Genomic DNA, 116,004 nt, shown 5'->3' with positions numbered 1-116,004 from the left:
TTTTATATTTCAAAGGCATCATTTTCAGGCATTTGTTTTATATATTGCATTGTTTATAATATGTTCCATTCAATTTTTCATGATCCAAATCATTCTTTTTCTGTATTTTATGACTTTTTAATAGACTGAGTAGGAAAATGCATACTCTTCATACCAGGTGTTACTAAATTTAAAGTAGGAAAAGAAATTTTGATTGCCTTCATTTTAATGGTGTACTGATTGTATTTGCATGAACAAATGCTTTTGACAATATTCGACTCTATTTGCCGGAACAAACTCTTTTGTCAATATTTAACTGGCATCGGTGAAAGTCCCTTTTTTATTAAAAGGATGGGAAAATAGCATAGAATATCCTTGGTTCATTATCATGATTATATAGCATTGTCATTTTGCTTAGATTTTTTGTAACCCATCAAACTCGGACTTCTTTTAAACTGAGTTTTACAGTGCGTATTGCTATGTGCTATGTTAGCTAGATGTATAGGGGAGCGTTGAGATATCACAAAACGTGTTTTAAATCCGTCGCATTTTTGCGCCTGTCCGAAGTCAGGAGCCTCTGGCCTTAGTTTTTTTGTGTTTTTAAACTTCATTTCATTTATATGTTTAGGAGTTCAGTGTGACGTCCATTGTCACTAAACTAGTACACAATGTTATTCATGGGACAGCTGAGAACCACCTCCGGGTGCGGGATTTTCTCGCTGCGTTTAATGCTGACCTATTGGTGGCCTTCGCTGTTGTATGCTCTTTGGTTGGGTCATTGTCCCGTTGACATATTCCCCATTTCATTTCTCAATTTGAACGAATATCCATGCTGCTTTTCATAGTCTTATCGAAAACTATAATGCATGGATTTAAAACTTTGAAATAAACATATTTGAATTCTTTTAACATGAAAGTCAAAATCAATGAACACAGAACGCAAGCATACATAGAAACTGCATAACATTTAGTAACATACAAACAAGCACTCACAAGTTTTCATTTACAAAACAAATCTAAACTACAAGCGCTTCTCCAGTAAGCCAGGGTTTTGGTCAGATATGATTTTAATGATGCAACATATTGACATTTTATTGTTCTAATTATGAAGCATGTGAAGTAAAGATCCTCTTCATATTTTTTGCAAGTGAAAAAAAACATTTCAGTTACATCACTATTCAGGCACACACACACAAATCGTAATGGAGATTATCAGGAAACATATATGTGATATGAACGGACATCGGTATCATGTATATTATAGTATCATTTTAACAATGCAAGTAAGTACATTAATAGGTTTCATGCATCAACTGAAATTAAATCAAAATACAGCATAACGTAAGAAAAACACAACTAAAATTGTTTAGAGTTTGTTATCTAATGATCCCTCACCGTTTAAATAAAATAAAAAGAAAAGAAATAAAAACATCCAGTTGCCTAAAATATTAATGATTTTTTAAAAAAGTGTCAACACGTGTCAATGGTTAAAAAGTATTACGTCTCATGGTATTGCCCGGCCAATAGATTCTTTTTGTGTGCTGTTAAAAGTTTCATATACACTGAAACATCTCTGGTTGCGTTCCAATCCCCTTAAGACGAAATGACTTGTAAAAGCAGACAATTCCTGGTTATACAAGTTACCCGGAAGTAACTGATTTGATCCTCTGTCCCTCACATATGTCACAAATACATCAGCTGTAAAATAAATATTTGATACGTTTTTTTTAAATTAAAAAACTATTTCTAATTATAATATCGCATGTTGAAAGAAAGTTCACGAATATGACCTACAGAATTAGACTATTTACCGGATTTCTAATTACATATTAAAGCAACACGACGGGTGCCACGTGTGGAGCAGTATCTACCTACCCTTCCGGATCACCTGAGATCATCCCCAGTGTTTTATGGGATTCGTGCTGCTTAGTCTTAAGTTTTCTATGTTGTGTATTCTGTACTATTATTTGTCTGTTTGTCTTTTTATTTTTAGCCATGTCATTGTAAAGTTTATTTTCTATATATGAGTTTGACTGTCCTACTAGTATCGTTCGTCCCTCCTTTACTCGTATAAGCAACAAAAACATAAAAACAGATTTCATATTAATATCATGTTGTAAAGTGGAGGCATAAAACATCAATGCGATGTCTTCGGCTATACTTTTATAATGTTTGACAGCAGGTCAACTACGAACTAAGATTGACCCCTTACCTATTAAAATGACAATAATTTGTCTGAAACGACGGTCCATTTAAAGTGCAACAGAATGATCAAGGTCCTAATGGCTGTCATTATATATTATTTTAATGTCTTCACTTGGAATTACTAAGCTTTCTAACGTTTCATTCTGTTTAACATTAATATGTGTTTTTGGTTTCGTAAGAATGCTGTCTCAGTTTCATTGGACTGCATCAATGTCTCTTGGTGATACAGAAAAAAGTAAAATCACAAAAATATTGAACTCAGAGGAAAATCCAATCGGAAAGTCCATATTCACATGGCAAAATCAAATGACAAAACACATCAAAAACGAATGGACAACAACTGTCATATTCCTGAGTTGGTACAGGCATTTTCAAATGTAGAAAATGGTGGCTTAAACCTGGTTTTATAGGGCTAAACCTCTCCCTTTGATGGCAGTCTCGTCAGATTCCATTGTAAATACAATGATGCGTGAACTAAACAGACATAGTAAATAAAATAGTCAAAATACGGGTACAGCAGTCATCATCGTGTAATAATTTTAAAAGGAACAATTTAACAGAACACAAACACATCTATCTAAAAACACATTCATTGATTGACGTGTCTCACGTCAGAAAATTTTATACGTCACATATATTTGTTGTTCAATGTATATAGATCTATATACAAACAATTTTAAAATTTCACATGGGCAATTTTAGCATACAGAGTTAAAAAATCAAAAGTATGTAAGAATTAATTTCAGAAATAGACCGAGATTTAAAATAGTCCAAAAGTTATATAGAATTTATAAGAATCCACAAATAGTTCATTCCACTACGCGATTGAATAATTTTGACTTTTGTGGTTCAACGTATTTTCTAATTCATAAAGAAATATATCAGAATGACATAGAATAGAACAATATCATACTGACGGGATCAATTAAATAAACTCATCATAGATACCAGGACTAAATTTTGTATATACGCAAGACGCGCGTTTCGTCTACAAAAGATTCATCAGTGACGCTCGAATCCAAAAAGTTAAAAAGGACATGAGTGATTTGGTGCTAGATGTCGTTGGTTTGAATCCCGGCTTGGTCAAACCAAAGTCGTTCCCATTTACGGATTACGAACAAAAACTGGTGGGTACGATGTCAGGATAAAGTGGACGGGTAGAATAATATGTCTTTCAACAGACTGCATATCTAGACTAGTGGGATCAGTGTCGGTATAAAGTGGCCGTGTAGGATAACATTTCTTCCTTCAAACTGCATATCTAGACTGGTGTTCAATTTTTGATGAAATCAAACAAAGTTTAATTTTGGACCAACTTGAAAACTAGGCCAATAATTAAAAATCTAAGTACATTTTTAAATTCAGCATATCAAAGAACCCCAAAGATTTAATTTTTGTTAAAATCAAAGTAAGTTTAATTTTGGACCCTTTGGACCTTAATGTAGACCAATTTGAAAACGGGACCAAAAATTAAGAATCTACATACATAGTTAGATTCGGCATATCAAAGAACCCCAATTATTCAATTTTTGATGAAATCACACAAAGTTCAATTTTGGACCCTTTGGGCCCCTTATTTCTAAACTGTTGGGACCAAAACTCCCAAAATCAAACCCAACCTTCCTTTTATGGTCATAAACCTTGTGTTTAAATTTCATAGATTTCTATTTACTTATACTAAAGTTATGTTGCAAAAACCAAGAATAATGCTTATTTGGGCCCTTTTTTGGCCCTTAGTTCCTAAACTGTTGGAACCAAAACTCCCAAAATCAATCCCAACCGTCCTTTTGTGGTCATAAACCTTGTGTTTAAATTTCATTGATTTCTATTTACTTATACTAAAGTTATTGTGCGAAAACCAAGAATAATGCTTATTTGGGCCCTTTTTTTGGCCCTTAATTCCTAAACTGTTGGAACCGAAACTCCCAAAATCAATCCCAACCGTCCTTTTGTGGTCATAAACCTTGTGTCAAAATTTCATAGATTTCTATTCTCTTAAACTAAAGTTATAGTGCGAAAACCAAGAAAATGCTTATTTGGGCCCTTTTTGGTCCCTAATTCCTAAAATATTGGGACAAAAACTCCCAAAATCAATCCCAACCTTCCTTTTGTGGTCATAAACCTTGTGTTAAAATTTCATTGATTTCTATTCACTTTTACTAAAGTTAGAGTGCGAAAACTAAAAGTATTCGGACGACGACGACGACGACGACGACGACGACGACGACGACGACGACGCCAACGTGATAGCAATATACGACCAAAAAATTAAAATTGTTGCGGTCGTATAAAAAAGCAAAATCATACCAAATACTGAACGCAGAGGAAAATTCAAAACTGAATATCCCTAATCAAATGACAAAATCAAATGCTCAAACACATCAAACGAATGGATAACTTTCATATAACTGACTTGGCATTTTCAGATGTAAAACCTGGTCTTATAGCTAGCTAAACCTCTCCCTTGTATGACAGTCGCATCAAATTCCATTATATTGACATTAGTATGTGAATGTGTGAACAAAACAAACAGACATAATAGGTAAAACTGTCAAAAATATGGGTAAAGTAGCGAACATTGTGTTATGATCTTAAAGTAACTTAATGATACTTTTCATAAAGTACACATTAGGTCGTATGCCTTATACGAAAGATAGAGCATTACAAACAAGTCTCCTGCATTTTCATAAAGAGGCTTATGTACAATCTTAAGGAGGTAGACCTAAGTTAAGGAAAATAACTCTTAAAATCATCAGTACGTTTGAGTCAACCATTTTCATTATATATATATATTCTAAGCTTTTAAGTTACATAGATTATTTTTAATCTGTGTTTCTGGTAAATGCTTGAAATACATTTATGAAACTAAACTTTCCCAAACACATCATTGAAACATTAATAGGCATTTCCTAAAACAAGGTCTACATCCTTAAGTGTTGAAAACTTGGTTTAATAAGTTACATATTTTAATGAGATATCAAATGTGTAAAATCGTTTTGTGTATAAAACCTTACCACCAATTTTCTGAGCAGCCTGTACAGTCACAAGCTTCTTATCGCCTAAGTCTTGCCCAGGGTTCTCTAAGATCACATTGCGTTCATTGAAGTCGACAAATACAAAGATATATCTTGCACTTGGAATAGTTAGGATGTCTTCATGTCTCCTGACCAGATACTGGATTATGTTGTGTTCTCGTCTTCTTGTTGCTAGAGCCAATTCTACCAATTGTTTGTGCAAATTCATAGTTTCAGAGTAAAAACTCAATACACATACTTTATTATCTAAGACCGGAACTCTGTGAATCCTATCCAGTATACTCTGTGGCCTCTACAACATTATTACGAAAATGCAGAAAAAAAACAAAAATTCTTGAAAATCGTTTCATGATAACTGCTCAAAGAATTGTACGAAAACTGGAAAATCCCCCTTTTTTATGAATAAAAAATTCCGAAACATAAAACATAAAAACTTGAATTTATAAAACAATTCACCAAAGATTCATGAAAACTGCTATAACCATTTTTGAGTAATTGTCTTAAAACTGGAAAATCCCCACTTTTTAAATGAATAAAACTCCCTACCTCGGAAACGTAAACTCTAAAATTTATACAAATCGCAAGGGAGATCATGTTAATAAAAATAAACAATTCACTAAAGTTTCCTGCAAATTGGTGAGTGCGTTTATGAATTTTTGTATGACATGTTGACGACGGACGGACGGACAGACGGACAACGATATATTATAATACGTCCCGTAAACGGGCATATGAAATGACAAATTAAATAATAAACTATGTTAAGGTCGTTAAAATGGGCGCATAAAAAAAAGTTTTATTGGATGACGAGCTAAAATCTAAACAAACCTTAAAAAAACTACCAAAATAAATAAATATCATTACTAGTACAATGTATATCAATAATAAGTACAATTTCATAAAGACTAACCGAGTAAAAGAAAACTTATTCACCAAAATCAGAACAAAAAAAAACAAAATGAGATGGTTTTTATAACCCTGTATGTGTTTTTCAAATTTGAGCCATTTCAAATAAGGAAAGGAGTACTGCCAATTTACAATGTATTTGTTAAATTACAGGGTATTTTTTTTTAATTGTCAAATCCGACAATAAAATAAATACTAAGTATTCTTAATTCTGTATCGATATATGTTGCATTGAAGGTATCAAAAGAAAATTAACAAAAATACAAAACTCCAAGGAAAATTCAAAACAGAAAGTCTCCAATCAAATGGCAAAGTCAAAATCAAAAGCTAAAACAAATCAAACGAATTGATCACAACTGTCATATTCCTGACTTGTAACAGGAATTTTCTATGTGGAAAAAAGTATTTTATAGCTATCTATATAAATACTAGTAGCTATATAAACCTCTCTTTGTATGACAATCGCATAAAATTCCATTATCCTCACAACGATGTATGAACAAAATAAACATACATAATAGGCAAAAATGTAAAACAGAAATAGGGGTACAGCAGTCAATATTTTGTTATAATATCAATCAATGGAAAATTGAAAACTTTGGTATTTCCTTCTTCAAATTTTGCATCGAATAATGTTTTTATGTAACAGACTGGTTAATAACCAATCAGTCCGTGACCCTTTCATAATTTTAACATCGTAAAAACAGAAGTTAAGTCAACGACTTGACCAATTCAAGAACGTATATCGCCAGTTATATGTGCTTTCTACACAAACGTTCATTTATTTTGACAATTATTGTAAGTGTCTAACATAATTGTTATATTCACATATTTTAAAATCATGTGTTTGGTTTCAATAAAGAGTATAATTGTAAAACGGATTTTGAACTGTTTTTATTATCAATTTACTTGGATTCATTCTTAGCTTAGTCTTATTAAGAAGATATGTTGTGTTTACTTTATATAATATGGTTTCTTCTACAGAATTCTTAAAACATTTGCAAAGTAAAATTGAATTACCCCAAACAAATAATGTGAAATAATTCGGGACAGTCGTTTTCTACATCTGGCATCTCTTTGAATGTTAAGTATAAGCAAAATGAGATGTGAAATACTTACAACGTTACCCTGTCTTCTGTCATGTCCATTTCCATTAGGATTTTGAGGCATATCGTTCTGGGAGTGTTCAACATACCAATGATGATTATTTAAATTGACAACGATTAATACAAGTATTAACAAAACGTCAACGACAGATACTACACTCATCCAGGGAAAAGCAGCTGCAATTAAAAAGAATTTAAGCTACATATAATCTGAAAGAGGCTAGGCTGAAATCTGCCAAAATGTATTTCCCTTTTCAAGATGTAATTGTTCATGATCCACTCAAAATACTTCATTTTTGTCGTTCTATTTAATTCGAAAAGGATTTCAGCTTTCCAATTGTGAACTTTCCATTTCTGTATAGCAGATATGTAGTGTATATCTCTAATGTTTTCCATAGATAACATTTCCTCTCATGATTTTTTTAAAAGATGGTTGCTGTTTGTTTGAAGATGTTTGATCAAGGATGTTCCTAGTGGTTAAGCTAAAGTCATTCCTTTGAAAATTTAATGGAAGCCACCATCAGTTGGTTTTTAATGTTTTGGAATATGACTAATAATAAGTTATAATAGTTGTAGCCCACCTGTCCCTATCTCCTCACCGAATGAAACTCGTCACTGAAATTACCATGAATAATACGACAAGTGCCACATGTTAAGCATAACCTGGTTTTCCTACCAAAGCAGCCGAGACAATCATCGTTCGTGACTGATGATTATCTTTTTTTCGTGACGCTTTTTTTTGTTCATTGTGTTGATGTTTTTTCTTCGACTTTTGAATTGTTAGTGTTCTTTTTTTAAATTCATAGAATCAGGGTTCCTTTTTCTCTAGACATTAATCTGTCAAATATCAGTAATAATTTGTTTTACTTTTAGAATATTTTTTTGATTCGACGTAAACAAATTCTACCAAAATAAGATTTTCCTAATTACTACTTAAGACACATGTATGAGCATCAGTCTTACATATATGTGTATTTTTACAACAGATATTAATTACTTCACTTTAATTACAACAGCATTAAAGTTTCTATTTAATAAAATGTGTATTTTAGCAAACAAGCTGAATGTAAAGCAGTTCATGCATCACTAATTATAGCCGGATTTGAATGATATTTCAGTGTTAATACAGAACGATTATTACTAGGTACAAAAAGTAAACGTTAAGCATGACTTTTCCCCAAAAAATCGTGTTGATTTTCTACTTAAAAAGCTGGACACTTTACCAAATCAATCCTTATTTCCTAAATTTCCTTTCCCTATTTTTTTTTTAATAAATGCGATATTTTTTTAAATTGTGTTTTAATTTGTTGACATTGGTAGAATAGAAATATGTTGGGAGACATTTTAAAAATATCAAAATAAAAAAAAAGAGATAGTGTTGGGAGACTGTTGTCGTGATTTTAGATGTCAGGTGTCCTGAGTCTAAGCATAGTACGAAGACTTACTTCAGCCGTTGGTAATATTATAATAACAGTATTTGAAAAGAGAGCTGCTTTTATTTTTTATCACATACTAGAGGGACATTTCAACTGGTAGATCAAAAATAAACCGACAACGCCATGGCAAAAAAAAAAAGACAGACAAATAATAGTACACAAGACACAACATAGAAAACTAGAGACTTAGCAACACAAACCCTACACAAAACTGGGGATGATCTCAAGTTCTCCGGATGAGCAAGCAGATCCTGCTCCATATTTGGCACCCGTCGTGTTGCTCATGTTATTACAAACCCGGTAAATAGTCTAATCGGTAGGTTACATTCGTGAAAAGGGAACGGGATTGTAGTAACGAAATTATGAACATATCCGATGGCTTCTGTGAAACGGATATTCCATAACGGTCAACCAACTCGTGATGGCGTCCGTAAAATTTACGGAGGGATGATTTCAACTTCACCATTTGGAACTCTTGGTTTAATAGCTTCCTTGTGAGCAGCAACCCCCTATCCAGGAAATCATTATCGGGAACAAAAGCCCGGGAATCTCGTTTCAATTGGGAGATATATACTCCGTTTGCAGACGCTGTTGGAATGTTGCTACATAAAAAGGAAAAGTTCACATTTTGGAAGCTGAAATCATATCTTTTGTCGTAAAGCTTTGTTTTCAATCGACCCTTATTTTCAATTTCTAGATGTAAGAAAAGATAAAACTTAACTGTACCTGGTGTATCTTTTACCTCTCATTCGATGGATGTGTACAACATAGTCACCAAATTTCGAATTTTTAAGTGAGAGACCATCATATAAATTATCATTCATTTACCGAAAGCTTAAATTAAATATTGAATGGGTTAAGAACTAAACTTTTTAAATGCAAAAAACGGATGACTTCAACTTTAAAAAATAAAACCTATACAAAATTTCTTTTATATTCTGATATATATAGTAACCGACTTTCTTAATGTAAAAACTCATTTACGCATGTTGTTTTTTTTTAAATAGCGCACTGCAATAGTTAAATTTGCCATCCGCCATCGTATAAATAAATCACAGTCATTTAAAAGAGACTTCAAATTTGTTTTTCTTACGCTTATCTCCAAATTTTCTGCTTTGTCAATTACATGATATAACAAATGCCCTCGTATTTACTCAAAGGACCTTACAAGTAAATTACGAGAAGCGAAGTTTAATCATTGCTTCGATCTTTTATATTTCGGTGCGTAAATGTATATATATGTTACAGTGAATTTGTATAATCAGGGATTATGTAGTATCTCTGATTTTTCAGGGGTTATGTAGAATCACTAAAATCATTAGTAATTATATATAGTCCATGAAAATGACCAGTGATTTTACATAATCACTGAACATTTTGATAATTATTCTACAAATTCCCTAATATGATTTCAGGGATTATCAATAATTTAAGGATCATTTGTTTGATAAAAAAATTATAATAGACAAATTATCATTTTTTTCTTTCATATTCCTTGCCACCTGAAATAGTTTTGCTTTTAAATACAGAGGGTGATCTTAAATATATAACCAACATAAAGTTTCGAGATAATGTTGAAGACTTCAAAATTAATAATATCAAAAAGTAAAATCACAAAAATACTGAACTTAGAGGAATCAATTAACAAACCGCATCAAAAACGAATGGACAAGAACTGTCATATTTCCCTTTATAGCGATAACTTTACGTGTATTGTTCATTTATCAAAAGCCAGCGTCAAATGGATATTCATGTTCTATTTGTAAATCCACAGAGCATGTTGTTTGTGGTACATGTAAAACAAATGGTGAAGAAGATAATGGAACAACTGTTTTGTGTTTTTTGTTTGTTTGTTCAAATGAAAAAGAATTCAAACTGAGAGAACTTAAGCATCTAAATGTATAGAAAAACTACGGGGTGATAAATAGAACAAAATTGTAGAGGAACTGGCATTTGGTGTAATATTCTCATAGCAATTCCACGGGATACAAAAAGGAAAGGGAAAACCAAAAATCATAATGGCAATTATTCACAAAAAGTCTGAAAAAGGATATCGCCTGGCCACAAAACATGTTGCTGGAACAAGTTCAGGGTTGCTTATTCCCTTTTTTGGGGGGTACCTTCAACTGTTTTTACTGAACACGTTATTTCTCTAAGGCATGTCGTAAAATCCGATTCGATTTGTAAAAAAAAAATTAAATGTGGATATTGTGGTAAAAACAGATGTGAAGCATATAATATTGTGCGTAACATTTGTAAAAATTAGGCTTATCATTTTGATATATTGTGCTTAACGTTTTACAATTATGTAAATAATGATGTTTGATTATGATTTTATAGAATACATTATTTGACTTTTATTAATTTTCTTTATAAATAAAACTATTTCATCATTTCAGTTATAATTTTTAATCCCTGACATTTTTTCTAGTGATTATACATATACCTGAACATTTTATTGATTGTATATAATCCCTTAACTAGCCAGTGATTTTACATAATCCCTGAAAATTTCAGGAATTCTACATAATCACTGATTATACAAATTCACTGTAACATATATACACAGTACTTTATTTCAAATTTATGTCCGAGTTCCATCAAATTTTCAAACATATTATATGTTTCTTTCTGTAAATGTTATACTAGTACAGCAAACTCGTGCACAAAGCATGATCATCATTTTCACATGGAACAAATATTTTTTTCATTTACGAAATTGCCGCAATAAGATTATAGTAATTACATTCAACTGAATATATTTGAAAAAACTGTTTTAACAACTGTTAATCTTAAAATAGATATTATTACCTAAGGTCTGTAAGGTTTTTACAATAGAAACCAAGGATGGAACTGTGTTTTCTATATACGTTGCGTTTGATGAGACTTCTTTGGACAGATTTGCAATCGTATTATTAAGGGTGTCAATGCTAACATTACAAAACCACATCTCTTTCTGTATTTTCGAAGCAGCTTCGTCTATTTCAGATTTTATAGTTTTTACATTTTTGTCACTTTCAGTCACTTCTATCTTTAATTCACCAACCCGGTCTTTCGCGTCCGATACATCATTCTCTATTTTTTTGGTGTTTTCATTTGACATTTTAATTTTGTCATCAACTTCAGATTGTTCTTCTTGAAGTGTTTTCAATTTTTCCTCATAACCATTAACAACACTGCTATATTCGTCGACCTTTGTTGACATCTTTGATACTTTTAACTCAGCTTCCTTTGTTTTGAAATTCATTGTGGACAAAGAAGACGTAACATTTCTCAAGTCTGTTTCAAGTTGGTTTACATCTTCTTTCATTTCAGTCATTTCAGCAGCAGCTTTACCAACGATCTCTAACTGAGGCTGAAGGTCTGTTATATTCCTAGTCACATCCAATAAACGCAAGGTCATACTATTGACACTGTCATTAATTTCTAACATCCTTACGTTAGAATCCGTTATATTTTTAAAAAGCTCTGTCTGATTTTGAATAATAGGTGCCAGCGTACTGTTTGCAACACTTGCATTTTTCGATAATGAAACAATTTGGCTTTTGGTGGTTTCAATTGAAGTATTAAACTGCTGCCATTGCTCTTTTTGAAAGTCTGATAACTTTGTAAGCTCAACATATTTATCGTCAATCGAGGATACAAAAGACTCTATATCTTTTACCTTATTTTCTGTTGAACTCATATTTTCAAGTTCCTTTTTTAAATATGCAATATCCGTTTCTGCACTCGGCATAAACTGTTTAATTTTACCAATTCTGTTCTCAACATTTGTTAAATTACCTCTCAAAAATGGAACATCTCTACTTATCTTCTTTAACTCTTCAATGTGTTTTGTAACTTTGTGTAATTCTTTAAACTGTTGGTCGTATTCGTTCAGCCTATTCATGTTGTAAAAGGATAATGCTATACATGGTACTATCACTACACTTAATATAATCGCAAGTCTAAAATTAAGTAAAACAATCGACTTTAAAATAAGATTATACGGCAGTAATTGAACACAATGAGAAAAAATTATAAGGTCATTTAACACTGAATATATTATTTGAAAGATAACTAAAACACTCTGTGTTAAAACAATCAAAGATACTAAAGTCTATGCAAGACGCTTCAGTGGCACTCGAATTTAAAATTCAATCAAATACGAGATTGAAGTGCACTGAAAACAGCTTAGCCCGATGTACAATTTGAAAATTTGTGGTTTTAAGGGCACAACCTTTGAACAATATTAACGTTTTATTATCAGTTTAATTATCAGTTTTTCAACAGAAAAGACCATAACTATTAATAACAGAATATCATGTCAGCATAGGCATGATAGGGGATCCTGGTATCTATGATGCGTTTATATACACCACACATAACTGTTTTATCCAGGTTTTTATTATAAAAAAGTGGTAAATTAAGAAAATGTTGGTATTGTCGCCTATTGCGACAATTTCTGTTTTTCCTCAACATATTATTTTTTGTCCAGACGTTCATCTGGTTTTTTCCACATATTGTCCAAAATATCCCACAGACTTACAACCCATAGCAACATCCAACAAACAAACAAAGAAAAAATGTCAAAAAACACAGAACAATCAACTACTTACATGGTACAAAAAGCCATAATACCATAATAAAACAAAATTCAGTCATTGATATTAAGAGAAAAAAATATACTTTAAAATTCCAACACTTAAAAGTTAGCGCAAAACATTACAACTTTCCAAAAATTGACCATGTGATTGTGATAAAATTTTATATATGACACAAAAAGGTGTTATAATTCTACTTACGATGATAATAGTTTTTTCTTTTCTTTTCTACTAACGTCTTCTTTTAATCTCCAAAGATCTTCTAATCTCCGAAATTCTTCTTGGAGTTTTTTTATGTCCTCTGCATGTGCCTGTGCCTGTAGCTGTGCCTGTGAAGTGGGCATTGCAATGATAAAACCTGAAACCAAAATATATAGTCGATATACTCATAATTATTGACGTCATTTATGGCAAGCCGTTTTACTATTTATTCTATCTTGAAGATATCTCATCATGTTCATAAACTTTATAATATATCTTATATAGTGTATAAGATATCTTATAATATAATTTATGAGATATCTTATAAAGAAAATTATTTAAGACATCTTATAAATTATATGAGATATCTGATAAAGTATATAAGATATTTTGTACGAAAAATATTCATAATATATCTCTTATACGTTATACGATATCTTATAAACTTTAGAAGATATCTTATAACGTATATATAAGATGTTTTATAAAATATATGAGATATCTTATCTTATATAATATTTTTCTGAAATCGGGCAAAGTGTTGAAAGAGAAGCTAAGGTACCTATGGTGAAAAGAAAGAAGTGATCGAAATCACCATGATTACTGTTTGAAATATTGAAAGAGATGTGGGCATAATCATATAAAGAAAAAATCGTCCTTTGTGGTATAGTTGTGGAGAAAAAAGTCATATAGTTAGATTGCAATAGCAATGTTGCATTTATGTCATTCATTAGAAATTCCAGTAGATAAAACGATGTCAGTAGGTCACATATTCAAATATAAAAGCAATTCCTTTGAAATTAATAAGACATATTCATTAAATCGTATTCAAAATTTTAAGTTTGCTTTAGAATGAAATTCAAAACAGTGTGGCTGTGGCCATTGATTGACACATTAAATTTATCCATTGACTGGGACAATTTAGTGAACGTTTGTATGTAACAACTACTGCTCACTATGTACTTTTTAAAGACACCTAAACTATGGGGTCACCAAAGGTTCTCAACACCTTAATAAAGTAATTCGAAAAACTAATCAGAAATAACACGATGTTTTGATTTATATCAATTATATCAATTAAAACATAAAGGTTATTCCTGATTATTTTTTTGAATTATTTTATAATAAAAGACGTTAAGAAACATTTGGTGACCCCACAGTTTAAATGTCTATCGTAGGTACGTCGTGAACAGTGGTCGTTACAGACAAACGTTCACGTAAATTGTCCCAGTCAATGGATGAATTTAATGTGTCAATCAATGGCCACAGCCACACTGTTTTGAATTTCATTCTATATTTATATTAAGAAACAGTGCTAATAAAGTTTCATCATCAGTAAGAAATTCATATACCCCAAATAAAACGAGTTTTTCAATATGTGTATAAAATTGTGAACGTGACTGCAGGGGCGGATCCAGCCATTTTAAAGGGGGGAAACTATATGTCCCCATTCAAATGCATTGATTGGCCAAAAAAGGGGGGTTCCAATCCCCGGAACCCCCATCCCCTGGATCCGCCAATGCATGACGATCAACTATTAGTAGTTATCTCTTTCACATTTACGCAAATGTCGCTTCTATCTTATTATATTATTGTCAGATATATTGTAAGTTTTTCATGTATTAATCAGAAATGTGTAATGTGTGTATACATCCCGATATACATATATTGCATTTTATCTATATCGAATTATTTCCATTAACTTACTGTACGTTGAATTTGTTTTGATTTTTACTTTTCTTGGTAACCAGGTTTCATAATATTCATTTATTTATCAAACATCTAACGAAAGTGTCGACTTGCCTGACTGGGTTATAGAAAAATGCTTAACCATGGCCTTTTCTCGTCAGACAGTTAACCCAATGGTCATTCTATAGTGGGTCGTTCGTTTTATACTGAATACGCATCCGGTTGTAATAGGACGTTACCGAATCCTCGTGAAGAGTGAGTACTTACTCTGCTCACGGTAGTTAAGATCCTTGCTACAACATGATATGAGGGGTCCGTATTTTGCCGGTTTCAAGTCAAAATTTCTGTTTTATCTGACATACTCTCTTTTTTCAATGGCAGTCATATTTCTAAGTTCTTCTTTTCAGATGACATGTCTTTCAGAAGCTATCTATTTATTTGTGCTCTTCAATACAAGGTATGAAATATTTGCCCCAGGAAGTTAAGCAAGCGAGCCACAATCAATCAAGCTTACAAATGTGTATTACGTTTTATAATACTTGTTGATTACCAGTGAACAACTAGAAAGATTGAAATGCTGAGCTATTCTAAATTGTCATAGAGAAACAAGCTATGCTTCTATTAATTGATATGCATAAACATGCATGAAATGTTTGCCACTGGATGTTAAGCAACCAATAAACAATCTATTAATTGACACAGACTAATATCATCTCATTATTATTTAAATATATTGGTATATTTTGTGAAGGCTCAAGGGAAAATACATACACATTTGGGTGATGAAAGGTATCATGTACATGCAAAAAGTTATCATGTACATGCAGTTAGAATGGTAGTATCTTGATAATGCATGTCAAATCAAAGCCTTGTTTAAAAAAAATATTGAAAATAAAATAGGTTTCAATTTATCTTTGCAAATTGTTTCCTGATTTTATAACAACTCTGATAATCTAGCCTACTATAGACCAGTCATTGGTAAATTTAAAAGTAAATGAAATAGGACATATACCAATGGGAAGCTGGAGCTGAAGTAAAGACATGGCTTGGATATCTGAATATAAAATAACAGCCACTATATATAATATATCTGCATATATTATTTGATAGGCAAATCATGGTATTTGAGTATCAATACATTACTATAAACTAAATAAGTAATTTGTACATGTTTTCCTTAGAATTTACCATCATAATTAAATAAGTTTGCACAATGTTGCACTTTTGTTATCAATAACATAATAATGATCTTTAAAACCCTGAAGTAGTTGTACTTCTTGCTTGCACTCTATAATTGGACCAAAATGGGTTGTCTTTTTAAGAAATCAATAAGTAGCTATTCTTTAGCTTGATTGAGTAATTAATAGTTAAAATTTTGTGGTGACACCAAAGATTCTAAACTACACATACTGAATTTATTTTGGCTTTTTTATAACACAAACATCAGGTTCTCCTATAATGCTATTTGATTTCTCTCAAAGGCAACTTTCAGCTCCAAATTAACCCCATCATATGTTCATATGTCCATGTGCATGTAAGGAACCTAGTCAACTTTTTCTCTTTGTTTATTTTTACTTTTTTGTCATCTGGATAATTTGATTCTTGATAGAAATCTTTGATGGTTTCTTATAAATTGAAGTTCATATTTTTCTAGTTTAAGCAATTTATCTTTAATCACTTTGTGATGTCTTGGTGTTCTGTGTTCTTATGTTGCTTTTGAATAAACATAAATCCAACATTCATTTGTTTTTATATACCTTGATGTCCTTGAATAATGAGGACAATTTCAATTTAGACTTCTGATCCCTTACAGAACTGAAATGTTTGCAGCAGGTCTGCAGCATACTTGCTGCAGGTCTGCTGCAAACAAAAAGCTTGCAGGAACCCTTTGAATAATGTTTGCAGAAGTTTGCAGCTAGCTGCGAACCTCCTGCAAACATTGCAGCTTTTTGCTGCAAGCTTGCGGCAAGTTTGCAGAAACTTTTATGCTTGCAGTAAGATTGCAGGAAACTCTAAAATTTAAGGGATGTTCGCAGCTAGATTGCAGGAATCTTTGACAATTCTATATGTTTGCAAGAGCATTGCAAGAATTACATAAAACGAATGAGCATGCCCATTGGTAACTTCCTGGAAGATACAGATTTGAAATTTGAAAATGTTGAAGGTGTTTGAGTCATGTTATCATACAATGTATAAGTATTCAGGGAGTATTTTAGGTTGGGAATTAAAAGAAAAGTTTTCATAGACATTTGTTGTAAGTATTGATTCTTCGTAGACGTGTAAATATATGAAATTTGTCCCCTGCAATAAAATACCTGCATGAAGTTTTGAAAAAAAAATTCAAACATGTAACAACTATACAGTACACTCGAGAATGTTTGGAGATTATAACTTATTTTAAAATATTGTGTTGTTATATTATGTGAAAATATTAATTAAAAAGCAGTATATATGCACAAAATAAAAATTAAAAAGCAGTATATACATGATATATGCACAAAATAAATTTCAAATAAACCTTTTTTCGTATTTTAGATATGCATGCAATTCATTTTAGCACGTACTTGAACAACAAGAAATCTTTAAATTATTTTTTAAAGGAATAAACCTTTGCTATGATAATTATGCAAATGATAAATTATTCTAATTATTGTATGTACGTATGTAACCAAACTTTTCATAATTTACTGTGTAATAAAGATAATGTGATGTGTATACACAACATGACTTAATTAATTGGTTAATATTGTAAAATCATTTATGTAGTTCCTGCAAGTTTGCAGCAAACACGCAGGAGAAAAAATAATTTGAATATAAATGTTTGCAGCAGGTCTGCAGCAAACACGCAGCAGGTCTGCTGCAAACACGCAGAAGAAAGATTAATTTGCATAAAAATGTTTGCAGCAGGTCTGCAGCAAACACGCAGCAGGTCTGCTGCAAACACGCAGGAGAAAGATTAATTTGCATAAAAATGTTTGCAGCAGGTCTGCTGCAAACACTCATTTGCATATAAATGTTTGCAGCAGGTCTGCAGCAAACACTCATTTGCATGGTAAATTGTTTGCAGCAGACCTGCAGCGTATTTGCAGAAAACACGCTGCAAACACAGACTCTGTGTTCGCTGCAAGTCTGCAGCAAGTTCGCAGCAGACCTGCAGCAACTATTTGCAGGAGGCTGATTTTTTCGGTAAGGGATACCAATCCGTGATTATACTTCCTAGTGCAAGTAGCAAAAAATTATTTACCTAAAAAAAACAGCCTCTGTTTAAGCGATTAGTGTTTATAATAAGAAATAACAACAATGGATATGCGGATAATTGTCTAAAAAATTTCTATAAGCATATTCATATAATAACCGAGGAACCGAGAGAACTTTTCTTCTTAACAACGAGATTACGTATTGTTGACCTAAGCCCAAAAGTGAGCTCAACTTTTGGAGAGAGTTAAATGGCATTGAAATAAAAAAATAAGCAAAATATAAACAAAATAGCACTTTATGATTTATGGACTCCCAAAAGTGCTACAATATTGCAGATATTCCGCATGATACCGCTTACTTGGTTACATAATCATGTCAGACATTTCAGTGACTAGTCTAGAAATTAGAATGTCTGACATATTTAGCCCAGTAAGCGAATATGTGTGCACTTGTTACTGACAAATGACAAAATCAGAAGAAGAAGAAAATGAGATATCGGCATGGCACATTGTTATAGTTATTTCATACCTGTTGTCGGCTAGACGTGACGTACGTTAACGACGATAGTGAAAGTAGATTATTCGGAAATCCCGAATAATTATAAATAGAAATTGAATATAAATTATGTTCAACAAATCCGAGATCAGACTGCAGTCACCTGAACTCACCTGGATTCATTTTACATCTTAATATTACTGATCATGCTGATGAAGGATATCTGTTATCGGAAATATTTATAAAAGGAATTACATTTAATGTTTCTGTAATATATTTGCTATGTAATAATACAATCCAGTTTCTATAACTAATTTATTATAAGATTGTGATGGGATTTTGTCATGAATATAAAGATATTGTAGACAAAACATTTAATGAAACAAAGAAACAATTAATACGAAATATAACAATTACATCGTTTGATGGTCAGACTACAGAATGACAACTTCAATTGATCTATTTAATTACATGTTTATTAAAGAACTTGCTGTGCAGACATGTGAGAGTTGCTGATCTGTCAATTATCTCCACTCATTGAATCACCAGTGAAGGTAACGCACGGATGAAAACACTGATTTCATTCATCATGTTCATAATTGATAATTACTATAAATATCATCTCAACTATGTAAACTTTCCGCAAAATTTTATTCTTCCCACGCCGGGAGTCGAACTATTGCTATTGGGATATCGAGACAACATCGCCTGCACTGACTAGTACTGTTTCCAGCGCTCTAGACCGTTTAGCCACCAAAATCTCCTTTCGGTACCGTGGCCTAACCACTGTAATCACTGTACCGTCATTAGAATCTAAAGTTGTATTATGATGTATAAGGCATGAAGAGGGAGTTGATTGCACTAGGTTACAGAAAGCTGAATTCTGTCTACATGGTATCTCGAGCATGGTATATAGCTAGGTGACCGAGTGGACTAGAGCGCTGGACACAGTGCAGGCGGCCTGAGGCAGGCGATGTTGTCTCGATATCCCACTAGCATGATTTTGAATCCCGGCGAGGGAAGAATAATAGTTTGCTTCCGCAAAATTGCAGATTTAAATTGTTAAGGGGTCTATTAGTTGTGCTGAAATATATGTACCATTTCTGTAACTTTGTATTTAAAACAACTTTTAAAGGTTCATGTCAAGCGAAAATCTCGGTTTCTAGTTTTAGACTATATCATGTATATGTATTAATAGCACTGATGTACATAATGATTTTCTTGATAAGATTGTGTGGAAGTTTAGTGTAGAGAGTAGCAAAATCATAACTGTCAACCGAATAAAAAGTACCACCAAAAGCACGTATTTTATCTCAAACATGAAAAGATTTTTTAATACTCGAAAAATAACTAATACTATTATTTTGACTGATACGCTTTATTACAAATTATAGTAACAAGGTCTTTGAAAGAAGTACTGTAAGTGAGGGAGGTAGAAGCACTGACAGATTAGAAGAACACTTGTTATACGACATCAAAAAATCTTTTGGAATCGTATAATGGTATGGTGTCGTCGTCGTCTGCCTCGTCTGCGTCGTCCGAAGACACATTGATTTACGGACATTAACTTATTTATTTAAGACGGTTCAATAGGAAGGTTGGGAGTGATTTTGGGGATGATGGTTCCAACCGTTTTGCAATTAGGGGCCTAAAAGGGGCCTAAAACAAGCATTTATCTAGTTTCAGGACAATAAATGGTGTATTAGTATTTCAATTGCTCTGAAATTGTACCACAATGTTTAATACCACAAGTTAAATGTTTGGATTTATTTTAATGGTTATGGGGCAAACAGTTCATGAATTAAGAGCCAAAAGGGGCCAAAAGCAAGCATTTTTCTAGTTTTCGGACAATAATGTGTGTGTAAGTGTGTGGATCTCTCTGACATTTAACCACAAGGTTCCATATAACTAAGGGAAGTCTGGGATTTAGTTTGAGGTTAATTGTCCCAATCATGTTGGAATTAGGGGCCCAAAAAGGGCCAAAAAGAAGCATTTTAAGTGTATGGGTCGCTCTGAAATAATACTACAAGGTTCAATACTACAAAAGAAATGCTGGGATTGAGTTTTGGGGTTATTGCGTTAAGGGGGGGTTTCAATAAGTTGGGGGATGATTTTGTGTGTACAATTTTCTTAAGGGATTCATTTTTTTTTTTCTATTTCAAATTTATCAAATTTTGAATATTTGAAAAGTTTCAAGAGGAAATCTTCAATTGCAATATATTATTATTGCGTAATAGATTTATAAGCTCTTTCACCACATATATTCTGTGTCAGCAACCTATTTTATGTCAAAATTTGATCACAATCAAAATTCAGACAGTATGAAGCTTGAATAGTGTGCCCAAATTTGCCACACTTGAACTGTTCAGGGTTCGACCTCAGTGGTCGTCACGGTGGCTGCGCTCAGCGAAGCATCTTATTAAAGTGATGCAGATGAAACAAAATTTGAAATAGTTGTATGTGTAATTTAGGTAACCAGTACATACTCGGGACTTTCAAATATTTGGAAGAGGATTTGAGCTGGATAGTGGCTGTGATATGTTCACATTGACAATGATTGACAAGTTGACTCTCTGTGGAGCGAACGGACCTGATGTAGAAGATTTGTTAATTTCATTTTGAAATCATCCGTGTATATATAATAGTATATTCGTCACACAACCACTTGTCTACATAATTGCCATGGCTGCTGTGACTGCCGGTACGAAATTTGCACATTGTAACACCAACTTTTACAGTACGCAAAATGAGTCTTTCGTTGACGAAATGCGTCTCAGGCGTATACAAAATGTAGTCCTGATTAAAATTTCCATGTATTATTAAAAAAATGCAAGCAGTAGGAATCAGTTCATATATTTGTTTTAAAAATAAACGTAACATTATAGATATGTTTTATACTATTTGAACAAAAGTACATTTATCTGATGATCTTCTGATTGGTACCTGCTATCGATCCAGACGACTTCTTAAAATCAGCCAGACCAAGACGAACCATCACAGCGAAAAAGTTTGAAAATTACCAGGCAACAAACATAACTTAAAAGCAAGTGAGGAACAATACTTTGTGCTTTGACATTCCCACCAGTAATACTCAACAATACTCAAACTCATTCTTTGTGTCCACAGTTATTAACTGGAACCATCTTGAGGACACTATTGTGCGCGAAACTAGCGTTGAGAGCTTTAAATCTGCTCTCACGAGACGTCAGTAAATCGACGGCGTCTTCACCCCGTTGTATTAAAGACAGAATTGGTAGCTACGACGTATTCATACAGATACAGATAACATCACATAGATATATGTTATATTATAACTCAGTAATATTATATTGAATTTAATCAAAAGTGCATTAATCTGATGATTAAAAAAACAAACACACACACAGTTATAAAATTGATATCAAATACCGGTAATAGTTCGAACATGCAAATAATTAATTCTTGTTTATTTGTCAAAAAAAACAACAACTATATTGTTATTTAAGAACATTTTACATTATAAAATAATGTGGGAAAATCAGAACTCTAAAATATTAAAAATTTAACAGTGCCATTTTATAAACAGATTTATAACACATCCGCTTTATCCCCCCTCTCAAAATGTGTATCTTTGGAGAAAACTCTTTGTCTTCTTTATAGGAGAGGAAATTATCTATCCAATCTAAAATTACACCATACTTTCCTCATGTTAACATGGTTAACAGCATAAAAATGAAAACACAGTCGAAATCCAATAACAAAATTACTAACATGTTCAGTTAACTCCGCCACATTATGTATGTATGTGCCTGTCCCAAGTCAGGAGCCTGTGTTATTGTCGTTTGTATATATATGTGAACAAAAACTACCTTTTTGTTTTTCGTTCTTTTTTTGTACATAAGTAAGACCTTTAGTTTTCTCGTTTGAATTGTTTTACATTGTCATTTCGGTGCCTTTTATAGCTGACTATGCGATATGAGATTTGCTCATTGTTGAAGGCCGTACGGTGACCTATAGTTGCTAATTTGTGTGTCATTTTGGTCTCTTGTGGAGAGTTGTCTCATTTGCAATCATACCCCATCTTCTTTTTTATATACTTTATTTTGATTGAAACACTCAGACACGTGTATACATATGTGTAACAAGAAGCAAAATACATAATCAGATTTAAAGGGTATAATTACAATATTTAAACTAATTTGATGATGAAAATTTCTTCATAACTTTAATATTGCAAACTGAAAGAAGTCTTTTCATTTTTTCAACACATGGATACCTATTGGAATATTCTGAAGTGTGGTTATTTCTTATATTTTACCAGTAACAGACTGTCACTCAAATAGATAGTGAAACTCATTCCCAATAACTCCAGATAAGTAGAGGCTGTAAAGAGCCCGAGTCGCTCATCTTTGCATGCTTACGTACTACATCTTCAACAAATAAAACTCTCAAACATTGTAGACTTGAATTGAATACATGCCGAAAATTGTATTATTGTTGTTAATTTTTCTGTTTACAGTTTCTCTTTATATCTCCACCTTTTGACCTTATCACCCTCACCCACTTTTTTTTCCAAAAAAGGGAGACAAAACACAGGTAACTATTTATAACTGCACATTTCATTGTTCGAAATGTGCCCAATGATATGATATGTAGTATTGTTTAATTGCTGCATCATTACTATTAGTATACTAGTTGTATGGGCCGTTGCCAATTATTGTAATTAGTAGACTTTGTCTTGCTGACCAATTTTGTGAGGGTAAAAATCGTCACGAAAAGGACAAAATGACAATTTCAAAACTATTTACTTAATTGAAGATCTTGTCTTGCTTATCATTTTTGGTCTCTAAGCCGTATCAAAGTTGATAGACAAACACAATAAAAATGGGGGGACGGGAATCGCCAGTGCACTCACACCATTCATAATTGAATGCATCTACCTGTAGGTAATCATCTTTTTCTTTGAAAATATCTATTGCGCTTTCCATGTATATGATTTTTTTAAATTACGCTTTTCGTATACATGTTTAAAAACTATTTAATCTAGCTATTCCTTGAAGCTTTTCGTATACCAAACAATACAATACAATACAATAAACTTATCCAACAAAGTTTATTATTAAGCTTCTAATGTTATTTTCTCAACAAATTATAGACAAAATTAATGTGTTGCATTTTTATTTCAAATACCATAGTTAAACGGATATGTTTTTAATAGATATAAGAAGATGTGGCCAGTATGAGTGTCAATGAGACAACTCTTTATTATGTACAATTGTGTTTTTTCCCTAGATTACCTTAATAATTATAGGATAATTGAACTATTGGCTGTGCTACTGTTATCATAAAAAGGCGGTATATATACCACGATTTCCCGAGAAATACAAGAACCTTTGTAATATCCCAAAAAACAACTTAGGCTGATATATCCCGATAACAAGATTTTTTATGGTGTTAAAAAGAAATAAGAGTGATTTCGTTATTTTATACTATTTTTCACTTTTTAAAAATGATTCTCTATTCTCCAGTTTATTTCTTCTAGTGTTTAATGTCTATCGCTTTGTAATGCCTGTCTGTATCACGGTTTGTTTGTTTTGTTTTGTATTGGTTTGTTTATTTAGTAACAATCCTATTGTTTGCCTGGATTTTAAACTATCAAAATTCTTAATCTTGTTCTTATTCTTATCCTTCTTTTTTTCTATTTTCCCTATTCTTCATTCCTCTTTCATTCTATTATTACAGTTTTTTTTTCCCATTATTGTCTCAGTATTCTGTTAACCCTATCAAGAACCTCCTTCGCTAGTTTATATACATTTTCTGCACAGGCACTTGTCTCAGAATTTTTCCCCCTCATATACCTTAATATAACATTAATTAAGGTATATAAGAAAAAATTCTGAGACAAGTGCCTGTGATTTTCTGCTGCTAATTCTTTACCGCATTTGGTACACGAATGTGACCGAGAATGTTTTAAATTTATTTTTAAAACTGGTTTACGAATTTTTTAATTATATAGCTTCGTGATCATTGAAATTCGTAGGAACAGTCGACCGCGGGTCTCACTAATTAGCGACAACAAGCGTCAACAAGCGACAACAAGCGTCAAAAAGCGACAAGAAGCGACAACAAGAATTATTTTAGCGACAACAAGAGACAAGAAGACTATTTAGCGACAAGAAAACATTTTTTTTATTAGATATAAAGAAATTTGTATTTAATGGTTTTTTTTAAATATACGAGCAGATATGTCTAATTAAAATGTTTTATTATATTGGTAGATGAAGAAATTTAACATTTGTGAAGAAGAAATTTAAGAGATTGAGCTTCTTTTTTTTATTTTTAAATATGAAGAATATGTATAAGATAATGCACGGGGGGGGGGGGGGGTAACTTCCTATTATTGGGTATACGGGGATGTGCCAAAAATATGGGTCATAATTTTGCGAGATTTTATATAAAAATGACCCTCCTTTTTAATGACATCCTATATTAAAATGCATTTACGTTTGATAATTGTATATTGATTTGGGGTATGATCTACATATCATATATAAATATGCTATTGATATGTGCACCAAACGATGTCAATTCATATATAAAAACTTAAGGGTAGCTGGTATATTTATGAATTATGAGTGATGATGAGTTAGTGCTTATATAAGCATGGGTCATATTTTAAATATTGTATTTAAGTATATGTCATTCTTTCTTAAATATTTATATAACTATAGGTACTGAATTTCAGTGAATGTTATATTAAAATGGGTATGTTTTTTGAGACAAAAATGGCACACCCCTACCCCCCCCCCCCCGTGAGATAATGTATGTATCTGTTTTCATCAAAGTCAAAGTATGAATAAACGAATGGCGATATATATGGAGCGGGCATAATGGAATATAATATTTTGATTCTAACAGTATAATTCATTGGTCTAAAAAACAAATTATAAGATAAATAATATGTTCTAAACATAAACAAAGGAAAAGCAAGGATTTGTATAGTACTATACAAATCCTTGGGAAAAGTAATCTCATAATACAATAATTAAACGTAATACTGGCTGTTATTCATAATAGATGATTAAATATTATGTAAATAATGTTTCCTTTTTTTCTATCAATTTTAACTTTCTTGTCGCTAAAATTATTTTCTTTTGCATATTCTTTTAATATTTATTGCAATAATTTATTTTAATTAAAAAAAAAATGTTTTCTTGTCGCTAAATAGTTTCTTGTCGCTTGTTGTCGCTAAAATAATTCTTGTTGTCGCTTCTTGTCGCTTGTTGACGCTTGTTGTCGCTAAAATTGTTGTTGTCGCTAATTAGTGTGACCGTCGACCGCCGATTCTGGAAAAATGCAGACTGCAGGCGACAATATTGAATAGTTTTTTTTCACCTACTTAACAGTATAGAAAACCATTAAATGTAGCGTCAAGTCCTTTGTTTTTCCACGGTTTTCTAGAAAGTGTACGGACTTTTATTTTAGACAAACGTTTTTGTTACTGTTTCACACTTTAAGTGTCAACAAATTTCATAATTTTGTGTTTTTACTATAATTTGTGTACATGGTGTATATCATCGTATATTGACATTGGCAGATGTAATGAATGAATTTAATGATAAGTGTACTGTGTATTTCATTGTTATCTTCTTCATGAGGTTTTTCATGTACCCTAGTCCAAATAATTATGCCGTTTTAGTACGGCTTTTTGATAAAAAATTTTGGACGCCTTCCGTCGTAGCGTAACAGCAAAATCAAAAATAGCCTTTCTAGACGGCATAATTATTTGGACTACATGTACCCTAGAGTCCAAATAATCATGATAATTGATACAGTCAACTCCACATTTCCCATTCCCTAACTAACATATATATATTCTTTGTATTTTACTTGACAGATAAACAGGCGGACCGACAGACGTAAATTGAGACCATACATTGTATGACAATCAGGTCAGGAATAACCACCAATTGGTGGATTTTACCTCATTTGACGTATAATCCACCAATTGACATATAATGGTATTTATATAGACCAATTGGTGTATAATTCTTTGTTTTTCAAAACAAATTATTCCACCCAAATGGAGCATTGTTTTCTTAAAACCATATTATGGTATGAAAACTTGTCAAACATTCCTAGTTTAGTATAGTGACATAACATATTGCATTTAATCGATAAGGCCACACCAATTTAATTCCTTGTTCGACGGACCCGCCCGCACCTATTTTTTTCAAAACAGAATTAATTATTTTTTTATTTTCACGCTTCCCGCATCCGGAAATGTAATCATGTCCATTTCGCGCACCTTTTTTTTGTTGTAATTATAAAAAGATATTAACGTTTGTTTTTAAAATCACAGTCTAACCTGTATATAAGGCCTAAAAAAATAATGTTGTGTTTCTGATCACCCCCTTGAAATTTTGAAGGGACGGTACATTTTAGGTAGGGATTTTTAATAGGCAGTGTCTGCGCGTACCCGCATGCGGGTACGAATAGCAAAATTGCCGTTCGTAGGCCACGCGTACTCACATCCGGTTTTATAATAAATTGCCATCGGATCGGGAATTAAACGTAAAATATATACAGAAATTATCGCAATTAGTGAATAAAATTGATCAACTACTTAGAAGTTTTGTAAACATTTATATATTATCATGATTATATGTAAGTGAACAGTTTTTCTCGGTTAATAAATATACTTGAAATGGGAAAAGAGTGATATACATGTGGGGCAGACATTCTCAAAGTTATCATGAATTGGCTGAACAATTTGTTCAAAAGTATTAGTCGATTAATTTTATACAATTGTATATATAAAAACAAACTCGGAGTCAATTGCAGCTGCAGAGAAAAGAAGAACTGGAAACACAAAAAATAAAGAGGAAATCAAGTTTTACAGAATATTTTTTTGTATTCACGGAGGCAAAAAATTCTAAACAAGTTCGACAGGAAAAATTAAGGCCTAATACATTAATCTGAAAAACAAAGGCCGATGCCAATAATCTTCTATGAAAGCTTCGTTAATAAATAACAAAATGTTTGACGAAAATGTAAACCTTCAGCGCATCAAAAAATAGTTTGCCTCTGAGGCGTGGAAGCAACTTAAAATTCGGATATTATATATTATAGGACTATAGTTTACAGGGACTGTAATCATGGTAATGTATATTTCATTTTCAATCAGTGTGCATTTAATTGCAAGGTTTATTATATATTATTAACTTATAAATACAATTCGAAAATATTATTTGTCATATACCCTTCACTCGTTCTACTCGAAATCCCCATATTATCGATAATTTCTGTATATATTTCACGTTTAATTCCCGATTTGATTGCATTTTATTATAAAAACCGGATGTGGGTACGCATAGCCTACGAATGTCAATTTGACTATTCGTACCCACATGCGGGTACGTGCAGACACTGCCTTTTTAATATATATAAAACTCAATTTCCAGTTACCAGACAAAAGTTTGGGATTTAATAGAAAGAGATTGATTACCCACTTTAAAAATCTCATGAATCTCCCTGAGATAACTTTTAGTTTACCCTTTTAAAATACCCCTTAAAACAAAAATAAGTCCAAACCTAAAAAAAATTTGGGCAGCACTTCCCCTAGGAAATAAGCTTTTTAAACCCAATTCCCCTATTTCAGGACCAAAAGTTTGGGATTGTCAGAGAAAGAAATTGAGAAGATGTGGGGCAGATTCATTTATAGGAACATGAACCAAACATCATCCCAAACCTACAGATAGACAAATATATTATATACACTGTACCTGGCAGAACACTTTCTTTTGGCAAAGCATCTGTGGCTTTTCATCAGAATGTCTAAAGCGTTGATTGGCTGACCAGTTTTAGATGGATTAATATCAGGTTCATTTTGAAGAAGGGTCTGGCATGAAAATTTGATAAATTGAATTCCAAAAAGATTGCATTGTTCCAACAGTTGTGTTATTGTCATCAATCTCAGTCCAGTCATTTTTGCCGGTGGCCGAGCACAAAATTTGTGTTGTGTATTTTTTTTCATCGATGTTAGACATTGGATGAATTTCATTGCTAATGTCAAAAAAGTTTTACTTTCTGTAAAATTTAGAAATATTTTTTTCTCCGCGAAATGGTCACACTTTCCGCGTTGAACATTGAAGAGGACGCGTTGTGTTGCCATGTTCAAACACTGACAAACGAAAATAACTACTGCGCATGCTCCCGCATATATAATTAGCCAAGAAGATTCCACTTTCCAGTACATTCTAAAAATAAGCCTTGAGTTTAAAATTAGCGTTGTTTTCTTTTGGGGCGATAAAAAGATCGAGGGACTTAGAATTTTTTATTTTCTTTCAGAAAAAATGGTCAGTAGGTATACAAATTATTTTTTTTCCCACATCATCTTTAAAAACTTTTGAGTCTGGGGTCTGAAGGACAGTCGGTCGGGTGACCGGAAACACAACATTTTTGTCGAGCCTGCAACTTTTGTTGCAGAAAGCTCGACATAGGGATAGTGATCCTGCGGCCGCTACGGCGGCGGCGTTAGCTAACTTCTTAAAAGCTTCATATTTTAGAAGGTGGAAGACCTGGATGCTTCATACTTTGTATATATATAGATGCCTCATGTTACGAAGTTTCCGTCAGTCACATGTCCAATGTCCTTAACCTCATTTTCATGGTTCAGTGACCACTTGAAAAAAAGGTTCAAATTTTTTGTAATGTTGAATTCTCTCTTATTATAAGTAATAGGATAACTATATTTGATATGTGCGTACCTTGCAAGGTCCTCATGTCTGTCAGACAGTTTTCACTTGACCTCGACCTCATTTCATGGATGAGTGAACAAGGTTAAGTTTTGGTGGTCAAGTCCATATCTCAGATACTATAAGCAATAGGGCTAGTATATTCAGTGTATGGAAGGACTGTAAAGTGTACATGTTCAACTGGCAGGTGTCATCTGACCTTGACCTCATTTTCATGGTTCAGTGGTTATAGTTAAATTTTGCGTTTTGGTCTGTTTTTCTCATACTATATGCAATAGGTCTACTATATTTGTTGTATGGAATGATTGTAAGGTGTACATGTCTAGCGGGCAGATGTCATGTGACCTTGACCTCATTTTCATGGTTCAGTGGTCAAAGTTAAATTTTTGTGTTTTGGTCTGTTTTTCTCATACTATATGCAATAGGTCTACTATATTTGTTGTATGGAACGATTGTAAGGTGTACATGTCTAGCGGGCAGATGTCATGTGACCTTGACCTCATTTTCATGGTTCAGTGGTCAAAGTTAAGTTTTTGAGTTTTGGTCTTTTTATCTAATACTATATGCCATAGGTCAACTATATTTGGTGTCAGGAAATATTTTATGATCTTTATGTCAGTTGCACAGGTTTTATTTGACCGTGACCTCATTTTCACGGTTCATTGCACAGTGTTAAGTTTTGTGTTTTGGTCTATTTTTCTTAAACTATAAGTAATCTGTCAACTATATATGTTGTATAGAAGCATTGTTAGCTGTACATGTCTGCCTGGCATGGTTCATCTGACCTTGACCTCATTTTCAAGGTTCATTGGTCTATGTTTAGTCATCTTGGTCAATGTTAAGTTTATGTGACAGTTGTTATAAAGCTTAGCTTTATCATGTTTATACTTAGGACTATCAACATAATATCAATGATTAGTATAGAAGGTGAGACATTTCAGCGTGTGCACTCTTGTTTTTTTAGGCCTAACTATTTTAAACCTATAAGCACCCCACCACACTGTGTAAATATCTGTGAGAATATTTGTTTCATCATAAAACCAGTGGTCCGATATAAATATATATAACAGCGGAAGTACCTGTACAGAACAAGACATTGGTTTCTTTCCCCCTTACTTATATTCCCTATCAAAAAATGTTCGTTGTAAGAATAAAGTACAAAGAACTTCTGAAGGATTTGTCTTCAACTGCAATTATATATGCTGTCGAAACAAAACTATCCATAGCCGCTGGATGTTTATGCACCTATCCTGATTGATTCAGTGGCCTGTCGTTCAGCATTATCGTTTGTTGATGTGGTTCATTGCTATTTTCCTGTTTGGATATATAAATTAGATCCTTGGTTTTCCTGTTCAAATTGTGTACACTAATAATTTTGAGTCTCTTATAGCTTGCTGTTTGGTTTGGATCAAAGCCTTGTGTAATAGGCCGTACTTTGACCCGTGTTTGTTATTATCAGGTTGGGAACAACCCTCCCTCAGACAATGGTTTTTTTACTGATGTAGAAAAGAAAATAGAAATACTAAGGATTTGTATAGTGCTACTATACAAAATCATTGAAAACTAGAATTTTTTACTCAACAAGAGGAGAAATACATAATATTTTAAACAACTTTTCTAAAAGAGGGGTCCACTTATTTTGAATAATATTAAACTGTTAAAGTAAATGTGATTACATGGTTAAAAGTCCAGGAATATTACAAAATTCTTGGACATGTTTTGACCATTTAATACCAGAAAGATATATAGTTCTTTGGGAAAATTTGAACCCTTTTGTACCAAAAAGTGTGTTTTACAAAAAAATATATTGTAACTTATATTTACCCCTCATAAAAGGAATATTTATAACATTAAGGGGTTGTTCCAAACCTGATTATGACATGGATGGAGAATTGTCTCATTGTCAGTCACACATACAAGACCAGATTTAATTAATCAATTATTTCTTGGTGAACAGGGAAAAAATACTTCATAAATTAAAGAAATGTCAAAGTACAAGGGATAAATCAAGTTTTAATATTGTCAAAACCTACTATTTTATTTTTACAAACAAAAAATTATAATCGCTCGCCTTTACTTTTCAAGCTTAGCTCAAAAATTTGCAAATTAAATATTTTTTTTATTAAAACTTTCAAATCGCTCGCTGGCCCCAGTTTTTGGAGTCCAAAAATCCGTAGAACAAGAAATTAAATTGGTGTGGCCTAATTGTATTTGAAGTTTCTTCTATTGTTATCTTGTCAATTCTTGATTGGCAAATTTACCTGTAATCACCTGTCAATGGACATCATTACTGTCTGCAGTCATGTGATCATGAGTACAACTCCACAGGTGAATGGAGCTCTTTGTTAATACTTGACTTTCATTATCAAAAGTCAATCATGGTCAATAGTACAAATGTTTCAACAAAAAAATTGTTGTACACATGCATTCTCAAGAGATGCAGCAGGCTTTGACAAAACTGAAACTTTCAGAGGACTCAATAAGGGTCATGAAATAGGTTGCAAGTTGCAAAATCATGCTCCTATCTCACACTAGCATTTAATTACAAAAAACTTGCATTATACATCAATTGGTCTATACCAATATACCTCAATTGGTGTATTATACATCAGTTGAGGTATAATCCACCAATTGGTGGTTATTCCTGACCTGACATAGCTCACCTGACCAATATTAGATTTTTCAAACAAACTTGAATTTCTACTATATATATTACCACCTATATTTAATTGTCTTTACATACATGTAATATCTGTTTTGAATTTTTTTATTTTTGGAGGGTGTGGCGGACTTTTAAACCGTTTTCGCCAAAATCTCTAAAATCAGAGTGAGATGATTTTACAAAGTTATGTTTATTTTCTTGGGATCCAGTCCTGTGAAATAAGGTAGTACGTGTTAAGACCGTTGATGCATACTTTGGCAAAATTTTTAGGTTGTAAGTAAGAAATATATACATTTAGACACAGAAATATTAAATAATAATATAAATTAATAAACTAACCGTTTGCTTGAACCAGTATTTCTATCTTTCATTAAGAAAGAATCTAACCTGGACTGTTTTCTTGGCCGTACCATAATGAAATAACCAACCTAACCATGGGTAGGGCACTTTAACGTACCTCAGGATGTTTTGGAACTTCGATTATCAAAGAAGTTGTTTATAAAAACAGCAATGTAACAATTGCTTTTACTTTAAATTAACAGCTAAAAGCCTATTATTTGTCATCAAATACAGGGTGTTTGACACACACCTTCTTTTGAAGAATATTTATAGAACTTAATTAAAAAGTAGGTCAGTTGATTAGTGATCACATTGATTCTGTTAAACTTACTGTTTTATATACTTTAAATGTTAAAATGGATGGAATGCAACTACATTAATTTTCGTGATCTCCACAGATACTTTATTAAGCCACACTCCCGCCTAAATCCGCCCCTGATGACAACCTGTCATAAGAGCACAAAATAGCCAAAGGTGATTTGATGCAAGTTTTCATCAAAATCTGACACTATCATGTTTTGGTCACTGCCTGATCCTGAGGCAGACTGGCACTTAATTCAATAAATGGATGAAACCCAAACTTTTGAAACTAAAGACCATTTTCATCAAGTTCTAGTCATGCTTATGAAATTACAAACTTTTTATTCCAAAAATTGGAATATTTTGAAATACTTTACATCATGAAATAGAAGAAAAAATATATATGATGATGAAAAACCACTGACAGCAACTATTGTGAACACCTTGGTGACCAGATATACTGTGGATTCATATATTTTCTTGGGTACCAATTTTCGTTGATTGAAGAAAATTTTAGTGAGTATTAAATTTCGTGGTTTGGAAAGTCTGCTTATATTCCTTTAGAAATTTTGTATTTCATCGAATATTTAAATTTTGGTTCCCCTAGGCCTGTTTCCACGAAATCCACAAAATGTTAAAACCAATGACAGCGACTATTGTGAGCACCTTGGTGACCAGATATACTGTGGATTCATATATTTTCGTGGGTACTAATTTTCGTGGATTGAAGAAAACTTGCATTTTAGTGAATATCAAATTTCGTAGTTTTGGCAAAGTCTGCTTATATTCCTTCAGAAATTTTGTAATTCATCTAATAATTAAATTTTAGTACCCCTGTTTCCACGAAATCCACAAAGATTGATATCAAAGAATATTAATGAATCCACAGTAGCTATATATTGACAGTCTCCCTTTATGAAAAGTTCTGGATCCCCACTGCAATTCTGCCCCCAGTTCGCAACAGTTGCCCACTACATGTAGCTTGAGTCCTGGTCATTTGAGGCTACTTAACAACAGGAAAGCCAGATATTTGAATAGAGGTTTTCAGTACATGCAGTAAGGCCGAGAAAATTTTAGGGGGTTCAAAATACCATATGACACCGGTAACCTGACCGACCCTGTTTTTTAGCCCGACCCTAATTTTTTTATTGGATCTTAAAAAAAAAAATGGTATCAACCGACCTGTTTTTGACACAGGTTATCTGTTAATCGACATAACAATTTATCTAACTTTTATTAATGTTAAAAGGTTAAACATGTTAAAATCCAAGAAATTTGCACAGCAGGTGCTTTAAAAACATTGCAAATGGCCGACTTCCGGTATTTGAAACTAATTACGGACCCGGACTTGGAATTTTTTTTTTTTTTTTTTAGGCCTAATGAACTGTTGTTTAGTTTCAAATTGTCAATCTTTTATAAATTAATTGCCTTTAAATAATTCCGTGAAATGAATGAAATGTAAAAAAATTAGAAACCTTTTTAAAATTTAAGACAAGAATATGTAACATTAAATTAGTCATTGTCAGATACAAAAGATCTAGGAGAGTGAAATTTGTGAAATACACAATAGTCATATGCAACTGGATACATTATAGCCTGCAAGTGCCTAATAATAAAATTGAAAATGGAAATGGGGAATGTGTCAAAGAGACAACAACCCGCCCAAATAAAAAACAACAGCAGAGGGTCACCAAGTGCCTAATACATGTATGAATTCTTATGCAGTCAAAGTCATTTTTGCCTGTAGAGTAAATATTCTTATACAAGAAACATCCTGTACAATTTAACCTATATATCTTTCAGTTTAGTCAAACCCAATTGTCAATTACCTCTCTTTAGTATTGTAGATTATGAATGTCTTGTTCAACTGTACTTTTACATTACAGAGCAAATAAAAGAAAATGCCACCCAAACCTAATACCAAAGAGACAAAGATTTTAATGTCTGAACTGATGTTACTGTGTGAGTGGGGAGAATGCTCCCATCAGTTTAATAATATGGAGGAATTCTTATCCCACATGAGTCAACATCTTATAGGACATCATTATGAAGTTGGAAGGGATGATCCAAATACAGGTATCTATTGTTTGTAACACTTAAATAAACATAATTTTGTCCAGAAAATTTGCCATATGACAATGTTTGAAAAAAACAAAAAGGCTGTCAAGAACCTCAAGTCAAAGAAAAAGTAACATGAGACAAACTTTAGTTTACAATCATTACCCAGAAAACAACAAAACTTAAAATATGCTGGAGTCAAAGAGTCAAGCCCCAGATTTAGATAACATAAATAAATATACCTGCATAGGGCCCAGCATCAAGGATAAATGCTTAAGAATTTGAAGACTTACCAGTAGAAACAATAAAGATAATAAAAAGTAGAATACTAAAAAATACAACACTGAATACACGGAGTCTAATAAAAAAGCAATATGAACCCTTTTAAAATAATACCAGAGGCTAATTTGTTTAAGTTTCATATTGACCAACATTGTATTATCATTGTTTATGGTGTAAAAAGTTGCATTTCTAAATCAGTGATTTTATACTAAACAACCTACAATTGTGACAACTGGCATTGGTTTTTAGCTCACCTGGCCCGAAGGGCCAAGTGAGCTTTTCTCACCACTTGGCGTCCGTCGTCCGTCGTCGTCGTCCGTCGTCGTCGTCGTTAACAATTTACATTTTGAACTTCTTCTAGAGAACCACTGAATGGAATGGAACCAAACATGGCATGAATGTTCCTTATGAGGTGATGACCAAGTGTTGTTACTTTGTAGCCAATCCATCATCCAAGATGGCCGCCAGCGGGGGACTTAGTTTAACATAGGACGCTATGGGAAATGCGTACAAATGACTTCTTTTAGAGAACCATTGAATGGAATGAAACCAAACATGGCATGAATGTTCCTTATGAGGTGCTGACCAAGTGTTGTTACTTTGTTGCCGATCCATCATCCAAGATGGCCGCCAGCCGGGGACTTAGTTTAACATAGGACCCTATGGGAAATGCATACAAATGACTTCTTTTAGAGAACCACTGAATGGAATAAAACCAAACATAGCATGAATTATCCTTATGGGGTGCTGACCAAGTGTTGTTACTTTGTAGCCGATCCATCATCCAAGATGGCCGCCAGCGGGGGACTTAGTTTAACATAGGACCCTATGGGAAATGCATACAAATGACTTCTTCTAGAGAACCACTAAATGGAATGAAACCAAACATAGCATGAATGTTCCTTATGGAGTGGTGACCAAGTGTTGTTACTTTGTAGCCGATCCATTATCCGAGATGGCCACCAGCGGGGACTTAGTTAAACATAGGACCCTGTTGGAAATGCATACAAATGACTTCTTCTAGTGAACCACTGAATGGAATGAAACCAAACATGGCATGAATGTTCCTTATGTGGTGCTGACCAAGTGTTGTTACTTTGTAGCCAATCCATCATCAAAGATGGCCGCCAGCAGGGGACTTAGTTTAACATAGGACCCTATGGGAAATGCATACAAATGACTTCTTTTAGAGAACCACTGAATGGAATAAAACCAAACATAGCATGAATGTTCCTTATGGAATGCTGACCAAGTGTTGTTACTTTGTAGCCGATCCATCATCCAAGATGGCCGTCAGTGGGGGACTTAGTTTAACATAGGACCCTATGGGAAATGCATACAAATAACTTCTTTTAGAGAACCACTGAATGGAATAAAACCAAACATAGCATGAATGTTCCTTATGGGATGCTGACCAAGTGTTGTTACTTTGTAGCCGATCCATTATCCAAGATGGCCACCAGCGGGGACTTAGTTTAACATAGGACCCTATGGGAAATGCATACAAATGACTTCTTTTAGAGAACCACTGAATGGAATAAAACCAAACATAGCATGAATGTTCCTTATGGGATGCTGACCAAGTGTTGTTACTTTGTAGCCGATCCATCATCCAAGATGGCCGCCAGCGGGGGACTTAGTTTAACATAGGACCCTATGGGAAATGCATACAAATGACTTCTTCTAGAGAACCACTAAATGGAATGAAACCAAACATAGCATGAATGTTCCTTATGGAGTGGTGACCAAGTGTTGTTACTTTGTAGCTGATCCATTATCCAAGAAGGCCGCCAGGGGGGGACTTAGTTTAACATAGGACCCTATTGGAAATGCATACAAATCACTTCTTCTAGTGAACCACTGAATGGAATGAAACCAAACATGGCATGAATGTTCCTTATGTGGTGCTGACCAAGTGTTGTTACTTTGTAGCTGATCCATCATCCAAGATGGCCGCCAGCGTGGGACTTAGTTTAACATAGGACCCTATGGGAAATGCATACAAATGACTTCTTTTAGAGAACCACTGAATGGAATGAAATCAAACATGGCATGAATGTTCCTAATGTAGTGCTGACCAAGTGTTGTTAATTTGTAGCCGATCCATTATCCAAGATTGCTGCCAGCGGGGGACTTAGTTTAACATAGGACCCTATGGGAAATGCATACAAATGACTTCTTTTAGAGAACCACTGAATGGAATAAAACCAAACATTGCATGAATGTTCCTTATGAGGTGCTGACCAAGTGTTGTTACTTTGTAGCCGATCCATCATCCAAGATGGCCGCCAGCGGGGGACTTAGTTTAACATAGGACCCTATGGGAAATGCATACAAATGACTTCTTTTAGAGAACCACTGAATGGAATAAAACCAAACATGGCATGAATGTTCCTTATGAGGTGGTGACCAAGTGTTGTTACTTTGTAGCCGATCCGTCATCCAAGATGGCCGCCAGTGGGGGACTTTTGAATGAAATTAAACATGTTCCTTTCCTTATAAATGAGGTTGTGTTGTCACTTTTAGCCAAATTTTATATTTTTTTATATGATTTCAAAAACCCAAGTAGAATCAGGTGAGCGATACAGGCTCTTGAGAGCCTCTAGTTTCATTTGTATCTAATTTTGTCATGTTTTGGCTTTTATAGTTCACTATATGGTATCAATTTTGCTCTTTGTTGAAGGCTGTATGGTGACCTATTGTTGCTAAAATCCACTTCATTATGACTCATTATCATGATTATACAATTGATATTTAGAAATATCTTTATCTTAAGGGTGTATTATTCTGACATTTCAGTCTCGTTGAAATTGCGTTCAGGGATTATTTCCAAAGCATGTGATAAAAGTGGAAAATAGCAATGAATTTAATTAATATCACAATCAAACTAAACTCCGTGAAAAAATTAGGTATTTACAATCAGTAGTTTTTGAGTAATTAAATTTTCAAATTTTATTACCAATCAAGGCAGTCTATTTAGCCAAAATTTGAGGAAATAGGTGGGGGGTACAAAAAATGATTTTACCAGACACATGTACATCCCATATCACTCTTGTCTTTTCAAATTACTTAGTTATGTATTGTTTCAATCATTTATAACAAAAAACTTGAGATCATATGCATTTTGTTCTGAAAACAGAGGAAAATCACAAATTGACAAAATTAACAGCATGGTTAATTTGCCATGAAAAAGCATCAAAGTATGACAAAACTTTCTTATATTAACACACTACCTATGTTTTTTTTTAAGTTAGATTTATTCAGGTTGGTCCACTCCATCTTTATTGAAAGTATAAAAAAAAGTTTAATTGTGGAACTGTGATTTTTTTCACGATAAAAGCCCCAAAAAGGGCAAAAACTGATAAAATATGGGCAGATCATCAATATTGGGTACTTTCTAAGGGCTGTAGCAAAAAAAAGAAGTGCACCACCTGGCCACCATATGATTTTTCTTCAATTATTTGTTTACAGTCATATAAACCCAATAATCAGGTTAAGAACAAAAGTTTAATTCTAGAAATTTTTGGGTGTACATCCTTAAAGAGTACACGAAGACAAGATGATATTGCTGACATTAGTGATTAAATAGATTATAAAAGTCAATCATTACACCAAAATTATGTTAGAAATTGTCAAAGATACATTTGTACCAGGGATGTTAGTTGTACAACAGAACTACCTTTTGTCAATGTTAGGCACACTTTGATATCCTTTAATTTGTTAGATGTTTATATATTTTTTAAGGACACCTCACCCATAAATGAAACTTAAGCTTTATGTATTGCCACTTTTCTTTTTATGTGAATATGTCTATTAGTCTACTTTGTAATATATATGTGCCCTCTGAATGATCCTTCAGGTAGTTAATATGCATGATATAATTTATATGTAAAATAGGAGACTGTTGTTTACATTTCAGACGGAGAGTTCCCATGTGAGTGGAGAGAATGTAACACAATGGTCCAAGGACGTAGAACAGATTTTCTACGCCATGCCTACTTCCATTGTTTTCATGTGAAAATTAAGAATATAGGAGAGCAGATGATACGTAAGATGGGGTTAAGGGGATGTTTATTAGAGAACCAAAGTCGTAATCTGATCCCAGAGTTACCAGAAAGACTGCAGTGTGGGTGGAATATGTGTGAGGTGAGGTACAAAAGGAAACCTGCATGTTATAGATTTCATGTGTCCTAAATGCTTTTCTATGGTCCGAATGTGAAAATTTACATATATATTGCTGCTGTTATATTTGAAATTGAATTAATTTGAGAATTAAAAAAATTAGATTCAGAGTTCAAGACCTGAAGTCAATCAATTTAAAGTAACATGCCATGATCAATACAAACTCAAATCAAACTGGGAGTGATACTTTGGTACTCTTGATGGTTAAGCTTAATAACATTAATAAAATCAATGGGATTTTAAACATGCATAATTATTCCTAGTCACACTGAAATAGATTTACTTATTCATGTTTAAAGTGGAAATAATGATATCATAACATTAAATTTCATTTTTTGTGTGTAAAAATATGCTTTGGTTTATAAATGTAAAACAATAATTAAAATACCCTCTTCCTGTCGGTTGCATATCTTGTTATCAGCTTGACTTGATATATACATGCCCCTTCGGTCATGGTTAATTGTATTGTTTTGCATAGTTTACAAGTTAAGGTCCTGTCATTTTAATTTTAAACATTTGCATTTTACTCTAAAAATAATGTACATGTCTCTATATCAACAGTTTATTTTGTAACAATGGATACATCTAGATTTGAATTATAGTTTATTTCAAATAGAATAAGATTTTATACATGTTATATACGCCATTTTAAGCTCACCTGGCCCAAAGGGTACCAACAGTGTATTTAAGATATTTGCACCACTTGTCATAGAATTAAAAAAAAAATCTTCTCATGCACTTGTAGGCTATTTGTTTCAAAAGTTAAACTGAATGTTCCCTAGGGAATCAAGGTTAAAAAAATATTTAATGGGATTTGGTCAATCAACCTTGCTACTGTTGATATATTTTCCTTGAGATGGCTAATGCTATAAATAAAAATAAATACAACTTTCATTTTTCCAACATTTAATTTTAGACGATAATTGACAATCCAGAGATATTTTACCGCCACGTAGATAACCATTCAGAGACATTTCCTGAGGGTAACAATTTGGAACACGGAGCTAGGTGTGAATGGGAAGGTAATGTTAACAAGTTACTTATTTTAAAACATTGATGTACATTATATTTATAATGCACTCACTCTTAAAGTATGAGCTTTATTGCTATTACCTACATTATAGCTCACCTGGCCCAATAGGACCAAGATGAGCAACATGGCTTAAAATAGATCATAATGGTAAAATGCAAGTTTTTATGCCCCACCTACAATAGTAGAGGGGCATTATGTTTTCTGGTCTGTGCGTTCGTTCGTTTATCTGTTCGTTCGTCTGTTCGTCGTCCGTTCGTTCCTCCGTCTGTCCTGCTTCAGGTTAAAGTTTTGGTCAAGGTAGTTTTTGGTGAAGTTGAAGTCCAATCATCTTCAAACTTAGTTCACACATTCATTATGATATGATCTTTTTAATTTGAATGTCAAATTAGAGTTTTAACCCAAATTTCACGGTCCACTGAACATAGAAAATGATAGTGCAAGTGGGGCATCCATGTACTTGGGACACATTCTTGTTTCTACAATTTTGAAAAGCATTATACATAGAGAAAATTTGGCATGGCAAAAAAGTTTAGAATGTTAAGCTCTACAATTGTCTATGATGTCAAAAATTTCAGTTGACTTCTTATAGGAGTTTATATGCTTAGTTTTACCATTTTTCTTTATTAAGTTTTTGCTTGTTATTTTAAAGAGAGAAAATTTAAATTGCAAAAACTATTAGCAAGGCAATTTCTTCATGGTCAAAATCGTCAGTTGACTCCAAGTTAGAGTTATTGCCCTTTGGTGACAATTCTTTCCATTAAAAAAAAAATTGGCTACTATCTTCAACTTCAAGATAAATAGAGATCTACAGAAACTTAAAATTAAAAAATGATCAGTTGGCAAGATCTTCAAATCTACAAATCCCATAGTTGAAAATATCAGACAACTCTTCTCTAGAATTATTGTCCTTTAATGATGTGAGGAATTTACCTCTTTTTTTAGCGTTTTGCCTTATATGGTTAAAATTATGATAAATAGATAAAAACTTGATCAACAAGACAAGATCTACTAGCAAGTAAATTTTGCTGGTATAGTTAGCAGATTGTCAATATTTATAGGAGTGACTGCTGTTAATGAGGATTTGTTTAACCTCTTTTGTGTTTTGAGCAAAAACTGAAGAAGGTAGATAGAAACTAGTCAGACTAATTGATCAACATCAACAAAAAAAGAAATTTTTGTCATTAATTCTATTTCTGTTTACAATTTTGAAGAGTGTCCTTTGTTAAATATGCATATAGACCAAGGTGAGCAACACAAGCTCTTCAGAGCCTCTAGTTGTATCTCATGTATCTGTCCAGCTGTTCTTCTGGCTGTTCATCCTTCAAATAATTCGGTCACTTTCAAAAATATTTCCAGAATGCCATTGTCGTTTGATTCCGAAAATGTGTTGTTTGGAGAACTTGTTTTTCTGGTTTTAAAATCATGATTAAGAGTTGCTGTTTAATTAACCTTATAACATAATTAATTTTTATTGGGATACAATTGCTTTTAAGCAATCTGTAGACTTATACCATTGACTCAGGGCCATGATGCCCTCACGTCAACCGTTTTATTCTAAACATCAAGGAACATCTTAGATTCTTGAGATTGTCTTGCTTTAAATGGTATAAAAAACAAAAGGATTGAATTTAAACAACTGTCCTATAATGTTCTTCTCATAATCTTCATGTGTCGATATTTCCCTTGACTTGTATGCATGTTTTTAACAACACGGAAAATCAGAATTAAGCAGTATTTATATTTAGTGTTTTTTTTTTAATTTAGAAACACAGAGGGAATTCCCCAGTTTTGATAACATGCAAGAGTTCTCTGAATTCCGATCGATAAATATATTTCTGTCATATAAGAACTGAAGTTGATTTGTCATATGTGTCACCGTTATGAAACTGATATTTGATATTGTACTTCCATAAAGAAATGAAGGTCGTTTAATTAACATTTAATATACGCCCTTGCTACAAATCACAAATCTAGGGTTTGTTTATATAATTGTGCGCATGCGTATAGTTTTCTTGACTTGAAGGGGTATCAGACTGAATGGTTGCTCTGGATTCCCCCACTCCATTGATTAATTTGAAACTCACGAGATCCTGTCTATGTCTGTCTGCTATTGTTGTTGCATAATTTTAAATCATATGCATCATTTAAATTAAAATAAATGTAGTCCACGACGTAAAGGTGTAACTAAAACACCCCTTCAGCCAAAATGGAGTCTTCCATATTATCGCTTCGAGTTGTCTCCCTCCGTAAGTAACTTTAGTTAAACAACGATACTTTGAGAAAAGTTAACTTGTTCTGTCGATTGACGTTGTATTATATGAAAACCGATCACAATTTAAACAGAGGAATGTGTACAGAAAGGATTCATACCCACTGACCCAAAGGAAATTAAATAGAGTTAGGAATAGGGGTTCCACCTAGAATTCATGTAGGAAAATAGGTGATAAGGTACCATGTGAAATACCTTCTCTCACTCTCAGTGACTGCTGTGGAAAGTCAACTTGGAATTAATATTACAAAAATAAAAGACAATAAGTACATTGTTCATACACTTGTATCGAGGATTGGCTATTTTCAAAGTTGAATAACTATTCAGATTACGTAAATTACATTTTACGAGTATTTTACATGTGCAGTTAAATTATTTTTGAAAATAATAATAATACATGTATCAATGAAAACAATGGCAATCGTATCCCTCAGAGCAATCTGCTCTTTGATTATTATACATGCCCGATAATCTTTTGACGGTCCCGGATGTATTATTGTATATAAATGTCCGGCGTCCGTCTGTGCGTCCGTCTGTCCAACTGTCTGTCCGGTGTAAAACATGTGGCACTGTAACTTGAGAACGACTTATCCAAATTTCATGAAACTCAATATAGTTGTTTCTTATGTTAATCAAATGATCTGTATACTTTTTTGTGAAAACAAGATAAAAACTTTTTGAGTTACATGACTTTGTAACTAAAACAGGGGTGTTTTTTTTTCACATGTCGCACCCTATCTCAAAAATGATGTATGAGTATTTCTTAAAACTTTACAAATTTTTTAGTTATATTAATCTAAAGATCTGTATACTTTTTGGTGACGCTTCAAAATTTTATTTTTTGAGTTATTGAGTATTTTGTAAAACGTATCTCAAAAACAATTAATGATTATTGCTTAAAAAACTTTACACACTTCTTTGTTATATTGATCTAAAGATCTGTATACTTTTTGGTTTTGATACAAATAAAGGGGGGGGTGTAGGCAGAGGTCACATGTCGCGCTGTATCTCAAAAACAATTTATGATTATTGCTTCAAACTTTACACTCTTCTTAGTTATGTTAATTTAAAGATCTGTATACTTTTTGGTGATGATTCAAAATTTCATTTTAGACATGTTAGAGTAATTGAGTTTTTTGTTAAAAAAGGGGAATTTTCACATGTCGCGCTGTATCTCAGAAACTAATTATGATCATTGCATAAAACTTACACACAAGACAACGGGCGTATCATGCGCTCATGGAGCAGCTGTTTATTATTTTCAAAATCTGAAACTTCAAACAGAAACCCTGAAAATTTGAAATCTTATATAAAAGATCTTTCTCAGTCTCAATATTAGAAATATCGGAGGCATTCTAACTGGTTGACTTGTTTTTTATCATTGTAGGGTGTGAGACTGTTGCTAAAAATAAGTATAAATTACGTGAACATCTACGTAGTCATACACAGGAGAAGGTGATAGCGTGTCCAACCTGTGGAGGACTGTTCTCATCAAGGACCAAGTTTGTAGATCATGTTAAAAGACAGGCAGGGGTTGAATGTAAGTATATGTGTATTTAATGTGCAAACATTTACTGAAAGGGAGATAAATATGGTTGTGGTTTTATTTATTTGACTAGTGGCTAGGTTTTTTTAAGCCCCACCTAAGGGCATTATGTTTTTCGGTTTGTGCGTCCTTTGGTTTGTCTGTTCAACAGCTGTCTGTCTCACTTAAGGTCAAAGATTTTGGTCGAGGTAGTTTTTGATGAAGTTGAAGTCCAATCAACTTGAAACATAGTTCACATGTTCCCTATGATATGATCTTTCTGATTTTATTGTGAGTTTTTATCCCAATTTCACAGTCCTCTGAACATAAAAAATGATAGTGTGAGTGGGGGATCTGTGTAAGACACATTCTTGTTATCTGCCCTAGGTGACTTTATTTCATAATTTTTCTCATTGAAGATGTCAGGGTTTCAAACTTTTTGTTGTAGTGAAGTTTTCTGTGTATTCAAGTTCAGACAAAGAGTTTGGAGTTCCATTCTGAAGGTTATTTCTCTATAAATAATCATTTTTTTTTAACATTTTATTTTTAACATTCAACATACTATAACAACAAATAATATAAATTATATATTTAACAAAATAAAAAAAAAACGACTAATAAATAAATTACCGGTATGTCTAATTATGACTAGCACAAACTCAAGACAACTGTTTGCATTTTACATAAATCACCCATTCAACTCAAACCAACTCTTCGTAAAGATTTTGACTATAAAAGCTTAACACTTTTTCAGTGTATTGTATGTGCAAGTCTTACAAAATGTCTCAATATATGTATTGAGGGTAAAGTGGCCATCCAGAAGTGTTGTCCTTTTGTACCCATTCTTACTTATGACCTTTTGAAATGACAGATTCCACCATCATAATATGATAAACATACAATAAAAGAACATTTGCAATGGCATATTTGATTTAGGTTTCTTGAAAAGACAAAAAATAGCATGTGAGGTGTAATTTAAAAATAGAGTGTTTGAAAATAAATAAGCTACATAATGAAACACACAAACAAAAAATAAGATAAACAATATTCATCTCAGAATGAATGTTGTGTAAAGGCACTCATATATGTTATGTTTATAATTCAGTTAATCAGTTTGTAGACAAAAACTCAATGTTTATTTGATTTAGAATCTAGAAACTAGAAATGGAATCCTACAACAAAATGTCTCCAAATTTTCTATTTTTCTTTAATTAAAAATTGGACTTTAAGGAATGATTTATTTTAACAAGTAAGGTTCTTGCTTGTGTTTTTTTTTTTTTTTTTTTTACTCCTTTGAATTTTAATTTGATTACCTCCCTTTGTCACCATCTGTAATTGCTATAGTTAACAGTTAAGTATCTGTTTGATATTATGAGACAATTCTGATTTTTAACAGATATCAAATCAATTATTATTTGAATTTAAATGATTTGAAAATTTTGAATGGTAACAAATTCAGTCTTACAATATATAGACAATTAAAACAAAACTGTTTTAGCTGTTCATCAAATCCATATAAATGTACATTGTATCATGTGTGCGGCTATTGACAATGTCACTATCCAATAGTCACAGCTAGGTCTTTGTATTAAATTATTTATGCACCAATTATTCTTGTCCTGAGGTTACAATATTTTGATTAAACAGCCTTCAATCAATCAATCAATGTTTTGATTTAACAGAACTGTTGATGTTTAATTGTCATTTGTTAAACAACTGTAAATCAGTGACATGATTTAGGCTGTGGCGATAAAGCTTTCGGTACAAAGTCAAACCAGTTAGCCATTATTAACATGACTCTGTCTCCGATACACGATGGTAGATGTAGGTAGAGGAATGGCAATGCCCTTGAAAGTAATCCACTGTAATAATGAGACTTTGGACTGACTGACAACAGTGCTAATTTTATGTTGTCTAAAATTTCAGTGAAGTCTGGGTTCAGATAAGCTTCTGGATCTGAAAAGAGAAAGCAAGAAATATGACTAATGTGTTTTTATTAAAACTTTCCCTTTCTGTATTGTATAAATCTAATTACGGTTTCTAGTTCTGCAACGTTTAATTAATTTCTTTTAGTGATATTGTGACACTGATTAATTGAAGGAATACAAAATTTAAGTTACAATGTGATTGCAAGCTTTTACTTCTTTGACATAAAAATCTTCTTAGTTCTCTGTCAATATCTACAACAATTAATGTACAAAGTCATCATGACCAACAAATATTGTTTATATGTTTACAATAACAAGTTGAGATTTTGAATTGCTTAGAAAAGGTCAGCACAATTGATTGACAGAAACTATATATTTTATTTAAAGAAAAAATATCAGAATTTTTCATCATTCATACACAGATTTAGAATAAGAAATAAAAGTGTATTTAAAAAAAAAATCTGAAGAGATAATGGGAAAAGAATTGGACATACCTTTAAGCTTATGTTTAATGTAAAACAGTCTTTATAATGGGAAAAGAATTGGACATACCTTTAAGCTAATATTTAATGTAAAAACAGTCTTTATAATGGGAAAAGAATTGGACATACCTTTAATCTTATGTTTAATGTAAAAACAGTCTTTGCCGTAATTTTCTTTGACAGATTTACTTGCCCCTTTCCACCACCTTTCTGCCACTGCAGCCTTGTCATAAGCCATAATACCTAAAAATTTCAAAAAAATGTTTATGAAGAAAAAGGGCAGAATTCCACCATCCATTTGCTGGATAAGATTGTGTAGTTCACAAACGTACCTTGTCTGTTTGCAGTTTTAATTTATATTCAGTGAATTTTCTATATAACTGCAATAATATTGATTTAGTTGTTTATTGAAATGTCACTGGAGAATCATAAATGACTGTCCTTTTTCAAATTCCATTCAATCTTCTGTTTCCATAGTTATCTAGTTAAGTATCCCTTATTGGTCTCAACCCAATTATAATAGTTGACAAACAGTCTCGCTGCTATGCAAATTGGCATGTGTTTACTTTGAAGAACTAAACTTGACCAATTGCTCTGTTTATAAATTGCAGAGATCCATACATCTTGTTTTGATTTTATTTAAATTCTGGTGGATAGTTATCTCATTGGCAAGCATACAACATTTCCTTATATTTATTTAAAAATAAAGATTTTAAAAACACCACTTACTTATTAAACATGACATGTTATGGACGACATCAAAAGATGGATGTAGGATAAAAAACTGAAATCTAATAGTTTGGGGGTGGGAGGGGGTCAACATTGCTGCAAGTTTTGTTAATCCAAAATTGATTTTACCTATATCCATATAGGTAAATCAAATTTTACCAAATTAAGTTAAGAGGGGGTGGGGGTCAGTGAAAAAACTATGTGAATTAAGTTTTTTATCCTACATTGAACTTTTGATGTTGTCCCTTAAATGTTTGTATGTTTTTTAAGAACTAAATTTCCAGAAAAAGTCCATATCATGGAAAATTTGCTTCTATTAGACATTATCACAAATCTCTATAAAATTAAAGATAATTTGATATAATAATGGTTAACTTGGGTTGATAATTAACCAATCAGATTGCAAGATTTTATGCCATTATAAATACAATGGTTTACCTGTCTTATATCCACTAGGGATGATTGTACAGACTTTTATCTTCCACATTTTGAATTCATATCTCCATACTTCTGACATTGTAGCTAGTGCTGACTTAGAGGCACAGTAGGGTCCCATCAGTGGTACAGGTGCAAGGCCTAAAAGTAAAACATTGACAGTTTTCTATTTCTTGTTGGCAAAAATATGCAATGAAATATTTTAATAGCAAAGCAAACAACCACCTAAGGAATTTTCTAAACAATTTCTTAAAGTTATAAATGAAGTTAAGTCACTTTCTTGTATCAAAGATTAAATAACTGTGATATTGCATGTATTACTAAGATTAAACTGCAATTGTTGACATCAGATATAGCATTCTCCAAATTGTAGTTTGTATCAACCAGTCAAAAAGCCAATTTTATGGCATAAAAAAAAAATCTTGATTCTGACCAAATTTTAAAAATTTTGACTGACATCTCATTTTATCTTCATTTATTGTCATCATTTGTGAAAACTATTGGTGAAAAAAATTGAAAATTGCCAGGAATTTAAATAATTTTTTTTTTGGGTGTTTCTTCACCAATCAGTGCTTACCACAATTGCTTGCTACATTAACAATTCTGCCTTGACTTTCTCTCAGTAGAGGTAGGAAGTGTTTACACACAGTCACTGGGCCCAGGTAATTCACAGCTAATATTTTATGAATATCTTCTGTTACCATCATCTCAACATTACCAATAAAACAAATTCCAGCATTGTTTATTACACCCCATAATTTCATACCTGTTAAAATAAACAAATACCATCATTGTTAATTACACTCCATAACTTCATACCTGTTAAAATAAACAAATAACAGCATGTAAATAACACGTGAACCCCTTAACTTCATACCTGTCAAAATGAACAAATACCACCCCAGCATTGATAATTATACCACATAATTATATATAACTGTTAGAATAATTAAAAAAAATGTAGGTGAAGAATTCATATTGCACAAATTTGTATCTCATGAAGAATATTTATTGAGACAACTACATCTGATTATATATATGTTGACACTGGTAGCTGTCTTGACTTTGCTGTATATTGCGAATCATTTAGCTCATTAGTAAATACTTCTAATTTCTATCAAATGATAAAATGAAGAACAGCAATAACCTTTTTAGCCATTTTGTTCACCAGTGAATACCTCTAGCAAAGGTTAGCATGAAGAACTCTTAAATAAGTTATTTTATGAGGTTTTTTTTTTTTATATATATTCATCCTCCATGCAGCGCCTTTTATAATATATAAGTTTTTTTGTGAGAACTTCTGGAACCAAAGTATAGACATTTTTAAATTAGAATTGAACATACTTTAAACAGTACAAATAGGTTATGACCTTAAAGTTCATCAAGATAAAGAAGTTTAGAAACCTTTATGCAGTTTACAATTTGATAATAGTATAAATACTTTGACTTTGTAACTTTCAATGTTATTTAAATTTATCACAAGTTCAAGATTAAGTTTGTTTTTAATGTTAAACAGAAGTAAAAGGATATAAATATTTACATTTATTTAGCAGATAAACGAGTAAACTCATGACAACAATTTAACCTAGATTCAGATTATGCAGGAAACCTTATATTGATGTAAATGTATTAAAAAATCAATCACCTGAAAATGATTTTTATGTAAAATTTGATATAATATAAGTGGTATGATAAATATATAACAGGAAATTTCTTTTTTAGGCCTTCTTAAATATGAAATAAGATATTAATCACTTATTTACCACATTTACAAAAAACTTGACTACATGTATGCTTACACATAAAAAAAAGTCAATGTTTCATAAACGCTTCAAATTATTAATTAATTTTGATTCTTGATTTAAAAAGCGTGGAACAATAAAAAGTCTACAGTTGAAAAAGCAAAACTGGTCCGTAAGAACTGCACAAAAAACATAAAGATGGATAAATATTACCCTCACAAACAAACAAAAAGATTCTGATATATTTCTGAATTTCTTTCTTGATATTATCAATTCAGTATCAAGTTATTGCTTTGATATAACATGTTTAAAGAATCAATAGTTTATTTTTGTATTGGAAAAAAACTAGAAATGATGCATGTTTTTACTGACAATTGAAATATACATCAGTTAATTTTCTTTTTAACTGCAAGAGAATATTATTTTAATTAAACAAGAATGGCTTTGATTGTTTAATTTTACAATGAATTTGATTGTATTGACCTTACATTTCAAGGTTGTTCTGTGTAAATCTCAAGGACATGTTTTTACCTGACATTTCAAGGTCATTCTGTACAAATATAAGGACATGTATTTAATTTACACTTCAAGGTCATTATGTACAAACATTAGGACATGTATTTACCTGACATTTCAAGGTCATTCTGTAAAAACCTTAGGACATGTATGTACCTGACATCCAAGGTTTATCTGTACAAACCTAAGGACATGTATTTACCTGACATTTCAAGGTCATTCTGAACATACCAAAGGACATGTATTCAATTGACATTTCATGGTCTTTCTGTACAAACCTAAGGACATGTATTTGCCTGACATTTCAAGGTCACTCTGTACAAACCTAAGGATATGTATTTACCGGACATTTCAGTTTACCGGACATTTCAGTCATTCTGTACAAACCTTAGGACATGTATTTACCAACATTTCAAGGTCATTCTGTACAAACCTAAGGACATGTATTTACCTTACATTTCAAAGTCATTCTATACAAACCTTTCAACCTTTGGACATGTATTAACCTGACATTTCAAAGTCATTCTGTACAAACTTTAGCCTGCTTAGGACATGTATTTACCTAACATTTAAGGTCATTCTGTAAAAACTTTTGCACTTATATTTTTACCTGACATTTCAAGTTCTTTCTGTACTAAAGCTGCAGCTGTTTTTATCTGACTTTCATCGCTTACATCAAGTTGGATTGTTTGAAGTCTTGATGAACAGGAATTTATTAGATCTTGTTTTCCATGCCCTTCATTTTCCAAACAGCCAGCATAAACTTTGAATCCTGCCTTATCTAAATATTTGGCTAAAGCTTTGCCAATACCACGATCACAACCTGCAACAAATGAGTTTAATGTAATAAAAAAATCATTCTTTTAATGTTATTTGTAAAGAATACTTTTGATATATGTTTTCTTGCTACTCTTTTTCCCCAAATATCAGTTACTTTTAAGTCTATCATTGCTTTGTCATACAGATTTACTAATTTCAAACCATTATAGTTAAGAAACAGGTACAGGTCAGCGGTAAGTGTTATACTGATATTTTAGAAAATCTAATTCAAAAGTTGTGATGAAAACATTAACGAATTAATCATTTCATTAGTTAAGTATATCTGGATATCAAATTATTTTTGTTCTCGATTATAGATAATGGTAAAAGTGAGGTTCTTCTCTTGTTACTAACTCGGTGATTGGAAACCCATTGATATTTAGTACAACTAGATAATTAAAATCTGACTGATGTTACATAGGCATCAGCAAGTCTAAAAGGCTATGTGTTGAAGACCTGACTTTGAACTATATTGGTTTACTTTTACAAATTATGACTTAGATGGAGAGTTGTCTCATTGGCAATTATACCACATCTTCTTATGTCTAGTTATCGTCATCAATATATGAATAATATCTGCAAAGACTATAATAAAACAAATTCAATCAATAAAAAAATAAAAAGGGAAGTGAAAAATGAAATTGTTTGAAAAAAATATATGAGTTACTTCTTCTTTGAATATATGGAGATGTTGTTATACATTCTACTTTTTCTGTATGTTATAATAGCCAAAAAAAAAACCAAGTAGACTGTCAGCATATTTTTGGGTCTGAGAGAAATTTGTATGTAAAAGTTCTGGTGTTTACACACACTAGTTATGTCAGTTATCTGAGAGATTATAAATGTCATTCCAGTGCTTAACCTCAGCACAGTCAGATCGAATCATTTCATGCACTTAAATTTTTATACTTGTATTTGGGGAAAAAAGGGGGTGGTGTGAGAATGTCTTTTCTATCCCTAGAGCTTTAGTAAAATGATTTTTTTTTTCAATGATATCCTACTCAGTAAACCTATATCTTTTCCAAAATTGATGACGTTTCTCCATAGATCTAAGTAAGATGATCTGTCTTATATTGTACTAGACAAACTCTTTGACCCAAAAGTCAATTTTGATTAATAGTAAATTAAACAGGAATTGTATAATGGTAAACATGTATTAAGCCATGAAGTTATAAGGGTCAGAAATCATATAAATTGGTCCAACTACAGTTAATGTAAATTTTGTTATAGATTAATTTCTTCGTTTTCTTTTAATTTGGTCAAATAGTATTTGCAGAAATGAATAAAACACCAATTGTTGGAAAAATTGACAATTTTAAAATTGAATTTGCTTGTATGTCCAAGATACATTTATATATAAGTGTAATATCTTAAGAAGTTGTAGTTTTTGATAATCATGATAATAAAACATAATTTTTTTTCTTTCAATACAATTAATTCAGAATTATTGCATGCATTTTTTGTTGCATTTTTGAAGAATAAACAAAGTTGCTAGTTTATTTATTGCAATTTTTAGGAAACACTTCATACAGATATGTATCACATATCAGAATGCAAGTTCTTATTACTGCAATTCTGAGGAAGATGCATAATTTGCATTAATAAAAACCTCTGAAAAATTTCAGAATTTACGGTTTCCAGTTTTGTTGAAAATGGTAAAAAAATTTACATACATTGCTGGATTTGAACTTCATAATCCAAATAAGACTTCTCAATAGAAAACTAGAGCACAAGGAACAGGTTGGGTTGTAGAGAGTTTAATCCTACCATTTCTAATTCATTTTACAGAGGTTATTTAGTCACTTCCCAGTTTGTTTTTTTATATAATTTAAATAAAATGTCTTTGAAAAGTACAAATGTTTTGTCTTGCCTGAAGTATTTCACACATTTGTTGCATGTTATGTACGTGTGATTTCTTGTTATATATATAGCGACCGAGGCGACAACAGATGATATTAATAGTTTTCTTATTGCTACAATTTCTACTCTGATGCTTTGACACATTGAAATAAACTATTATTATTAGTCTCAAAAACTAAATAGGGTTTACATACATATGAACTATTTATGTCTCTACTATGAGTTATGATCTCAAAAAGAGGATGATGAACTCTACTGATGTTTTTTTGGGTTGGGTGTCAATCGTTTGTATGTCTTAAACTTTTCCTAATAATACATAAATAATAATAAACATTTTATTTTAATTTCTTTTTATAGTTTACTTACATCATAACTTACAATGAACTTTCACTTTCACTTTCAGTTGCTATTAATAACGTTACCACTGTAACATTGTGACGTTTAAATTTTAACAACCCGATTTTGTACTTCAGCATGATTTTATGTATTGTTTTTATCCTGATGACGGTGCCCTAGGCACCGAAACATGTCGATCAATAAATTTTCTGCAGCAGTCCCTAAAGTGTTATTGTTATAAGACTCTCTACATAAATAATAATAGTTTCAAACTTTGTAGCATGTGTGTCCTAATTTAAGTTGAAGTAAAAGATTTTAATTCACCACTTGATTGCAGCAATTGAATGAATTAACAAAACTTCAATTATTTGGCTAATTCTAGGAAACTAGTGATTGCGTGACGTGTGTCAACTGTTTATCTACGTCATCTGTATATTGTTTATAAAGGATTAGACTTCATAGTCAAGTATACAGTTAAGATTTTGAATCTTGTTAGAAACTTCCTTATTTACTTGTTAAACAGTCATTTTACAGTGGTACAATTGTGGTAAAGATTTCTTATCGTTTATCCACTTATAGTTCAAAGTAAATCCTTTTAATACTGTGGTTTTAGTTTTTTAATTAATCTTATTTACAAATGTCCTCTAAGGCTATATACCCATGATAAATTTGTTTCTTTAAGATTGTTTATCAATGATGTTGATACATTTATTTTGTCTTTTTGGCATCTTTATAGTTACATATCTTGAATACCTTTTCATGATATTTTGTTAAAAGACTATATAGCTAAGCTTTACATTACAAATTTATAGAATTTTGTGAGAATTTTGTGTGTTTATATTATTCTATATAGCTAGCTTACGAGTTGACTAAATAGTATGGGGAGGGGATTCAAACTTCTGAAAATGTCAAGCAAATATCAACAAAGAAACCACTCACACACTCATGTCCATAGTTTATGGACATAGTTTTAATAGTCTAGAAGTCAGTATCCAAAGACTCATTTTCATTCTGACATTTTATTTTCAATAATACTTATTTTTCCAAAGTGACCTCTTAAAAGTGCTTATTTAGCAAAAAAAAACAAAAAAGCACACTCACAGTCATATCTATAGTCTTAAAATACTCTAGAAGTTAGTCTGTTTCCTTCATTTTCTTTTGTTTTTTTACAAGTAATAATTTTGCTGAATGGGAAAAAAAGAGGGGGGACTAATTTCTTGCCCTGGGCTCCTACACAATTTAGTTAGTATAAAACTTGAAAAATTTATATAGTTCATAGTCCATATCTTTTTTTTAAAATTTTGACACTTACCTGACTTAGCTAATGAAAAATCAACAGAAAAAAAGCCTTTGATAAATTTACTTATTTCAGTTATACCATGTATTATTCATATTGATGGATTTTTTTTAAAGAAACTAAGTCAATGAAGTTTTTGTTAAATAAAATGCTTTTTACTAAAACAAGAGATGTTTAGTCAATGCCATTGAGACAGAATACAAATAAAACAAAGTGGTCAACTAGCAACTTCCAAAAATATAAGATCTTAAATCCCTTAGTTTGAAAAGAAGAAAAAAGTTCCTTACAATAAATAACCTTACCTAAAGAATAAACATGATATCATAGACATAATGATATTCTGTATTAATTGATAATATTAAGATTTGTAAAAAAAATTCAACCAACTTTGTGATTTTATTTTTTTTACAAAAATTTATGGTAAGTTTATCACAAAAATTGCAAAAAATAAAATACAATTTCTGGTAGCCAATAACCTCTAGCAAATTTATACAACTTCTCCATAGTTATTTTTTTTATAGAATTATTAAGGCCTTTTTTTTTTAATTAGTTGGTTTACGGATCCGCCGACCCGATTTTGTTTAAAAGTGAAATAAAATTAAAATTTTGATTTCGTGTTGTTTTTTATTCCGCCGACCCGATTTTTCGAGTGCTGTGAATAAAAAAATCCGAGGCGTTCCAAAACGTTTTGTCTGTGTCAATAAAGCGTTTGTAGTGAACGGCGTATTTTGAAAAGCTTCGAAATGACGCAGACGAATTCAAAAACCCAACGAGGGAGGACAATGGAGTCTGACGGCTTCATCTACTTTCAGTTGAATATTAACTTTGATGGTCAACGTACTGAAAATAAAACATTGATCTCAACTTTTTATTTCTTTGCCACCATTTCCACTTTTCAGCGAACGGGATTCATGCATAATTTAGATGCTAACAAATTTCTTGTCTGTACAAAATATGTGTTTTAGTCAAACTTTGGTACATTGCTATTTCTTCATCAGCATGATAGGATCATGAACACAGTTGATTATCAAACATTTCATAAATCAAAGAAATTTGTTTATGTCAAGTATATTGTCCTCAAAAGATTTTTGGGTCAAACATGCACATATATTCATACGTGAAGACCACGTGCACCTTAAATGTGATGGTATTGTGTTCACCTGGAGAGTGAGAGATCTTGGGTTTGAACCTTGACCCGGTCAAATCAAAGACTTAAAAATTGGTATCTGCTGCTTCTTCGCCAAGCACGCTGCAATTGCAATTATTAAAGGAGTCAGAATAATGTGTTTGGGTAAGGTAACATATCTTTGGGGGAACTGTTACCTTGTGAGCTACCACATTTAAATTCTGGCTCAGTGTGTCAGTTTAGCATTTCATTTCTCATTATCATATTCTCATCCTAATTATGCATCTGATTAGCCACTAGACATTAAACAACAATTGACCATCCATCCATCAAATGCAAAGCATATCAAGATAAGAGCTAAACTATTTCTCCTCCTCAACTCCTGTAATGTCATGAATGAACAGCATTTTTTTTTTTTTTTTCCTCCAACTCAAATTTTTCAGAACAGTTATACGTGAACAAAAAAAAAATCTAAGATTGCTATTTTATTTTTATTTTTTTTACCTCCTCCGACCCTAACCTTTGACACTAGTTGTCCGTAAACCAACTAATTAAAAAAAAAAGGCCTAACATATTACATAAATTGATAATACATATTTATTTTGCTAACTGTAACTCTAAACTTTCAAGGCTTTACTTGTATATATATATATATATATTTCAAAACCAAAATTGTTATAACTGGCCTAGTGTTTTAAATTACCTGTTATGAGTATAGCCTTATTGTTGATTTGGAGGATAACTGGTGCCAGCTGTAGATATGACACCATAATCCCAAGTAAAAGTACCAGGCTTCCTTGAAATGCCAGTCCATATTTCACTAGACAGAAAGCTAGGCCTGCTAACACAAATAGTCCATTAATGTCCCTCATCCTTAGTTGTACTGTGTGAGATCTATACCAGTGTAAAACTATAGTCACATACAGGAGGAAGACAGAGATAGAGGCAGTAGCCCAAGACACATTTATCATCAGGTCCATACTGATTGCTTTCAACTCAACTCTTTGCTGTATTTCTCTCACCATTCCTGTTGAAATATCCCAAGCAATCATTTTAATGAGGAAAACAACAACATTGAATCTTGCCTTATTTGAGCATAATTTTTATTCTTTGTTTTGATATTTGAGTGTTGACATCAAATTTGTGACATCATATTACCAGTTGGTCAGTTATGTAAAAGGTTATTTATTCTTTGTTTTAATATTTGAGTGTTGACATCAAAGTTGTGACATCAATTACCATTTGGTCAGTTATGTTAAAGGTTATTATTCTGGTCAGTGACCTAAATTTAATAGTCTGACCAATGTTGATTATGATTCATCAGATGTTTTTGATTAAAATTTAAATCTTGACGAAAGATGAAATTTTAGTACATAGTGTCAGTTTTTAAAGTTTGGAAATCATGCAGAAATGTTTTTGTTTGAATACGTTATGTTGGCACTTTATAGTAATGTAGAATTTAGATAACAAACCCCATCCCCCTGCTAGTTTCTGAATATTAAAGTCCAAATTACATTTTTGTGCTTGAAAAATTGATAAAATATAAAATGCTGAAAACTAGTATATCTAATGGTATTTTAGTCTATAAGCTATGTATTTTGATTTTTAATGCATCAACACGTCGGTTTACGAAATGTCCGAAATGACAACAAAAAACATATTGAAATCAATTCGGGCGGGTGGCGGTCGCGTGCAATTTTGATAATGTCATAGAGACGCTCAATTCAGTTCAATCCAGTAAAGAAAGTGTTAAGAAATCTCCTATTAGAGACTTATTTACCTTTTATATGCAATCTCGCATTGTCAATATGGTTAACTTGATTAATTTTGAAAAAGAACATATTTGATCCTTTAACCAGATTATCAATAAAAATGTGATTAGTTAACAAATTATTATAAAAACAATACCTGTATTTAGATATTTATTTCATTGTACAGTTAAGATGTCCAGTTCTATTTGCATCTTTCTTTCCAACAGCTTATTTTATTCCTTAATGTTTTTATTTTACCTTAGATTTGTCCACAGTCATCCAAAAGTCTTTCAGTAAAGAGGCTTTTCTTTGCACAACTTTATTTCACTATCTAGAAAAGTTCCAGTCTTCTAAAAGTTTTTCAGGAAAGATTTAACTTCAGCCTTAGAAGTGGGTATTTATACCTTAAGAGAAATATGTGTCCATACGCCAGAGTTTTTTGAGTGCACTGTACTATCTTTGACATTAAGGTGACTGACATTGGTTATCTATCTGTCAACACCTGATATATATAGCTGTATGGATAAGCTGGTCAGTTAATCTCATTAACATCATTTCAATTATAGATCTAATGTATCCTTCAAGGAACTGTATTTATGTCATTCAATTACATTTATAATTTGGAAAAAGTCCATTTTAGGTAAAAACCTACCAAATAAGATCACATGAAAAAAAGTAAATTTAAATTTCTGTTCAGATCTAGGCTAAGCTGAAGAAAAAAAACTAGGAACACACATCCCTCATTGTAAGAGGTATGTGAAACAATTTAAGACATCTATTAACCAAAATTAATTTACAAAATATGACCTTGACCTCTTTTCAAACTTTTGGGAGTTTGAAGTTTTCTGGTTTCCTAGTACTAGCTATCACTACAGTTCAAAGAGTTATCAACTTTCATTAGATTTATAAGAAATTTTACTCGATGGTTGATCCCTGGAAACAACCCTTTTTTTTTGGACAAATAATGCATTTGAAAAGGACATACTGTTGCCACCCCCCCCTTTTTATTCTGGGTGGGGACTGACCTCCCCAATTTTATTCTGGGTTGGGATCCCCTTTTGAAAATGGCTGGATCCACCACTGTTACTGCTATAAACTTCTTGGTTGAATGAATGATTTACCAACTGTTACATGCTATTTAATACATCTAGTTTTATTATTTTATGCATATTGAGGAAGACCAATGCACATTATTTGGCCTGCCTATTTTAATAAAGAAAAGTAACAGGAGATTGGTTTTAACTGTATTAAATAATGCTTATGTTATTAATTATAAATATCACTTGCCTCTGTCAATTAATTCATCCATGATACCAATTCTTGTGAATTTTTCAATGAAACAAAGTTTTTACTGTAGTTCACAAAATGATAGTCCTTTTTCAGGATATTGGCAATCGTTAAATCAAGATTATTACATTTGATAAAATAAAAACAGCTCTGGTATTACTTATTTATTAATTTATTAAATGTATTGATCAAAATATTTACATTTAAATTATAGAAAGGAAACAAAAACGTAAAAACATAGAAAATCAAGCCAAAAAATTAAACCACACCAGTTTTAAGGCAAAAAATATATAAATTTCCATTTTCCACCCACCTATCATATTGTTTTTTTAAAACATAGAAAATATGTTAAATGTATATACAAAACATTTAATTTTCTGATAGCAGCACAAGGTATTTATGGATTGATAACATGTATAACTGAAGATAACTAACTTGTGTATGGTCATATATAGTTCAAAAAGTTTCATTGCAATTATTTAAAAAAAAAAACAATAACATTCACACTATTTGACAATCAGACTTTAAGAAATTAAAGAAAGACTTATAATGAATATGACATGTTTTTAAGATTATGCAATTTTTTATTTTTTATATTTTTTTTTTGGGGGGGGGGTTGCTTTTTTAATTTTATTTGGGAGCAAAGGGAGAGTTATTTGAGAAAATTTTCAAGACAGCAAGCACCAGAAAAATATCTGTGGCACTCACAGTATTGAATAGAAGGGTTGTAGTTAAATTTGATAAAGTGTAGTATATGTATTTTTATATTAAATATCTAAAATAATGTGTGACTTACCATATTTGATAGAATTATCAGAATCAAACAATACTGTCATTTTGACTTGACTTCTGGATACAACTATATACCGTTTACGTCAGTATAGTATTTGACTTGAAGAGGTACCATCTGGATCAACTTCCTGTAAAACGGTGGGAGTACACAGTTTGTTGTTTATTTTCTAATTAAAACTTTTGTGTTGACAGGATGTTAGGGTATTATACTTTTTGTCATCTTACTGTGTATTGATGTGTCCTACATCCAAGGCATCATTGATACTTAGGGTTCGTGTAAATAAAAGATTTTGTTACATTGACGTTGGTTCTAATTGTTCTTGGAGTATTTATCATAATCTCATTGTAAACATTAAGTATTGATGTCTTTAATGTTTTACATCAGTGGACGTCACGTTGTCAACAAATATCTGAAAAAGAGACCAGTCCTGTCGTGTTTGCTGGTCTAGTGACATACATTTTTCTGAAAAGATAATAAACTCATTATCCGCAATAGAGACCAGTCCTATGGTGCTTGTTGGTCTAGTGACATACTTTTTCCTGAAAAAGAGGTTCTAAACTTATTATCCTCATAAGAATTAACAGTTTAATTACCGTTAGCCGAAATTTTGACCTATTTTGTCACTGTTTCAATTTTGGCCTATTTTGTCACTGTTTCTACTGTAGACTTGCATGAGAATTTTTTTAATCAACTGTTTGAAAATAAAGCTTTATAATGTTCTTGAATTTCTATAAATAAAAAAATTAAAAAAATCTTCTTTTTTTTTCACTTGGTAAATTGAGTATCTCAAAGTACCAAAAAGAACTACAGTGGATTCATCATTATTCGTTGGATACCAATTTTCATGGGTTTCATGGGTAGAGGTGAACCACAATTTCAAATGTTCAACAAATAACATAATTTAAATAGGCTCTCTTTGGTCGGGTTGTTTTCTCTTTGACATATTCCTCATTTCCATTCTCAATTTTTAACCGGATTTTTGTGACAAAAATGTCAGTTATTGATTTGGGGATGTTTAATATGTTGTTACTGATGATAAAATGGAGGTCAAATTTGATATGGACAATTTTCACTTTAACCGTTCATCAGTTATGGTTTATGTGATATTGAAAAATGCCAGGACACAAATAAATGTAAAGAAATCCGGTTTGCTGTCGCTCTGACAGCCTCTTGTATTTGTATAAGATTGGAAAAACCACGAAATCGAATATCAACAAAAATGCAAGTTTTCAGAAATTCATGAAAATTGAAAACACCAAAAATAAATTAATCCACAATATTTTAATTTTTTTTGTACCTGTATAATATCATTTAACTAATAAATACCGTACCTGAACGGTATTTATCATTATATACATGTAATGTGAGAATATTTACATTTTATACTAAGTGCAAGTCTCATATTCATTTCTCAATCATTGTATTTAAGTAGGTTAAAAAAGGTTTCATATTCTTCATTCAAATAACTGTTAAAGGGTTAGTCATCAATAAAGATTAAAAAAAATTGCAGAGAGACAAATATTTTTTTAGGATTGCTCTATAATTAGAAATAATTTTTTCTAATTATAAACACAAAAATGCAATCACTCAATTTTCACATCAATGTAAGAATTTTAAAGCATAAAATTAATATACTATAAGGTGAAAATCTTTTGCTGTCCTGAAGTAAAATTTTGCTAGTGCAGGTGTACTACAAAAATTTCTGCAAGGGTTGATCAGTGGTATATGTACCGTAATCTTTGTTTTATTTGACTATCAAATAGTTCTGTATGGTTTTCCAGAAAATAAAATAATCAGTTGATTTTTATACGACCGCAAAATTTGAAAAATTTTTCGTCGTATATTGCTATCACGTTGGCGTCGTCGTCGTCATCGTCGTCGTCGTCGTCAGAATACTTTTAGTTTTCGCACTCTAACTTTAGTAAAAGTGAATGGAAATCTATGAAATTTGAACACAAGGTTTATGACCACAAAAGGAAGGTTGGTATTGATTTTGGGAGTTTTGGTCCTAACATTTTAGGAATTAGGGGCCAAAAAGGGCCCAAATAAGCATTTTCTTGGTTTTCGCACTATAACTTTAGTTTAAGTTAATAGAAATCGCTGAAATTTTGACACAAGGTTTATGACCACAAAAGAACGGTTGGGATTGATTTTGGGAGTTTAGGTCCCAACAGTTTAGGAATTAGGGGCCAAAAAGGGACCCAAATAAGCATTTTTCTTGGTTTTCGCACCATAACGTTAGTATAAGTAAATAGAAATCTATGAAATTCAAACACAAGGTTTATGACCATAAAAGGAAGGTTGGTATTGATTTTGGGAGTTTTGGTCCCAACATAATAAGGGGCCCAAAGGGTCCAAAATTAAACTTTGTTTGATTTCATCAAAATTGAATAATTGGGGTTCTTTGATATGCCGAATCTAACTGTCATGACTGTGTATGTAGATTCTTAACTTTTGGTCCTGTTTTCAAATTGGTCTACATTAAGGTCCAAAGGGTCCAAAATTAAACTTAGTTTGATTTTGACAAAAAATGAATCAGTTAGGTTCTTTGATATGCTGAATCTAAAAATATACTTAGATTCTTGATTATTGGCCCAGTTTTCAAGTTGGTCCAAATCGGGGTCCAAAATTAAACTTTGTTTGATTTCATCAAAAATTGAATAAATGGGGTTCTTTGATATACCAAATCTAACTGTGTATGTAGATTCTTCATTTTTGGTCCTGTTTTCAAATTGGTCCTCACTAAAGTACAAAGGGTCCAAAATTAAACTTAGTCTGATTTTAACAAAAATTGAAATCTTGGGGTTCTTTGATATGCTGAATCCAAAAATGTACTTAGATTTTTTATTATGGGCCCAGTTTTCAAGTTGGTCCAAATCAGGATCTAAAATTATTATATTAAGTATTGTGCAATAGCAAGTCTTTTCAATTGCACAGTATTGCGCAATGGCAAGAAATATCTAATTGCACAATATTGTGAAATGGCAAATTTTTTTTAATTAGAGTTATCTTTCTTTGTCCAGAATAGTAAGCAAGGAATATCTAATTGCAAAATATTGTGCAATAGCAAGATTTTTTTTTAATTGGAGTTATCTTTCTTTGTCCAGAATCAACTTAAATCTTTGTTATATACAATATACAATGTATATTCACTTTTTACTACCAACTGATAAATTAAAATAATCTTTACCATTCAGTGATAACAAGCAGTTTTTTTACATCTTAATATTTTATGATGTATTTAAATGAGTAGTTATTGTTGCAAACTCCATTAGAAATTTTAATTGAGATTAGTTTTGGAATAAGGGAAAGGGGGATGTGATTAAAAAAATTGGGTTCAATTTTTCTCATTTGAAATTTCATAAATAAAAAAGAAAATTTCTTCAAACATTTTTTTGAGAGGATTAATATTCCACAGCATAGTGAATTGCTCTAAGAGAAAACAAAAATTTTAAGTTCATTAGAACACATTCATTCTGTGTCAGAAACCTATGCTGTGTCAACTATTTAATCACAATCCAAATTAAGAGCTGAATCCAGCTTGAATGTTGTGTCCATACTTGCCCCAACTGTTCAGGGTTCAACCTCTGCGGTCGTATAAAGCTGCGCCCTGCGGAGCATCTGGTTTGGATTTGGGAAGCCTGCATGGTCCTCTGACAAGTAATGGGATAAATGGTTTCTCTTTGAAATATTTTGTTTTCAAAATAATTAGATTGTGGTATGATTGCAAATGAGAGAACTGACTCTACCAGAGACCAAATGATGAAGAAATTAGCAACTATAGGTCATGAAAGGGCCTCCAACAATGTGCCTGAAATATCAACAAAACAATAAAGAAAACCAAGTGATGAGTATGACTCATAGTTTAGAGACCTTTTAATGTCAGCTTTATCATGCTTTTTATATAACAGAAATAAAATGATCTAAATAAAAAGAAATGATTTCATAATACTGAGATAAGGTGCTAATTGGGATAGAAAGGATTGTTTGTCTGACATCATTACTGGAACACATCATTGTTATGGTAAATATCTATAAACCTAACTTCAAAGGACTGACATACTGTAGATACATTATTATTCTTTGGATGCTGGGGATTCATTTATTTTCGTGGGTACCAATTTTGTGAATTAAGGAATTTAGCTTACATCATTGGTGGATATTAAATTTCTGGTTTTTGCCAGAGTCTGCATCCAAGACTAAAAAAATTGATATTCATTGAACTTTTATTTTTGAGTTTGGCCTGTTCCCATGAAATCCATGAAAATTGGTATCCAACGAGTAATAATGAATCCACAGTACCATTTCTGTGGGTACAGGTGAACTACATATATTCAAATGTTCTTACTAATTACATATTTTCTATAGGTTGTTTATGCACAGATTGGCTCAACCCAAAAGTCAAATATCCTTGAAAATGTAAATTTTCCTCAGTCTAGGAAAATTGATACCCACCAAAAACAATGAATCCACGGTTTCCCTTAAAAGTAGCTAAATTTTTCTTCCAGTGTTATAAATGTTGCCATTAGAATATGATATTGTACTTCATCATGTGACATTACATGTTTACCTCAGTGTAACTGTCATAATGATGAATACATTATAAAACCATATTGCACTTAATCATGTGACATTATATTTTCAGGGCAGTATTACATGTACCAGTGTTCACAATGTTATATCATTTTATACTTTTAAAATTAGGTAACATCATATTTTTATGCCCCACCTACGATAGTAGAGGGGCATTATGTTTTCTGGTCTGTGCGTTCGTTCGTCTGTCCATCTGTCCGTTTGTTCGTCTGTCCCGCTTCAGGTTAAAGTTTTTGGTCAAGGTAGTTTTTGATGAAGTTGAAGTCCAATCAACTTGAAACTTAGTACACATGTGCCCTATGATATGATCTTTCTAATTTTAATGCCAAATTAGCGTTTTGACCCCAATTTTACGGTTAACTGAACATAGAAAATGATAGTGCAAATTTCAGGTTAAAGTTTTTGGTCAAGGTAGTTTTTGATAAAGTAGAAGTTCAATCAACTTGAAACTTAGTATACATGTTCCCTTTGATAAGATCATTCTAATTTTAAAGCCAAATTAGAGAATTTATTTCAATTTCACAGTCCACTAAACATAGAAAATGATAGTACTGTGGACACATTCTTGTTTAGCCCAGTTTTACCAGTGTTCCCTTTGAAATAATCAGGTGACATTATACTTTCAGCCCAGTTTTACAAGTGTTCCTATTGTAATAATCATGTTAAAATATATTTTCATCTCAGCATTACCAATGTTCCCATTGTTATATGACATTGTAATAATCATGTGACATTATATTTTCAGCCCAGTGTTCCCATTGTTATATGACATTGTAACAATCATGTGACATTATATTTTCAGCCCAGTGTTCCCATTGTTATATGACATTGTAATAATCATGTGACATTATATTTTCAGCCGAGTGTTCCCATTGTAATAATCATGTGACATTATATTTTCAACGCAGTGTTACCATTGTAATAATCATGTGACATTATATTTTCAGCCCAGTGTTCCCATTGTAATAATCATGTGACATTATATTTTCAGCGCAGTGTTACCATTGTAATAATCATGTGACATTATATTTTCAGCTCAGTGTTACCAGTGTTCCCATTGTAATAAAAGATTCTCATCAGAGAGATTACTCAGAGATCATGTCAGACATCACGGTAATCCTACAATTATTACAGATTAAAGATCATAGACAATTTAGAGGGCTAATAGGAGTGATCAAATTGTAGAAATACACAACAGTCCAACATCCATAGATAGATACTGTAAACAGGGAAATTTTCGCGGTAGTTTTAATTTCGCTATTTTCGCGGTAAGAATAGAAACGCGAAAATATCAAGGAAACTCTTTTTATTACATTTACTTTTACAAGTTGAAAATTGGATGGAGAGTTATCTCTTTGACACTCATACCACATCTTCATATATCTACGTATATGAATAGAATATATAGGACTACTGTATAACACTGATTTCATAGACGACACATATATAACTGAAATCATAACTGTATCTCTTAATGAAAAGCAATGTTAGAAGTTATGAATTTAATGCAAACAGACAGCATAAAGACGAAAGCAATCATAACGGATTTTGTTATTTAAACAATACTCATTGCAATTATGTTAATGATACATGTCAATCAGTAATAGAAGTATCACCTCGTTGAATCTACTACACAGATTAATCAGATCAAAAGATCGATTAATTATCATTAATCCTGAGATCATTTTATTTTGATTCAATCTAAATTAGGTCTACTTTTCTGTATGTGTTTTTACAAGCAAACATGACAAACTTGTAATCTACTTTTAACATTTATGAACCGAAAACTAAAGATGTCTGATTGATTTGATCACTTGATTTAAGATATATGTAAAGCTGATCACTTTCCAAATCATTTATGAATATATTGATACGGGCCACTGGGAAATCGCGAATTCAAAACGGCACGAATGTGGATTGTGTTAGTTAATCATGAAATAAAGACGGCGCGAAAATTTCCCGGTTTACAGTAGATAGATACTTTATTCTCTGAAAACTACATATAAATTTACAGGGAAAGATACTTTATAAATTAAAATACAGTACATTAAGATACCATTCATACATGTGTTATCCTAATTATTTATTAAGCATGACATCACAATGTAGTGGTTTGAAATGCGAGAGTAATTCTGTAAGGAAACTATTTCCATTCGTTGAATCCTGAAGCAATAATGTAACTTTTTCCAAATAAAACAATCAGTGTTGATTTTATACTGAAATTCCTAGGAGAAGTCTTCAATCAAAACAAAAACCAAGCAGTTTGTTTTGTAATTATAAGCAGATGATTATTTTTCCATGAACTTATGTCAAAGTATCGTAATTATAAAAAAGAAGATGTGGTAGGATTGCCAATGAGTCAACTCTTCACAAGAGACCAAATGACACAGAAATTAACAACTTTATTTGGCTGTACAGTCTTCAACAACGAGTTAAGCCCGTATGACATAGTCAGCTATAAAAACCCTGAAATGACAAATGTCAATCAATACAAACGAGAAAATTAATGGCATAATTAATGTAAAAAAAATGAACAAAAAACAAAAATGTAACACATCAACAAACCACAACCACTGAATTGATGACTCCTGACTTTGAACAGGCACATACATACAGAAAAGATCCTGTAAAATTAGTTCCTTGAAGTATGTGAAAATTAAAAAGTTCTATACTATAGTGTGTCAGTCGTTAACCCTTTCGCCGATGAGTCCCGGTTTACCGGGATTCACGCTTCAGACAGCTGATGATGAGTCCCGTTTTACCGGGATCGGAATACCTCTTTTATATTTCCCGCTCAAAATAGTGCAAACATGAGTTATCTTTCTTTGATGAATACCCGGATGAAAGTGTAAACATGGCGCTTCCGTTTGTTGAAAACCGTGTCAAAATCAGAGGAAATTTACGGAATTTACGAGAATTTGAAATGAGGGAACATTTTTTTTGAAAGAATATGGAAGAATTGAAGCCAAACTAGTATACTTTTTTGACATAAAATGTCGTTTTATGTACATAACTCTTGGAATGGACATCTTTCAGTGTGAGGAATTTGTACAGCCTCATAAAATTTTTCAAAATTTTGCCGTTTTGGGTTAAAAAATTATGATTTGGGGTCAAAGAGCAGAATTTTGAGAATTTCACCTAGATAATGCCGAAAATTTGAAAATTTGAATATTTTATGAAGAAAAAATTATCAAAACACGAACAAAACTGTGAACATGATGTTAGTGAATGAAATAAATACACAAATAACTACAAACAAGTTTTTATTGACATTTATTATGAAAATCTCCCACTTGAGTAATAGTAGCCAGGGAAGCCATCGTCTCAGAGTAGCTTCTGTCTGGGCAGCAATCGGTGAAAGGGTTAAAACAGTTTTTTCTATTAAAAGGAAGATTGCTGCTCAGTTTCAAAATAAATAACTTTCCATAAAACTAGTATATATTGATAGGGGATTAATTGAGGATTCAAAACGGCAAAAAAAATATAGGGGTCAATGTGCTTGTTTTCGAGATATTAGCCATTGGAATTTTGGAGGGAAAATGTTCTCTCTTGATTTTTCATAGCTTTATCATTGAACAGTTAAAGGTCTCAAAAGCTATCAAAAAATAAATAAGATTTTATAAGACTTTAACAAATGGCTTATAATTATACATGTAATGGATTTATAAAAAGAGAAATGGGGGTTCATGGGCAAAAATTTTTAAGACATTCAAATAGATAAAACTAGAGGATTTCGAAAATCTGACAAAAATTTCAAAACATGACAAGCAAACATCCTTAAGTCTAGAAGTCAGTATAACAAGGCTGAATTTTGCTTTTTAATGAGGGAATTTGTTAACATAACCCTTAAGCATGTTAAGTGAAAGAACTCTTTATCAAATAGGTTTCAAAGAAAAAACTATTTGTACAAGGGAATGAATGTACAGGATTTAATACTATACTATTTTATCATTGTAGTCAATCAATACAAGTGTCCTTGTTGTGAAATGACCTGTCCAACACCATCAAGTTTGAAATCCCACCTTCGATATCGTCACACCAATGAAAAACCATTCAAGTGTGATCATTGTGACTATCGGTAAGATTTTGTTAAAATATGTTTAGATAGTTTTTGTCTGTCTTGCTACTTGTAAAAGTTGTAAAACATAAGACACATTGCAGATGAATTTATATGTTATGTCTTCTTTCACCTAGGTAAATGTAAATGATAATGGCGGTTCATTATATGTAGAACTCTGTCATACAATGTGAGTGAAATCATTAATGCTCTAGTTGTAGTAAAAATTAAATCACAAAATTACTGAACTCAGAGGAAAATTCAAAACAAAAAGTCCCTAATCAAATGGCAAAATCAAAAGCTCAAAACACATCAAACAAATGAATGGATAACAACTGTCATATTCCTGACTTGGTACAGGCATTTTCTTATGTAGAAAATGATGTATTGAACCTGGTTTTATATCTAGCTAAACCTCTTACTTGTATGACAGTCGCATCAAATTCCAAATGTTTTTTGTAAGAAATAAGTTACAAAGTAAATATGCCTGACACCTCAACAATATTATAATACATTAAGATTCCTGTTAAGGAGTGTATGCCTTGTTATTTTATCCTCAGGGCGTTTTTTGATAAGGTATATTTTTTCAGCAATGATTTGTTCTTACCATGTTTTTCATTAAGATTAAATGAGGCAAATTGTCAATTATCAATCAGAGTCCAATGGTTGAGGATATAAAGGTCATGATACAGTCTTCAACAATGATTAAAGCTTACACCTTTTGATAAATTATCAAGTTTGATATGAAGATCGTGCAGAATTTCCACTTTATAGTATGAACCATCCATTTTTTACTGATTTCAAAGTTGCAAATGCAGAACAGGGATTACTGTCTGGCAGTGATGACATATAAACTATTTGTATAAAGCTTTATATTTTAGAAGGTAAAAGACCTTCATACTTTGTATTCAGATGCCTTACATGGTTTGTGTCATACGTCTATTGTCTTCAACTTCATTTTTCAGGTGATCCGTTGGTGGCCTTCAGCACTTCTGCTCTTTTGTCAGGTTGTTGTCTATTTGACACATTCGGATTCCCCATTTTCATTCTCAATTTAATTCACCTGATTTGGTCTCGTTTCATAGATCAGTCAAAGATATGATCAGATACCAGAACTTTGATTAATTAATTTGATCTTATAATCAGAACATCTGATTAAGCTTGACATAGAAACAAGTTGGTCATCAGAATATTAAAGGTGATAATCATAGTATTAAAATCTCTAACACATATTAACAGCTTCATTTTCACATCTAAATTTGACCTATATTATTTAAGAAGTAATTGTTTCATGTCGTGCTCTTATGCTCATATATCAATGTCTCATAGCAAAGGGTAAAATGTTGACAAATAAAATGGCCTTCCCATGTTAAAATGAGTATGGCAGGAAAGATTTAATAGAAAAATTAAGAATATTTGTACTTTGAAGGGGACCTATATATATATCTTATTTAGATGATATGGTATAAGTGCAAAGGAGACAATTCTCTATAGTACACTTTAAAAGACAACATTTTGATGTAATGAAACCAGAATGTTATGGAAAAGCAACTGTTTCACCATAAAAATATATACTTTTAAATTACTTACTTTAAGGAAGATTTTATTTTAATGTCTATTTTGACATAAGTTGTTGTTAAAATACAACTGACATTGCAATTTCAATTGTGTTGTCAATCAAATACAGACCATAGTGGAATAAGAAATTAAAAAAACCCATCATATTATAATAACTATTTATTATTAGCTCACCTGGCCTAAAAGGCCATGTGAGCTTTTCTCATCACTTGGCGTCCGTCGTCGTCGTCGTCGTCGTCGTCGTCGTCTGTCGTCGTTAACAATTTTTCAAACATCTTCTCCTCTGAAACTACTGAATGGATTTGAATGAAACTTAACATGATTGTTCCTTAGTATATCCTGCACAAAATGTGCGCTTCGATTTTTGATCCGTCAAAAAACATGGCCGCCGTTACTTAAAATAGAACATAGGGGTCAAATGCAGTTTTTGGCTTATATCTCAAAAACGAAAGCATTTAGAGCAAATCTGACATGGGGTAAAAATGTTCATTAGGTCAAGATCTATCAGCCCTGAAATTTTCAGATGAATCAAACAAACCATTGTTGGGTTGCTGCCACTTAATTGGTAATTTTAAGGAAATTTTGCAGTTTTTGGTCATTATCTTGAATATTATTATAGATAAAGATAAACTGTAAACAGCAAAAAAGATCAGCAAAGTAAGATCTACAAATAAGTTAATATGACCAAAATTGTCAATTGACCCCTTAAGGGGTTATTGTCCTTTAATGACAATTTTTCACAATTTGTTCATCATATTTGCTAACTTTAAAAAATCTTCTCCTCTGAAACTACTGAATGGATTTGGTTAAAACTTAGCATGATTGTTCCTTAGATTATCCTGCACAAAGTGTGTGCTTTGATTTTTGATCCGTCAAAAACATGGCCGCCGTTACTTAAAATAGAACATAGGGGTCAAATGCAGTTTTTGGCTTATATCTCAAAAACGAAAGCATTTAGAGCAAATCTGACAGGAGTAAAAATGTTCATTAGTTCAAGATCTATCAGCCCTGAAATTTTCAGATGAATCAAACAAACCATTGTTGGGTTGCTGCCACTTAATTGGTAATTTTAAGGAAATTTTGCAGTTTTTGGTCATTATCTTGAATATTATTATAGATAAAGATAAACTGTAAACAGCAAAAAAGATCAGCAAAGTAAGATCTACAAATAAGTTAATATGACCAAAATTGTCAATTGACCCCTTAAGGGGTTATTGTCCTTTAATGACAATTTTTCACAATTTGTTCATCATATTTGCTAACTTTAAAAAATCTTCTCCTCTGAAACTACTGAATGGATTTGGTTAAAACTTAGCATGGTTGTTCCTTAGATTATCCTGCACAAAGTGTGTGCTTTGATTTTTGATCCGTCAAAAAACATGGCCGCCGTTACTTAAAATAGAACATAGGGGTCAAATGCAGTTTTTGGCTTATATCTCAAAAACGAAAGCATTAAGAGCAAATCTGACATGGAGTAAAAATGTTCATTAGGTCAATATCTATCAGCCCTGAAATTTTCAGATGAATCAAACATCCAATTGTTGGGTTGCTGCCACTTAATTGGTAATTTTAAGGAAATTTTGCAGTTTTTGTTCATTATCTTGAATATTATTATAGATAAAGATAAACTGTAAACAGCAAATATGATCAGCAAAGTAAGATCTACAAATAAGTCAATTTGACCAAAATTGTCAATTGACCTCTTTAGGAGTTATTGCCCTTTAAAGACTTTTTTCACAATTTGTTCATCATGTTGACTTACATTGTACTTTAAAAAATCTTCTCTTATGAAACTGCTGTATCAATTTCAGCCAAACTTAGGCTAAATGAGTTTCAGAGTTTCAGAGTATCTAGTATAAATTTTATATTTCATTTCCTTGCATGTCAAGAAACATAGCTCCTATGGCTAAAATAGAACATAGGAGAAAATGATTTTTATGCAGTTAAGCTGCATTATGCGAGCACCCTAGATTTGTGTTCTACCCAATAAATGCTGAAATACTTGCCATTGTTATTATCTAGCTCGCTACTATGTTATATATAACTAATTGAACACTTTTTTAATACTTTTTATTCTGGATTACAAAAAATATGACCAGAAAAACCTTAAATGATCGTCGATTTATCCAAAAGTTTTAAAGTTACACATAGGAAGTAGTGCTTATTAAGAATCCTTGTGTAGTTCATTATGACTTGTGCTTTTAGCTAAGATGTCAAAGAACAATTGTATGAAATATTTAATCGCCGAAAATCTCTTAAGACAAGTAGTTTAGATTTCCCAAATGACAAAAGTCGTAGGAATATTGTTTGTCATCAATACGTAGTACAACTACGTCAGTAGTCTATTATATAATAAGTTCAACTGTTCGTTGGCGGCAATTTCAAATTAGAAAAAGAAATTTTCGTAGCTTTTCATTTTGGAGGCAAGTGTGCAAATTAGCGGTGGTCCGAGGTCCGCGACCTTCAACTTTTGCAAGCGGAATTTCGAATAGGATAGTTGGTTTCTAGCTACGCCCGACGTAGTCACCTTCCACTTGAAAGAAAACAAGAAATTACTTTGCAAACCTTTTCACCATGTTCACCAAAGTCTCCAATTAAACGAGCTAAAAACTTATTTTTATCATTATTAGTCGTGACAGCGATGTTCATTTTGTTCAACTGCTAGCTTTATGCAGAAAATCGCCGACAAATATTGTATAAATTCGAGTAAAATCGTATCTGATTGACACAAACAACATTGTAAACACATAACAATGGCGGCCGTGAAGACCAAATTTTATAATATCGGATCCGATTCCGGAAGCGGATAAGGGTAATTCCGGGTTTGGCGATCATTTACAAAATAAATCCAAGCAGGTGAAACAACACATCTATGCATGGTAAATTAATGAATATAAACACTAGAATTGTAAACCAAAAGATATATATAAAAGAAAAAAAAATCAGAAAAATATTTTATTCAGAAACTCAAAATTACTTTTTGACAAATTTTTAATTTAAAAATCCAATACAAAGTGACAGCTGGGAACAGTATATCTAACAATATACATGTTCATGGTCACAATCTAAATTTTCTTTATAAATGATAAATGATGATAATGCGTGTGAGATGCTTTTAAAGTGTAAACATATTACTGCAATTTTGAAGGGTTATTTGTTTTTCTCAATTTTGAAGGGTCAATTAAAGTAGCTGAAAGTTTCTTTCTTTATTTTCACATATAATGCAACTATATTATATATACCTTAATGTAAGTAAATCATATGATATATAGGTGGTATTCTTTGAGTCACTCTACCCCCTCCTGTTTGATAACTTGGAAACGGTCGAGCTCCCCATCCCTAAACCATATGAGGGGCAGATCCAGGATTTTAGGTTAGGAGGGGTGCAAACTTAAATTTTTGCCGAGCAGAGCGAGGCTAGAAAAATTTGAGGTAAAATTATCGGAATATTCTTTATTAAGCTAAGAACAACCCATGCTTTGCAAATTTAAGGGGTGGGCAAGCCCGCAACCCTCCCCCCGTCTGAATCAACCCCTGCATATATTCAAGTATAGGACAATATAATAAATAAAAAATGAAATATAGGGGGAGTCTCTGGAGTTACCCCACCCCCTCCTGTTTGAGAACTTGGAAACGGTCGAGATCCACACCCCTTAACCATATATATTCATGTTTGTGACAATATGAAAAATCAAATGAAATATAGGAAGATGTCGCTGGGGGTCACCCCATCCCTCCTGTTTTTAGAATTTTAAAAATGGTCGAGATCCCCACTCCTAAACCATATATATTCATGTATGGGACAATATAACAAATCAGATGAAATATAGGGGGAGTTCCTTGGGTCACCCACCCCTCCTGTTTGAGAATTTGAAACCTCGTTGAAATCGCCACCCCTTAACCATATATATTCATGTACGGGACAATATAACAATTCAAATGAAAGATAGGGGGAGTCCCTGAGGTCACTGTTCACCCTCCTGTTTGAGAACTTGCAAATGGTCAAGATCCTTACCCCTAAACCATATATACTCATGTATGGGACAATATAACAAATCAAATGAACTATAGGGGAAGTCCCTGTGGTCAACCCAACCCTCCTGTTTGAGAACTTGGAAACGGTTGAGATCCCCACACCAAAACAATATATATTCATGTATGGGCCAATATAACTAATTAAATGAAATATAGGGGGAGTCCCTGGGGTCACCCTACCCCTCCTGTTTGAGAACTTGGAAACCAATGAGATCCCAACCCCTAAACCATACAGTGTATATATTCATGTATGGGACAATATAACAAATAAAATGAAATGTAGGGGAAGTCTCTAGGGTCACCCTACCCCCAGTGGCGGATCCAGAAATTTTCATAAGTGGGGCCCACTGACCGACCTAAGTGGGGCCCGTTCCAGTGGTTCCCTATATAAGAAACCAATTTTTTCCCAAAAAAGGGGGGTGGGGCGGGCCCCCTGCCCCCCTAAATCCTCTGCCTACTTTGAGAACTTGAAAACCGTTGAGATCCCCACCCCTAAATTATATATATTCATATGTATGGGACAAAATAACAAATCATTTACATTTACTATGGGCAGGTCAGTCAGACCTCACCTTTGATCCCTGTTGTAGTGAACATTTGTCTGATTCGTGTCTCATAACTTTTGTACTATAGAATACAAACTCAGTTTTCTTTCCAGGGAAACCAGTCCATTCATACTATTACATGTTCATACTAAGTCAAATTGAACTTCTAGCAGTCAAATAAAACCAAGGTTAACTACCAAGTAGAACAACTGCAATCATTGGGAACTTGTACCACTGCAGACTCACCATTAAAAAATATACATTGATATATGCATTGCTTTTGAAACCTTGATAACATGTAAATTATTTGCCTTAATAAATAAATCATTAGATAAACATGAATGTACTATATATGAATGTTTAATGTTGAGGCAACATTGCCACAGTTTTCATAATTATGGTTGCCTTGGTTTTTGGTTAACTGCCTTCAGCGCTTACAGCGCTTTGATTTTTTTGCTTTTGAAGAAAATAGGACGATTCAAAGAACATTTAAATAAATTGAAAAGCCAAAATAATCATTGATGAGAGATTAAACCAAAAAAATTCAGGTGAGCGATTCAGGCTCTTGAGAGCCTCTTGTTTGTACTTTATATCAGAATTTTAATCTTTCTTTTAAGTATAAGAAATGTTTACTTTGAAAATAGGTGATTGATTTGGAACTTTATTTTTTGAGGAACTTGTCAAGATACTCTATGCTCCAATTAAGGTATAAGGAGTGGAGAAAAATAAAAGTGTCTGTCTGGAGGAAGTCAGATATCATAATAGATAATATATTCCAAATTGACCGTGTTTGTGTATTACTTTATTTAATTGTCACGACCAAGTGTCTAGTATGCAAGTTATTGGCAAAATCATTGCAGAAAGAAAATACATGTTAGGTTCTTTAATAATATTTAGTATTTGAGTTACTTGTAAAGAGGACATGCTTTTAAAATAGGTCTGACTTTATAACTTGAAAACAATTTCAAATGTATTTATGTAGAAACAATAAACATGCTTGGTTCGAAAACATTATTTGGTATATGAATTAATTATAACTAGGACATGCTTGTAATTAAAAGGGCTCCGACTTTATAACTTAAAGATAATTTCAAATGTATTTATAAATATTTGATTACATGCAGTACATTTGGTGTTGATGTTCTTATTTTGTGAGTAGGCAACACATTTTAGAGTGAGTCAATTGGTGCTTCAAATTTTATTTTAATGATGATTGAATTAAAACAAGTAAAAAAAAAATGCAGTTTTAACCTTAACATGTGACATAACTTTAAAATTTATTTATATTGATCTATATTTGTCAAGTTTTATTATAAATAGTCTTATTTTCAACACCAGATGTAATTTATAAAGTGATTAAATCTTTTTATTTTCAAGTGGTTTTGTTCACCCACTTTCCTACAAACAATTAAAAAGTATATGTCATTGTTGACTCCCAACTTGTGACGAAAAAAAAATCGGTTATGTGTATGACTGATCCATCAATTACTGGTGATTTGTTCACAGGACATTAGTTAGTTGTCAGGCCTTACTTCAAGGGTCACATTACCTTTTCTCACCACTCTTTTTATTTATAGTTGTTTATTGTTAGACATTTTCAATTCCTAGTATGCATTTATTGGACCAATTTGAACTTAATACTTTGACAAATCTAGATCTTTAGACAAAATTTCTACAAAAATTTTCAACGTACATTGTTGCCCTTACACATGAGTAAATTATTATTAGGTACAGTTAGGTTTGAATTACATATTTGAATACTGCAAATTTAAACATTTTGCAATGATTTTATATTGGCAAAAATTGTGACCGAACAGGTTTTGTCAAATAAAAAAACTGTCATTTTACTTGATAGCATTATGTGTGCAGAGCTATTCCTGAAATCATTATACTTAAACTCACAAATTTTGTCCATTGTTTAACTTACCCAATACATTTAATCACTGGTTACAAAAAATACTGAATTGGCTTTACCTATTTATTTTTCTGAATTTATTAGCACTGAAAGAATGGCTAATGCTTTGTAAATTATTTGTATATTTGATGCCCTGACTTTATTTTCCATCTTAATGATGAAGGTTGTTTTTAACGACTGTGACCGCCCATAAGGGGTCTTGCACGGTCATTTTTGTTACAAGATGATGTGTATATAGGCTTTGCCTTTTATTAGCTCACCTGGCCTAAAAGGCCAAGTGAGCTTTTCTCATCACTTGGCGTCCGTCGTCGTCGTCGTCGTTAACAATTTTTCAAACATCTTCTCCTCTGAAACTACTGAATGGATTTGAATGAAACTTAGCATGATTGTTCCTTAGACTATCCTGCACAAAGTGTGTGCTTCGATTTTTGATCCGTCAAAAAACATGGCCGCCGTTACTTAAAATAGAACATAGGGGTCAAATGCAGTTTTTGGCTTATATCTCAAAAACGAAAGCATTTAGAGCAAATCTGACATGGGGTAAAAATGTTCATTAGGTCAAAATCTATCAGCCCTGAAATTTTCAGATGAATCAAACAAACCATTGTTGGGTTGCTGCCACTTAATTGGTAATTTTAAGGAAATTTTGCAGTTTTTGGTCATTATCTTGAATATTATTATAGATAAAGATAAACTGTAAACAGCAAAAATGATCAACAGAGTAAGATCTACAAATAAGTTAATATGACCAAAATTGTCAATTGACCCCTTAAGGGGTTATTGTCCTTTAATGACAATTTTTCACAATTTGTTCATCATATTTGCTAACTTTAAAAAAATCTTCTCCTCTGAAACTGTTGAGTGGATTTGGATGAAACTTAGCATGATTGTTCCTTAGATTATCCTGCACAAAGTGTGTGCTTCGATTTTTGATCCGTCAAAAAACATGGCCGCCGTTACTGAAAATAGAACATAGGGGTCAAATGCAGTTTTTGGCTTATATCTCAAAAACGAAAGCATTTAGAGCAAATCTGACATGGGGTAAAAATGTTCATTAGGTCAAGATCTATCAGCCCTGAAATTTTCAGATAAATCAAACAAACCATTGTTGGGTTGCTGCCACTTAATTGGTAATTTTAAGGAAATTTTGTAGTTTTTGGTCATTATCTTGAATATTATTATAGATACAGATAAACTGTAAACAGCAAAAATGATCAGCAGAGTAAGATCTACAAATAAGTTTTATATGACCAAAATTGTCAATTGACCCCTTAAGGGGTTATTGTCCTTTAATGACAATTTTTCACAATTTGTTCATCATATTTGCTAACTTTAAAAAAAATCTTCTCCTCTGAAACTGTTGAGTGGATTTGAATGAAACTTAGCATGATTGTTCCTTAGATTATCCTGCACAAAGTGTGTGCTTTGATTTTTGATCCGTCAAAAAACATGGCCGCCGTTACTGAAAATAGAACATAGGGGTCAAATGCAGTTTTTGGCTTATATCTCAAAAACGAAAGCATTTAGAGCAAATCTGACATGGGGTAAAAATGTTCATTAGGTCAAGATCTATCAGCCCTGAAATTTTCAGATGAATCAAACAAACCATTGTTGGGTTGCTGCCACTTAATTGGTAATTTTAAGGAAATTTTGCAGTTTTTGGTCATTATCTTGAATCTGATTATAGATACAGATAAACTGTTAATAGCAAAAATGTTAAGCAAAGTAAGATCTACAAATAAGTCAATTTGACCAAAATTGTCAATTGACCTCTTAAGGAGTTATTGCCCTTTAAAGACTTTTTTTCACAATTTGTTCATCATGTTGACTTACTTTAAAAAATCTTCTCCTTTGAAACTGCTGTATCAATTTCAGCCAAACTTAGGCTAAATGAGTTTTAGAGTTTCAGAGTATCTTATATAAATTTTATATTTCATTTCCTTGTATGTCAAGAAACATAGCTCCTATGGCTAAAATAGAACATAGGAGAAAATGATTTTTTTTTTGCTTTTGAAGAAAATAGGACGATTCAAAGAACATTTAAATAAATTGAAAAGCCAAAATAATCATTGATGAGAGATTAAACCAAAAAAATTCAGGTGAACGATTCAGGCTCTTGAGAGCCTCTTGTTCTAATTCAATTCAATGGAGTTCATTACTGACTTTCACAAAATATATTTTTTTTAATTTTTCAGTGCCAAAACATTCTCTGATCTAAGAAAGCATGCAGAAACCCACACTGAAGCTCCATTCACTTGTCATTTTGCAACTTGTAAATATGTAACAAGGTCCTTTGCTAGTCTGACCAATCACTTCAAAAGAAAACATCAGGTAGGTTCATAGGTCAGTCAGATACTAAAAACACCCTGAAACATAAATATGGTAAAAAGGACAGAAACTCACAAGACCTTGGAAAACAATAGATATGTTCATAAAACAGAAGGAAAGTTCATAAAATAGGCAGATACTCACAAGACCCTTGAAAACATAAGGAAAGTTCATAAAACAGGCAGATACTCACAACACCCTTGAAAACATAAGGAAAGTTCATAAAACAGGCAGATACTCACAAGACCCTTGAAAACATAAGGAAAGTTCATAAAACAGGCAGATACTCACAAGACCCTGGAAAACATAAGGAAAGTTCATAAAACAGGCAGATACTCACAACGCCCTTGAAAACATAAGGAAAGTTCATAAAACAGGCAGATACTCACAAGACCTTTCAAAACATAAGGAAAGTTCATAAAACAGGCAGATACTCACAACACCCTTGAAAACATAAGGAAAGTTCATAAAACAGGCAGATACTCACAAGACCCTCGAAAACATAAAATATGTTCTTTAAGCAGGCAGATACCCACAAGACCCTCAAAAACATAAGGAAAATTCATAAAACAGACAGATACTCACAAGACCCTAGAAAACATAAGAAAAGTTCATAAAACAGGCAGATACTCACAAAACCCTTGAAAACATAAGGAAAGTTCATAAAACAGGCAGATACTCACAAGACCCTAGAAAACATAAGGAAAGTTCATAAAACAGGTAGATACTCACAACACCCTTGAAAACATAAAGAAAGTTCATAAAACAGGCAGATACTCACAAGACCCTTGAAAACATAAGGAAAGTTCATAAAATAGGCAGATACTCACAAGACCCTTGAAAACATAAGGAAAGTTCATAAAACAGGCAGATACTCACAAGACCCTGGAAAACATAAGGAAAGTTCATAAAACAGGCAGATACTCACAACACCCTTGAAAACATAAGGAAAGTTCATAAAACAGGCAGATACTCACAAGACCTTTCAAAACATAAGGAAAGTTCATAAAACAGGCAGATACTCACAACACCCTTGAAAACATAAGGAAAGTTCATAAAACAGGCAGATACTCACAAGACCCTCGAAAACATAAAATATGTTCTTTAAGCAGGCAGATACCCACAAGACCTTAAAAACATAAGGAAAATTCATAAAACAGACAGATACTCACAAGACCCTAGAAAACATAAGAAAAGTTCATAAAACAGGCAGATACTCACAACACCCTTGAAAACATAAGGAAAGTTCATAAAACAGGCAGATACTCACAAGACCCTAGAAAACATAAGGAAAGTTCATAAAACAGGCAGATACTCACAAGACCCTTGAAAACATAAGGAAAGTTCATAAAACAGGCAGATACTCACAAGACCCTTGAAAACATAAGGAAAGTTCATAAAATAGGCAGATACTCACAAGACCCTTGAAAACATGAGGAAAGTTCATAAAACAGGCAGATACTCACAAGACCCTGGAAAACATAAGGAAAGTTCATAAAACAGGCAGATACTCACAACACCCTTGAAAACATAAGGAAAGTTCATAAAACAGGCAGATACTCACAAGACCTTTCAAAACATAAGGAAAGTTCATAAAACAGGCAGATACTCACAACACCCTTGAAAACATAAGGAAAGTTCATAAAACAGGCAGATACTCACAAGACCCTCGAAAACATAAAATATGTTCTTTAAGCAGGCAGATACCCACAAGACCCTCAAAAACATAAGGAAAATTCATAAAACAGACAGATACTCACAAGACCCTAGAAAACATAAGAAAAGTTCATAAAACAGGCAGATACTCACAACACCCTTGAAAACATAAGGAAAGTTCATAAAACAGGCAGATACTCACAAGACCCTAGAAAACATAAGGAAAGTTCATAAAACAGGTAGATACTCACAACACCCTTGAAAACATAAAGAAAGTTCATAAAACAGGCAGATACTCACAAGACCCTTGAAAACATAAGGAAAGTTCATAAAACAGGCAGATACTCACAACACCCTTGAAAACATAAGGAAAGTTCATAAAACAGGCAGATACTCACAAGACCCTCGAAAACACAAGATATGTTCTTAAAACAGGCAGATACTCACAAGACCCTTGAAAACATAAGATATGTTCTTTAAGCAGCAGATACCCACAAGACCCTCGAAAACATAAGGAAAATTCATAAAACAGACAGATACTCACAAGACCCTGGAAAACATTAATAAACAGGCAGATACTCACAAGACCTTTGAAAACATAAGAGAAGTTCATAAAACAGACAGATACTCACAAGACCTTTGAAAACATAAGGAAAGTTCATAAAACAGGCATGCAAGTATACCACATCTTGTTATTTTTATATGTATCTTTAATACTAATAGCATGCGAAATTGGTATCTTTATATAAAAAAGAAGATGTGGTATGATTGTCAATGAGACAACTCTTCACAAGAGACCATAATGACACAGAAATTAACAACTATAAGTCACTGTACAGCCAGTCTTTATATTATTGATGAGTAAGTTAAACTCAAAAACACTACATAGTCAGTAGCATAGTGCTTATTTTTGGCAAAGATAATATAGAAAATATGTATATTTTTGATTGGGGAAATGCGCTTATCCGTTAAGTATCAGACATATGTGGTTGTGTACAGGGTTGGCAAAAACCCGGGTTTTATGAGTATTGCCCAGCCCAGTGGGAAATACTGGGAAAACCCGGGTTTTACTGGGTTTTACTGGATAATACTGGGCAATACTGGGTAATATAAGATTCTGGCCTGAATTTCAAAGAGGATTCAGTAATCATACACAAATGTAATACAAAGATATATGTAAACCTATTTTTATTTATAAATAAGTTTACTTGTTTGAGAGTCTTATGATACATACATGTACAAAAGTACAAGTGTATACATCTGAGAAAGAATTATTCTAACAACTCTGATAAAAAAATATTTTTTCAAATATATAACTAGTATAAAGAATTTAAGGATTACATGTACATGTAAGAAAAATTACTTTGAAATAATTTATATATGTACAAATGTACAAAACTAATTAATAAGTAATTATTCAGATTAGAACACTGATATGTTTATATAACAATAATCAGTCTTTTCTTTACTATAAGAGTTAATGACAAGACCCTGTAGGGTGTTTATTTAGCAATCATGATTGCATATATAGCAATTTAATTTACAATTCACTTAAACACTGCAAAAAAGTGTTAAGATTATTTAAACAGTGCTTGGAAATTAACGAGGAATCCTAAATTGTGCAAATATTGTATTTTGCCTACATAGAATTTATGTGGAGAAGAGAATGAAATTAAATTCTTAATCTTCTAGAAATGACTCTCAATGGTTATCTCTATAAAATGTATATATTTACCTATAATACTATGAAACTACAACAAGTGTTTACTATTTTGTGTTGAAATAAGCTTAAAAAATCATATTGCCCAGAATTGCCCAGTATTCCCCGTTTCAGGGAGTATTGCCCAGCCCGGGAAAACCCGGGTTTTCCCGCCCAGTAAAACCCGGGCGGGTAATACTTTGCCAACCCTGGTTGTGTAGGATATTTCATAGAAAAAACTTCACTTCCCTTTTCCAAGTCCACAGGAATGATGAAATGTTAAATGAAAGAACCTAGAGTGCTTTTATAAATCATATTCATTCAAATGTAGAGTACCAAAGAAACATATAATTCTTGTTGTTTTTTCTGCTTACTATTGTGAAATGTTAACAGATCAACTTTTTATCAAAACAATATCTTCACACTAAAAACTAAATAACCGAAACTGTCAATAGACTTCTTCAAGGAGTTGTGCTTGAAAGATGAGTTTTTCCTAATTCAAGATGTTTTACTGATAATGGTAAAAATATTGTAAATAAACAAAGACTGTAAACAGCAAAAATTATCATCCACAGTAAATTCAGAAATTATTGCGTGCACTTATTATTGCATTTTTTCAATTTTGACTAATATGCAATTTTATTATGGGGATAATGAGGAAAATCCTTTTTGATTGATATAAATCACTTCAAAATGTGCGTTTAAATTATTGTGATTATAACCCTGTCGCATTGCTCGCAAAAAATAAAAACATCACAAATTTCTGAATTTATTATAGTATAAAAGATCTGTAAAAATAGGAATTGACTCCTTATATTGCACTTTATTAAGATATTGCTTACCAATTTAAGTGTACCGGTAATTGCATATTATCTTGAAAACTATTATATGTTATTTTATATAAAAAATATCTTCTTCATGTTTTAGAACTGTCCTCACCTTAGTGAATTTAGTATTAATGTTTCTACTTTCTGTTACAGGAGGTAGCTATACAGAACTATGCCTGCCATGTTTGTTCATCAGTATTTACCAGAGGTTCTAAACTTACAGTACATCTCAAGAAAAAGCACAAATTTAAATGGCCATCAGGTCATTCTAGATTTAGGTATTTATTCTTGATAAAGGTGCTAAGTGTTGATAGAAAAGTATTTTCAAAAACACTATTCTCCAGCGTAAATATTAGAATCTATGATTTAACTTAAACAAGTTATTACAGAAAATGATTGGCGTACTGTTATTGTGGAAATACAAAGTCTGTGATATCTGATATCACAGTCATTGCTTCTTTGTACAATAACAAACATGTGTTACTTCAACATAATTCATGACAGGAAGAGATAATTCAGTTTATCATATGTTTAGTAGTAAATACAGTAGTTTTGCATATGTGATAAATAGCCTGCTGTTTAATCCATATCGCGCAATTTTGATGCACACCCTTTATCGCATACCCTTTATCACACCCCTACCCTTTATCACACCCCTACTTTTTTTTTTTTTTTTTTTTTTTTACAGTCAGTTTTGGTTTTTTTTTGCTTAAGAAAAATTTTCCTCAAAATAGGTAAATTTTTTGAATGACGTCATTGTTTGGTATGTGACGTCGCGAACGTCGAATTTTCATATTGTATGTGACGTTACGAACGTCAAGTTTTCATATTTTTTGGCACACTAAATGCAACTATGAAAAATACAAAACACACACATTAATACAATAATTATAAACAAAATATTTTTAAAACAACAGCACTCAAATTGTAAGGTAACCCAGGTGCTTCGGATAAGTAATTGAGCAGTTCTTTTAAGGCCATTGAAACAAGACAAAAATAGAACTGAAGGTAACCCAGTGCTATGGATCAGAAAACAGTTCATATAATATAATACTCTTCTGTTGAAATATATGATAAAGTGTATAATACATGGCAAAATCCGTATCACATGCCGTATCACCCTCGACCAATATCATCCCTCGGGCCTAAAGGCCCTTGGGCTGATATTGATGTCTCGGGATGATATGACATATGATACGGATTTTGCCATGTATTATTCTCTATATACCAGTTGTTTTCTTTAATAACTTGTGTAAGTTAAATCATTGACTTTCAACTGTATTTGGTCAGTTGACGATTATTAGATACAGTGTAACCTGGCTAATCCGACACCTGAGAATTCCAACATTCTGCTTTAACTGACACATTTGCATGGTGCCAATGTATGTCATCATTACAGAATAAACCTGAGTATTCAGACATTTTTGTAAGATAACACAGGTTACATTGCATATCCATTTCTATCCATCAGACCTTTACCTCATTGTTTAATTTAAACATATGTAATGAGGTCACTTTTTCAAATACTTTGTTTAATAGGTCAACTTAGTTTGGTGTATAGAATGATTATAAGGTGTACTTTTATCTAAATTAGCTACACATCAAAAATGTTTGCAGTTTTATCCTTAGTTTTTTGGATTAGTATAAAGAGAGCATTTAGATATAAGAAAAGATATTTTTGTGATATTTATTGACAAAATATATTCTTAAAATAAAGCTTTCAATCTGCATGAAATAAATTTTCTATAACATCTTTGTTTAGATTAAATTTATTAGTTCTTTAAAATTTGACTTAGTAAATAAGCCTGATTTTTTTTTTTTTTTTTTTGTCAGGTATAAAATGCATGAAGATGGATACATGAGATTACAGACAGTACGTTATGAAAGTATGCAGCTTAGTCAAAACCAGGACTCTACAGATGGCAGTGAATCAAAAGACGTCAATGAAAACCAGGACAAATATGTTGTTGTACATGATCAAAGTTCTGAAATGATTTGTAACGATGATACAGACATGGAAATGGATGACACAAATCCCCCGTCTGATGTTGTTACTATAGCAACGGGAGATGAATCTACGGGGTATGTTATCAAAACCACAGATTTACAAGGACATCAGATTTGTGATTTAGGAAATATTGTCAACATGGTTACTCAACCATCAGATAAAACAAGTGATATTGCAAGTACTATTACTATTGTAACTCAACCATCAGAACAAAGTTGTGATGTTGGAAGTATAGGTATGGTCCCATCAGCAAATGTCTGTGACATAGGAAATATTGTTTCCATGGTGACTCAATCATCGGAAAATTCACACATAGCAACTTTAACAGATATAGATGGAAGTGGACATCCAAGGGAGATAAATGTGACAATAGTAGAAGCCCCAGAGGGTGGATTTCAAGTTGTTGACTTATCAACGACTAAAAAAAAGAAAGAGAAACATATGACCTACAATTTAGAAATGTTAAGTGATGTTGCTATAACTTTACCAGGAGGAGGTGAACAGAGTGAGGAATTATGATGTCCAATACTTTTATTTATTTATTGGTGCTCTGTAAATCGTTTATGTGCTTTAATTTCTAAAAATAGAAGACAATGAAATATTATATGGCCAGTTCATGTGTATTTGAACAAACTTAAGTGGCTTCATTGTTTGAATTACTTTTCGTTATCTAATTATAAAGCCATTTTACAATTTGAATTTGCATGATGTAGATATATTTCAAACTCTATATGCTATATATACATGTATTTCTAAGAAATTTATAATTCTTCATAATTTACAATTTACTTTTGAAATGAACAAGCTGAAATCATTTTTTGTAGAAGAATAACCTGAATTCATTTTCATGGTTCATTGCTCAGAGAAGTTTTTGTGTTTTGGTCGTTTTTTCTTAAACTATAAGCAATAAGTCAGCTATATTTTAGGTGCATGTTATGATTTATTAGGTGTGTATGTCTATCTTGCAGGTATCATCTGACCTTGATCTAATTTCCATGGTTAAGTTTGTTTCTTAGATACTATAAGCAATAGGTCAACTATATTTAATACACAGATTGATTATAAAGTGTGCAAGTCTGTCTGGTGTGGTTCACCTGACCTTGACCTCATTTTCATGGTTCATTAGTCAATGTTAAATTTTCCTGGTCAAGTTTGTTTCTTAGAAACTATAAGCAATAGGTCAACCATATGTCAACTATGTGTATAAAATGATTGTAAGGTGTACATGCATTTCAAGATTGGTTTATTATGTACCTTAGATTTATTTTCATGGATCATGTTAATTTAATGTGATACATGTATTCAAGCTTGATATTTAGGACTATCAACATAAAATTAATAATCAGTCAAGCAGGCAAGACATTTTAAGGTGTGCACTTTTGTACTTGTCTAGAGATTGTAGCAAGTTGAGATTTTGTTCCATTTTGATGTCACTGTGACTTTGAGATGAAAACATTTATTGCTGTTTTTCTTTTTTTCTTTTTCATTTCCACATAGTCATTTTGTGTTATTAATTGACTTAAATTTTTCTATTAAATTCGAGGATGAAATACTAATTAACATAATTCATTGGTCACTGTTCTATTCAACAAACAAAAGTATCTGTCTACTCTTCAGACTTCAATAAGTGTCATAATTTGTAGTTTTATGATTTGAAAAAAATGTGATCCAATTGAAAGATATATTTAATATATATATTTGTTTGTATCTATGTTTGGTTTTATCAGCTAGATGAGACAGGCATTACTTTTGGAGAACTTTCTAAATACAAAGCCATTTATTTATCCAAGGGATCGTAAAGAAGATGGTGATTTGACAAGTGTGTCAATTAATTTTCATTAATGTGGATTCATTACTTTTCGTTGGATACTAATTTTCATGGTTTTCATGGGAACAGGTGAAGCACGAATTCAAATTTTCAGTGAATTACACATTTTCGTTAGGCTTTGTACGTAGAGATTGACAAAACCACGAAATCAAATACCCACAAAAATGCTGGTTTTCCTCAATCCACGAAAATTAATACCCACGAAAAAAAACTATTCCACAGTCAATGACAGTATTTTGTTTGTTTCAAAAAATTCTGTATGTACCAGCTATAGACCAGAGCCACCTCTTTGATAGGCAATAGTCATCAAAGTACTGAACAAGTCATTCATAATATTTAGTCTGTGTTCACAGTATTAGTATTTTGATTATATTTAACTTGTTAAAATTTGTATATGTGTTTTGTTAATAAAAATAACATGGTATTGTTTCGTAGTTAAAGGATCTATACAGCATCTTTAATATTTCCAGTTACAATTTATATTGTATCCCTTATTTTGAAGAGGTAGCAGCTATATCACATTCCCCTTGTCTGTCGGTTGGTCATTTAAATATTTTAGCCACACTTTTCTCCAGTACAACTGAACAGTATTACTTGGTATTTTGTCAACAGCTTGCATTGCCACTGATAAGTTGAAATATATGAGTAATTTTCATATCTGGCAAACATTTACTTTCTGTTAGACTTTTTTAATATCATGAAATTTTTGAAAAAACTAAATTTTATAATTAAAGGGCATTATGTTTTTGTCACTTTTTGACCCATCCGTCTGTCCTTCAGTCCTGTTCTTGTCATCGCAACTCCTTAACAACACAACAGAATTTCATGAAATTTTGTAGATAACAAGAACATACTATGAAGATGTACACACTGTGTATCATCAGTACACCGGATAAAGGTACTAACCAAGCGGGCATGATCGATTTTGACCTTACAAGGTAACGAAGATCTTTGTTTTGCTTTATCAATATTCAATGTACATTTCTCAACATTTAAAATTCTTGCTCCCAAATAATTTTTGCATCAACTTTTTCCTATTCATAAAACAACTTTGATATTCAAATAAGAACAATTAACTTGTTCGTGCGCAAATAGTTGAAGTCAACACCCACTTTCAATTTCGATGCAGTTGTTGAGACATTTACATGTTTTATCTGGAAGAAACCTAATACAGGGCAACAGGTAATAGTTACCAATCATAAACCTACATGTGATTACTCATTTCTTGAAACTGTTTGGGTAATAAACGAGTATGAAAAAAAGTTTTTGTGTACGGTGTACAACAACTTAACTATGCACTGTACAAAAGGATTTATTTGGTCAGCTAAACACCGTACACAACGCTTCTTTAGGGATAAAATATGAATAATAATATATATGTATGAAAGATTTCAATGCCAATTAAAAACCAATTGTTCAGAGAACAATTGAAAGTCTTTCCACATCAAAGAAATTATGAAATGAAGCAATTTTTTCGTATAAGGTGATAATGTGCTACTTCCGGTGAAGTTAACTTTCTTCCAGTCTCATATGAAAGCTTTTTTAAGATTGATTCAAAAAATATAAAGTTTCTATATACTTTTATCTTCTATAATAATAATATATATGACTTACCATTCTCAAAGCCATGGATTCAACAACCATGCTAAAAGTCACATCATCCTTCTCTGATGATTAGTCATTATCAACTATTTCACCTCATGGCAGTTGTAATTTTATATATTAAACAATGCACAAGAGCTAAAACAATTGAAATTTCTGTAGAATGCTAATTTTCATTCTGTAAAATATATAAATGGATGATCAATTAATTATTAAGAATTCATGGACAATGTCTAAGTTGTATGTTGATGCTGCTGCATATTTTTGGTAAACTAATTTTCAAATGTTAGTCATTAATGGTCACTGTAAGAATACAACATAAAATTATGAAATAAACATTCACATATGTGTAAAAAACTTTATGAAATTTTCTATTCTAGTCATTTATCTTGATTAATTGATTGGATCTTTTTTGCTTTACATCCAGTGGCAAATGTGTCATGCATATTCAGGATGACCATACACCTAAATAACTACAATGGTCATATACGGTATTTGTTGCCAGAGCCCTGTTTGTTGTCAGCACTAAGTCATGTTTCAGTGCTGACATCCGCCTCCTACGACGGGGACGAAGGGTTGGACTTCAGGAGGCATATTTTTTTAAATTTATGTCATTCTTAAAATCAAAATTAAAACTGACATTCGTTTAATACTGACGATATTGGTTTTTTTGGCTCTACATGTTGTTTCTTCGTACCCTCATTAGTCATATGGAACAACTATTTTCAGTGCCTCATGATAGCTGTAATATGTTGGAATAATTGTAACCTGTGTATCATGACATCCTTTTACATACACATGGTCAATAAGAGTTCCACCTTCTGTTGTTGGACTACTAACAAGTTGTCTGAAACCTTTTGATAACATGAAACTTAATACTGTACAGCTACCTTTCAAAATATCTTGGTTAAAATCGCCAATTACAACAACTTTTTCTGATAAGTCTTCCAATTTACAGATTAATGTTTCCATGTTCTCCAAAAATTTTCCTAGATTATACCTCTGGGTTCTGTAAACAGTAGCAACAAAAACATTTCTACTTGGAATCTTGAAAACTATACATTCTAAGTTTGATGTCAAGTTGCACAATTCTGTTTCTGAAGAAAGCTTGTGAAAAACACACACACCACCATGCTGCATTTCCTTTAAAGAAGAATAATAAGAATCATCTTCTTGAAAAGCTAGAGATCTGGGCAAATGAAAACCATCATATCCCACCATTTCAAAGCAAGTGAATTCTTGATTAGCCCAGGTTTCAGTAAGACAAATGTAATCCGCACTTCTAAAGTCTGGATTTTGTTTAATATCTTCTGCATGAGTCTGTAAACCTTGAATATTGTGATACATTATCTGGAAAGATTGTGTATGTTCCTCTGCTGTATTCTCAATTTCAGGCAAAAATCTTGTCATTTCTGAAACACCCTTTACAATATCAGGATCGCAGAAGATTTTCTTGTCAATTTTTTCAGCTTCTATGCTTTCAATGTGTAAACCAGATTTTGATGTAACTCTGCTAAGGGCTACATATGCCTGACCATATGTGAAACATTTATTCAGATCAACAACACATTCTTCAACTGTTAATCCTTGAACTTTGTGAATTGTGCAAGCCCAGGCTAACTTCAATGGAAACTGTTTTCTTACACAATTGCTTAAAGGAATGTCTTCATTTGAAGGTTTCAATCCAACACAGTGTTTTCCACTGATGAGTTTTTGTACCTTTGCATTTCTTCCTACTCTTTCATTGTCAAAGTGAACATATATTGTACTTGGGAGGGAATTTGGTGAGAAGTCTTTGATAGATATTACAGTTCCCATAACACCATTTACTAAACCATCTGCTGTGTCCTCATTCTTGATAAGCATTACTCTTGCTCCCTCAGCTAAAAGAATAGATATTGGGAGACAGACATCTGACTTTAAACAGTGTACTTTTTTCAGAGTCAATTTCCCTGAAGTTTTGTCTTTTTGGAAATCTTGTGCCTCAATTAGTTTTGATTCTGTGCATTGCTTCATTATCATCTCCTTGTTAAAGGTATCAACCTCTGCATTTGTAGAATATATGTGCAAGGCTTCATCGGGGCTATCACCAAAGCAGTGTTGTAATGTTTCTTTATCAGATGATGACAAACTTTCATTTTTCTGCTTAACACGCAATCTATTTAGTAGTTCAGCAAACATTCCATCCTCACGTTGACGCATTATTTCATCCAACTCGGCAATTTCAAACAAGCCATTCCATAGCTGATTTGAGGGATTAGAAGGGTCATCTACATACAATTTGTCTACCCTTTTTGTTCGAACAGGTGGTAACTGATAAAAATCGCCAACAGCAATTATTGAAACACCCCCAAATAAACAATTGTCTGGTCTTTTTTTAACTTGTCTGAGTCGCTCATGAACGAAAAACAACAATTTCTTATTGACCATTGAAATTTCATCAATTATCAAGATTTGCAAATGTTCTAACTTTGATCTGAGCGAATTTATTTTGTCTTCACTAAGAGTTGCATGATCAGGTGAGAGTGATTTGAAAATTCCAAGAGCACTATGTATAGTCAATCCATGGATATTAAATGCAGCCGTTCCAGTTGGAGCTGTTAACAGAACTGTGAGATCATCTGGATTATTTGTTGTTTGTGCTAATATTCGAGTTGCTTCATATTGAATACATTTGATCAAGTGACTTTTACCCGTTCCAGCTCCTCCAGTGATAAATAAATGTAAAGGCTCTGGTGTTTTTCCGTTTGCTTTTTGAATGCACCAATCTCTTACTTTATAGAGAATTCTTCTCTGTTTCACATTCAAACTTCTTAGCCTTGGAATAATTTCATTTTTTGTGAGAGAAACAGACAGCAAATTAGTTCCAACAGATGATGAGCTCTTTTCATTCAAATCTGGTATTGATAAATCCTCCTCAATCACACTAGATACTTTGCCTTCATCTATACATTCTCTTCTATTCACTTCTGCTTCTGGGCATAACTCACACCAAGCATCTTCTTTAGGATCTTTTTCATGAAATTGCTTTTCTGCTTCCTCCAAATCATGACCATTTTTCACAAAGTCTGACATGTTTTTGATAACAATTTCTTGCACAGAACTTAATGTGTTATCCCCTTGAAACTTAACTCTTCCACATGCGAAGAAATTCTCATATGTTTGAAATAAGAGTGGTTTTAACTGTTCATCATATCTGTATGGCAAATACAATTGCAAAATGCTTTGATAATATTTTTCTGGGGAATTTTCCGGAGAGAAACGAGGATATTTTATAACTGCAGGTGAAGTTCTTGTGCGTTTTCTAATATATCCAAGTGAGCCATCAAGTTTGAAGGTTGTGTCTTTATTAATTTTCTGTGGTAATTGTGATTCTAGTACAACACTGTATTCAGAAGTGAATCTTGCAAGACACAATTTGATAAAGATATCAATGTGTGGTCTACCTTTATATCTATCAACAATGTTGTTCATCCAAGTACTATCTTCATCTTCATCTTCACTGTCACTATTTTGTCCTTTTCTTTTAGAAGACTTACAATTTTGTTGTTTCTCTAGGTCTTTCAAAGGAACGCTCATTCTACATGGATTTTCACCAACAGGTATAAATTCTACTTTCCTTGAACACTCTCGTAATCTTAATCCAGTTACTCTAAACACTGCTTCCTGTGCACTTAACTCTCTATGGTGTAAGTATGAAGTTCCAACTTTTTTCATAGTCTGTTGAGCATTTAGATTTCCTTCTTCTGCTTCATTTTTAGTCTGTTGGAGGAGTAATCCTAGCTCTCGCTCAGCTTTACTTATGTAACTTATAATGTATACAACACAGGAAAATGCATCCAAAATATATTGTATGTCCATGTTTGCATCCCAAGCCCTCAAAAGATGTGGGTTATACTGATTGGTGTATATTTCATTTGGCTGACGTTTGAGAACTACTGTATTGCGATTGGTGATAAAACGATAATATGTTTCGAAGCTTTCTTGAGTAAGTCCTATCTTCTTGAAAATTTCAGAAACATCTAAGTTTTCATCTTCATGATTTTTTATAACTTCCCATAAGTCGGACAATATTTCCTTTGCTAATTCTTCATCGTCCTCTGAATCTTTATCTGGATCACTTGGTTCTGAGATAAATGTTCTAGATGAGGGAGGTCTTGGGAAATTAAACCGACATACTGTTCCCTTTTTCTTACAAGATTTTGAATGTTTTTTGCTGTGTTGGTGTACTGCCATAACAATGTCATGCAATTCTTTGTCTTCCTTTTCATCTGGTATCTCACATGTTATGTACTTGTCAATAAAGGTAATAATGTCATCAATATCATCTTCGCCAAATTTTGGAGCATTTTCTACCCAAAACAAACAATGTGTGTGGGGAGAACCTCTTTGTTGAAATTCAACTCGGTAAAAATAGTCGATTATTTTCCCTATTGGTTGAGCTTCTGACATGATAACATCCTTCAGATACATATGAAATCTATGATCAAACATTCTTACTGCTGTAACAGGATTGCTACAAAGAACTTTACATTTTTCATCCCATGTCATATTTTCACTATTTCTCGTGTCACCTTGCTGTTTTAAAATTGTGTTTATAATTTCTAACCATCTAAAGTCTGCAGAAGAAAAAGAACAGAAGAATGTGGGGACTCCTAACTGTCTTATCATTGCAAATATATCTTTTTGTGAGCTTTGCCAATAGGGAGGAGTTCCACGAATGGGTTTTAAATATTTTATAGCTTCATCTTTCTTAAATAATTCTTTTAAGGTTTCCTTGTTGCAAAGCATTTCTCTTGTAACTTTCTTTCCTTCTTTCGAAAAAGGACATTGTTTTCTAAGAGATATCTGAACGTTTGAAATCACACTATTGAGCTCTGTTAAATATTGACTGAAAAATATGTAGTTGGTATCTCTAGCAAATCTGTTTTCAACACTCATTAATCGAAGATTAAAGTATCTTCCAATTGTCAGTTTTTCATCACGGTCTTCATCCGAAGTATTTTTACCTGATGGAAAGTGCACAGGAAAGGTTTTAGCTTCAATACCTGGTTCTTTTAGAACACTAAGAGGATTGTTATTTTCTGCTGGGGCTAAATTAAATACTTGATCAAAGCATAAATCTAAAGCCTCTTGTCCTATGTCAGCTGGTTGTAAACAAGTATCTAATTGAACACCACGTAACTTATCATCAATATAGCTATACTGTTCGCTTTCTACCTCTCTTTCATTGCCTACTTTCGAAGACTTTGAAATGTTTTCTAAATCATCTTTCTGTATTTCTTTATTCCCCATCATCTTAGTATCATCAGAATCAGAATCGGATTCATCATTCACTACTTGATCATCATTTACCTCAGGGATAGGGTTTATCCATTCATCATTGATAGCGATATCTTTATACCATACGTTTTTATCCTTTAAATACACAAGTGCTTGCTCCAAATGGTTTGGTCTAACATATTGGTATTTGTCATAGCCTTTGTAGTTAAGTTTTCTCTTCAGTTTAACCTTAAGTAAAAGACTTTCATCTTCTGATCGTGGTAGTATCGTAGTAACTTTTTTCAAATCAGATGGCACACAAACTATAGGTCCATGAACACCTTTTTGTCCTCCTTTTGGTAAAGCCATTATCTTCATGAATGGAATATTCAGGGCTATTAGTTGTTGCTCTATTGAATTTAGCTGTTTTAATTCTAATGGAACATCTTCAAGCATTAAACCATTTGAAAACGAATCTGCAGGTATTTTACCTCTCATCATTTTACGATGACAAGTATAACAAATCCATAGACTTGTTCTGCATGTTCCTTCAAAAGCACAATGAGTATTGCAGTCATCTGTACATATGTGTTTATATTTCTCTGTTGTGCATGAATCATATATAGAACTATCATAGGACCCCTTTTTACAGATTAGAACCTGTTTTTCAAAGAACAGCCTCAAGCAGCAAGAACAAACACATTCTGGACCTTTCTTAACAGCATCCTTAAATTTTCTGATAACTTCAGTTATTTGTTTGTTTTCCTGTTTTAAATTTTCACGACGTGTTTCTGTTTGTTGTTTAACTTTACATCTGTGTGAATCATCATCTGCATACTTCTGTATACTTGCTTGTTTGACATGTTCTTTGTGCTTTTCATCTTCCTTATACTTTTTTATACTGGCTTGTTTCACATGTTCCTTGTGCATTTCATCTTCCTTATACTTGTGTATGCTTGCTACTTTCACATGTTCTTTGTGCTTTTCATCTTCCTTATACTTTTGTACACTTGCTTGTTTCACAAGTTTCTTGTGCTTTTTATCTTTCTTATATTTTTGTACACTTGCTTGTTTTACAAGTTCCTTGTGCTTTTCATCTTCCTTATACTTTTGAACACTTGCTTGTTTGACATGTTTCTTGTGTTGTTCATCTTCTTCATACTTATATATACTAGCTCGTTTCAATTTTTCTCTGTACTTGTCATTTTCTTGATATTTCTGAATTCCAGATTGTATTAAGTTATCTCGGTAATCCTCATTTTCTTTATATTTCTGAGTTCCAGATTCTTTTAAAGCATCTCTGTAATCTTTGTCCTCTCGATATTTCTTGATACCTGCTTGTATTGCAATATCTCTGTATGTCTCATTTTCCCTATATTTTCTTTTCAGAGTGGAAATCTTTCTTGCTTTAAATTCCTCATCTTTCTTGTACCTAATCCTTTCTTTTTCAGCTTTTGATAAGACTTTTGATTCATCATCCGAATAGTTATCAGAATCATTTATTTTCAATGTTAGCACCTCACATTTCCTATCAAATTTAGACTTTTCCCTTTCAACTGGACTAGATTGCATTCTGTTTTGATACATTGACTTTTGACTTACAGCTGTGACAACTTCGTAGTGATTGATACCAGTTAGATGTTGAAGGTAGATTGACTGGACATTAATTTTGTTTTTGTTACATAATTGAGATGAAGAATATTTAATCCACGAATTGTTGTAATAAGTGTAAATGTCCGTTTTTAGCAGGTCTGCACATGCTATAATCTCCAACTCAGTTCCCCATACATTATTTTCTTTCATCTGGAGAGAATGTATGTGCTCTGTGATAGTTTTAAATCTTGGCCGTAAAAAAGATTTAAACATTTCTGCATTTTTTATCAAATGATCAACTATAGCTTTTCTTATATTTCCATAAAACTCTTGTCTATTTGAAAGTGCATATGAAATAGCTCGAAACAAACAATTTCCATCACCTGTGATAGATTTTGTTGTAGATGGGGGGCCCATATCAAAAATAGTATTGGTGATTTGCTTGTGAATATGCTTAGTTGGTATCTTAACAATGAGACAAAGCTTTTTCTTTGCAATAGTGTTGATTGGTTTAAAATCATAAGACAAGTCAGTTGCAGACACAATTTCAACATCAGACTCATTCTTGTTGATATTATTATTGGCATTACTTTCAGCGCTATAGATGTCAAATGTTACGTTTATTTTTTCGTGAACTTTTGTAAGGTCTGACCCTTTCTCATTTTCTACTTCAACAATTTCAGGCAGCTCATAGTCACTGGTGTTCATTGTTTCATAATTTCCAATATTGCTATAGTTCGTGTTGTTCATTTCTTTATGGTTTTCAGGACTTTTATCACCATTATTGTACACTACAGGTTCTCCAACTATAGATATGCTTACTCCAGTTACCTCAAACCACTGATTTTGACTTGCTCCTGATACCATGTTGCAACAGTATTGATAAAGATGATCTAGACTGCTCAATTTTAAAAGTAAACTTTTGCCATTACTGTGCTTTAAACCAAACTCGTTTCTTGCATGTGAATCAAACAAAAATAAATCTAAGCCATGTTTCAAGGCTAAAAATGCAGTATCATATGCACATATAAAGCAAGCATCATAATCTACAAGGGATTCCTGTAAAGCTTGGTCTAATGGTAAAGAATTACCAAATTCACTAAAATCAATGCTTTCTGATGTATCTATTACAGCAGATATCGACTCTTTAAGTGACAATTGCATCAATTTTCCTGATATATCTAATATTGGTGGTAGGTCAGATATTAATAAGTGATGATTATTACCACTAACACGGCTATATAAATCATTTCCATAAATCAGAACTTTATCTAAATATCTCTGATCCCAATAGGTTAAATCTTTTAATTTACTAAAAGCGAGAGCTGAACAACAATTTGCCACACATTGCTTACCACTGTTTAAACCAAACCTTAAATCTCCTTGGTGAAAACTACCTTGTACAAATGTATTTCTAATGCCTGATCTACTAACCTTTACACAATCCTTTACCTTAGCTGTGTTTATTTTGTTGTTACATTGTGCTTTGATTGAAGTTTTGTTGTTTATTTTACTTTGATATTGTTCCAATTGAACTTTATTCATAAGTACTATTTCACTCTCAGTTTCTATATATGGACAATTGTGTTTTAGATCTAGTTGTTCAATAAAATTTTCATACTTCTTTTTAACAATCCTATTTTCATCCTTCTTTTTAACAATCCTATTTTCATCCTTTTTTTCAATCTGATTTTGATCCATTTTTTCTGTCTGATTTTTAACAATTTTTTTATTCTGATTTTTATTCAGTTTTTCAATCTGCTTTTTATCCAGTTTTTCAACCTGATTCTGGTCTAGTTTTTCTGTCTGATTTTGTATATCACTTTTATTCTGATATATATTATCATCATATGTATTTCTCTTGTATTGATAGTTTGTAGAACTGATGCTCTGAACTAGTTTTTCAGTTTCATTCTCATATAAATGTTCAATTCTATTCTCTAATATATTTTCTATTTCATTTTTTAATATATTTTCAATTTCATTTTCTAAGATATTTTCAATTTCATTTTCTAATATATTTCTCTCATTTACATCAAAATCATGACATTTTTGAGAGATGACGCTCTGATCTAAATCATGACAGTTTTGAGAGATGACACTCTGATCTAAATCCTGACAGTTTTGAGAGATGACGCTCTGATCTAAATCATGACAGTTTTGAGAGATGACGCTCTGATCTAAATCCTGACAGTTTTGAGAGATGACGCTCTGATCTAAATCCTGACAGTTTTGAGAGATGACGCTCTGATCTAAATCATTACAGTTTTGAGAAATGATGCTCTGATCTAAATCAAGACAGTTTTGAGAGATGACGCTCTGATCTAAATCAAGACAGTTTTGAGAGATGACGCTCTGTTCTAAATCAAGACAGTTTTTAGAGATGACGCTCTGATCTATATTTTGAAAGTTTAGAGAGGTGTTGCTCTGCTCTTTACTATTTGATTGGTTGTTGCACTGACCATTCCTAAGATTGTTGTTTTTTTCCTGTCTAGCTTTTCTCTGTCTTTCTTTATTTTCTTTCACCCTTGTACTTCTTGCCTTTTTGCTTTTTTTTGGCATTATCTGAAAAAGAAAATTAACATTATTTAATATCTTTTATTCTAGTTTCTCAAATAACGAAACAAGTTGTGTAGGAGTAAACTATATTTGTAATTTATCAGTTACACAAAGCTGGATACTAAACAGTTAAATTATTGCACCGAATCGTTCTTGTGCTATCAAAAATTGTATTCATATCAAAATCAGGGAATTTCTCCCTGAAAGTAAATTAGCTTTCTTAAAAAGTTTGTTTTGTTGTCATCATTTTTGCAGACCGACATAATTATATTCATAAAAGCATCATGTTATTTTTATTGATTACTAATGTATGTGTTTAGACCATTGTTGCATAGTATACAGTGACTTTGGTCATCAATGCTTTTTAACTTAGTACTTTATTTGGCCTTTTAACTTTTTGGGAATTGAGCGTCACTGAAGTCTTTTAACTTGTAGACAAAACACACCTCTGGCTTAAATACGAAATTTAATCCTGGTATCTTAATGAGTTTATTGTAGTTTGTCAACTTTATTGCAGTTGATCTATGTTTGATAGTTTGTAATTGGTACTTGTTACACATCAAATATAGTTATGTATTTTATTACCAATAGACAACTGATGTTCCCATGTCTCTAATTCTCATATACCTGAACACTACAATTTGACAGATATTTAGAAAACAGTATAATTTGCTGTTACAAAATATTAACCAGATGCTCCGCAGGGCGTAGCTTTATACGACCGCAGAGGTTGAACCCTGAACAGTTGGGGCAAAAATGGACACAACATTCAAGCTGGATTCAGCTCTAAATTTGGATTGTGATTAAATAGTTGACACAGCATAGGTTTCTGACACAGAATGAATGTGTTCTAATGAACTTAAAAGTTTTGTTTTCTCTTAGAGCAATTCACTATGCTGTTGAATATTAATCCTCTCAAAAAAATGTTTGAAGAAATTTTCTTTTTATTTATGAAATTTCAAATGAGAAAAATTGAACCCAATTTTTTTAATCACATCCCCCTTTCCCTTATTCCAAAACTAATCTCAATTAAAATTTCTAATGGAGTTTGCAACAATAACTACTCATTTAAATACATCATAAAATATTAAGATGTAAAAAAAACTGCTTGTTATCACTGAATGGTAAAGATTATTTTAATTTATCAGTTGGTAGTAAAAAGTGAACATACAGTGTATATTGTATATAACAAAGATTTAAGTTGATTCTGGACAAAGAAAGATAACTCCAATTAAAAAAAATTCTTGCTATTGCACAATATTTTGCAATTAGATATTTCTTGCTTACTATTCTGGACAAAGAAAGATAACTCTAATTAGAAAAAAAATATTTGCTATTCCACAATATTGTGCAATTAGATATTTCTTGCCATTGTGCAATACTTTGCAATTGAAAAGACTTGCTATTGCACAATACTTAATATAATAATTTAAGTTTCCTGATTTGGACCAACTTGAAAACTGGGCCCATAATCAACAATCTAAGTACATGTTTGGATTCAGCATATCAAAGAACCCCAAGATTTCAATTTTTTAACTAAGTTTAATTTTGGACCCTTTGGACTTTAATGTAGACCAATTTGAAAACAGGACCAAAAATGAAGAATCTACATACACAGTTAGATTTGGCATATCAAAGAACCCCATTTATTCAATTTTTGATGAAATCAAACGAAGTTTAATTTTGGACCCCGATTTGAACCAACTTCAAAACTGGGCCAATGATCAAGAATCTAAGTACATTTTTAGATTCAGCATATCAAAGAACCCAACCTATTCATTTTTTGTCAAAATCAAACTAAGTTTAATTTTGGACCCTTTGGACCTTAATGTAGACCAATAAGAAAATGGGACCAAAAGTTAAGAATCTACATACACAGTTAGATTCGGCCTATCAAAGAACCCCAATTATTCAATTTTGATGAAATCAAACAAAGTTTAATTTTGGACCCTTTGGGCCCCTTATTCCTAAACTGTTGGGACCAAAACTCCCAAAATCAATACCAACCTTCCTTTAATGGTCATAAACATTGTGTTTAAATTTCATAGATTTCTATTTACTTATAGTAACGTTATGGTGCGAAAACCAAGAAAAATGCTTATTTGGGTCCCTTTTTGGCCCCTAATTCCTTAACTGTTGGGACATAAACTCCCAAAATCATTACCAACCTTCCTTTTGTGGTCATAAACATTGTGTTTAAATTTCATTGATTTCTATTTACTTAAACTAAAGTTATTGTGCGAAAACTAAGAATAATGCTTTTTGGGCCCTTTTTTGGCCCCTAATTCCTAAACTGTTGAAACCAAAACTCCCAAAATCAATACCAACCTTTCTTTTGTGGTCATAAACCTTGTGTCAAAATTTCATAGATTTCTATTAACATGAACTTAAGTTATAGTGCGAAAACCAAGAAAATGCTTATTTGGGCCCTTTTTGGCCCCTAATTCCTAAAGTGTTGGGACCAAAACTCCCAAAATCAATACCAACCTTCCTTTTGTAGTCATAAACCTTGTGTTAAAATTTCATAGATTTCTTTTCACTTTTACTAAAGTTAGAGTGCGAAAACTAAAAGTATTCGGACGCCGACGACGCCAACGTGATAGCAATATACGACGAAAATTTTTTCAAATTTTGCGGTCGTATAAAAATTATTATAAATTAAGGAATGTATCTCCCTCATGCAAAGCTCTGATTCCTTTCACGGATTTGGCTATACTTTTTGGACCTTTTGGATTATAGCTCTTCATCTTTTATATAAGATTTGGATTTCAAATATTTTGGCCACGAGCATCACTGAAGAGACATGTATTGTCGAAATGCGCATCTGGTGCAAGAAAATTGGTACCGTTAATTTTATTATACACACGGTAGTAAACCATATTTTTTTTTGTTTAGAGGTGCTTTAAACTTATTTAACCATCTACATTTTTAATCTTAATGCTACCATTTAAAGATAACAAGAAGTATAATTATATCCAGTAGGAAATATATCCTGCATTTTCAGGAAGAATAAGAATAATCATGCCAACAACAGTGCTGTTACAGTTTCACAACTCCCTAGAATTAAGAACTATAAGAATGTGTTATTTATGGTTTGATTGCCAATGAGACATATATCCACCAAAACCCGAAAGACAAAAATGAAACAACTACATGATTGTACCACAAATATCCCACTGTATAGTATGCTAAGAATTTACATTTTCCCTGTGATAACATATACCTTGCAATGATTCTATATATATATATATAAAATAGAGACAACTTATCATCGATGATGCCAGAAAAGATAGCTCATAAAAACCCTATACCAGTACTTTTTGACGCAGTCATAAACAAGACATATGCATGACAAAATTTTTCAATCATAAGGCATCAATGTCAAGTATGTACAGAATATTTACACTTTTTTTTATCTTAATGTAAATGGGGATCGTGTCCATGGGACACAGATGATACCCCCACTTGCATATCATATAAAGTTATAAATGGACATAACCATTTATGACGGTAAAATACAAAAGTTACAAGGTTATAAGTACTGAGTATTGTGTATAAGTAAGTTGATATTTGGTTGAAACAAATTAAAATAAGGTATGGGAAATGAACATTTCTGCAATTTTTCTATTTGTAAAGGGGCATAACTTCAGAACAGAAAATATGACGCCACCAAAATTCTAGGGTAAACTGTGTTTCGTGGTAATACCCATTGTGAATAAGTTTCATAACATTTGGTTTAGACAAACTTAAGTATTAAAATGGAAACAACCATTCAGCAGTTTTTCCAGTTGTAAAGGGACGTAACTCCAGAACGGTTTAAGCGATACTACCAAAATGAGAACTTGACCTGTATTTTGTGCTTATAAACATTGTATGAAAGTTTCAAACCATTTGGTTGAGGAAACTGAAGTTGGAGAACAGAAACAAAACAAAAAATTGTGCAAATTTTCAATTTGTAAAAGGTATGACTCAAGAGTGGTAAAGTGACATCTGCGACACCAAAATTCAAACTTCATCTAAGTTTGCTAAAAATAAGAATTGTGTATAAGTTTCATAACATTTGGTTGAGGCAAACTTGAGTTAGAGATAGGAAACCCACTTTAGGATGTACTGAAGGGTAAAACTTAATGCCCCCTCGGCTTAGACAAGGGGCATAAAATTTTAACATTATAATGTCACTGGAGAAACCAGGAGCAGTTAGTCTGCTTTAATATAAAATGACAATAGCATTCATTAATCATGTTAACTACACTTTTTTCACAACAAGCCTGATAATATTGCTATATTATATAGTTCAATTCTGATTTTTTTTATTTGGGTTGAAGTTTATCCATCTCATCATAGAAGACCTTACAATAAACTAATCATAAATGTAGATACCAGGGTTGAAATTTTATGTTTGTGCCAGATGTGCAATTCATCTACAAAAAAGTCATCAATGATACTAAAATATTTTTTTTTATAAAGGCCAAATAAAGTATGAAGTTGAAGAGCAATGTATAATTATAATTTCAATTTTTTAAGGTAAAACTGTTGTGTCTCATATCAATGTGAATCCATACATAATACTGAAATAGCTCTTTCCTTAATAGTGGCAATGAAGTAATCAAAACACAATTGTTTTCTTACATAAAGATGTATCATTTTAAAAAGTTCATTTGCTCTGAGGCAACATGGGCAAGGGCATACATGTAAGCCTTCCCTTCTTCTCATGGTTATTTACATCCATAATTAAGATCAAACAAAATTATATTATCATGAATAAAATATCTAATACATCTACAATATATTCTTCTTTATTTTCTAATGACTCCTACCAAGTCTAATCTGTTTATGTATCCAGGAATAACAACCAGATTTATAGTTCAAGGACTTCACTGTGACCTATAAATGGAAAAGTTTTTAAGTATAGCATATACATTGGCATACCAATCATAACTTAAGTTTTAAGTTCTGTGCATTTGTTGATAAACAAGTGAAACTGCAAGCTACTGCTCACTGATGATACCCCCACCACAAGTGGATAATATTAATAGTGTAAAAATATGCAACCCGCCGCATTTTTGCGCCTGTCCCAAGTCAGGAGCCTCTGGCCTTTGTTAGTCTTGTATTATTTTAATTTTAGTTTCTTGTGTACAATTTGGAAATTAGTATGGCGTTCATTATCACTGAACAAGTATATATTTGTTAAGAGGCCAGCTGAAGGACGCATCCGGGTGCAGGAAGTTCTCGCTACATTGAAGACCTGTTGGTGACCTTCTGCTGTTGTTTTTTATTTGGTCGGGTTGTTGTCTCTTTGACACATTCCCCATTTCCATTCTCAATTCTAAGTGTTCGGTAAATAGGAAGTTGTCGAGTGATGAATCTGAAAACGCATCACAAGGTATAGCTGACTTATATAAATCCTGAAACCAAATTTCAGAAATCCTTGTATTGTAGTTCCTGAGAAAAATGTGACAAAAATTTTCAACTTGGCTATCATGTGTAAAATCATACAAGTGTTCGGTAAACAGGAAGTTGTCAAGCGATCAATCTGAAAATGCATCACACGGTATAGCTGACTTAGATAAACCCTGAAACCAAATTTCAGAAATCCTTGTATTGTAGTTCCTGAGAAAAATGCGACGAAAAATATTCATGGGACGGACTGACTGACTAACGGACTGACGGAAGGACAGACAGAGGTAAAACAGTATACCCCCCTTTTTTAAAGCGGGGGTATAATAATAGGGAATGTGTCAATAGGGACACAGGTGATGCCCAAGCTAGCATATAACATTATACAGGGTTAATTCAGTGTTCACAAACATTATAGATGCATTTTATTAAATTTGGTTGAGACAAACTTAAGTTAGAGAACAGAAACATAATATCCTATAAGGTTATAAAGGGACAAAACATTAATAAAAGTGCTTGTAAGCACCAATGGGTAAAGATTGTTCATTTTTTCAGTTAACATTGCATTAAGCATGGACTGTAGCCTGGTAGTAGGTGATGTAAAAGATGTGATTTTAGACTCATGTTGTGGACACGCCAATCAGTATATTACAATTAAAATTAAGTATTATTGAATTCATAAATCTTTTGGTATTACATAGGTGAAGGTAACTTTATACAGAATATATGTGTTTGCTTTCTATCAAATCTTTTGATAATAAAAATGTGTTTAATGAAGACTTTTAACAGTTTATCATTCATGCTCCATGATTCAGGTAACCTTAATTACTAAACAGCATGAGATCACACCTGGTTTTTGTGTCGGTCCTTAAGACTGTCATGTCAGACACAATGCCTCTTAAAGTTAGCAATCAAAGTATGTCCTTAGAGTACTGTACCTTTACATGTCTGATTCTTAACTTTTGGCGTTAAATGTATTAAGTGTAGGCACCATTTATTTTTTCATTGTTTAACCTGTTGGTCTAACATGAGTTTGATTAAGAAACCAGTCATGTGCATATTGCAAGCAAAACAGGATTTGTCTTATCACAAAACTTTGTTTTATTCTGACTGAATAATCCTTACCAGGATATAAAGTATGCAGCAAACTGTGACCTTTAGCTAATTTCACTGCAAATACTCCAGTAATTATATCATGTATATCATGTGTATATTGTGATCTGAAAATGAAAATGCAAAGTTAATAAAACTGACAAACTCTTAACACTAATATTTTCAGTGTCAATATAAAAAAGTTGTTACTGCAACCAGATAAAAATACCAGCTTTGACATATTGTTATATATATGTAATTAAAGAGTGGACAATACTACACTGAATTTTTCTTTACAAAGTTTGGATTTTCAATTGATAATTAAACCAGGATATTAAAAAAGACACTAATAAAAAACAAATTTGTCAATGTGGAGAAGGGTTCCTTTGTGTCCAAGGAAGAATACTTAAAACTTCTTTGTTTTCTTACCTTTTGGTCTCAAATGTGTTTTATTAGCTCACTGACTATGTTTTTCCTGTTTAAAATTAACAACGTATTTGTTTGCTTTCTGAAAATAATCTCAAATGTGTTTGATCTTTACTTTTGTTAGCTGCCTGAACATTTGGTCTCGATAGTGTTTAATGAAATTAATTGCTTGTTTTCTAAATTTTTGGTTTCAGATGTGTTCTTTTGGCAATTTTCTAGATTTTTGGTCTCAAATGTCATGAATGTGCTTAATTAGGAAATCTGTCATGTGCACCTGATGGTATGAAAAGATTTGTCTAATGTATCAAATGTTTTACATTGTTGTTGAATAATCCTTACTAAATTATACAGGATGCAACCAACTGTGACCATAAGACCAGTCAAATGCTTATTCTCCAATGCTAATTATCTGAAAATAAATAAGAAAAATATAAAGAATCTTATTGTTTATTTATCATGTTTATGTCAGTCAGGGGTACTACTTATTTAAGTTATTTTTATTTACCTGAAGAAGTAAAAAAAAATATACACATTATAAGTGAATTTGTAGGATACTTAAACAAGTGAATTTTATTTACTTGTACAGGTAAAAAAAAATATTGATCTTTGTGCAATAAGTTTCTATGTTGAATTAATCACTGGTATTCAAGAGATAATATGGCGACGGTAGATATAGGTAAATCTTTACACTCATTTTTCTTAAATGTAGGTTTATCTATACCATTACATCATATTTGAATCGTAATTGTGCACTGGAATTGTCTAAGCACTTTGAAAATTAGCCGTTGAAAAATTCGGGATGATAATCGTAACTGTAAAGTATTTTTCTTCTTTGATAATCGTAATTTTCTTTATCCGATAATACATGTAGTAACTGAAACATAATAAATGTGTCTTTCAGTATTTCAACGGTATTTTGTGTGTTAAAAATGCAAATGTCCAGTTTAACGATGACATTAACGCATATAAAAATAAATGAAGAAACTTACAGGTTAATATCTAGGACGAATTTACCTACACATTTCTATTCATAACTGACGACAATATGCAAATACAACCTTTTGATATATACATGTACCTGTTAAAGATATGGAAAATAAAGCAGCTGTCGAGTCAGTTATTGTGGTACAATGTAAGTAGATGTTTTTATTTTTTTCAAAGTTTCAATGTTGTGTGCGCATTTAAGTTTGTTTTTGTTTGTTTATTGGTTGTTTTTTTTGTCATATGTTTTGCCTCCTATAAAAATTATGGCCGAAATGAACAAAAGTTTCCGTCAATAACTTTATAACTGCATTATCAGATTTATTAGTTGATACTTTTATCGGGAGATATGAGTGTTCATATTTCCCTTTTCCTTATAATTCAATAAATTTAGCCGTCCATATTTTTTCCCTTGAATTCACTTTTTTTCTATTTTATACTGATATAATATATGATTTTAAATATTTTTTGTTTTCATGTACTAGAAAAGTACTAATTATAGTGCAAGTATGCAAGTACAAAAATGTTCCTTGTTAAGTACCTTCAATATTTTTCTCTACAATACCTTCCATGCATATGTATGCAGCATACTTTTCATATACCGAGTATGTATGAATTTTTATCTTTTTGTAGGTTGTGTTAATTTTCAAAGTTATCCCTTGTTCTTCATAACTTTTAAGTTGTGATATCATCAATGAAAAATAAAGTGTCATGAAAACTGTAGCCCCTAATTTCTTGTCAAACTGTTTTTTGACGAATACTAAATGCCTTTCCTTCTTCGTTATGGCATAATAGGATATGTTCTAGAATTAAATCAGCAGTGGTTTCATGGGGGCAGAAATAGCCCATATAGCCACCTGCAATGAATGAATTTAAACAATATTAACTATATTATTTACTTCAGAATAAATTATTTTTTATTTACTGTCTCAATCAGAAATCTGATGTAGGGTGACACATGCGTGTCGCCTGACAATTAATGTCATGTATCATAATTTCCATCCCTCATTCACATATTTTGTGGCATACCTAGTTCTTGGAAATTTCTGTATATTAACATAGTTTGTGTTTTTTTCCCATTTCCAACTTTCCTGAAGCTTTTTCACCCTTCCAATTTTATGAAATATTAGTATGTAGCTGTTTTCATAAGAACTATTAATAATATATGCATAAAAAGAAATGTCATAAGATGTTGGAATGTTTCGTAAATAATTCATCGCCATAATTTCGTAATATGCTATCAGATATACGTTTTTAGTGTCAATATCAATAAAACACTTTCCAGTTACGATTATCTTTTCATTTTTAAATACCATTATTACGATTATCTTTTTTCCGAGTACGATTATCATCCCAAATTTTTCAACGGCAATTTTCAAAGCGCTTAGACAATTCCAGTGCACCGTTACGATTCAAATATGATGAAATGGTATAGATAAACCTTGCAGCTGAGTAACTATTGACAAAAACATGCTACATTTAAGAAAAATGAGTGTAAAGATTTTACCTATATCTACTGTCACCATATTGGGATAATCGTAATTTCAGTTACGATTATCTCTTTAATACCAGTGATTAATGAGATAGAACATTGAACTCTAATTAAAAAATATGAGTTTACCTAGGAAAAATCATTAAAGCCCGGATTTTACATCTCATAAGTTGAGAATTTTTGTAGGATTGTAAGAAAAACTATTATACAAGTAATTTTTCCAGAAAATTAAAGAGAGATTATTTAAACATCATTTATTTACTTATGTGTATATTTTCTTCACTTCTTCAAGTAAATAAAAATAACTTGTTCAAGTAGTATCCCTGACTGTATGTCCTTCATAAGTGTGTCTCGTTACTCGTTTTTATGAAGTTTAGACTGTTGGTTTTCCCTTTTGAATGGTATTACACTAGTAATGTTTGGGGCCCTTCTTAGCTTGCTGTACTGTGTGAGCTAAGGCTATGTGTTAAAGGCCTTACCTTGACCTGTAATGGTTTACTTTTATAAATTGTGACTTGGATGGAGAGTTGTCTCATTGGCACTCATACCACATCTTCCTACATGTATATCTACTTATAAATTCTTACTTCATTATCGTACAATAAATATTGACTGGAACTCATATAGTCATGAAGCTACGGCATATTGTCCGGAGAAAAAAAGACAATATGAAATTGAGAAAAAAGGTGAATATGAGGTATATTGATGCTATATTTCTATTTCTATGTATATCATGTATATTGAGGGTCAATATTGAAATCCATTAAGACTTCAAGACGTCACACATAACGACAAAATCCATGTCAGATTGGTTTTTCAAGTAAAACATCTGATCACGTTTGTATTAAAAACTATAATGGATAGGTACACCAGTATGAAAGGTGGGAAACTTTATGCTTGCTTTGTTGATTTCAAAAAAGCGTTTGACAAAGTCATTCATTCTGGTTTAAAATATAAGCTATTAAAATATAATATATATACAACATGTATGTGGGAACTTTCATGCAATCCTGAGAGACATGTACAATAAAAGTGAATTATGTGTTAAAATAGGTGATGAGCTTACTCCTTATAGTATAACTAATCGCTGTATTTGAATATCAAAAATAAGACGATGCGTGACAGAACGACGCATGGATTAAAGGAGTGCGCAGCACAAGTTTAATCCATAGCAGCGTTTGGTCACAAGTTGTCTTATTTTTTATATTCAAATACGGCGATTAGTTATTCTTTTTATTACACTGGAAATTGGCTTTTTTTTATAAAATTAATGAAGAAAATGTAAGGAACTATATCTTTTTCTTACGCATTGACATTTTGTTTTGATCCGACGTTATTGACGTCTTGACAACGCCTTTTGTTGTAAATATGACGTCAGAGAGTGAAATAACCACGTTTATTTCACATGTGAAATTATCGGTTTTTATTTAACTGGGAAATCAATGTAATAATAATTTTTATTCTCAAATTGGAGTAAAGCAAGTTTTGACTCCAAACCTTTTCATGATTTTTATAAATGATTTACTGGATGCATTTAAGGAAAGCCCAGATGCTGTTGATATAAACGGTCGCAACATTGACTGCCTCGTGACGGTATATGCAGATGATATTGTTATTTTTTCTAGTTCCAAGACAGGTCTTCAAAAACAACTTCATGATTTATCAAAATTTTGTACTAAATGTTAGGTCAATCTATCTAAAACCAAAGCTTTTTATTATTGGCAAACTTTTAAAAGAATATTTTTATTTCGGAAGAGATACAATGTGTTGTATTGTTATAAATGTTGTATTGTTAAAAAAGTCTCATATGGACCATAATTTGCTATTGGGCTCCGTTTCCTATAACTATAGAAAAGTGATAAAATGTGAATTACTGTAAGAAAAGTTGCAACTACATCTAAAGATGCCATTATTTTTATCAACATACAAGTGTATGCTACTCTTCCCTAGAAAAAAAATTAAAATATACGAATTTCAAAGATTCTACAACCGTATTTTTGTGTCGTTTCTTGCGTTACTTTTTGCTTCCGAAGAGCATAACGCTGACTGATTTATAGATAATCGTCACCGGCAAATTCGTAACTTTTGCTTTCAAATAACAAAGAACATCGACCAATAAGAATAGTGAGAAGAAAATGCCGAGAACTATAAGTATTTATGTAGCAGATGTAAGAACAGTGGCGTGATTTTTGTGTCCGATTTTGTAACGCAATTTTTAGATGATGTAATCTGCTTTGTTGTAATAGAATTCTTAAAAACAATATGCAAATATGAACTCTCGCGAGATGTTCAAACAGGTATATAGATGATTTACATTCTTGTTTTGATCTTCGTAATAATTAAGTAAGAAAATTACGTTATCGTTATGCGTTACATTTCACACGAAACAGAAAGTCCAGTTATTTATTAAAATTGTTTTTGTCCTTAAGTTCTAATCATTTCCAGTCATACGTGAAACATGTGACTAACATGTGATAACGCCATTACGGCCGGATGTACGAAATACTAGGTCTAAACATTGTTTTTGTTTCCAACGGAATGTTAGCAAACATAATCTGTAGACTTGTTATGTCTTGTTTAAAAGAGGAAAATACAATTGTCAAAGAGATTGTGCCGGTGGTCTGTTATTTTTCCTATGTGCATAATGTTACATATGATCCTGTGTGAAAATAAATGCCCAATGACTTGACAAAATCGATTTCATATTTGACAGACGTTAGAACACACTTCGTTTCCCGATAATGACGTGAAGAGTCCTTGGAAAAATCAATCGAAATTACGTCTCTTATCATTGTACCAATGCTCGTTGGATTGATTTAACTTCAGCAGTAAATATTACTGGATATTTTAGGTGAATAAATATAATTTAATAAAAAATACATGTTAATATACCGTTACACTTGGAATGTACAAAGTTGGAATCTTTGTCACAGTTTTTAATTAATATTTTTTATTCATGTTCTGCAAACACTTATCAGAAACGCAATAAACTTGTCAAAGGAGAAGTAAACTTTTACCATGCATGACTTGAAAGGAAGTACTTTATTGATTTTAGCCCACTAAAGTAGGTTAAAATGTGGAAACCATGTAGATGGTGTACAGGTCACAAGTATCACATTGTGCCTATTTTAAAGATTTAAATTCCAAGTTAAAAGTTTTTTTCTTTACTGGATTTAAAGAATGTTACATTGCCAATGATTTGGAATAAATTGTATATAACTGGAATATCAAAACCAAATATAAATACATTTTTTTGGCTTAAACATCAAGATACAACGATTATGGTATCCTGTATCAATGAAGAAAATATGGAAAATTCTGAATAAATTGTACTAATTGTTTTCAAAACAAGCACATATTTAGGAGTTTTATAATACTGTTACATTTAAGATGGATTTTAAGAAAAAGTATACTGTTCAGATTATTTTAAGCAGATTTTGCAATAAAATAAAACTAAAAAAATGCTTTCGGTTTCTTGTGGTTTCCTGTCAGGTTTAAAAAAAACTTTAATATAACATTGAAAATAGATTTTAAATATTAACATGAAGCAAGTAACACTAGTAATGGTGTTTATTTATGCCTTTTGAATTATATTGTGCAAAATAAAGAAAATAAAGATTGGTTTCCTGTTTGGTTTCATGTCACGTAAACGGTGAATCAAAATGTATTAATTTTTTCTCGAAAAACTCAATTGTTCCATGTGTTCCATTCATACTATTCTAACACCAACACAACCCACAAAATAAAAGTTAAAATTTTAGAACTTATAAAAAAGGTTACAAAAAGAAACCAAAGACCATACCAAATTATGGTCCATATGTTGGTGAAAAGCTCATTAGAGTTTATGTTTGTCTATGTTTATATACATGTACCTTGCCAACTCAAAATAAAGCTTATTTATAGTTTCAACTGGATGAAAAAGTTGTGTAATTGTAGAACTTATCTGGAATGGAATAAATAGCCATTAGGTGTATTAAAAGTAACCAAGCTTGACAATTTAATACATGGTAATAAAAAATCAAACCCAAGTCTTCAGAAAACGTTTGAAAAAATGTCTGTAGGTGAACAACTTACCAATGTTTATAGCTGGATACTAGTCCGAGATTACTCTGACGTCCGACAGCTGTTTTGCCAGACAAGCGTGGGCCGTGGGACGTCAGAGCTCTTCCCATATAAAAAAATGCCCAAAATTTAGAAAAATAAAGGTTGGCAGGTAGGTGAAACTTACATAAATGAAGATATAAATGAAAAATAAAGAGATTGATGCCCGATTTAAATAATTCCAAGGCTCTCTATCTGGTCCAGAAGCGAGGAAGCAGCGCATCTATTTTGGGTGGGCAAATATCCACTTTTTGATATGGGACGAGCTCTGAGGTCCTACTGCCCCAGCTTGTCTGGCAAAAACAGCCGTCGGACATCAGAGTAATCTCGGACTAGCTGGATACATGCAGTATTTACATCAACATAATTAAAAACAACAATCCCTTTTTTCTAATTATTCAACTAAAATTTGCTTTAAAATTGGATGTAAACGTGAGAGTGCGAACGGACCTTTGGTGGGAACATGCAAGGTGTGAATGTGTAGGGTGCGGAAGTGTATTTGGCACAAACGGACCTGATACCTTATAGTATCAACAAGGTGTATAGTTCCTTCTATTTCCTAATGGCAGTAATGTCAAAAAGCTTAACAATAACAAGGACACTTTTTATCTATGGGAAGATCAACTATACATATGATATAGACAGAAGCTTTATATAGTTAGTCCACCTTCCCATGGATATTAACAAAGAATTATAAATTCATAAACAAATGCCTGTGTCTGTGGGTGTAAACACGAGCGTAAACAATACGCATGTCCTTACAATAACCAGTAAACGGATACTTCGTTGTGCTTACCTAAACTAAAGAACGATGGATGAATGACGATAGAAAACTGTTTCTTCAATACTGTTTCTTCAATAATGTACAAACTAACTTCGAAATGTTAAACCTGTGAGATATAAGTCAGTGCCTGTATGCAAAGCATGCAAGCGGATGTGGAAACCGTACTAGCTTTTCTAATACTTAAACAACCCCGGCCTGTCTGGATATAAATTCCGGATTTGTCATGTCTTCAAAATTAATGTTATTCTGTAACATGAAGATCTTTGCATTTATGTATACATATTAGTGTATGTTTTTTTTTATCAGTATAAATTATAATTACATTTTTAACATAAATTGAGAGGGCGTAGGTAGGCGGAGGTGTCTAACAAATTACCTGAAAAAAAGTTTGACGGTAAAATCGTGGACCAACACCCAAGTTTAATACACCGTGGCCGAGTTTACTTGAAACTCTTCAATCGACTTCAGAGTTAATAGATTATCACGTGAATGCAGTAGAGTTGATATTCGGAAACGACTCTAAGCAACTCTAAGGGGTAAGGCCCTGACAAAGCATAAAAAAATAACACATTCTCATTGGTTTGATGTCATTCAAGAGTTTCTCGAGTTTAACCCTGGATCGGTGAGGGTTGGAACCAGGGTACAAGGGGTTAACTCGAGAACTTCCAGTAAAATCGTTTTGTTGAAACCCGAGTTAGTAAAGTTAACTCGAGAGTTGCAAGTGAACTCGGCCCGTATGATGCGCCTGACAGAGGAGGAAATTACAGATTAGGTAACAGGTAACAGGACACTTTTAAGTGATCAGTTAATGAATTCAAATTACAAAATATATGAATTTTGAGTACTTTTAGATGAAAAAATTGCAAAAAAGGCTACTTCCGGTTTTCTCAAGGTCACTTCCGGTAGTAATTTTCAAGGTCAATTGTCACTCAACCTTTTGTACAAGGTCAAAGTCCTTTATAATGAACTTAGTTGAAGTTATAATCAAATAACCTCATATCAAGACATTTCAGGGGCAAAAACTCCTCTTAGATGCCATTTAATAGTATAAGACTAAATGTAGCATATCTTTATTACAATAAAGCAGACATTTTGCACTTGTTCTTTAATATGTATCTTTCAAAGTGTCGAAGAAAATGCAAAAACAAGCAAAAGTCACAATTGAGAACTTGACCTTGACCTTTGACCTTGACCTCATTTTCTAAGTTAGGACCTAGGGGACTCAAATAAAAACATCCCAGGGTTATACGGTTATCTGTTAATGAGTTAAATAAACATACCGACAAATTTATTATGTAAAGGTAGATAACTCCTATAAAATTTCATCGAATTGCTTCGATCCAAATACGCCAAAAATTACTGAGGATGTAACGAACAATTTGTAAAAAGAATTTTTTCGCTATCTTTTTTTGTTACGAAGGAGATACGCTTTGATGATAAACAGTGAATAGGGAGATAACTCTTACAAAGAAAATGGTTCGGTTTAGCAGGGTGAAATTTAAAAGCGCATAAACTATACGATACAATATGAGAAATATCTAAGCGACATATTGCGAAACCAACATTTATCGCAAGAACAAAAGTTGGCGGAAAAAAAAAAAAAATAATAATAATAATAATAATAATCAGAACAAAAACAATAAGTCTTTCCACAGAAAAGTGGAAAGACTTAATTATTGAAACAGCTATACTTATAACACACACACATTAACCTTCTATCAGAAAAAGAGTTGCAATGAATATAGAATTATATTGGATGAGACGAGGGCGAACTTCACTTACAAGTATTTGCACATGCTGTTAGTAATCCCTCTTGTTTTGGGAAAATAATGAGACATCTATAATCATCTGCCTACGACCAAATCACTTCTTAAAATTGCAATTATGTTTAGATTGTAGTACACATTGATACTGTGTGAACAAAACAAAGATTTTTCGTTACCGTGTAAGATCAAAATTGCTCACGCCCGCTTAGTTAGTACCTATATCCACTATTATACGATGATACACGGTGGTAAATATTGACAAGAAATTATGATTCAATTTTATTTCAAGTAGTTAAACCCCTTTAAACTTAGAATTTTGGCCTCACTATTGATATATGTTCAAAATATAATAAAAATGATAGGTCACCGCGCATTTTCTCAAGCTGCAGGTTGTGACAAAATGTGATTAGAAGCTAAATTAAATGATAGAATTGTAAAATAAAATACAAGACGATAGCTTTTAGTAAATGCTTTGAGAATATCAAAAGAAAAGATAAGGTCACTGTGAGTTTTTTCCTGCTAGAATTCAAAGTAGCAAAATTCCATGTAGATTCCTTCAGAAAATGCACTATTTCAGAGTTATCTCCCCTTAAAATGCCAATTTAAAAAACATTGAAAATCAAGCAAAAATAGTTTACACTTGTTAAAATATTAAAATTTATAAGTTATAATCTTATAAATTTGGTCTTTTAAATGCAAATTAACATTTGTTAACTGCATTTCTGCATCAAATGTTGCTAATTTGATTGAAAATCTGGACCTAAGATTCTCTGTTTTTCACAATCCAAGATGGTGAAAGACACCCATACAACCTTAATAAGGACGATGTATGTAAATGTGCATATCAACAAGCTGTATTTATAAGTTGACTTATGTAGAAGTTATCAGTCTTTGAACTTGGGAATCTACTATTAGTATGTTTGCCGAGTGACAATGATATGTCATAATGTGAGTGTGCTCACTATGGTTCTTTAAATATTTTATTGCGAACCCTATCGTAGTTTTCCATAGATTCACCTGCAAGTTACCTGTCCATTTAAACTTTTGGCAGTTCTATTGTCCCATCTAACAAATACAACAGGTATTGTTCTCTGTGTAGTTTATTCACTCAGACCTTTAAATTTCTTCTAGGAGAAATATATCACTCATTGATTAATCTACCTGAGTAAAAAATTGAACTGTCAATGAAGAAAAAATACTTATACCAATACTAAGTAAGGACTCACAAAACTGCATGTGGTGTTGTATTTATTCGATACCTGGAGTAACTCGTTTTTAATGTGTTCAATATTACATTTGTAATACTGATTCAAAAATTAAAAGTTGATTTCTGATCAAATATTCAATATTTTTGTGTGTTTGATAAATAAAAAATAGAATATTATTATTTTTAAATTAAGGTCTTCATAAACATAAGTCTATAAATGAACAACAACAAAAACATGCAAATTCATTGGAAAATACTAAAAAATGTGTCTGAAATAAACTTTTTAGTATTAAACCAGATTTTATATTGAACAGATTGAAAATATATTAATGATAATATTGAATAAATACAATATTGCATACAGTTTATGTGAGTTATTAGAAGTATTTCAATAAAAAAGAAGATAATTTTTTGGTCAGGTAAATTAATCAATGAGTGATATATTTGTCCTAGAAGAAATTTAAAGGTCCCAGTGAATAATCTACACAGAGAACAATACCTGTTGTATTTGTTAGATGGGACAATATGACTTACAAAAGTTTAAATGGACAGGTAACTTGCAGGTGAATCTATGGAAAACTAAGATAGGGTTCGCAATAATAGTCAAATATTTCTCCTATACTACTGAGTAGCAATAAACAAAAAAACTATGTTAATTGGACATGCTTTGATACTATATATGCCCTTGAATTTTTACTAGATAACATTTTTGTTCGCTTTGGAGATTCCGTATATCGTCAGATTATCGAAATTCCAATGGGGACTAACTGTGCACCACTTATTGCGGACCTGTTTTTGTATTGTTATGAGTTACAATTTATGACAAAAATAAGCAAAGACCCATCGAAACAACATCTGATAAACAAATTTAATAATACTTTTAGATATTTGGATGATATTTTGGCTCTCAATAATGACGACTTCAGTATGTATATTAATGAAATTTATCCTGCTGAACTTACTTTAAATAAAGCTAATACTAACAATGACCACTGCCCTTTTCTTGATCTTGATATCTATATCACTAATGGAAAGCTGAATACTAAAATTTATGATAAAAGGGATGATTTTTCATTTCCTATCGTTAATTATCCATTTTTAGATGGTGACGTTCCCTTGTCACCATCTTACGGTGTTTATATATCTCAACTTGTACGATTCGCTCGTGTATGTAACAATGTTTTCGATTTTAACGAGAGAAATTTATGTATTACTGAAAAATTATTACACCAGGGTTTTCGATATCACAAACTAGTCAAAACATTTACTAAATTTTATCATCGGTATAAAGACATCATTCGTAAATATAGCTCAACATGCAGACTTCTAATACGTTCAGGTATTTTACATCCA

The 116,004-nt window shown here is 32.1% G+C and overlaps 3 protein-coding genes and 1 long non-coding RNA gene across 6 annotated transcripts; 1 reads left to right on the top strand and 3 right to left on the bottom strand.

Annotated features, from left to right (window-relative positions):
- Positions 1-867: 867 nt before the first annotated feature.
- LOC143079073 (uncharacterized) lies at positions 868-18,912 on the bottom strand. Its single transcript, XM_076254235.1, has 6 exons — positions 18,867-18,912; positions 13,452-13,608; positions 11,479-12,614; positions 7,245-7,408; positions 5,199-5,511; positions 868-1,677 (listed from the first exon to the last, which is right to left on the bottom strand). The coding sequence occupies exons 2-6, from the start codon at positions 13,592-13,594 to the stop codon at positions 1,484-1,486; spliced, it is 1,950 nt and encodes a 649-aa protein (XP_076110350.1). The 5' UTR covers positions 13,595-13,608; positions 18,867-18,912; the 3' UTR covers positions 868-1,483.
- A 7,229-nt stretch (positions 18,913-26,141) lies between these two features.
- On the top strand, positions 26,142-85,254 carry LOC143079069 (histone H4 transcription factor-like). Its single transcript, XM_076254226.1, has 10 exons — positions 26,142-26,278; positions 34,757-34,946; positions 39,130-39,356; positions 40,309-40,414; positions 44,082-44,234; positions 64,949-65,026; positions 67,871-67,991; positions 78,239-78,374; positions 82,707-82,831; positions 84,387-85,254. Exons 2-10 carry the CDS (start codon positions 34,772-34,774, stop codon positions 85,078-85,080), a joined length of 1,815 nt encoding a protein of 604 aa, XP_076110341.1. The 5' UTR covers positions 26,142-26,278; positions 34,757-34,771; the 3' UTR covers positions 85,081-85,254.
- Positions 44,746-59,688, bottom strand: LOC143079070 (estradiol 17-beta-dehydrogenase 2-like). 3 transcript variants are annotated; one of them, XM_076254227.1, is made up of 7 exons: positions 59,324-59,688; positions 56,193-56,516; positions 50,662-50,874; positions 48,371-48,559; positions 47,797-47,934; positions 46,759-46,872; positions 44,746-46,175 (listed from the first exon to the last, which is right to left on the bottom strand). In XM_076254227.1, exons 1-7 carry the CDS (start codon positions 59,361-59,363, stop codon positions 45,943-45,945), a joined length of 1,251 nt encoding a protein of 416 aa, XP_076110342.1. In that variant the 5' UTR covers positions 59,364-59,688; the 3' UTR covers positions 44,746-45,942. The 3 variants fall into 3 exon arrangements, with proteins under 3 accessions (XP_076110342.1, XP_076110344.1, XP_076110343.1); XM_076254229.1 differs by lacking the exon at positions 59,324-59,688 and adding an exon at positions 57,398-57,722; XM_076254228.1 differs by lacking the exon at positions 59,324-59,688 and adding an exon at positions 57,499-57,722.
- A 16,931-nt stretch (positions 85,255-102,185) lies between the features above and the next one.
- On the bottom strand, positions 102,186-104,017 carry LOC143078008 (uncharacterized). The gene is made up of 2 exons (XR_012978990.1): positions 103,928-104,017; positions 102,186-102,289 (listed from the first exon to the last, which is right to left on the bottom strand). It is a non-coding gene; the product is annotated as an uncharacterized LOC143078008 (long non-coding RNA).
- Between the last annotated feature and the right edge of the window lie 11,987 nt (positions 104,018-116,004).

The sequence above is a fragment of the Mytilus galloprovincialis genome, chromosome 6 (genome assembly GCF_965363235.1).
Source record: "Mytilus galloprovincialis chromosome 6, xbMytGall1.hap1.1, whole genome shotgun sequence".
Taxonomy (NCBI): Eukaryota; Metazoa; Mollusca; class Bivalvia; order Mytilida; family Mytilidae; genus Mytilus; species Mytilus galloprovincialis.
Note: the sequence above shows the minus strand (reverse complement) of the source record. Positions and strands in the feature narration are given on the sequence as shown.

Coding starts and splice junctions, on each gene's coding strand:
- LOC143079073 (XM_076254235.1), bottom strand. CDS start 13,594: ATGCCCACTTCACAGGCACAGCTACAGGCACAGGCACATGCAGAGGAC. Junction 7,409..11,478: donor AAAAACCTTACAGACCTTAG/GTAATAATATCT, acceptor TTTTAATTGCAG/CTGCTTTTCCCTGGATGAGT. Junction 5,512..7,244: donor ACAGAAGACAGGGTAACGTT/GTAAGTATTTCA, acceptor ATAATGTTGTAG/AGGCCACAGAGTATACTGGA.
- LOC143079069 (XM_076254226.1), top strand. CDS start 34,772: ATGCCACCCAAACCTAATACCAAAGAGACAAAGATTTTAATGTCTGAA. Junction 65,027..67,870: donor AGATCATGTCAGACATCACG/GTAATCCTACAA, acceptor TTATCATTGTAG/TCAATCAATACAAGTGTCCT. Junction 78,375..82,706: donor ACTTCAAAAGAAAACATCAG/GTAGGTTCATAG, acceptor TTTCTGTTACAG/GAGGTAGCTATACAGAACTA.
- LOC143079070 (XM_076254227.1), bottom strand. CDS start 59,363: ATGACAGTATTGTTTGATTCTGATAATTCTATCAAATATG. Junction 56,517..59,323: donor TGATAATTCTATCAAATATG/GTAAGTCACACA, acceptor ATATTTCAACAG/GAATGGTGAGAGAAATACAG. Junction 46,873..47,796: donor CCCTAGTGGATATAAGACAG/GTAAACCATTGT, acceptor TGAAATTTTTAG/GTATTATGGCTTATGACAAG.